Below are 144179 nucleotides of genomic sequence, written 5' to 3'. Positions count from 1 at the left end.
ATAGATGACAAATAATGGATTTCTGTAAGGACTGTGTGAAAATCCTAGGATGGTCTGTACATCGGTATGTTCCTTTTTTTGGCCAACTAAGGAGGTGGGACATGGAAGCTGTCAGAGCACATTTGTTTTCTTTTCATACGAGATCCTGGATCTGAAAATGACAAATCTCCCATCTAGGTTGCAGGCAGCTTCGGCTCCTCCTCGGTGGTTTCACCCTGGGTCTCCTCCTCCTCAAGGCTTCCTCCTCTGAGGCCAATATGGTCGCTTCTCCTCTTGGCAAATTGGGTCTTAAGACCCAATTCCTGATTGGATATATAAATAAGCAAATGTGTATAAAAGAAATTTTGCAAAACACTGTACCAATGGCCAGGTCGCTCCTATGTCTTCCGGACAGGAACAGGTGTGGCAACACTTGTGCAGCGCATCCGCTGTCTCGATCTCTCGACGTGAAGCTTGACACACACCGACTGGCAGTCATCCGGAGGTGTAGCAGCCACTGCTCCAACTCCACCTTCCTGGAGTTGGAGCAGTGGCTGCTACACCTCTCCGGACGACGATCCAGGATCTCGTATGAAAAGAAAACAAATGCGCTCTGACAGCTTCTATGTCCCACCTCCTTAGTTGGCCAAAAAAAGGAACATACCGATGTACAGACCATCGTAGGATTTTCCCACAGTCCTTACAGAAATCCATCATTTGTCTTCTATCCAAGCCCGTTTGACCCGATCAAACGTATGCTCTTTTGGATCCAAACGTTCCGGTAAGCCTCTCCAGTCTCGGTGGTGGTGTTCCTTTCATCATAGATGTCACGTGCACATCAAATTACACTTATGAAGTCACATTTGTATTGATGATTGTCACTTATCCATAGGAGTCACATATCCACTGAGGACTTTTTATTTTGTTGGACGAATTATATGTTTTTGCTGACAATCTGTTTTTGAGTTCACTTTGATGATGTAATGGTCTTCTCAGACTATTTTTATCCATTCTGATATTAGCGCTACACCTATTTTGTTTTTTGATTTATGCACATATCATACTGGCTGTGTTAGCTGCTTAGTGTCTAGGGCAGCGCAGAATTATTTGTTTTATTTTACCTTTGTGGAAGACCTCCTGTGATCCCTGTTCCCCGGAGCTCAGCTATCCACTTATTTCACTGTGGAGAGAGCGCACAGAGTCCCGCCGCAGCGGGGACCGGCTGGTTCCCCACCCCGCACACTGATCCTGCGCCTGTTAAACTTCTGGGACAGAGATGAACTCTGCACGAGTGCTGAAGGAAATCTCCTACCAAAATAACAGGCTGCTTTTGTTTCCGGATTACACTGTTCAAACCCAGAAGCAACGCAGATCCTTCCATGCGGTCAAGGCTGCCATGAGGGAGAAGGGGATTAAATACAGCATCCTTTTCCCAGCGAAGCTGAGAGTGGTAGATGGCGAGACAGTATGTTTTTTCACCAATCCCAGGGAAGCTACCTCGTGGTTGGAGTCGCTACCTTCCCTGAAATGAGTGGATCCTCACCTTAAAGTGCCTGAATTTTGGCGGCACCTTCACACTTAGTATGTTTTGATCTGGGGAGCGGACTTTATGCAGTTTTGTTTATACGGGTTTTGTATTCCTAGTTGCTCCCCTGGTCTTAGGTGCCGCCTCCACGATGTGTGAAAGAGTCCCGGGATGCAGGTCCACACAAATCTGCCTGCTGTGGGGTCCTTGGATTCATTGCAGTGATCGGTGACTGTCTCCATGTTGGTTTTGAAGCCATGACTGCATATGACTGACATCCTGACCAACTCCAGGTCACCATGTACCTAACCCTTTGAAGTTTTGTGCCCCTGGTTAGTCCAGGTGAACTATCTATACTCATATATGTTTGGTTACCTATGGTTCTCTAGCATCTCCCGTAGGCAAGTTCTGTGCCCCCTGTTGGCTTAGATTGTGGTCTCCACTCTGTGTATTTGAGGTAGAGGGGTGGCTGACTCTCTATTGTTGACTAAGGCACGCCTCTCTGAGTGAGCTACCCTGAAAGAATTGGGTTTGGGGAATTATGCACGATCCCAGTTTACGGGGTCTGCGGGGTGGGGAGAGGGGCGGGCAGCCGTTGCTGACCCTTGTTGGTTTAGTTTTTTTGTTTTTCACGGTATATTTTTCTAAAAAATTTTTCTGTGACAATATTCCTTATCTTTAGGTATGGTAAAAAAATCTGTGTCATGATGGACTCGTGGCTCTTGTGGCTGTGGGCACTGGTGTCTGGTCTTCCGCCTGGGTGGTCAATCCTGCCCCCGGGGATGGAGCACGGTGGTAGTTACTACCGGACCACTGTTTTTGCTTATAATCACTATGGCTAGTTTTTCAGTACTCTCCTGGAATGTCCGGGGACTCTGAATTTGGCTGTTAAACGTTCTCTGTTTTTTAATTATCTAAAATAGTATGCCCCTCACATCTGTATATTACAGGAGACCCACCTTGTGGGTTCACGTGTCCTTGGCCTCAGAAGGGCCTGGGTGGGCTCACACTACCATGCCACATATTCTAGTTATTCCCGGGGAGTGAGCATTTTAGTTCACCGATCTCTCCCCTTTCAGCTGCAGGATGTCAAGACTGACCCAGGCGGAAGATATGTCATTATGCATGTGATAATCACTAACACGGCATACGTGATTGTGGGACTTTATCTCCCGCCTCCTGCAGATATGTCTCTTTTGTATGATAATATGCGTATGTTATACAGTATGGTACTCCACATGTCATGTTGCTGGGGGATTATAATTTGGATCCGTGTCTGGATGTAGACAGGCTCCATCAGTCGACTCGCAGGACTCCTGACGTTATGCAGTGGGCTGATACCTTTGAGCTTATTGACGCTTGGCGGCATTATAATCCTTCTGAGAAGATGTATACATGTCATTTGTCTACTTTTCGGACCCTCTCCCGCATTGACCTGGGGTTTGTTACGCGGGCGGTGCTGCAGAGGGTTTCGAAGGTACAATCCTCCCTAGAGGAATCTCCGATCATGCCCCTCTTATGATGATGGTGCGGTCGGGGCCCACTGCTGGGCGGAAACTGCGGAGACTGTCGGGGCACTGGATAGCAAACCCTAAGGTTCAGGAGGATATGTCAGAGGCCTTGTGTCATTATTGGCTTGAAAATGCTGACTCAACAGGGACATTGGTGGTTTGGGACGCATTTAAGGGATGGCTGAGGGGAGAATATACTTCCCGCATTGCTCATAGCCAAAAGCAGTCTGTGCGGTCGCTGGAGGAACTGGAGAGTGAGCTTAAGGACAAAGAGGCAGGATATGTCGCCGCTCCTACCCCTCTTAACTATGTGGCCTGGCAGTGTGCGCTCCGGGTGGTTGAAATTCTTAGGATAGATATGACAAAGAAGTCAATGCTTAGTACGGCTCAACGGGTTTTCGAGTATGGAGATAAAAACGGCAAACTGCTGTCGTGGCTGTCCCGAGGCCAGAATGCTAGTACTCATGTTGGGTGCATCCGGGATGAGGGAGGAGTTCCCCTCACGAGCCCTGATGAAATCCTTGCTAGATTTATGCGTTATTATAGTTCCCTTTACTCTACTAGAGTGGACTATGAGTTATCAGATCTCAGGGCCTACTTGGATGGGGTGGACTTTCCCACTCTGTCCCGGGAAACCAGTGAGAATCTGGAACGGGATATTACCCTGGAAGAGGTCCAGATCGCTATGACCCAAATGCAACCTGGGAAAACCCCCGTTGCAGATGGCATCCCGATCGAGTTTTATCCCACTTATCAAGAATTTCTTGCTCCCAGACTCACCAGGTTGTTCGCCCAGTTTGCTGAGCTGGGGTCTTTGCCGGAGTCTATGTCCGAAGCTGTGATTGTGTTGGTGCCCAAGCCGGGTAAGGACCCCGAAGACTGTGCATCATATCGACCGATTTCCTTAATCAATGTCGACGCAAAGCTTCTGGCAAAGATATTGGCCAACCGCCTGGCGCAGGTCCTGGATGAGCTCATCCATGTGGATCAGACGGGGTTCATGCCCGGCAAGGGTACCGATATCAATTTGAGACGACTTCACCTCAATTTGACCATCCCCCATGATAATGCTGGAACAAGAGTCATTGCCTCACTCGACACCGAGAAGGCATTTGATTCGGTTGAGTGGGGCTACCTTTGGGAGGTTCTGGGTAGGTATGGTTTTGGCCCTCATTTTTTGTGCTGGCTGCAGTTGCTCTATGACAAACCCACTGCATGTATAAGGACTAATGGTGGGATTTCCGAAAGGTTTCTACTACAACGTGGCACGCGTCAGGGTTGCCCTCTTTCGCCTTCCCTGTTCGCCCTGGCGCTGGAACCCCTGACTATCCTGCTCAGGGCATCCCGGGAGGTGGAGGGGTTGCGGATCGGCCCCTTGGAGGAGAAGGTGTCATTATACGCCGATGACGCCCTGTTATACTTACATGACGCGGACTCCTCCCTGCGGGTTGCTCTGGAGCTCTTCGACCGGTTTGGCCGTTTCTCGGGGGTCCGAATAAATTGGACAAAGTCTGTATTTTTCCCTCTTGACCCCATGTCACGGGCCACTGCGGCCACCACCCAATTGCAGTGGGTTTCTAGTTTTAAATATCTTGGTATTCAAGTGAGTCGAGACCCCTCTGAATTTTACGAGCTAAATCTGCGCCCAGTGCTATTACAACTTAGAGCTAGATGTGCCTCCTGGGGAACTCTCCCGCTTAATCTGTTGGGACGCATTAACTTGATAAAGATGGTTTTTCTCCCTAAGTTTAAGTATTTATTTAGAAACTCCCCAATGTGGATCCCGAACATATTCTTTAGAGAACTAGACAGCTGTATTGGGACCTTCATTTGGGCAGGGTCTACCCCTCGGCTGGCACGATTCACCCTGTGTCTTCCTGTGCGGTGCGGAGGATTGGCGTTGCCTAATTTTCGGGTATACTACTGGGTGCCATTTTGGTGTCGGTCCGTTGGTGGTTTGTCCGCTCTAGAGCTAATGCTGCAGTGTGCCTGGAGGCGGCTCTTCTGGGCTCCCTCGGAGATCTTGGGAACCTAGTATATAGGGGATCTGGGGCTTACGCTGATCTTCCACTTCCAACTAGGACGACGCTTAGAGTGTGGGTGGTAGCTAGGAAGAGGTTTCACAAGCCGAACCAGTGGTCACCTTTTCAACCTTTGTGGGGAAATTCTAGTTTCCCGCACTTTCGTACAATTCCGGACCCGCAAATATGGGCAAAGTATGGGGTGAAGACTCTTCGAGATATCATGCCAGCAGGGAAATTATTGACCTACAAAGACCTCTCCACCAAGTTTAAGTTGCCCAGGTGGATGTATTTCCGATATCAGCAGATGCGCCATGCAACACGAGCACAGTTCCCGGGACCCATTTTCCTTTCCATGGATCCCATAGAGCAGTGGTTCTCAACCCTTCTAGTGCCTTGACCCCTTGATAACATTTCCAAAATTGTGGAGACCCCTAACAGTAAAATTATTTTCGTAGCGTGGGTTGTCAGCACCCAAGGCAAGACAAGTAATTTGCGCCCCTAACCCACAGACATTTAGCGCTCCCTGAGTCCATTCCACTCGTACAGTATAAAAACCCCTTATGGTACATTTTGGGATGTACCACTCTATCTTTGTTCTTCTTTCTTTCCCTTTTATCTCTCTATATCGTAGATTCTTTTTTTTTTTTTCCCCATCCCTCTCTCTAGCCGTCTTTCTTGTTCTTTCTATTATTCTTTCTCTCCCTTTTTCTTTGTTCCTCCCCCTCTTTTCCTCTCCCTTCCACATATTCTCTATTTTTATTCCTTCTTTTACTCCTTGGTGGGGGGGATGGGATGAGTGGCAGTGCTGGTGGGGGAGTTCTGATCAGCCAACTTAGGTGCTCTTGATCAAGGTCTTCTGCTGATCTGAGAACTGTAGTGGGGACTTTTAATGGCAACTCTAATCACAGGTAGAGTTACTCACTGTGACTATGGGTTCACTGTGTCTCCAGCTCTGTGGTGTCTCGCAGCAGTGACACCTACGCTGAAATCAGGAGATAGGGTCTCCTCCAGCCCCTCCCACTTCACATTCCACACCAGTCAGCTGACCTCTAGTCTCTGCCCCCACGCATGCCGTAAACTGAATGGGCAGCTGCGAAGAGGCTGAGTGGGCGGCCGTTGGCTCCAGGAACAGCCCAGCTGGGCAGCCACAGGCTCCAGGGACAGCCCTGCTGGGCGGCCGCAAAAAAGGCTGGGAGAGCGGTGCAGGGTTCAGGAACAGCCCAGGATTCGGTGACCCCTGTCAAATCACCATTCGACCCCCGAGGGGGTCCCGACACCCAGGTTGAGAACCACAGCCATAGAGGAACTCTTGGCTCAGGAGTCGCTTTCCAAGCCTCTCTCTTCCCTCTATTTGTCACTACTCAGCTTGGACTCTCCCAGGTTGGAGAGATTGTGGGAGATGTGGAGGGCTGACATTCCCACACTGGAGAGAGAGGAGTGGAACGATTGTTTTGAAGAAGATTTTGGGTTGGTTATCTCTTCTAGGGATAAAGTAATACAGGCTAAGTTTATTCATAGGGTGTACTACACCCCGCAGCGACTGCACAGATTGTACCCCTTGAGAGACCCCCTATGTGGTAGGTGCAAACGGGAGGTAGGGACATATTTCCATATGTTCTGGACTTGTCCTAAAGTGGTTAAATTCTGGGCTGCGGTGTTTGAGGCCATTAATGAGCGCCTTGGGTTATCATTGGTCCAGTCGCCGGAGTTAGCACTGCTCAGTATACAGGAAGATGATCAAAGGCCACGTTATACTAAACTCCTGATTGCCTTCTTACTTTATTATGCCAAAAAAACAATTCTTCTTAAATGGACCTCCGCATCCCCCCCACCATGACGCTTTGGGAAGAAACTATTAACAAAGCTCTCCCACTGTATAAAATGACTTATTTGAATAGAAAGAGCCCCAAGAAGTTTGAGGGTATTTGGTCACCTTGGACGGCTTAAGTTTTATTTAAGAGACATATTTGAACAGCATGATGGAACCTTTGTACACTTTTTGTCCGAGAGGCTTTGGCACCTCCCCCCCCCTTTCTCTCCCCCCCCCCCTATTCATACTCCTCCTTGTATCTTATGGACTTTTGCTGGAGTTCCATTCTGATTCATTTAAATTATAGGCTATCGATGGTCAATTCTGGGTTGATAACACAATTTTAAATATGACTGTGACTAACAACTGGATACTTGTAGTTCTACCCTCCATTATATGACCTGTAATGTATACCATTTATATTTCTGTCTTGTACCATGCTTTTTCTTAATCAATAAAATGAGATCTTTGACCGTGAAAAAACACAGCCACTGTGCCCATCAATAGCAGCTACTGTGCCCATCAAACGCAGCCATTGTGGCATCAAATGCCGCCACTGTGCCCATCAATTGCAGCCACAGGGCCCATCAAATGCTGCCACTGTGCCCATCAAATGCTGCCAGTGTGCCCATCAAATGCCACCACTGTGCTCATCAAAAGTTGCCACTGTGAACCCCCCGCCTGCTCGCCATCTGCCCAGCACTTACCCTATCTCGGTCAGACGGTGGGTGACAATGGCGGGTGACAGTGGCTGGTGACAGCGGCGGGCTCTGGGACCTTGCAGCCGGTCACACAGCGGCGAGCTGTGTCCTCCATGCGTCTCCTCCTGATAGGCCTCCAATCAAAGCGCCTGTCCTTTCAGCCAATCAAGTGACGGGTAACAGACCCGCGCTTCCTGACTGGCAGAGAGGCAGTTCAGAGTTAGAAATTTCTCCTCCTGCACATCACTTCCACTTATTTGTGTATCACTCCATACTCCTCCTGCATATCGCTTCCTCTCTTTTCCTCTCCAGACCAACTAGCACTGATTTGGTAGGCCTGACACTGGCTCAGCCAGGCCTAAAGCAAATGACCTTTACAGGCAGGGACCGCGGGCCCCTATGGTGTAGCAAATAGAAAAGTCCTAGTGCTAGCTGTCCCTGTGGCTACTGCTCCCAGCACCACCTCTTCAGGCACTGCCAGCCCTCCTGGCTGCAGCTGCCCCTTTCCGCTGCAATGCCACCACAATTCTCCTGACTGGCTCAATTCCCATCCCAGACTGTTCCATCCCAGTCCACTCAAGCATGCCTCCTAGTTGTCACAATTATGTGATCACTCACCAGTAGGGATGAGCCGAACACCCACCGGTTCGGTTCGCACCAGAACCTGCAAACAGGCCGAAAATTCGCACGAACGTTAGAACCCCATTAACGTCTATGGGACTCGAACGTTTGAAATCAAAAGTGCTCATTTTAAAGGCTAATTTGCATGGTATTGTCCTAAAAAGGGTTTGGGGACACGGGTCCTGCCCCAGGGGACATGTATCAATGCAAAAAAAACTTTTAAAAACTGCAGTTTTTTCAGGAGCAGTGATTTTAATGATGCTTAAAGTAAAAAAAAAAAAAATTTAAATATTCCTTTAAATATCGTACCTGGAGGGTGTCTATAGTATGCCTGTAAAGCGGCACGTGTTTCCCGTGCTTAGAACAGTCCCTGCACAAAATGTCATTTTTAAAGGAAAAAAAGTCATTTAAAACTGCTTGCGGCTTTAATGTAATGTCGGGTCCTGGCAATATGGATGAAAATCAGTGAGACAAACGGCATGGGTACCCCCCAGTCCATTACCAGGCCCTTTGGGTCTTGTATGGATATTAAGGGGAACCCTGCATCCAAATTAAAAAAGGAAACAGCAGTATACAGGCTCTGTACTCTGAACAGCAGTATACAGGCGGTGCAAACAAGACAGGGACTGTAGGTTTGTTAAGTAGAATCTGTTTGTAATTTTGAACTGGTACATTTTTAACGTGTTTAGCTCCAGCCAAAAAATCTATTTTAAGCTTTTTGGAAAACATAGGGAAGGGTTATCACCCCTGTGACATTTGTTTTGCTGTCTGTGCTCCTCTTCAGAAGATTTCACCTCACTTTTTGTCCCAATGACAAATTTTTTTTGAAAATTTGTTTTTTTTTGTGAAACAAGGATTGGTGATAAAGCATCAATGGAAAGGAGAAATGTTTTTCCCATATTAACTCTTACAGGAGAGAATTTCCCTTCCTAGGGGTAGATTTCATCTCACTTCCTGTTGTCTCCTTCCGTTTTCAAGTAAGAGTCGTTTGTAAGTTGGATGTTTGAAAGTAGTGGCCTGCCCTATATACTCAGCAGAAATTTGGGCCTTAGGTGTTGTTGTGGCCACAACACTGTAAGCCCTCACAGGGCCCTGCTGTGAAATATTAGATCAAGAATTGTAATTACATGCCCCTGTTAAACAGGGGCTGAAAAATTGGGCCTTAGGCACTGGTGCTGGTGCCACAACACTGCAACCCCTCACAGATACTCTAGTTGGAACACAGAAACGAGCCCTGCTGCAAAGTATTGCATCAAAAATTGTAATTACACGCCCCTGTTAAACAGGAGCTGAAAAATTAGGCCTTAGGCACTAGTGCTGGTGCCACAACACTGCAACCCCTCACAGATACTCTAGCTGGAATGCAGGAACGAGCCCTGCTGCAAAGTATTGCATCAAAAATTGTAATTGCACGCCCCTGTTAAACAGGGGCTGAAAAATTGGGCCTTAGGCACTGGTGCTGGTGCCACAATTCTGCAATCCCTCACAGATACTCTAGTTGGAACGCAGGAACGAGCCCTGCTGCAAAGTATTGCATCAAAAATTGTAATTACACGCTCCTGTTAAACAGGGGCTGAAAAATTGGGCCTTAGGCACTGGTGCTGGTGCCACAATTCTGCAACCCCTCACAGATACTCTAGTTGGAACGCAGGAACGAGCCCTGCTGCAAAGTATTGCATCAAAAATTGTAATTACACGCCCCTGTTAAACAGGGGCTGAAAAATTGGGCCTTAGACACTGTTGGCGGCGCCCAGATCCAAAAATGTTCTTACAAGCTATCAGCGTGATCATTGAGGAGGAAGAGGATAATTACTCAGGATAGTCACTCAGCATCAGCATAGGCAATCTTTGAAGGGATCTGAGATTTCAAAAAAAATTATTCGGTTACATCAGCATCAGGTGCTTGGTAGCTGGTGGTGATCCAAGACTGATTCATTTTTATGAAGTTCAGTCGATCGACCGAGTCGGTGGAAGGCCCCCCCCTTTGATCGGTTACAAAGCCTCCAGCAGCACTGAATGTGCGTTCCGAAAGCATGCTGGATGCAGGACAGGCCAGTAGCTCAATTGCCTACTGTGCAAGCTCTGGCCAGTGATCCATCCTCAAGACCCAGTAACCCAGAGGATTTTCGGTGGGAAAGGTGTCCAAGTCAGATCTTGCCCCTAGGTATTCCTGCACCATGTAAAACAGACGCTGGCGATGGTTGCTGGAATGGATCATACCTTGGGGCTGCGGACTAAAAAATTGTCTGAACGCATCGGTTAGACGGCCACCTTCTCCACCGCTTCTTCTTTGACTGACCAAAGCCTCAGCAACACATTGTCCAGAAACAGGAGTTTGTAACCTCCCAGTCTCTGGGAACGCGTTGTACAGACCTTTCTGCAAGGCCTCCCGAAGATGTTTCATCCTCTGCTCCCTCTGCGACGGCAAGATAAGGTCCGCAACCTTACCCTTGTAACGTGGATCAAGGAGGGTTGCCAGCCAGTATTGGTCCTTCTCCTTGATACCACGAATATGAGGATCCTTACGCAGGCTTTGCAGGATCAGGGAGGCCATGCAGCGTAGGTTTGCTGAGGCATTCGGTCCGGAGTCCTCTGGGTCACTAAGGACGACATGGTCCGCAGCCACCTCCTCCCAGCCACGTACAAGTCCATGTGTTTCTTGGGACTGATCCCTTAAAGACTGCTGCTGATGCTGAGTGCCAGGCTCTACCTCCATACTGACACAATCCTCCTACTCCTCCTCCTCCTCCTCCTCCTCCACCTCGTCCTCTTCCTGTGGGATCGGCAGGCACGCAGGAACACTGTCTGGATAAAGGGGGCCTTGAGAGCTAAGAAAGTCCTCCTCTTCCTGCCTCTGTTCTGCCTCAAGTGCCCTGTCCATTATTCCACGCAGCGTGTGCTCCAACAGGTGGACAAGGGGGACAGTGTCACTGATGCATGCACTGTCACTGCTCACCATCCTCGTGGCCTCCTCAAATGGTGACAGGACAGTGCATGCATCCCTGATCATGGCCCACTGGCGTGGGGAAAAAAAAAACAAGCTCCCTTGACCCTGTCCTGGTGCCATAGTCGCACAGGTACTCATTGATGGCCCTCTGCTGCGTGTGCAGCCGCTGCAGCATGGCCAACGTTGAGTTCCACCTGGTGGGCATGTCACAGATTAGGCGGTTCTTGGGCAGGTTAAACTCCTTTTGGAGGTCCGTCAGCCGAGCACTGGCATTATATGACCGGCGGAAATGCACACAGACTTTCCTGGCCTGCCTCAGGACATCCTGTAAGCCCGGGTACCTGCCCAAGAACCGCTGCACCACCAAGTTAAGGACGTGAGCCAAACAGGGCACATGGGTCATTTGTCCCTGTCGGAGGGCAGAGAGGAGGTTGGTGCCATTGTCGCAAACCACCATTCCTGCCTTAAGTTGGCGTGGCGTCAACCACCTCTGAACCTGCCCCTGCAGAGCTGACAGAACCTCTGCCCCAGTGTGGCTCCTGTCCCCCAAGCACACCAGCTCAAGCACCGCATGGCATCTTTTGGCCTGCGTACTTGCGTAGCCCCTTGAACGACTACGGAGCACCGCTGGTTCCGAGGAAGAGGCCATGGAGGAAGAAGAAGAGGAGGGGGTGGAGGAGAGAGGTGTGTCACAATCATTAGTAGTGGCATTTTGGGAGGTGGTGGCAGAACAACCTCCAACACTACTGCACCTTGTCCTGCATCCTTCCCAGCTGCCAGCAGAGTCACCAATGCGTGATGAAACTTAGGTAACGTCCCTGTCCATGCCTGCTGGACCATGAGTCAGCGGTAATATGCACCTTACCGCTGACCGCCCTGTCCAGCGAGGCATGGACATTGCCTTCCACATGCCGGTAGAGAGCCGGAATCGGCTTCCGTGAGAAAAAGTGGCACTTGGGTACCTGCCACTGAGGAACCGCACATTCCACAAACTCACGGAAGGGGGCAGAGTCTACCAACTGAAAAGGCAGCAGTTGAAGTGCTAGCAATTTTGCCAAGCTAGCATTCAACCGCTGGGCATGTGGATGGCTGGGAGCGAACTTCTTTCGGCGGTGCAGCACCTTGGGCAGGGAAATTTGCCTGGTACAATCTGACGTCGGTGTACCGAAAGCAGATTGCCCACAAGTACTTGGCTGTGGCACACCTAATTCTACACCTTCATTCCTCTCAGTGCAGGTCTCAGAGAGGACTGAAGGTATAGTGAGGTTGGAGATCTCAGTTGATGAGGAGCAAGGAGAGGTCCTCTTTGTTCTTTGGTGTGGGTCTTTTAGATACGCTTGCCAATGAACTGCATGGCAGGTCTGGTCAAGCATGTGGTGCCCAAGCGGGAGATGTTTTGGCCACGCGAGATACGCTTGAGACATATGTTGCAAATAGCAGCGTTGCAATCTGATGCACTCGTCTCAAAAAAGGCCCACACCAAAGAACTTTTGGAATAACATACAGAGACAGCAGCGCCCTGCACATGCGGAGCTTTGGGGTGTGATGCAGTCAGTGTGCTGCCCTTAGGCTGGCCCCTGGAGGGCATCCTGCCTTGTTGGTGATGTGCCTCCTCCTCCTCCTCTCTCCTATCAGGCACCCACGTTGAGTCAGTGACCTCATCATCCCCTCCCTCCTCATCACTGGAGAAAACCTAGCAGTATGCTGCAACAGGGGGAACATGACTGCCAGATTGCTGTCCTTCTTGGGCACCCCCCCGTCCGTGCTCACGTTACTGCCTTCATCTAGCTCAGTATCATCATCAGAGCCTTCTAAACGCTGGGCATCCTCCTGGAGCATGTACCCAACACTGTGGTCAAACAGTTCGAGGGACTCCTCAGGAGGACATGGTGGGGCTAGGGAAGGAGTCACTGATGCCATTGAGCCTAGGGTAGAGGCCGCGTTGGCAGCTGCTTTGCCAGACAAAGTACCCTGAGCATGGGTGAGAGAGGATGAGGAGGATGAGGATGGCTTGGTCATCCACTCGACCAAGTCTTCCGCATGTTGCGGCTTAACACGGCCAGCTGCCGAAAAAAAAGGCCAAGTGTGTCCCACGGCCACGCGCTGATGAGGATGCACCGTCTCCATGACCAGCACTGTTGCCTATAGAAACAGAGCCTGCTTGCCCTCTTTTATTGGCTTGTGACTGTCTGCCTCTCCTTGTTGGCCTTCCAGACATACTAATGGCCTGTAGCTGCATTAAGCTGGGATATATATATATATATATATATATATATATATATATATATATATATATATATATATTCTGATACTGCAGCTAGCAAAAACTGCCTGCCTGTAGTATGAGAACACCACCAACCTTCTACAGGTAGCTTTAGCTGAACACTGTGCAGAGCTCGCAAAAAACTAACCTGTAGTTTTAGCTGAACACTGTGAGGAGGACGCACTACACTAACTTGTAGCTTTAGCTGAACACTGTGAGGAGGACGCACTACACTAACTTGTAGCTTTAGCTGAACACTGTGCAGAGGTCGCACTACACTAACTTGTAGTTTTAGCTGAACACTGTTCAGAGGACGCACTACACTAACTTGTAGCTTTAGCTGAACACTGTGCAGAGGTCGCACTACACTAACTTGTAGTTTTAGCTGAACACTGTGAGGAGGACGCACTACACTAACTTGTAGCTTTAGCTGAACACTGTGAGGAGGACGCACTACCCTAACTTGTAGCTTTAGCTGAACACTGTGCAGAGGTCACACTAAACTAACTAGTAGCTTTGGCTGAACACTGTGAGGAGGACGCACAACCCTAACTTGTAGCTTTAGCTGAACACTGTGCAGAGGTTACACTAAACTAACTTGTAGCTTTAGCTGAACACTGTGAGGAGGACGCACTACACTAAATTGTAGTTTTAGCTGAACACTGTGCAGAGGTCACACTAAACTAACTTGTAGCTTTAACTGAACACTGTGAGGAGGACGCACTACACTAACTGTAAATAGTCTAGCTGCCTGATTGTGGTACTAATAGGATCAAAAGAACACCAGCAATTTTCTTCAGGTAGCTGTAAATACTGTAACAAGACAAGCCTGCCTGTCAGTAGGAAGATAACAGGAACGGATCTAGCTAAACTGAATAGAGTGTATGTATATATATATATATATATATATATATATATATATATATATACACACAACACCTGGGATATATATATATATACACAATACACTGTAAGTGCAGCTAACTCACTGACTGTCCTGCCTAATCTAGCTAACTCAAATGAAATGACACTGTCTCTCTCTCTCTCTAAGCACGCCAGAACACACTACACAGGGCCGCCGTGCAGGTGGCCTTATATAGTGTGGGGCGTGTTTTAAACCCCCTGAGCCACCCTGGCTTTGGCCAATTACAGCTCTCTCTACTGACGGCGCTGTGATTGGCCAAGCATGCGGGTCATAGTGCATGCTTGGCCAATCATCAGCCAGCAATGCACTGCGATGCCGCAGTGAATTATGGGCCGTGACGCACCAAACGAATTTGGCGCGAACGGCCCATATCGTTCGCAATTCGGCGAACGGACGATGTTCGAGTCGAACATGGGTTCGACTCGAACACGAAGCTCATCCCTACTCACCAGCCTTCTTAGCTGTAGCTCTGTGGAACTCCTGGTGACTTGCCCGGCAGTGTTCTCCCACTGTCCTCTCTTGGTCCTCCTGTGCCTCCTGTTCAGGACACCTCCATGCTTTCTTGGAGGGCCCCGTCTGCACCCGAGGCCCAGGCCCAAGGTCACTAACCCCAGACTGGGGAGCTCCCTCAAAACCCCCGACAGCCTAAAACTCCATCTTCACTCTTACACTCAATCAAGTCCTCCCCAACTGGGCTGACCCTGGGTATTTAAGGAGGCCTGCCCCCTGCCAATCTAAGTTGGGGATTGGTCAGGGGTCCTTAGAACACCCCAGATGGCTCCACCTCCTCTCCAGCCTCTCTTTCTAGAAAACACTGGAACATTCTAGAAAGAAGTAGGAGGTCCTAGTGATGCCACCTTTGAGTCACCCCAGAAATACTCTGAGCCACTCCCAGCCCAGATCAAACACACCCTGGCTACAGCCAAGCCTGGAAATTTAGCTGTACTAAGAAAAAACCTTCAATGGGGCTAGATGGAAGTTCTGTATGTGAAGAAAACAATGACAATATAGCACCCAACATCTCCATGTACCCTTTTATGTTGAAAGATACTGTATACCCTACTTCTCAGTGTTGAAAGACCTAATTTACAGATGGGAATGACATATAGTCTGCCTTTTGCTCCCAAGGCAGACCCTCAATTTGTACCTGCATGAGAGTCTTGGGCTTGATAGTAGCATCCTTCGAGGCAGAGTCACATGCACAGTTTCACTCCAGACCGTTGCAACTGAACATTCTGGTAGTGTGGGACAATCAGATTTGGTCTTTGGATCACACATGTGTCTGACCTGCAAGACCAGACTCTCTTTGGCATTATGGATTTCCATCCCAGTGCTGAAGTCAGGGAAACCCATTCTCCCAAACATGTGGAAGAATCTCAAGACAGATGCCAACCTGTCAGGCTGGTGAGAGCCCTAAATGCCCTCTTAGAGCAGGGGACTTGGTTTTGTAAGAAGCCCAACATCCTGGAGTTCTGGGCAATTCCATTGTCCCTTCATCGCTAGACCTCTAAATTTCAAGGCCAGCCGATAAAAGTCAAGTCAGATAATACCATGGCTGTGGCCTACATCAACCATCAGGGAGGCAGGAGACCAGAAGTCACACCACTTAAAGGAAAGCGGACTTGGTCATTTTTGGGCTGAACTTCTTGTTCCATCCTTGTCCACTGCTAACATCCCCAAATGTGACTGGCTCTGGGGTAATAGGTTCTCCTTCCAGAGGTGTGTCAAGCACTTTGCAGCTGGTGGGGGACACTGGTCAAGAATCTTCTAGCGTCCAGAGTCTTCAACAAACTGGACAGGTTTGTTGGTAAGTCCCACGACTCTGGTGTCTTACTGTAGTATTTACACATTCTCAGACTACTGGCAGGCACTCCAGGTGCCCTTCTGGATCATTCAGACATTCTGTCCAAAGGACCAATCCACCAACCTGCTTCTCAGTTGCTGACTTTAGTGGCTTAGCTGTTGAAGCCCTGGTTCTGTGGGACATCCATACCCTCTTGAAGGCTAGGAAGTGTCACATACCTCATAGTAGAGCCTGACATGTTGAAGGAGACCTCTCGTACAGCTCTGGCTCAGGGGCGACTGGTGTTGGGACAGTGGCCGCGAGACAGCAGTGAGGTAGGAGTGCCTGTGAGATCTGCTGTAGTTGGCATGGATGAGTAGATGATGGATCACTAGAACGGACCGGACCGTGAATGGCAGCTGGCGGCAGCAGATGCGAGTCAGCGACCCCGGGCACTAGATGATGCAGGATCAGCAGCAGGCTGGAGCAGGGTGAGACAAGCCAGGTCAAACACAGGTAATCAGATATAGCAAGGTGGCAGGCAGAGAATGGTCAGTAGACAGGCAGAAGTCGACAGCAGGGTATTAGGCAAATAGGGGTTTAGCAGAGTCAAGGCAAGCCAAGGTCAGGATTGGAGATAGCAGGCGTAGTCAGCAGAGCCGGGTCAATACAGGTATCAAGACACGTACAGATTCAGAACTCGGGTATAGCTGCAGATCAGACAGCACTGCACATGTCAGAAATCAGTAGCTAAGGAGACCAGACACAAGGGAACTGATATATCTTTAAGGTGATATTTATTTACAGTGAACACACAGCAAACCATGAACACAGGAAACAACAAACATGAACAAGCCCAAAGACAAACAAGAACCAACCCCACTGACAAAATCACTAACCAACAAAACTAAAGACTAAGTACAGCTATATACAAGGTACAGATAGGGGTACAGGGAATGCAGGAATACAAGGTAGGGGGGAACAGGACTGGGTACTGAGCAGAGGAAGGCAGGAGCAAGCCGGGGGGGTGCAGATTGGATCAGGCTAAGCAGGAATAACAAGCAGCAAGAAAGGGACCAGAATTGTGATGCGCCGGGGGAAGGGAGGAGCAGCCTTAAGTAGCCCCCCGGCACCTGAACACTAACGTGCCTGATTACCACTGCCTGCTGGCTCCTGGGAGACACCTGCTGGTGGACACTGGAGCTTCAGCAAACAGCCCAGAGCAGGTGAACTCAACCCTAACAGCACAAGTGCAGCTGTTGTTCTTTTAAAAGCTTATTGGTTCCAAGCAAAGGCTAGCATGCGTTTTCCCGCACAAACACACGCACACACTGCTGCCCAGCTCGGCTGGCCCCCATAGGAATCCATGCGCGCATGCGTGCATGCACGCACCTCTGCCCTGCAGCAGTGCGTTCCTGACAGGAAGTCAACTTCTCGGAAAGTCTACCATTGCACCTGGAAAGCCTATCTTGTGTTGTGCAAGGCTAGACTGTTCTATGCTGGAAGGTTCTCCATGGGACAAATTCTGTCCTTTCTAAAGTCTGGTCTAGATCAGCATCTGGCCTTGAGTACTGTCAAGGGACAAATCTCAGCCTTGACCATTGTATTTCAGAGACCATTGGCCTTTCATTCTTTAGCTGGAGCTTTTGTGCAGGGTGTCACACATATTTCTGCTTCTGTACATTTTCCTGTTACTCTGAGGGAAATTAATTGGTTCTTTTGGCCCTTCAGAGGCTGCCCTTTGAACCTATTAGGGATTTTGCCTTGTCTGACTTTGCTCACAAGGTGGCATCCCTCGTTGCTATCAGCTCAGCGCAGAGGGTCTCTGAGTGAACAGCCTTATTCTGTAAAGTGCTTTTCCCGGTGTTACACAAAGACAAAGTAGTCCTGAGTCCTAAAGCCTATTTTCTCTTTAATGTGTTTTCCTCCTTCCAGCTTAATCAAAACATTGTCCTTCCCTTCTAATGTCCTGCTCCAAAATCTCCCAAGGAAAATATTCAACATTTGGTATGCTCTATTAGACTCTACTTTGAGCCTTTAAGCCTTTCCCAACCTGTTTGTTTCACTGGCCTGTTGGCATTCATTTGCAGTGTTACCCATCGCTCAGTTGGACTGCTTTTGTATGTCCCATGACCCTATGTCTTCTACTGTACAACTAAGCGGCTTGCTATGTTGGCAGATACTGAAGAGGTGGAGCCGAGACCACCAGAAGGAACCCCAGAGGAGGAGTGTCTGGGCCTGGACTTGAACCTCGGACCTCTGCTGTGTCTGGAAATGATTCTTCTTGCTGAGCTACCTGAGATGCGGGACAGCACCCGTCTGATCCATTGGACAACCCTACCTTGTGCCTTGACTTCTGCTGAACCTTGAACTCTTTGCTCCTCCCATGAACTTCCCGATTTAAGCCATGTCTCTGCACTTCCTGTTTGCCAGATTATTGTGCTCTCTCCAGCCAATATCTTGCTCTTGTCTTAGCTGCTGCCGTCCATATTTTTGCTACACTCATTACCGACCTTTGGCTTTTTCCTTGACTACACTTCTGCCTTATCCCAACCTGCAACCACTTGTTACTGACCCTTGGCTTGTTTACTGACTATGCTTCTTTCTGATCCTTACCTGCTATATCCACTACTGGACCCCAACCTACTCAGCTCCAATGGGGCAATCCTGAGGACCACAACTTGGTACTAACACACAGCAAAACCCAACCATCAGGTGCTCTGCTGAATGCTGGTTAGTACTTAGACTCTGCTCCTCAGGTGAGCCCGTGCCATCCACCAGAGTGACCTGCTTGTATACCTATTCTGTTGGTCGGTGGGAGTCCCCCTACTGCTATAGCTACTGGTCTCCGACCCTGACCCCTGATCTTGACAAGGAGATTTAGGGCTGCTCTGTGCAATACCATTGCACAGAGAAGGTAAGTATGTATAAAAAAAACCTAAACAAAGATCAAACAAACCCACTTGCATAGGTGGTCCTTATTTATCTGCCGACCTCTCTTCTCTACAGACGTTCACAGTGTATAATTTATACAACTTGTCTGAGCTTGCAGAAAGCAGGGGGCGGGAGCTAACACTTTCCTATTAAGACACAAGTCCAATCACAGCATATTCACTTCAAGCTTTAACCCTTTGGGGTTTGGAAACTAAAAAGTTTGAAATTTGTCACACATTGTATGGACCTTATCAGTTTTGTGACAAGGATTTTATTTTTGCAGTTTTAATTTTTTTTATTTTTGTTTGGTTATCACTGAATTGTTGTTATAATTAATTTAGATACACTTTATTGTGTACACAACTAATGGTATTGTAGAGCAGTATTGATTTTGATGTAAAATTTCGATTTAGTTTTAGTCATAGTCTTTTGACTAAAATGCCATTTGAGTTTTAGTCGTATTTTAGTCTTTTGACTACAATGCCATTTTAGTTGTATTCTTTTTTTAGTCATTTGAATTGCTTTAGTTTTTTAGTTGACTAAAATCTCCAGTACATTTTAGTCGACTAGAATCTAATGGGTTTAGTTAAATTTGAATGCATTATTAAAGCATTTCTTTTGTATTGCCAAACTCATTATAGAGTTATGGAGTAAAAATCGAATAACATGTTATTATTTATGGTATTAAGGTTTCAACATGCATTACAGACACAAATTTAGCTGTTGCGATATATAATGTCTTTATAAATAAAACCAAGTTTCATAAACAAACAAAAATATTGCTTTTTGACAAACAAAAGTACAACTTGGAAAAAAAAAAAAAATGTAAACTCTATTGACTGTAATGCCATTGCACATACTGAATATATCACCAAAATTAAATATCAAGAAAAAAAATAAGAAAAGCCTTTTTCTTATTTTTTCTTTTTCTTTTAGCAGCTTAGTAGATACCCCCTACGTATTCTTATGTGGTAGTGAAGTATTCATTTTGACGTCAAATTTCAATTTAGTTTTAGTCATAGTCTTTTGACTAAAATGCCATTTTAATTTTAGACCTATTTTAGTCATCTCAGTTGTTTTAGTATTGGTCGTATTTTAGTCGACTAAAATAGTATTAATTTAGTCGACGAAAATATTTTAGTCGACAAAATTAACACTGTTCTAGAGGAGCACCCCAATCTTTTTTCTTTTTCTATTAAGCCTGTGTTCCGACTTATTGGGTTGCAGCCTTCTTTATTCTCTTATTCATTACTTTCTGAATCACTTAATAATAATTTTTTGCATTGATCACTTTTTGTAAGGTGGTGCGATAAGCGTAGGGTTCTCTACTATATAATACAGTGCCTTGAAAAAGTATTCATACACCTTGAACTTTTCCAAATTTTGTCATGTTACAACCAAAAACGTAAATGTATTTTATTGGGATTTTATGTGATAGATCAACACAAAGTGGCACATAATTGTGAAGTAGAAAGAAAATGGTAAATGGTTTTAAATTTTTTTTTACAAATAAATATCTGAAAACTGTGGTGTGCATTTGTATTCAGCCCTCTTTTTAACAACAAGGTTGGTCTTTATTGAAAAAAAAATCATCATTGTACAGTTAACATTCACAGTCAAGCTCTCGTATATAATACAAAATAAAAGAATCATTTGTGAAGCAACGTAAAATGCTGGGTTAGATATAAGAAGGAAAACAATGCTAATCATTACAGGCATCTCTTATATAGTTATCCACTTGCATATACTCTAGGCCACTGGGTCTAGGATGCTGCCTATCTGGTGGGGGGGGTAGTACGTTCTACCGCGTTAATACCGTAGAGTCTGTCTACATGTCCCACTAACATACCACGGGGCACTAGAACTGTTCAGTCCAGGGCAGCCATATTCGATCAAACTTCTGCGGACAACCTCTATTGGTGTAAGTCATTTTATAAAGAGGCAGCACCGCATTGACAGCGGAGTCCCACGCCTCCACCTTAGGGGGGATGGTGATGCCCATTTCTTAAGAATTTCCTTCTTGGCGTAAAACAACAGTAAGGAGATTAGTATCTTCATATACCTAGGTCTCTGGTCATCATCATGGATGCCCAATAGGGCCAGCTCGGAGGATATCGGCAGCGTCAACTGTAGGCGGATATTTATGCTTTCAAAAACGGCTGCCCAGAACTTCACTATAAGAGGACATGTCCAGAACATATGTAGATATGTGCTGTCTGGGGATTGACATCTATTACAGTTTGGCGATCTATTAGGATAGATCTGGTGCAGTCTCTGTGGGGTGTAATATACCCGGTGTAATAATTTAGTATGTAGTAACCTGTCTCTGGAAGAAATCAGCAATTTGGACCCATCTTCGAAGCATTCTTCCCAAGTCTCCCTATCCAAACTGGGAATGTCAGTCTGCCATTTGGTCCACAGTGAATGCATCTTAGGTGAGTCAGTTTCAATCAAAGCGAGGTATAGAGTGGAAAGGGTCTTTTTAAGGGTTTCATGAGCTAGCATTTCCTCGATAGGGTCTGGTTTGAGATGTATAGGAGTGGGAAATTGAGCTCTAGCTGCATGCCGCAGCTGATAATATCTGAATATCATATTACCAGGGAGCCCAAATTTCTCAGCTAAGTCCTGAAACGAAAGCAATGTCCCTGAGTGAATAATATCCTTGAGGACCTTAATTCCAAATCTGGCCCATAACTGTGGGTCAGGTATGGATCTAAAGTGATGGAGGGATGGGTTCCCCCAAAGTGGTGTAAAGGGGGAGTACTGACATGGGCGCAGAAATCTCCTTCTAGCCACTGCCCATACCTTTAGGGTCATCCTAGTGGGTCCTGGGAGCAGAGAGTAGGCCGAGGGACCCCTATAGGCTAAGTTTCCTAGCTCCTTAAAGGAGCCTACGATAGCCGCCTCTAGGCATGTGGCAGCATTAGATCTGGATTGTTCAAACCACCATCGCATGGTAACTAACACCGCTGCCCAGTAATAAATTAAAAGGTTTGGTAATGCGAGGCCCCCGCAATGGACCGGGAGCTGTAGAGTTGATCTAGCTAATCTGGGGGAAGATCCCTTCCAAAAAAATGACCCAATATATCCATCTAGGTCTTTAAATAGTGAGCTAGGGAGCCACACAGGGCAGTTCCTAAATACATAATTAAATTTGGGTAGGTAAAACATTTTAATTATATTGATACGTCCTAATAAATTGAGTGGTAATTCCCTCCATTTGTTGCAGTGTTCCTTAAGTTTAGTGATAATGGGCTGTACGTTAAGACGACGGAAGGCTTGGAGATCCCTGGACACCACTATCCCCAGGTACTTAAATTCCTCCACCCACACTAATGGAGTCAATGGCATCTCGTTCCGGGCCTTAGGGTCTACAGGGAAAATGACCGATTTGGACCAGTTTATTTTGACTCCGGAGAACCCCCCATATTTATTAAAAATCTCCAGTGCTGCTTGTATGAGGGACCAGCATCGTTGAGGTACAGTAATGCATCGTCTGCATATAAAGAGATTTTCTCCTCCAGAGGGCCAACCCTAAACCCTTTCACAGCCTCTGATTCATGGATCAGGACAGCTAGTGGCTCAAGGGCCAGGGTAAAGAGACCGGGCGATAGCGGGCATCCCTGCCTCGTGCCCCTCTGGAGGAGAAAATAGTCAGACAGGGTGTCGTTAACACGGATCCTGGCCTTGGGCGAGTTATATAATAAGCCAATCCAATTTAAAAATTTTTGGCCAAATCCAAATCTTTTTAATACCTCCCATAGAAAGCCCCATTCAACGGAGTCAAATGCTTCCTCCGCGTCCAGGGAAGCAATGACTCTAGTGCCTACCTTGTCATGTGTTGTATCAAGATTGACAAAAAGCCTACGTATATTGATATCGGTGCCCTTCCCCGGCATGAACCCCGTCTGGTCTTGATGAATTAGGTCTTCAATCACTGTGGCTAATCTAAGAGCCAGAATTTTGGCCAGTAATTTGGCATCTGCATTGATGAGAGATATGGGCCTAAAGGAAGCGCATTCCTCAGGGTCCCTACCGGGTTTGGGCACCAACACCACCACCGCCTCCGACATAGACTCTGGAAGGGAACCAAGATCATAAAACTGTGATAGGAGAGAGGTCGTATTCAGCCCTCTTTACTCTGATACCCCTAATCAAAATGTATGTATGTATGGATTGTATTCAGCCAGTAGAACCACCTTTTGCTGTAATTACAGCTGCAAGTCTTTTTTGGGTATGTCTATACCAGCTTTGCACATTTAGAGAGTGAAATTTCTGCCCATTCTTCTTTGCAAAATAGCTCATGCTCTGTCAAATTGGTTGGAGAGCGTCTGTGAACAGCAATTTTTAAGTCTTGCCACAGATTATCAATTGGATTTAGGTCTGGACTTTGACTGGGCCATTCTAACACATGAATATACTTTGATCTAAACCATTCCATTGTAGCTCTGGCTGTATGTTTAGGGTCATTGTCCATCTGGAAGGTGAACTTCCACTCCAGTCTCAAGTCTTTTGCAGACTTTACCAGGTTTTCGTCTAAGATTGCCCTGTATTTGGCTCCATCCATAGTTACATAGTTACCCCTTAGTTCACGTTATCCCTGACCTGTCTGGTGTGTTCCTTGGCCTTCATGGTGCTGTTTGTTCACTAAGGTTCTCTAACAAACCTCTGAGGGCTTCACAGAACAGCTGTGTTTATACTGAGATTAAATTACACACAGGTGGACTCTATTTACTAATTAGGTGACTTCTGAAGGCAATTGGTTCCACTAAATTTTAGTTAGAGGTATTAGAGTAAAGAGGGCTGAATACAAATGCACGCCACACTTTTCAGATATTTTTTTGTAAAAAAAATTGAAAACCTTTTATCTTTTTTCTTCCACTTCACAATTATGTGCACTTTGTGTTCATCTATCACATACAATCCCAATAAAATACATTTACGTTTTTGGTTGTAACAAGACAGAATTGGGAAAATTTCAAGGGGTATCAATACTTTTTCAAGGCACTGTATATCCATAGCTTCTAATAATGCTATTGCCTGTATAACATGCAGGGCCACTTTGACCATTTGACTACACAAGCCCCACCACTAAATCAATAAAGATATACCTTCACATGTAGATAAAAAAATACACTGATATATAAGACACACTAGTGATAAAACAATAGGGAGAATGAAACATAAAAATTAATATTTTGTATGTGTTTATGTATAGGAAGAGCAGTATAAAAAGCCAAAGAGAGGAAACACCAGAGACTTCTTACATCCTAGAAAAACCTTGCCCTGATTGACATGCACAGCTTTGTTTGTGCAAATCTTGCAGAGTATTTGCAAAGTGCGAAGGGGGGTAATATTTGTATTCAAAGTCTGATGACCCTTTCCGATGTAAGCAAAATTGTTTTTTCTTTCTAATTCATTTGTAATTGCACTACTTCTGATCTCTTCAAGCAATGAAGCTCCTGCCAGTGCTGTTTCTCTGTTTTTATTGTTTTTTAAATGGTGCTGTTGCATTTCCAGATATTGCTGTGGACTGCGATGACTCAAATATTTTCAAGGCAGTGGATGAAGCACTGAGGTCCTACAATAATGCTAAAGAAGATGGGAACCAATTTGTTCTGTTCAGAGTTGAAGATGCCAAAAAAAGGGTATGTATACATCTCAACATCATAGCATTAGCATCATGTGCCTTGCCATTAGGGACTCATTCTATTGTAATTTGCAAAGCTTTATATCTGTTTGAGTAGTTATGTGTCAAAGGCTTAATGCCCCAAAACTGAACTATCAGTATGGCAAAAACAAGTTTAAATTATCCAGAATTTTTTTACATCTCTTAGAAACCCAAATAATAATAATAAATGCCATACATTTTCATGTTTGTCGACCTGTCATGACCATTGCAAGAGAGTCATTCCTATTGAAAAGGTTTGTTTAATTGCATTTATGTAAACTATTGAGAATGCAACAAAAAAGTGAGACTCCTGCTGTAAAGGGAAGTGTAAGAATCCATTGTACTAGAGGGACAAAATAAAGAAACTGGGAAGGCAGATCATAACTTTGACATTACTGTTATAAATTGGTGAATGTATTAATCCTCCACTATCCAGACAAAATGTAAACATATATTTTATATTGACTGATTCTTTAAACTGGACTGAAGAAAAGAGGTGTTATCAAAGTAACTGACTTCACCTTCTATATTTATAGCAGATTATTCAATGCAAAGAGTAATAGAAGCACCTAATCAGTTGTCATGGACAACAAAGTCATTTATTTACTTGAATTTTTTTACACCCTTTTTTTACAGGATTTCTTTTAACTTTGTTTCTTTATTAGATATAGAAATAAGTACTTGAATAACAATCAATTAGTTCAGTAAGGGGTACACAGTACATAGTTTGGTATGTCAAGAGTATCAAGCCATTGGTACAATTGTTAACGTGGGTCTAATGATGGAAAAAGTGGAACCAGCAGAAAAATTTGTACCCCCTTACAGTGTGGTTCGTCAAGATAAGAAAGAAAGGAGTCTTTATTTAGAGAGAAAACACATATTAAAACATAAAGGCTGTATGCAGTAGTAACATCTAATAACAAAGTATGAAAATATGATCCTGAGATTAGGAAATTAGGATATATTGTTCTAAATTAGGGTGGTGCATCTGTTATCAAATAGCCAAGGGCCCCATTGTTGCCAGAAGTTATTAAGTGTAATGCTGGCCGTACATTATGCAATTTTCTTGTTCAATTTCCTTTATATTTACCTTCAACTGTGTAGAGCAAGGGCCTGCCTTATTGCATACAAAAAATAGAAAGTGTTTAGGCTTGATCTCGTATTACATGGTTTTGGTAAATCTAAAGGAAAATTGCACAAGAACATTTTAAAATGTTTTGTATATGATGTGGTCATTAATTATCTGGATGACCACAGAGAGAGAGAGGGTGTTTTTGTATCATTCCATAGTCTCACAACCACAATTCTGGCCTCTATAACAGTATGGGTTACAAAGGTTTAAAATGAATTGGCCAATGCTCAAATCCCACTTCCAATAAGACTATTTTACGATCCGGAACACAGGAAAAGTGGGTTTAACAGGATTTATGTTTGTTTAAAAACACAAGAAACAACTAAACAAAACAGACCTAAGTATATTAGAGATAATGAAATAGCCAAAAGAATCAATAAAGCAATACATAATTAAACAGATTTGTAGCATATTCAAATGTTAACAAATGTAACTGTGAAATTAGCTACTCACTTTCATCAGCGATAGATGACCATCATTTTTATTCATATGTAGCACTACCCCTGGAGGTGCCGCTGGTGATTAGGGTCCTCTGCTTTGGTCCAGCCCTATGTGAAGCCTCACCCTCAATGACACCACCAGAATACCTTTCCGTAAGCCCCCAGCAGGTGCACAAGAATTATACTCACAACCCTTTAAAAGATAAGCAAACTGTTTTGGCAGATTAAAGTAATAAACTATAAAAGAGTATATTGGCACAGGAACGTTAATCAGCATAAACACAATAGTAACTGTATAATTAACCTCACAGGGATGCTTATGAAAGTTCAGATTCCAGCTTATTCTGAGCATAAGCAGCAGCTCTCCATATGAGATGATACACCCTAAGTGACCAAAAAAAAAAGGTAAATAAAATAGGTGGATCTCACATGAGAAAGGGGTTATAGCCTTATAGCCGGCGGCAACACTAATCAGTGTATTCTGATGGCAGGGAAAGCTCCAGCCTACCACAACGAGAGTGATTCTCCCATCCATTTCAAATGGGTGGATGGGGAAATTTAGGCATTTCCAGCAGATTGAACAAAAAAAAAAAAAAATGCATGAACTGCCTTACAGCCTTACAGTAATAAAGATAATAAAAATATTGCATGCATTATGCATTTGAAATGGAACTAATAGTATCTCTCAGACTTTTCTATCTCTAATCTTTATCTGTTTTGATCTAGGACAAGGACAGTGTGGGAGCAGAATAAACATGATTCTTGCTTTTTAAACAATTCCTAGGTCACAGGTTACATTACGTGTGTTTTTTTCACATAAAGTAAACAACATAACGAAATTATGTTTTTGCATTGCCTATGGGTTTAAAGTTCAAACAAATGTATTTCACATGTCCACAGGGAAAAAAACATATTCCTGCTATAGTATACAAAAATGCAATACTTGTGCCTTCATGATCCTCTATTTTCGTTCTCATGTCAGTACAGGTACAAATGTACACACTGGACAACAATAGGAATAAGTAATCATAAGAAAGTATATAACAGCAACAAATCAGTAATCATGAAATCTGTACTATGTAGGCTGCTAGTATTTGAATTTCAGTCCCAGTGGCAAGTGTAACAAGGACACAGAGGATGATGCTCCCTAAAAGGGACACAGACAGCTGTAAAAACTTGACAGAGCGTCTAACTCCACATCACTCTATTTAAAAAAAAAAAAAAAAGAGGCTTTAGATACTTTATCTGGTTGCATGCTGTTTCCTGGTAAATGACCCAGAAAATAATAAAACTAGACCACCAGGCAACTAGCAATTTTTCCAAATTAGGTCAGTAATGACAACCTACATACAGTGTCTTGCAAAAGTATTCACCCCCTTGGCATTTTTCGTGTTTTGTTGCCTCACAACCTGGAATTAACATGGATTGTTTAAGGATTTGTATCATTTAATTTACAGAACATTACCTCAACTTTGAAGATTTTTTTTAATTATTATTGTGAAGCAAACAACAAATAAGGCAAAATAACAGAAAAAGTCAATGTGCATAACTATTCACCCCCCCTAAAGTCAATACTTTGTAGAGCCACCTTTTGTGGCTATCACAGCTCCAAGTCGCTTTGGATAAGTCTCTATGAGCTTACCACATCTTACCACTGGAATTTTTGCCCATTCCTCCTTGCAAAACTGCTCCAGCTCCTTCAAGTTAGATGGTTTGCGCTTGTGAACAGCAATCTTTAAGTCTGACCACAGATTTTCTATTGGACTGAGGTCTGGGCTTTGACTAGGCCATTCCAACACATTTACATGTTTCCCCTTAAACCAAGTGTTGCTTTAGTAGTGTGTTTGGGGTCATTGTCCTGCTGGAAGGTGAACCTCCATCCTAGCCTCAAATCACACACAGAGTGGTTCAGGTTTTGCTCAAGAATATCCCTGTATTTAGCACCATCCATCTTTCCCTCAACTCTGACCAGTTTCCCAGTCCCAAGTGCTGAAAAACATCCCCACAGAATGATGCTGCCACCACCCTGTTTCACTGTGGGGATGGTGATCTTTGGGTGATGTGATGTGTTGGGTTTGCGCCAGACATAGCGTTTTCTTTGATGGCCAAAAAGTTCAATTTTAGTCTCATCAGACCAGAGCACCTTCCTCCATACATTTTGGGAGTCTCCCACATGCCTTTTCCCAAATTCAAAACGTGCCATTTTGTTTGTTGCTGAAAGTAATGGCTTTCTTCTGGCCACTCTGCCATAAAGCCCAACTCTATGGAGCGTATGGCTTATTGTCGTCCAATGTACAGTTACTCCAGTCTCTGCTGTGGAACTCTGCAGCTCCTCCAGGGTTACCTTAGGTCTCTGTGCTGCCTCTCTGATTAATGCCCTCCTTGCCCGGTCTGTGAGTTTTGGTGTGCGGCCGTCTCTTGGCAGGTTTGCTGTTGTGCCATGTTCTTTCCATTTGGTTATGATAGATTTGATGGTGCTCCTAGGGATCATCAAAGATTTTGATTTTTTTTTATAACCTAACCCTGACTTGTACTTCTCAGCAACATTGTCCCTTACTTGTTTGGAGAGTTCCTTGGTCTTCATGGCAGTGTTTGGTTAGTGGTGCCTCTTGATTAGGTGTTGCAGCCTCTGGGGCCTTTCAAAAAGGTGTGTATATGTAATGACAGATCATGTGACACTTAGATTGCACACAGGTGGACATCATTTCACTAATTATGTGGCTTCTGAAGGTAATTGGTTGCACCAGAGCTTTTTATGGGCTTCATAACAAAGGGGGTGAATACATACGCACATGCCAATTATCAGTTTTTTATTTCTGAAAAATAGTTTTATGCATATATTTTTTCTAATTTCACTTCCCCAACTTAGACTATTGTGTTCTGATCCATCACATATAATTCAGATTAAAAAAACATTGAACTAAAAGCTGTAATGTAATAAAATAGGTAAAAAGCCAAGGGGGTAAATACTTTTGCAAGGCACTAAATTTATCTTAGTACATGTTATTTTTGTTCCATTTGAGCAATGTTTTTGTTCATTGTGGTACATTAGGCAGTGTTTTTACCACCCCTCCCTTCCTTAAGCTGCAAAGACAGTAGACGGGGTGTGCACATGTTATGGCCTCCCTGCTTTGGGTTGCTTAAAAAATTATCCCCCATGTCACATTTTGTGGTCAGTAGCACCGCTAAGCGTGAGCCATTCCAGCAAATGGGGCCACACGGCAATTGCGTGCAATGTACGCCATTGTGGCGTGGTGGGGCAGCATTTATGGGGCTAAAACGGGAGGTAAGGAGGCAATGTCAAACGCCTCTGATAAGTGATCTGAATGTGACTTTACAGAGGAGTGACAATCTTGCCATGCTTCTAAACTCAGCCTTAATCCTATGCATGTGTTAAATGCACCGCGTAGGAGCGCCTCTTTGTGGATGGACCCTTAATTTGAAATACCGATATAGTATATTTACATGAATTACAGTATCTCACAAAAGTGAGTACACCCCTCACATTTTTGTAAATATTTTATTATATCTTTTCATGTGACAACACTGAAGAAATGACACTTTGCTACAATGTAAAGTTGTGTGTGTACAGCTTGTATAACAGTGTAAATTTGCTGTCCCCTCAAAATAACTCAACACACATCCAATAACTAGTTGCCGACCAGCCGCCTTTATACGGCGACAGGTGCGCAAATTACTGTAGCTGTATGGCAGCCCATGCAGGCACAGTGGCGGGCAGGCGCACACCCGCTGCACGCTGCTGGAGCGTGCCTGCGGGTTGGGCGGACTCGATGTCTGCCAGTGACCCGCGATTGCCTAGTACAGAGGCAGAATGGGGATCTGCCTTTGTAAACATGGCGGATCACCATTCTGACAGGGGACATGTCAGAGATCTACTGTTCCCATTGATTGGGAACAGTGATCCAGGGCCGATCCCAGACGGGTGCACGGGGTGCAGTGCACCTCAGCGCCAGAGTGCTCCCTTCCCTCCTCCTCTTGTTTGTGTCCCGTGGCGCCTCTCTGCTGGTGTTCTAAGAAGAAAGGCGCCGCTGTATTCACTGCTCAAGCCCCTCCCTGCTTCTGTCAGAGAAGGAGAACAGCCAGGCCAGCCGAAGATGAGAATGGAGGCAGAGCGGCTGGTCTCTGTGTGGAGAGAGACCAGCCGTGCAGTGAGTGATGTCTCGCGCGCGCGCGGGGGGGGGGGAGCGGTCCGTGCTGACACATTCTCCTCCTCTCTGTGTCTCTCATGCCTGCTGTGTACTCTTCTGTACTCCACCCAGGCGGCGCGGCTGCACACTCTCCTCTCCAGCTGCCGCCCGGGTGTTTTTATCATATGTACTGTACCCTAATGGAGGGGGGGGGGTCTGTACTAATGGAGAAGGGGGGTCTGCCCTGGGGGGTCATTACTAATAGAGGGGGGCTCTGTCCTGGGGGTCTGTAGTAATGGAGGGGGGGCTCTGTCCTGGGGGGGTCTGTACTAATGGAGGGGGGTCTGTCCTGGGGGGTCTGTAGTAATGGAGGGGGGCTCTGTCCTGGGGGTCTGTAGTAATGGAGGGGGGCTCTGTCCCGGGGGGTCTGTAGTAATGGAGGGGGGGTCTGTCCTGGGGGGTCTGTACTAATGGAGGGGGCTCTGTCCTGGGGGGTCTGTAGTGATGGAGGGGTGGCTCTGTCCTGGGGGGGTCTGTACTATTGGAGGGGGGTCTGTCCTGGGGGGTCTGTAGTAATGGAGGGGGGGCTCTGTCCTGGGGGTCTGTATTATTGGAGGGGGGTCTGTCCTGGGGGTCTGTAGTAATGGAGGGGGGCTCTGTCCTGGGGGTCTGTAGTAATGGAGGGGGGGGCTCTGTCCTGGGGGGTCTGTACTAATGGAGGGGCTCTGTCCTGGGGGGTCTGTAGTAATGGAGGGGGGTCTGTCCTGGGGGGTCTGTACTAATGGAGGGGGCTCTGTCCTGGGTGGTCTGTAGTAATGGAGGGGTGGCTCTGTCCTGGGGGGGTCTGTACTATTGGAGGGGGGTCTGTCCTGGGGGGTCTGTAGTAATGGAGGGGGGCTCTGTCCTGGGAGTCTGTAGTAATGGAGGGGGGGGCTCTGTCCTGGGGGGTCTGTACTAATGGAGGGGGGTCTGTCCTGGGGGGTCTGTACTAATGGAGGGGGCTCTGTCCTGGGGGGTCTGTAGTAATGGAGGGGGGCTCTGTCCTGGGGTCTGTAGTAATGGAGGGGGGGGCTCTGTCCTGGGGGTCTGTACTAATGGAGGGGGGTCTGTCCTGGGGGGTCTGTACTAATGGAGGGGGCTCTGTCCTGGGGGGTCTGTACTAATGGAGGGGGGTCTGTCCTGGGGGGTCTGTACTAATGGAGGGGGGTCTGTCCTGGGGGTCTGTAGTAATGGAGGGGGGCTCTGTCCTGGGGGGTCTGTAGTAATGGAGGGGGGGTCTGTCCTGGGGGGTCTGTACTAATGGACGGGGCTCTGTCCTGGGGGGTCTGTAGTAATGGAGGGGTGGCTCTGTCCTGGGGGTCTGTACTATTGGAGGGGGGTCTGTCCTGGGGGGTCTGTAGTAATGGAGGGGGGCTCTGTCCTGGGGGGTCTGCACTAATGGAGGGGGGTCTGTCCTGGGGGGTCTGTACTAATGGAGGGGGCTCTGTCCTGGGGGGGTCTGTAGTAATGGAGGGGGGGTCTGTCCTGGGGGGTCTGTACTAATGGAGGGGGCTCTGTCCTGGGGGGTCTGTAGTAATGGAGGGATGGCTCTGTCCTGGGGGGGTCTGTACTATTGGAGGGGGGTCTGTCCTTGGGGGTCTGTAGTAATGGAGGGGGGCCCTGTCCTGGGGGGTCTGTACTAATGGAGGGGGGTCTGTCCTGGGGGGTCTGTACTAATGGAGGGGGCTCTGTCCTGGGGGGTCTATAGTAATGGAGGGGGGTCTGTACTAATGGAGGGGGCTCTGTCGTCGGGGGTCTGTAGTAATGGAGGGGTGGCTCTGTCCTGGGGGGTCTGTACTAATGGAGGGCGGTCTGTCCTGGGGGGTCTGTACTAATGGAGGGGGGTCTGTCCTGGGGGATCTGTACTAATTGAGGGGGTCTGTCCTGGGGGTCTGTACTAACAGAGGGGGGTCTTTCCTGGGGGGGTCTGTACTAATGAAGGAGGGGTCTGTCCTGGGGGTCTGTACTAATGGAGGGGGGTCTGTCCTGGGGGACGTTACTAATGGAGGGGGGTCTGTCCTGGGGGGGTCTGTACTAATGGAGGGGGGGTTTTCCTGGGGGGGTCTGTACTGAGTAAGGTCTGTACTGAGGGAGGGGTTTATACTTAGTGCGGGTTCTGCACTGATGGAGGGGGTCTATACTTAGTGGAGGGGGGTCTGTACTGAGGGGTGACTATAGTGGAAGGGGGGGGTGACCCCAACCCTAGTGATGCCAATGCAGCTGCAGGCTCTTCTTTCCCCCCTCCCTCTCCCTCTTGCGCACACTGCTGTACTAGTGAGCAGCGCTTGCCAGCACAGCTGCCCACTATGTATCTTCCCCTGCCTTCATATACCAAGGGAAGAAACAGAATAGAAAAAGGAGCAGAGAAGAGGATTGTGGGACATGTAGTCCCGAGGACTGGCAGCCCCACTGTAACACGGAAACTGCAGCTCACACAGCATGCTCAGCTGAATGGGAGAGAGAGAGCCAGGAGCCCGGGAAAGCTTTCAGGGAAGTACACCCAGGACTCCAGAGGGAGAGGACAGTGCTGAGGGAACACCATCAGAGAGAGAACCCTGCTGACCTGCGCCACATGAGGGAAAGCCACTCAGCCTAGCGCAATCCCTGGCAGAGAAAGGAATGGAGTCATTGCCAGAATACAGATCTGGGCTCTACCCAGCGGAGTCACCACGGGCAATTCAGAGTGAGCTGACTCCTGATCAGAGGAACCGTTGCTGTATCGCTGGGTCAGGTGAGAGGGCCGATCGGCCATTATCTACTAACGTTCATAGGAAATGCAGTCTCTGATCATCTCCTGTATTATGTCTGCAGTCTCTGACCATCTCCTGTATTATGTCTGCAGTCTCTGATCATCTCCTGTACTATGTCTGCAGTCTCTGACCATCTCCTATACTATGTCTGCAGTCTCTGATCATCTCTTATATCCTGTCTGCAGTCTCTGATCATCTCCTGTACTATGTCTGCAGTCTCTGATCATCTCCTGTACCATGTCTGCAGTCTCTGATCATCTCCTGTACTATGTCTGCAGTCTCTGACCATCTCCTGTACTATGTCTGCAGTCTCTGATCATCTCCTGTACCATGTCTGCAGTCTCTGATCATCTCTTGTATTGTGTCTGCAGTCTCTGATCATCTCCTGTACTATGTCTGCAGTCTCTGACCATCTCCTGTACTATGTCTGCAGTCTCTGATCATCTCTTGTATTATGTCTGCAGTCTCTGATCATCTCCTGTACTCTGTCTGCAGTCTCTGATCATCTCCTGTACTATGTCTGCAGTCTCTGATCATCTCCTGTACTATGTCTGCAGTCTCTGATCATCTCTTAAATCCTGTCTGCAGTCTCTGATCATCTCCTGTACTATGTCTGCAGTCTCTGACCATCTCCTGTAGTATGTCTGCAGTCTTTGATCATCTCCTGTACTATGTCTGCAGTCTCTGATCATCTCCTGTACTATGTCTGCAGTCTCTGATCATCTCCTGTACTATGTCTGCAGTCTCTGATCATCTCCTGTAGTATGTCTGCAGTCTCTGATCATCTTCTGTACTATGTCTGCAGTCTCTGATCATCTCCTGTACTGTGTCTGCAGTCTCTGATCATCTCCTGTATTATGTCTGCAGTCTCTGATCATCTCCTGTATTATGTCTGCAGTCTCTGATCATCTCCTGTATTATGTCTGCATTCTCTGATCATCTCCTGTACTATGTCTGCAGTCTTTGATCATCTCCTGTACTATGTCTGCAGTCTCTGATCATCTCCTGTATTATGTCTGCAGTCTCTGATCATCTCCTGTATTATGTCTGCATTCTCTGATCATCTCCTGTATTATGTCTGCATTCTCTGATCATCTCCTGTACTATGTCTGCAGTCTCTGATCATCTCCTGTAGTATGTCTGCAGTCTCTGATCATCTCCTGTAGTATGTCTGCAGTCTCTGATCATCTCTTGTACTATGTCTGCAGTCTCTGATCATCTCCTGTAGTATGTCTGCAGTCTTTGATCATCTCCTGTACTATGTCTGCAGTCTCTGACCATCTTCTGTAATATGTCTGGGGGCTCTTTCTAACAGACTCTCTAACAGAAGCCATCTCTGTGTGCATCAGAGAGACTCCCCTCCAGGTCTCATTAGTGTACTCTCTTCCTGTATTTTCTTTATTAAAAGATCACAGGAGGATCCCAGGGTAACAAAGACTTCTTAGGGGAGCATGTCTGTGTTTGAGTCGTTGCCATAGAAACATTTGTAAAGGGGAGGAGTTGGTAAGATGACCACGCCCATGTGGGGGCGCCAGAAATATTTCTGCACCCAGGCGCCGGTGACCCTAGGATCGGCCCTGCAGTGATCTCTGTCATGTCCCTGGCAGCTCAACCCCCTACAGTTAGAACACGCTGAGGGAACACAGTTAACCCCTTGATCGCCCCCTAGTGTTAACACCTTCTCTGCCAGTGTCATTTTTACATTGATCAGTGCATTTTTATAGCATTGATCAATGTAATAATGTCACTGGTCCCCAAAAAGTGTAACTTGGGGTCAGATTTGTCCGCCGCAATGTAGCAGATCTGCTAAAAATCTCAGATTGCCACCATTACCAGTAAAAAAATAAAAAATAAGAGTCCCATAGATTGTAGACGCGATAACTTTTGCGCAAACAAACCAATGTACGCCTATTGCGATTTTTTAAAACAAAAATATGTAGAATATATATCGCCTAAACTGATGAATAAATTAGTTTTGTTATATATTTTTTTTGAAAATGTATTATAGCAAAAAATTTTTAAAAAGTTTTTTTTTAAAAAAATGGCAGTCTTTGTGTGTTTATAGCGCAAAAAATAAAAACCGCAGAGATGATCAAATATGACCAAAAGAAAGCTCTATTTGTGGGGAAAAAAAGGACAACGTCGCACGACCGCGCAATTGTCAGTTAAAGTGACGCAGTGCTGTTTCGAAAAAATGTCCTGGTCATTAAAGGGGCAAATTTTTCCGGTCCCTAAGTGGTTAATGTCTAAACCGCCGGCAACAAAAGTGAGTACACCCCTAAGTGAAAATGTCCAAATTGGGCCCAATTAGCCAGTGTCATGTGACTCGTTAGTGTTACAAGGTCTCAGGTGTGAATGGGGAGCTGGTGTGTTAAATTTGATGTTATCACTCTTAATCTCTCATACTGGTCACTGGAAGTTCAACATGGCACCTCATGGCAAAGAACTTTATGAGGATCTGAAAAAAAAAATGTTGCTACATAAAGATGGCCTAGGCTATAAGAAGATTGCCAAGACCCTGAAACTGAGCTGCAGCACAGTGGCCAAGACCATACAGCGATTAACCAGGACAAGTTCCACTCAGAGCAGGACTTGCCATGGTCGACAAAGAAGTTGAGTGCACATGCTCAGCGTCATATCCAGAGATTGCCTTTGGGAAATAGGTGTATGAGTGCTGCCAGCATTGCTGCAGAGGTTGAAGGGGTGGGGAGTCAGCCTGCTATTGCTCAGACCATATGCCGCACACTGCATCAAATTGGTCTGCATGGCTGCCATCCCAGAAGGAAGCCTCTTCTAAAGATGATGCACAAGAAAGCCCGCAAACAGTTTGCCGAAGACAAGCAGACTAAGGACATGGATTACTGGAACCATGTCCTGTGGTCTGATGAGACAAAGATAAACTTCTTTGGTTTAGATGGTGTAAATCGTGTGTGGCAGCAACCAGGTTAGGAGTACAAAGACAAGTGTGTCTTGCCAACAGTCAAGTACGGTGGTGGGAGTGTCATGATCTGGGGCTGCATGAGTGCTGCCGGCACTGGGGAGCTAAAGTTTATTGAGGAAACCATGAATGCCAACATGCACTGTGATTAATTTAAGCAGAGCATGATCCCCTCCCTTTGAAGACTGGGCCGCAGGGCAGTATTGCAACATTATAACGACCCCAAACACACCTCCAAGACGACCACTGTCTTGCTTAATAAGCTGAGGGTAAGAGTGATTGACTGGCCAAGCATGTCTCCAGACCTAAACCCTATTGAGCATCTGTGGGGCATCCTCAAACAGAAGGTGGAGGAGAGCAAGGTCTCTAACATCCACCAGCTTCGCAATGTCGTCATGGAGGAGTGGAAGAGGACTCCAGTGGCAACCTATGAAGCTCTGGAGACCTCCATGCCCAAGGGGGTTAAGGCAGTGCTGGAAAACAATGGTGGCCACACAAAATATTGACACTTTGGGCCCAATTTGGACATTTTCACTTAGGGGTGTACTCACTTTTGTTGTCAGCGGTTTAGACATTAATGGCTGTGTGTTGAAGTATTTTGAGGGGACAGCAAATTTACACTGTTATATAAGCTGTACACTCACTACTTTACATTGTAGCAAAGTGTAATTCCTTCAGTGTTGTCACATGAAAAGATATAATACAATATTTACAAAAATGTGAGGGGTGTACTCACTTCTGTGAGATACTGTATATATTACATGGTCATAATCTTCCTCACACCATAAATCAAGTTACATGTGTGTTTTTATATCTCTATATATACAGTTGTGCTCAAAAGTTTGCATACCCTGGCAGAAATTGTGACATTTTGGCATTTATATTGAAAATATGACTAATCATGCCAAAAAACTGTCTTTTATTCAAGGATAGTGATCACATGAAGCCATTTATTATCACATAGTTTTTTGGATCCTTTTTAAATCATAATAATAACAGAAATCACCCAAATGGCCCTGATGAAAAGTTTACATACCCTGGAATGTTTGGCCTTGGTACAGACACAGAAGGTGGCACACACAGGTTAAAATGGCAATTAAAGGTTCATTTCTTACATTTGTGGCTTTTTAAATCACAATTAGTGTCTGTGTATAAATAGTCAATGAGTTTGTTAGCTCTCACTTGGATGCACTAAGCAGGCTAGACACTGAGCCATGAGGAGGTAGAAAAGAACAGTCAAAAAGACCTGCGTAACAAAGTAATGGAACTTTATTAAGATCGAAAAGGGTATGAAAAAAAACCCACAGCCCTGAATATGCCAGTCAGTACTGTTCAATCATTTAATAAGAAGTGGAAAATTTGGAGATTTTAGAGATCTGGAGGAGCAAGTTGCAACACTGGGCAGAAAGGACAACCTTGAAAGGGGTCCTCTGCTCGCTGAGCAGGTGGTCAGTAGGGTTGATGTGGAGGGTGGAGGGGCAAGTCAGGATTATCAGATAGGAAGATGGGTTAATGTAGTTAGAGGGAGTGGAAGGGGCTCGCAGAAAAGGAAGGCCAGTCCTGTATTTGTGCATCAAAACAAATTTGCCGAGTTGGGTGAAGATGTGGAGGTGGAAAACACAGAGGTGGCGGCCCTAGATGTCACTGCTACCCCTAACATCCGGGAGAGCAGCCCATCTAGTAGAGGTGGTGAGGGGAATGCAGGTAGGCCTAGACAGTTGATGGTTATAGGGGATTCTATAATCAGAAGGACTGATAGAATAATTTGTCGCCAGGATCGCCTCAACCGAATGGTTTGCTGTCTCCCTGGTGCTAGGGTTCGGCATGTGGTGGACCGGGTGGATAAATTACTGGGAGGGGCTGGGCATGACCCAGCTGTCTTGGTCCACGTTGGAACCAATGACAGTATACATGGAAGCTGGAGGCTCCTTAAGAATCAATTTAAAGAACTAGGCTGCAAGTTGAAGGGAAGGACCTCCAAGGTGATATTCTCTGAAATATTACCTGTGCCATGCGCAACACAGGAAAGGCAGGGGGTGATTAGAGAGCTGAATGCATGGCTAAAGACCTGGTGCAGGGAGGAGGGATTTGGGTTTCTAGAGCACTGGGCTGACTTTTCATTGGGGTGCAACCTATATGCTAAAGACGGTTTGCACTTGAATGGAAGGGGGTCTGCTGTGCTGGGGGAGAGGTTTAGGGGAAGGCTGGAGGAGTATTTAAACTAGGATTGAGAGGGGAGGGTGAACTAGATTTACATCGGGCAGAAAGGTCAGTTAGGGGTCAGACATTATGGAGAGTGGAATGGGGATAGATAGGGGGAGGGTTATAGCAGGTGACAAGAAATTTCCCATGTTGCAAACAGCCATTGCAAACTATAGTGCCATTTGTACTACTAAAAATGATATGAAAAACACCAGAGCAAAATGTAATAATGCATTAAAGTGTTTGTACACCAATGCCAGAAGTCTGCCAAGCAAAATAGGCGAGTTGGAAGCTCTGGTGCATGAGGAGAGCTATGATGTAATCGGTATTGCTGAAACTTGGCTTCAATCCTCACATGACTGGGCTATTAATATTCCTGGCTATGCACTCTTTCGGAGAGACAGGGTAAAAAGGAAAGGTGGCGGGGTATGTCTCTATGTGAGAAGTGATCTCAAAGCAAGTGTGAAAGAGGACCTGGTTGAAAGAGAGTGTGATGAGTCTGAAGCATTATGGGTGGAACTGCATATAGATGTGCGTAGTTCAAAGTTAATCATTGGAGTTTGTTATAGACCACCCAAGGTTAACGAGGAGGTGGAGACTCAGCTCCTTGCACAGATAGAAAGGGCTGCAAGGGCTGGGACAGTGATAATAATGGGGGATTTTAACTACCCAGAAATTGACAGGAGTAATGGCAATACTGGGACAGTTAAAGGGCAAAAATTTATAAACCTATTACAGGACAATTTTATGGTCCAGTTTATTGAGGCCCCAACTAGGAATGAAGCTCTGTTGGACCTGGTAATCTCAAACCATGCAGAGCTTATTACTAATGTCCAGATTAGGGAACACCTGGGTAGCAGTGATCATAACATGATTTCATTTGATGTTAGCTGTAAACAAGAAATACATACGGGAAAGATAAAAACACTTAACGTCAAGAGAGCAAATTTTCCAAGGATGAGGGCTGCTCTCCAGGATTTAGACTGAAGGTGGATAAAGCACCTGGACCTGATGGCATCCACCCACGGATCCTAAAAGAATTGAGCTCTGTAGTTTCAAAGCCATTGTATCTAATTTTTAGGGACTCATTAATGACGGTAACAGTGCCACTGGATTGGCGCAGGGCGAACGTGGTGCCTATATTTAAAAAGGGGTCAAAGTCATTACTAAGTAACTATAGACCTGTTAGTTTAGCTTCTATAGTCGGGAGGATACTGGAGCGTTTAATAAAAGACCACATAGACGAGTTCTTACTGGAAAAAAACATTTTAAGCAACAGACAGCATGGATTCATGAAAGACAGAAGTTGTCAGACAAACCTGATTTCTTTTTATGAAGAAGAAAGTAAAACCTTGGACAGAGGGGTGGCTGTGGATGTGGTATACTTGGATTTTGCAAAAGCGTTCAACACAGTTCCCCACACACGGCTCATGTGTAAGGTAAAGTCTACAGGCTTGGAAATATCAGTTTGTAAATGGATAGAAAACTGGCTAAAAGACAGAATTCAGAGAGTAGTGGTTAATGATTCTTACTCTGAATGGTCTAAGGTTATCAGTGGTGTACCCCAAGGTTCAGTGCTGGGACCCTTACTTTTTAATATCTTTATAAATGATATAGGGACTGGGATCAAAAGTAACATTTCTGTCTTTGCAGATGACACCAAGCTATGCAGTGGAATAACGTCCTTACAGGATGTCTCCAATTTACAAGCCGACCTCAATGCACTGTCTGATTGGACGACTATGTGGCAGATGAGGTTTAATGTTGATAAATGTAAAGTTATGCACTTGGGGGCTAAGAATATGCATGCATCATACATGCTATGGGGAGTACAACTGGGAGAATCCGTGGTGGAGAAGGATCTGGGGGTTTTGGTAGATCATAAGCTCAATAATAGCATGCAATGCCAAGCTGTGGTTTCCAAAGCGAGCAAAGTCCTTTCTTGTATTAAGAGAGGTATGGACTCTAGAGAGAGAGAGATATAATGTTGCCCCTCTACAAATCATTAGTAAGACCTCATCTGGAATGCAGTTCAGTTTTGGGCACCAGTTCTCAAAAAGGATATCGGGGAACTGGAGAAAGTGCAGAGAAGGGCAACCAAACTGATAAGAGGCATGGAGGAGCTCAGCTATGAGGAAAGATTAGAGGAACTGAATTTATTCACTCTTGAGAAGAGGAGAATAAGGGGGGATATGATCAACATGTTCAAATATATAAGGGGTCCATATAGTGATCTTGGTGTTGAGTTATTCTCCTTACGGTCAACCCAGAGGACACGGGGGCACTCTTCACGTCTAGAGGAAAAGAGATTTCATCTCCAAATACGCAAAGGTTTCTTCACAGTAAGAACTGTGAAAATGTGGAATAGACTCTCGACAGAGGTGGTTCTGGCCAGCTCAGTAGATTGCTTTAAGAAAGGCCTGGATACTTTCCTAAATGTACATAATATAACTGGGTACTGACACTTATAGGTAAAGTTGATCCAGGTAAAATCCGATTGCCTCTCGGGGGATCAGAAAGGAATTTTTTCTCCTGCTGTAGCAAATTGGAGCATGCTCTGCTGGGGTTTTTTGCCTCCCTCTGGATCAACTGAGGGTATACAATTGGGTATATTGGATTGTACGATATTTTTTTATTTTATTTATTGTTTTTAAGGTTGAACTGGATGGACTTGTGTCTTTTTTCAACCTGACTAATTATGTAACTATGTGATCACTATCCTTGAAAAAAAAAATTTTTCTTGCATGATTAGTCATATTTTCAATATAAATGCCAAAATTTCACAATTTCTGCCAGGGTATGCAAACCTTTGAGCATAACTGTATGTTCTCTACTGTATTTAACTGTAAAGCTGCAAATTTGGTGTGTTTCTCTCCTTTTTAACAGCATAACGCAAATGGTCAAATACATTATTATATTGAGTATGAAATACGTGAAAGCTCCTGCACAGTGAAGAATGAGCACAGTTGGCAAGATTGCCAGTTCCAGGCAAACAAACCAGTAAGAGTATTTATGCACTTTCTCTTTGATATGTGTACTTTCCGTCTTACTAACAAATCAGTATTATTATTTGATTTGGTTATTCTTGTTTGGATGTTTCTTATGTCAAAAACTTGGGTCGCGCCAATGGGCTGATTTTTTACTAATTTGCCAGAGAAGAGTTTTACATACTAACTTGTCCTGCTCTGGGGATGCCAGAGCAGGACAAGTTGGTATGTAAAACCAACTTGTCCTGCTCTGGGGATGCCATTTTCTGCTGCATTTTCTGTTAACTAAATGGAAAATTTAGTCCCATGAGGGAGAATTCCATTTAAAAGACATTGGAGGTTGGTAAAACATGAAAAAACAAGTACATACAGTATAAGAGGTCAACATGTGATGTGTAAAGCCTGTATACGCTGTAAATTAAAATATCAATGCTCCATCCATTAACTAATTGCTCTTTCGATACCCAAATAAATACTATAAATTTGTTTTACTCTATACTAGCGTTGATCCGATACCAGTATCGGTGCTGATACTAAGCATTTGCACGAGTACTTGTACTTATACAAATGCTCCGATACTAAAACTGATACCTTTATGCCGCGTACATACAGTCGGACTTTTCGACCGGACTTGTCTGACGGATGACGACGGACCAAATCCGGTGGACAATCCGATCGTGTGTGGGCTTCACCGGACCTTCAGCGGACTTTTCCAGTTGCAAATCTGATGGACTTTAGATTTGGAACATGCTTCAAATCTTTACGTCGTAACTCCGCCGGACCCAGAAATCCGCTCGTCTGTATGCTAGTCCGACGGACAAAAACTGACGCTAGGGCAGCGATTGGCTACTGGCTATCAACTTCCTTATTTTAGTCCAGTATACGTCATCATGTACGAATCTGTCGGACTTTGGTGTGATCGTGTGTAGGCAAGTCCGGTCATTAGAAAGTCAGTTGAAAGTCCACCAAAAGTCAGTCGAAAGTCTGTCGAAAGTCTGTTGGATGGGCTGTTGGACTTTTGTAGCTAAAAAGTCCTACCGTGTGTACGCGGCATTAGACTCAGGTTCACATATACAGTCAGGTCCATAAATATTGGGACATCGACACAATTCTAATCTTTTTGGCGCTATACACCACAATGGATTTGAAATGAAACAAACAAGATGTGCTTTAACTGCAGACTTTCAGCTTTAATTTGAGGGTATTTACATCCAAAATCAGGTGAACGGTGTAGGAATTACAACAGTTTGTATATGTGCCTCCCACTTTTTAAGGGACCAAAAGTAATGGGATTGATTAACAATCATCCATTAAATTTTCACTTTTTAATACTTGGTTGCAAATCCTTTGCAGTCAATTACAGCCTGAAGTCTGGAACGCATAGACATCACCAGATGCTGGGTTTCATCCCTGGTGATGCTCTGCCAGGCCTCTACTGCAACTGTCTTCAGTTCCTGCTTGTTCTTGGGGCATTTTCCCTTCAATTTTGTCTTCAGCAAGTGAAATGCATGCTCAATCGGATTCAGGTCAGGTGATTGACTTGGCCATTGCATAACATTCCACTTCTTTCCCTTAAACTCTTTGGTTGCTTTCACAGTATGCTTCGGGTCATTGTCCATCTGCACTGTGAAGCGCCGTCCAATGAGTTCTGAAGCATCTTCCTGAATATGAGCAGATAATATTGCCAGAAACACTTCAGAATTCATCCTGCTGCTTTTGTCAGCAGTCACATCATCAATAAATACAAGAGAACCAGTTCCATTGGCAGCCATACATGCCCACGCCATGACACTACCACCACCATGCTTCACTGTGATGAGGTGGTATGCTTTGGATCATGAGCATTTCCTTTCCTTCTCCATACTCTTCTCTTCCCATCACTCTGGTACAAGTTGATCTTGGTCTCATCTGTCCATAGAATGTTGTTCCAGAACTGTGAAGGCTTTTTTAGATGTTGTTTGGCAAACTCTAATCTGGCCTTCCTGTTTTTGAGGCTCACCAATGGTTTACATCTTGTGGTGAACCCTCTGTATTCACTCTGGTGAAGTCTTCTCTTGATTGGTGACTTTCACACACATACACCTACCTCCTGGACAGTGTTCTTGATCTGGCCAACTGTTGTGAAGGGTGTTTTCTTCACCAGGGAAAGAAAACTTCGGTCATCCACCACAGTTTTTTTCCGTGGTCTTCCGGGTCTTTTGGTGTTGCTGGTGTTAGTGCATTCTTTCTTTTTACGGATGTTCCAAACCATTGATTTGGCCACATCTAATGTTTTTGCTATCTCTCTGATGGGTTTGTTTTTTCAGCCTAATGATGGCTTGCTTCACTGATAGTGACAGCTCTTTGGATCTCATATTGAGAGTTGACAGCAACAGATTCCAAATGCAAATAGCACACTTGAAATGAACTCTGGACCTTTTATCTGCTCCTTGTAAATGGGATAATGAGGGAATAACACACACCTGGCCATGGAACAGCTGAGCAGCCAATTGTCCCATTACTTTTGGTCCTTTAAAAATTGGGAGGCACATATACAAACTGTTGTAATTCCTACACCATTCACCTGATTTGGATGTAAATACCCTCAAATTAAAGCTGAAAGTCTGCAGTTAAAGCACATCTTGTTTGTTTCATTTCAAATCCATTGTGGTGGTGTATAGAGCCAAAAAGATTAGAATTGTGTCAATGTCCCAATATTTATAGACCTGACTGTATATGGGCTGGTTTGCAGTGCGATTTCAAAGTCAGGTCCGGTTCGATTTCGTTCAGTGGTTCAAGTGCGATTCCAATGCAAATTGTAGTGTATAAGATTACAAATCGCATCTAAACCAGACTGAAATTGCAAAGGATTATTTTTCAAATAACACTGTGGTTGGCCCACACATATGTGAACAGGCTGTAAAAAGTCACTGCAACACAGAAGAAAACTGGCGTGAAGCTGATGTCTCTGCAAGTGAAATCTGTGCGGTTTTCCCATCAGTTTTCATTTCATCAGTTTTTTTTTTAAATAACAAACATGTTATACTTACCTCCACTGTGCAGCTCGTTTTGCACAGAGTGGCCCTGAACCTGGTCTTCTGGGGTCCCTCGGCGGCTGTCTCGGCTCCCCCCCGCAAGGACTCAACACTTTCATGCGAGCTCTCTCGCATGGTGTTGAGTGCTTGCGGGCGCGCTCCCTTGATACAGCCGCTCACAGTATCACTCGGCACTGCCCCCCGGCGCGCCGCGTCATTGGATGTGATTGACAGAAGCATGAGCCAATTCCTGAGCTGCTTTCAATCCATCCACTGTAACCAATCAACGGCTAGGCTGAGCGGCGAAGAGGATGTCGGGGGCGAGCGCGGGACTTTCGAGGGGTCAGGTAAGTAAAACGGGGGGGCTAGGGGGACCGGTATTGTCAGATGTTTTTTCACCTTAATGCATAGAATGCATTAAGGTGAAAAAACTTTTACCTTTTCAACCCCTTTAAAAAACTGGTATCCATGCATCCCTACTGTACCAAGGTCAACATTAGGGTAAGTGTGTTTGGGGGTAAAGGAGAGGTTTCCTGCTGGAAACTGAAGTTGGAGGGTTAAGGGGGTGAAAATACATTTTAAAGAAATGTCTTGGAATTTCTCATTTTGGCTCTAAACAATGCGCTATTATTATGTCATTTATCAAGAAAGTTTTCTTACTAGTCAGTCAATCGATAACTATCTGTGCAGGAATGGGGAAAATGTTCAGCACATCTCCTCGTCAACAATGAAAAGACGATTCAGACTGTTGTGTCCCAGAATTGCAGTATCAGTAAAGGTATGATCATTAAAACTGGTGAATCCCACATTCACCATACTCCATATTTGTTTTCTGGCAGCAATCCCTCTATTGTCCACATTTTGGTAGCTCTCCCTTGTACATACTATGTTCTCAGCTTTTCCACCATTGTCCATATTCTGGTACATCTGCCTTGTACATACTATGTTCTCTGTCAGCTCTCCCTCCATTGTCCACATTCTGGTAGCTCTCCTCTTGTCCATACTATGTTCTCTGTGTCAGCTCTCCCCCTATTGTCCACATTTTGGTAGCTCTCCCTTGTCCATAATATGTTCTCTATCTGCTTCTCTCTACTGACCACATTCTGGTAGCTCTCCCTTGTCCATACTATGTTCTCTGTCAGCTTCCCCTCCATTGTCTACAGTCTTGTAGTTCTCCCTTGTCCATACTATGTTCTCTGTCAGCTTTGCCTCCATTGTCTACATTCTTGTAGCTCTCCCTTGTCCATACTATGTTCTCTGTCAGCTCTCTCTTTGTTCACATTCTTGTAGCTCTTTCTTGTCCATACTATGTTCTGTCAGCTTTCCTTCCATTGTCTACATTCTTGTAGCTCTCTCTTGTACATACTATGTTCTCTGCAGCTTTCCCTCCATTGTCCACATTCTGGTAGCTCTCCCTTGTCCATAGTATATTCTCTGTCAGCTTTCCCTTCATTTTCCACATTCTGGTGGCTCTCCCTGGTCCATACTATGTTCTCTGTCAGCTTTCCCTCTATAGTCCACATCCTGGTAGCTCTCTCTTGTCCATATTATGTTCTCTGTCATCTCTTCCTCCATTGTCCACACTATCAAGACGTTTTTCAAAAAGTAAATGGACTTTTCAGGTGCAAATATGCAAATATTTAAATAAAAAAAAGTGTACATCTTTATTAGAATATATATATATATATATATATATATACATACATATATATATATATATATATATATATATATATATATATATATATATATATATATATATATATATATATATATATATATCTCACAAAAGTGAGTGCACCCCTCACAATTTTGTAAATATTTTATTATATCTTTTCATTTGACAACACTGAAGAAATTACACTTTGCTACAATGTAAAGTAGTGAGTATACAGATTGTATAACAGTGTAAATTTGCTGTCCCCTCAAAATAACTCAACACACAGCCATTAATGTCTAAACCGCTGGCAACAACAGTGAGTACACTCCTAAGTGAAAATGTCCCAATTGGGCCCAAAGTGTCAATATTTTGTGTTGCCGCCATTATTTTTCAGCACTGCCTTAATCCTCTTGGAAATGGAGTTCACCAGAGCTTCACAGGTTGCCACTGGAGTCCTCTTCCACTTCTCCATGGTGACATCATGGAGCTGGTGGATGTTAGAGATCTTGTGCTCCTCCACTTTCCATTTGAGGAGGCCCCACAGATGCTCAATAGGGTGTAGGTCTGGAGGCATGCTTGGCCAGTCCATCACCTTTACCCTCAGCTTCTTTAGCAAGGCAGTGGTTGTCTTGGAGGTATGTTTGGGGTTGCCATTATGTTGGAATACTGTCCTGCGGCCCAGTCTCTGAAGGGAGGGGATCAGTATGTCACAGTACATGTTGGCATTCATAGTCCCTCAATGAACTGTAGCTCCCCAGTGTCGGCAGCACGCATGCAGCCCCAGACCATGACACTCCCACCACCATGCTTGACTGTGGGCAAGGCACACTTGTCTTTGTACGCCTCACCTGGTTGCCGCCACACGCTTGACACCATCTGAACCAAATAAGTTTATCTTGGTCTCATCAGACAACAGGACATGGTACCAGTAATCCATGTCCTTGATCTGCTTGTCTTCAGCAAACTGTTTGCGGTCTTTCTTGTGCATCATCGTTAGAAGAGGCTTTCTTCTGGGATGACAGCCATGCAGACCAATTTGATGCAGTGTGCGGCATATGGTCTGAGCACTGACAGGATGACCCCCCCACCCCCACCCCTTTTAACCTCTGCAGCAATGCTGGCAGCACTCAGACGTCTATTTTCCAAAGACAACCTATGTATATGACGCTGAGCACGTGCATTCAACTTCTTTGGTCGACCATGGCGAGGCCTGTTCTGAGTGGAACCTGTCCTGTTAAACCGCTGTATGGTCTTGGCCACCATGCTGCAGCTCAGTTTCTGGGTCTTGACAATCTTCTTATAGCTTAGGCCATCTTTATGTAGATCAACAATTCTTTTTTTCAGCTCCTCAGAGTTCTTTGCCATGAGGAGCCATGTTGAACTTCCAGTGACCAGTATGAGAGAGTGAGAGTAATAACACCAAATTAAACACACCTGCTCTCCATTCACACCTGAGACCTTTTAACACTAACGAGTCACATGACACCGGGGAGGGAAAATGGGCCCACCTTGGACATTTTCACTTAGGGGTGTACTCACTTTTGTGGCCAGTGGTTTAGACATTAATGGCTGTGTGTTGAGTTATTTTGGGGGGACAGCAAATTTACACTGTTATACAAGCTGTATACTCACTACTTTACATTGTAGCAAAGTATCATTTCTTCAGTGTTGTCACATGAAAAGATATAATAAAATATTTACAAAAATGTGAGGGGTGTACTCACTTTTGTGAGGTACTGTATATACTGTATAACAAAAAATACATTTAAAACCAGAATCAAAATATGTATCCATATATTCTTTTACAAAGATATACCAATTGCACCTATAGGATTTGCTAGGTTCCCGGACACAGAATATGATTATGTATGACACCAGTAGAAATTCTGTATGGTGAGGAATTACTGCCAACTAGTTTCACACTAAAACACACTTCCTTGGGCACTTGACCGTATGATGCAAAGAGAAAACTGACTTTTTAGGCACAATTATTTAGATTAAAAAAATGTGTACATCTTTATTAGTTTTATCTTTGCAAAACTTCTTCCCAGAATTAGTAAGATGTGACATAGTGTATCTTATGTGGTGACACAGTTTTTCTTTAAATATTTTTGTCCATGCTATGTTTCCTGTTAGCTCCTCTCCATTGTTCACATTCTAGTAGCTCTCCCTTGTCCATACTATGTTCTCTGTCAGCTCTCCCTCCATTGTCCACATTCTGGTAGTTCTCCCTTGTCCATACTATGTTCTTTGTCAGCTCTCCCTCCATTGTCCACATTCTGGTAGTTCTCCCTTGTCCATACTATGTTTCCTGTTAGCTCCTCTCCATTGTTCACATTCTAGTAGCTCTCCCTTGTCCATACTATGTTCTCTGTCAGCTCTCCCTCCATTGTCCACATTCTGGTAGTTCTCCCTTGTCCATACTATGTTCTTTGTCAGCTCTCCCTCCATTGTCCACATTCTGGTAGTTCTCCCTTGTCCATACTATGTTCTCTGTCAGCTCTCCCTCCATTGTCCACATTCTGGTAGTTCTCCCTTGTCCATACTATGTTCTCTGTCAGCTCTCCCTCCATTGTCCACATTCTGGTTGTTCTCCCTTGTCCATACTATGTGCTCTGTCAGCTCCTCTCCATTGTCCATATTCTGGTAGCCAGAGCCGAGCCGCCCTATACGCTCACTACGCAAGCTGCGTAGAGCCCCGCAAATTACTCAAGGCCCTGCCTCCCCCTCGTGTCATAGCACGTCAATTATTGTTTACAACATCCAGTGGTGGAACTTTAGGGGTAACTGCAGTCGCATTTGCGACTGGGCCCTTCCGTTATACCGCTGTGGGGGGCCTTGAAGACCCAGCATCCCCCCCAGCACCTCTGGCTGGCTGTTTAGAGTGCAGTGGGGAGAGGTGGGAGGAGGTGGAAGGCAGCGATCGGCAGCTCTATGGTGCCTGTGTGGGCGGCGGGATCTCCCTGGGGCTTGTAGTACTCTCTCGAGTGTCCGTGTATACAGTGGAGAGGAGAAGGGAGGGGCCTCTGACCCGGGCAGGTATCAGTTTCACTTTCACTCTGCTTGAACACTGTTGCTGATGCCCGGGTCAGAGGCCCATCCCCTCTCTGCTGTATACATTCAGAGATAGAACTACTAGCCCCAAGGAGATCCCCCTGCCTGTGGACACCATACAGCTGCCGATCGCTGCCTTCCACTTCCACCAGCCAGGTAAAGGGGAACTTCTGCAAGGGGGGGAGTCAGCTGTTTGGGGACCCTTATGTAAAAGGGGGGCTTTCTGGGGACACTAATGTAAGGAAGAGGCCCTCTGGGGACACTGATGTATGAGGGGGGCATCTGGGGACACTAATGTAAGGACGGGGCCCTCTGGGGACACTGATGTAAGAGGGGGGCCTCTGGGGACACTAATGTAAGAGGGGGGCTCTCTGGGGGCACTAATGTAAGGACGGGGCCCTCTGGAGACACTGATGTAAGAGGGGGGCCTCTGGGGACACTAATGTCAGAGGGGGCTCTCTGGGGACACTAATGTAAGGACGGGGCCCTCTGGGGACACTAATGTAAGAGGGGGGGCTCTCTGGGGACCCTGTGTAAGGAGGGGCTCTCGGGGACCCTGTGTAAGGAGGGGCTCTCTGGGGACACTAATGTAAGGGGAGGCTCTCTTGGGACCTTGGTGTAAGGGGGGCTTTCTGGGGACCCTGGTATAAGGGGGGCTCTCTGGGGACCCTGGTGTGAGGGGGGCTCTCTTGGGACCCTGGTGTAAGGGGGGGGCTCTCTGAGGACCCTGAAGGAGGGAGGATTGCATTGGGAGCACTGAAGTGTCAGGTGTGACTGTGTGGCAATGGCAAATGGTTTACAGAGCTCACGGCATCACGGGTCAGGTAGAGGGCCCCTTAGCAGAATTTTGCTTAGGGCCCCAGGGAGGTCAGGACCGGAACTGCTGGTAGCTCTCCCTTGTCCATACTCTGTTCTTTGGCAGTTCACCCTCCAATGACTAAGCCAAATTTTCTGACAGTTCTCCCCCTACTGTTCAAACTTTGTATTCCAGCAGCTTCATTCACCATCTACACAATTCTATATTGTGCCATGTGCTGTGGCAATACTTCCTCCACTGCATGCAATAGTCTCTCTTGCAGGCATCCCCCCAAAGATCATCTGTGCACCTGTTTATATTGCTTTATACCCTGATTTCTATCTGCTGCTCTGAGCCTTCTAACATCTTACTTGTCTGAACTTTTGTGTTTTCTAGTATCTCTGCAGTTCTGTGCTCCCCATTCTTTTATAATGTTATCCATTCTGTGGTATGCTGTCATTTTACATTGCACTGTCCCCTGCTTGCCATAGCGGACATGAAGTTCAGAGCTAAATATCTCCTAACATTTCATATGCAGTTCTCTATGTGCTAAGATCTGCCCCAAAATAGTAAGTCCCACCACTTGGCTAAGTTATACCCAGGGCTTTTTTTCTCAGAGTATAGGTGCAGCTACTCCCTATTCTGAGTCACCCCTTGTCTCCACTCCCTACCCACCTCAGAGCACCTTCCCTTGGTCCCACCCCCTACCCACCTACCAGTATCGCCCTTTTTATAGAATACAGAACCAAGTGTAATTTTGTGGTACTAAGTAGTTTGTATGGAAGGTGTTAATTAAAACCGTAAAATAAATCGCCTGCAGCCAGCAACAATAGACGCCTCTAGCAACAATAGACCCTCCACCAGCAACAATTGATCTCTCCGCAGCCAGCATCAGGAGACCTCTCCGTCAACAGTAGATCCTTCCCAGCAACAATAGATCCCCCCAGCAACAATAGACCCCCCCAGCAACATTAGGTCCCCCCCGCAACAATAGTTCCTCCCAGCAACAATAGACCTGCCACAAAAATAGATCCCCCAGCAACAATAGACCTGCCGCAACAGATCCTCCTAGTTACAATAGATCCCTTAGCAGCCAGCATCAATAGACCCTCTAGCACACCCCATTATCTGTTGCCGTTACATGCATTCATTGCTGGGGGTGCCAGGACTGTGTTCCCCATGTTCCTGCTGAAAAAAAGCCCTGGTCATACCACTTGTTGAAGGTGTGTCATGACTAGAGCAAACAGCTGCACCATGATTTCACCCATCAGGAGAAAAGATATAAACTCAGGAGGGGGAAATGATGGCTCATACATGACGCCCTCCACCCACTCCACTATCAGTTATCTTTCTGTCACCTGTATTTTCATGCTTTAGTCCATGACAACTTTTTTTCTCTGCATCCTGTCCCAGTGAAACATAATTAATTGCTGCTGCTGCTGCAATCTTTTCTTTACCTTTCAGCAACAATCAGTTATCATAGACCTGCCAACATTCTCCTTACTGTCCTCCTGCCATGCTTAGCCCCACCCTACTTATTTTCTCCAGGGTTCGTGATCAGATCAAGCTTAAAGTGATTGTAAAGTCTCTTTTTTTTGTTTTTTTTTACATAACAAACATGTTATACTTACCTCCTCTGTGCAGTGGATTTGCACAGAGCAGCCTGGATCTTGCTTTTCTCCGGTCCCTCTTTGCTGCTCCTGGCCCCTCCCTCCTATCAAGTGCCCCCATAGCTAGCAGCTTCCTATGGGGGCACCCGGGCCGATTTACAGCTCCATGTGCCCATTCAGACACGAAGCCCTGACCCGGCCCCACCCCATTTCTCCCCTGATTGGCTAACTGATTTTGACAGCCGCGGAAGCCAGTGTCGCTGCTGCTGTGTCACAGCCAATCAGGAGGAGAGTAACGGATGGCTAAGACACTCATGGACATCGCTGAAGAGAGATGGGGCTCAGGTGTGTATTAGGGGCTGCTGAGAGGGGCTGCTACACACAGAAGGTTTTTGATCTTAATGCATAGAATGCATTAACATAAAAAAATACTTCTGCCTTTACAACCCTTTTGAGTCTTCTTGATTTCTTTGTCCTCAATCAGCTACACTCTGTGACTAAGTAATACTTGTCCAACTAAAATATTGTTTGATTGGGCAGTAATGAATACTGAAGTGTTATATGTGTCACTTAGAGGCCAAAATGATTCAGTCTACTCTATAATAACTCACTCATGAATGGCCACACATTTGCTAGTGGGTAAAAATAAATATGTTTCCCAGCCTAGTTTGCCTAAATAATATAGCTTATGGCTACCAATCATTACTGTAAAGAATCTTTTCAATCAGCAGGTAGGGGGATCAAAAAGTCCCAAACATATACAACTACAGACTAAACAGGATGTTATTTTTTGAACTAGATAGACTTGTGTCTTTTTTAAACCAGACTATGTAACATTTGAACAGACTAATAAGCTTTTTCAGAACCAGTTGATTGCTTTCAGCTATATTTTAAATAATAGTTTTCCAGTAATAAAATTCTGGGAAGGATGGCAGGGGATAAAGACCATGATATACTGTATAATAATAATTTGACTTTTTTATACAGCAGGCAGAACACTGTGCTACTTTTCATTTGATTTTGTGTAATTTCAAGTGAGCCCATACACACCAGGATGGTCAGAGGCATATACAGTGCAATGTTGTGAATGGGCCCTAAAATGTTAACAGGACTCATTGCAATTAAAATAATATGTCATTTCTTTTCTTCAGTGCCACTGGAAGCCCATGTGACTGCAGTTCATCACCAATGCCTTGGTTGTCCTCATCTAATAGACACAAACAATAAAGAAATACTGAACTTTGTGCACTTTGCTATTGAAAAAATGAACAGGCAGGGGAGTCATCTATACTACTTTGATTTGGACCGAATAGTGAATGCCACTGGCCAGGTCTGTACAATACAAAATTATTTATTTTAAAGGGAAAAGTAATGTTACTCATTAGGTTCACAGAGCAAAAAAGTTCCCTTAAAGGTCAAAGATATTTAAGGTAGTATTATTATACTGCATATTGACGTACGATTTAGATTTCCAGTAATACAAGCACGAATTGAGGAACGTTTTCTTCCTGCTAGTCTTACCAATATTGGTAATATGTCCGGATGCCTGTGGGTACCGTTAGATGCCTAAAGAAAACCTGACTAGCATGTCTCATTGTCTCAGGAAAAAGTAAATTGCTTGAGTTAGGCTGGATTTCATGGAAAACAGCTCTTGTTCTCAATAGACAAAGCTGGAGCAATAGTGTCTTCTGAGTACATAGACATAAGCATATGTTGGGCTGTGGTTTAAAAACAGACCTGAAGGAGGAGTTGTGTCATTTCTTCAAGTTAGCAGGAGACCATTGGGAACTAACTTGGCACCTATCATGGGCTCCAAGGCAGACATCCTGGGGAAGCTGGCATCTCAGGATGGATGCCAAAAATCCTGTGAGATTTGGGCAGCAGGTTAGGAATACAGGCTGGCTGTATAAGGAGAAAGAAGGAGCAATGTTAGGGAAAGATATCTGATGAGGAGAGAGAGTAATTTTTACTTTACAGGGTGTCTCTTCTGCCTGCTTCTTTGAGTGGTCTTCTGATGGCAGCCAGTTAACTTCAAGGATTTTGGGGATTGCAGAATGACTGTAACATGTTAACTCCTGTTAACCCTGCTGAGGAGCAGGGAAGTGCTCTTCAGGCATTCTGTGGACTGTAAGCTCATGTTATATATGTATATATGTTATATATGTTATGTATGCAGCAGCTCCTGTTAGCCTTACTAGTTAGTGCGGTGTTTTACATCCATTTTTGACATGTTATATCACTACTGAAATAGTGCCTTGTTAACTAACATTACCTTTTCTGCCTCAAAAAGTGTATACAGACAAAAGAGATCCACTGTGCTCAAGCCAGTCTCCAATGCAGGTAAACAAGATACACTAGTGCTCAGACAACCTCCGCTGTAGGCAAGGCTCAAGCAAAGAAAGTCCAGCAAAAGTTGGCCCATGGCAGGATTCAATAAAACATTTGAAGGCTTTATTGGAACATAGGGTTAAAATACAAAGAATGAGACCAGCTTACGTATCTAAGCCTAGCAGCCTTAGTCATAGCTGTGACTAATGCTGGCCATACATGTATCAAAATTCGGCTAATTCAGCAGGGACCAGATTAATTTTTGATCCATGTATAGGTAGGCTGGTTTTACAGAAGTCGATCTACCAATCGACTTCGGTACAACCACCCTGTTGGATTTTCCCTATCGCTCAGTGCCAGATATAGCTAGTAGCACTGGTCAGTGTATTCTGATGACAGTGAAGTTTCCCCAGTGTCAGAATACAATAACTCAATGGGAAGGAATCCTCTCTTTACATTGAGTGTGTTGATGGGAAAATTGTGTTATTTTTTTTCATTACACTCAATGGTTGAACAAAAAAAATTAAGCATGTATAGATGCCCAAGCTCTCTTGGCTGAAACACATAAGCAGGTCTGATTTTACAGATTTTAACCCTATTTTCCCATAAAGCCTTTATACTTTTATTAGATCCTGCCATGTGTCGACTTTTGCTGGACTTTCAGGAAGTGTAAAACCTGCAACCTGCTCACATTTTTGTAAATATTTTATTATATCTTTTCATGTGACAACACTAAAGAAATGACACTTGAGTGTACAGCTTGTATAACAGTGTAAATTTGCTGTCCCCTCAAAATAACTCAACACACAGCCATTAATGTCTAAACCGCTGGCAACAAAAGTGAGTGCACCCGTAAATGAAAATCCAAATTTGGCCCAATTAGCCATTTTCCCTCCCCGGTGTCTTGTGACTCGTTAATGTTACAAGGTCTCAGGTGTGAAAGGGGAGCAGGTGTGCTAAGTTCGGTGTTATCGCTCTCACTCTCTCATACTGGTCACTGGAAGTTCAACATGGCACCTCATGGCAAAGAATTCTCTGAGGATCTGAAAAAAAAGAATTGTTGCTCTACATAAAGATGGCCTAGGCTATAAGAAGATTGTCAAGACCCTGAAACTGATCTGCAGCATGATGGCCAAGACCATACAGCGGTTTAACAGGACAGGTTCCACTCAGAACAGGCCTCGCCATGGTCGACCAAAGAAGTTGATTGCATGTGCTCAGCTTCATATCCAGAGGTTGTCTTTAGAAAATAGACATATGAGTGCTGCCTGCATTGCTAGAATAAACAGAAAACTGCCTGGATCAACCTAGACTAATTAAATTTAGAAAAAGTATAGCGGGTTTGTATGTAACATTCACCCATATGATAACCTCATAGGATGCAGTTCTGATAGCCCTAAAGGCATACAAGAAAAAGAAAGAGAATAAAGTTCTCCTAAAAGGGCAAAAAACAGAACACTTGAGTTACTTCAAAACTAGCTTTATTTATACAAAAAATACCACTACAAATAATTAAACAAAAAAAAAACATAGAATCACGGGTAAATGGCTGACAAAGACTATTAAAAAATTGGACAACGTTGTCAAATTGTTAAAAACATAGGAAGCCGCGGCTGCATATCCCACACATACACATCAGACATCACCATAACCACTTGCATACACTATTTATTTATTTATTTCAGGTACTTATAGAGCGCCGTCAATTTACGCAGCGCTTTACATATATATTGTACATTCACATCAGTCCCTACCCTCAAGGAGCTTACACTCTATGGTCCCTTAACTTATATTTATACATACTAGGGACAATTTAGACAGAATCCATTAACCTACCAGCATGTCTTTGGACACTAGTACGAAAGTAGGACTAATTAGGATATAGGAATAATGATGAAGATTCCTTATAAAGGCTGAAGTGTGTTGAAGGCCATTATATAGGCCACATAGGTTAGGTTCTGATAAGTAGGTGGGCGACTTGAGTGTGTTAGTCCTGTTTACATGAAAATAGCCATATAGTGGGGTCTATTAGGGATCAGAACACAGACCATCAGTATAGATATGTAATCAGGCAGTGTAGCAGGTGTAACAGGCAGCTTGACTATGGATATTCATAAGCAGCGGAGGAAAGAAGCAGAGGCAAGCATAGCAATGAATCATTTGAGGTAGATGTCATTAGGGGGAGTGCTATAGAGAGTAAAGCAGGCATCCAAATTGTAACTTCAAATTGAAATGTGTATACTCTCACCAACTGTGTGGGATCCAACATCCTCATGCAGCATGACTCTACCCCTAGATGCGTGGATGGATAATGGCTACAAGCTCTGTTCTGTGTTGGTAAACAGAGGTGTACGACCAGGATATTCGATCGGGATATTCAGACAGGATATTCGACCAGAAAGGGAATCGCCTCATAGAGTGTTCATTGCCTCCGTATGTTTCGACGTAGATCCGGAAGCAAGAAAACAAGCCATCAGCTGTTAGTTCCGTGCTATCACTCAAGTCAAGGAGCACGCAGCTTCCAGCGATGTGCTGACGTCACACTGCTGACCCGTTTCACCAGCCAATAGACGCTAGTTTCTTCAGAGCAAGGAGGAGCAGGGAAAGTAAGCTTAAATAGGCAATTGCAAATGTAATACCTAACAAGTATCACTAGATGTCACCCAGAGCACTTCTCACTTCTAACATTCAGCAAGGGTACTTAGAAAATGCACTGGGGCAACTGACAAGGTTTAAGTAAAAAATAAAATAAATGGAGGGGAGGGGAAAAAACAGAAATTAGGGCGGGAGCAATTAACCCATTGAAAAAATGGGAAAGGTTATACCTCCGATATTAACCCATTGTTGCTCGGAGGATTCACAATAAAAAACGTTACCATGTCAAAAGTCTTTCTAAAAGTAACATGAACGGAAAAAATAAATAAAATAAAATAAAATAAAAACAGTTTTTTTAAAAAAACAACTCTACACAAAACTGCACATCTCTAGTTCCTCATTTAACCCCTTGGGAGCAAGTGAGTCAAACATATATATCCAGAAGACTTCCCGTTTACACAACAGGGAAAATCTCTCATTACTAGTTAATGTTCCTTTGGGGATGGTTTCTATTACAAAAACTTCTAGATGTTTAATATCCTTATTGTGGAAACGAAGAACTTCCAAGGGCTGTAAACAGAAGTCAATATATTTAGAGAGACCATTACTAAAACTATTAGTGCTGGCCACAATTGGTCTACCCGGAGTGTCGACCAAAGATTTGTGGATCTTCGGGAGGTGATAGAAATACGGGGTGCTACACTCGGGTTGCAATAAAAATCGGAATCGGTGAGCCAGAGGGAAATCATACCCACTACCACCATCCTTGACCTTATCCCTTCCCCACTTGGGTCCTCCCCTTCTCTGATGGCACCACTCATTCCATCTATAGTAAGGTATGAGGTTGCTGCGGTGTCACCACCCACCACCCAACCTCCACTGGCTTACAACATACCTATCCATAATAGCTATAGTCTTCTGTCCCGTGATTTGGAGGACTATATTCTATTGGGAGCCCGGCCAAAATTTCAGGACAATGTTGGCGATCATGACCTACAGGATACCTATTGCCAAACATTGTCCACTAATAGCCAAAATTTTCAGACATTCTCTCCAAAGGGAGCCAAGAAAGAAAAAAGAAAACTAGAAGAAGGCGAAGAGAAGGAACCACTGGGAAGAGTAAACAAGAAAGAGAGGTCAGAGACAACACAGGGGCCAGTACAATAAAAATATATAATCTGTAATCCCACACCCTTACTCCCTCCGAAGAGCTTTTGCTCCAGAAAGGTTTAGGCTTTTCCCCTTCTATAGGCCCAAATAAATTTGGTTTATTTAAAGATTTACACCGCTTTATACGCTCCTTAACGCTAAAACGCCATTATGCTCCTAACCCATTGGCCATTCATAAAAAAAGTAGGAACGAGAACAACCCTACAATGGCCCCCATACCCGAGATCACACCTCCCATGGAGCTCGACGAAGAGGCACTACAGGCCCTTGAGGACCTATGGGCCGAGGGTCATATAGAGGGCTATGTTCCTACTGCTGGATTAGAACCACCGGTGATGCATACCCCCTTCAGACCCAAATCAACCTTTTTTCCAACCAATTCGAAAGGCCCCTATATAGAAACTTATTATCAAGCCGTATATAAAGATCTTCTGTCACTTTGTGATAGACCTAAGACTCAGAAACATCAGAACTTAAATAAAGTGGAGAGTCTGGCTCTAAAAAATTTAATGGCTAATGCTAAGATCACTATTAGGCAGGCGGATAAGGGGGGTAGCCTGGTGGTACAAAATCGAGCGGATTATATTAAAGAGGCAAGTCGGCTGTTAGCTGATACAAATACATATTTGAAATTACAGTCTGATCTTTTACCAGATTTTCAATTGGAACTCAAGTTGCTGGTACAGGAGGCATGGTGAAACGGAGTGCTCACTAACAAGGAAAAACAATTTTTATTGCCACCCGAGTGTAGCACCTCGTATTTCTACCACCTCCCGAAGATCCACAAATCATTGGTCGACCCTCTGGGTAGACCAATTGTGGCCAGCACTAATAGTTTTAGTAATGGTCTCTCTAAATATATTGACTTCTGTTTACAGCCCTTGGTGTGTCAATTACCTTTGTATATCAAGGACTCTAATGAAGTGATTAAAGCCCTTCAACACTATACATGGGAGGAGGGTTATTGGTGGGCATCTCTTGATGTCTCTTCCCTCTATACTTCTATACACCACGAAGTAGGCTTGAGCGCCGTACAACACTTTTTGACCAAAAGTGGAGATTTCAACTCCTTGCAGTCACAATTTTTGGTTCAATCTACAGATTTTTGTCTTAAACATAATTACTTTACTTTCTGTGATCAATTTTACTTACAACGCACTACAAACTTTACCCCGGTCTACGCCAACCTCACGATGGGCCTTTGGGAGGAGAACAGTATCTGGGCCAACAATCCATTTGCTGAGCACATTGTTTATTTTGGCCGGTACATCGATGACATCGTGCTCATATGGAGTGGAGGTCCAGAGCTGTTTTCCTCCTTCTTGGCCCATTGCAACTCTAACTCTCACAGTTTGTCCTTTACGCACGTATTGGACCCCCATGAACTTGTATTCCTAGATCTAGTACTGGCTCATGATCAAAACACGATCATTACAAAAAATCATGTTAAGTCAACCAGTGGCAATTCTTATCTTCACTTTAGAAGTTGCCATCATCCTTCATGGAAAAGCAACATCCCTAGTGGCCAATTTAATAGACTGAGACGGAACTGTTCAAGAGTGGAGGATTATGTTGAACAAGGGGCTACGATGATAAAAAAAGTTTGAAGAGAAGGGATATCCATGTGAACTCATCAGTGATGCCTTTTTGTCCAATATGAATCCTCCCTCGAAGGAAAAGGCCCCGAGAGAGGAATCTGCAAATAATCATACTGTCAGATTTGTTTCTAGTTTCAATGATAGTTTTAAATATATATCTAAAATTATAAAAAAAACATTACTAGATCAACGTTTAGCCCCGGTACTGCCAGAGGTTGCACAGGTTACTTTTCGTAAAGCTCGTACTGTAAAAAATCTATTGGCACCTAGTAAAATATTAAATAAATCAACTAAATCCCCTCTTGATATTAGGTCATATTTTGATGACAGGAAAGGCATTTTTCGGTGCAAGAAAAGAGGATGTCTTACATGTCAATTTATTGCCCATGGAACCAAGATAATTACAACCAGCCTAGGTAAAAATTATGAAATCAGGCAATTTATTACTTTCTCTACAGACTTCATAATTTACGTTTTACAGTGTCCCTGTGGCCTCCTCTACGTAGGTCGGACCATTCGTGCATTACGCGCCAGAGTGGGCGACCACCATAGACACATTACTAAGGGGAGCGATGAACACAGTGTTCCCCGGCATTTTCTTCATTTCCACAATAAGGATATTAAACATCTAGAAGTTTTTGTGATAGAAACCATCCCCAAAGGAACATTAACTAGTAATGAGAGATTACTAGTTATCCAGTCTTCTGGATATATATGTTTGACTCACTTGCACCCAAGGGGTTAAATGAGGAACTAGAGATCTGCAGTTTTGTGTAGAGTTGTTTTTTAAAGAAAACTGTTTTTATTTTATTTTATTTATTTTTTCCGTTCATGTTACTTTTAGAAAGACTTTTGACATGGTAACGGTTTTTCTTGTGAATCCTCCGAGCAACAAGAGGTTAATATCGGAGGTATAACCTTTCCCATTTTTTCAATGGGTTAATTGCTCCCGCCCTAATTTTTGTTTTTTCCCCTCCCCTCCCCTCCATTTATTTTATTTTTTACTTAAACCTTGTCAGTTGCCCCTATCCTTGACTGTGACAAAGCGCTGAAGCGCGAAACGTGTCATCAAGGCAACTCCCTTTAGTGGTCTGACTGAGCTATATGTCCCGGCGACCATCCATCCATCTTTGAGACCCTCACATTGCCTTACATTGGCAGCATCTACCATGCCTTTTGGCTTGCTGGCTTTATCTCCCTATTTTATGCTACATGCTGCACAGCTGCATCCCCTGAGTGACACCATTCGGGATACAGACGTTTCATCTCTGAGGGGACACAGATCTGTATGTGAACGGCACGGCGTCTTACCAGCTGACACCACAGCGGCTCTCTTCTGCGATGCCGAGCTCTTCCCTCCTTGGAACGGCCTCCCAGCTGGGCTTATGTCACCGCCCCCTGTCAGACAGAGCCTTGGTTCTCCCTCCCCGTGGCTAAGCAGCTGTGTCTTTCGCCGCTGTACATGTGGAGCTGCATTCTGGAGGCGGTGAGTCATCCCGTCAACGCTCGCATCCCACGTTCTGCGGGGATCCAGCGGATCTTCAGAGTGTCTCCCACCCCCGGGTTTCTCCACCCCTCTATCCTGTTACAGTTTGGGAGTATGCAGTGGGGTGAGACTCCCTTTTAAACTCTTGTTGCTCGATGGACAGCTTGTCATTATACCACATGTTTTTCAATGATCTTTTTTAAGCATTGTGTATCCACAGGACTGGTTATATGGATTGCCTATTGCCTTTAATAAATTATTCAGTTTTATACTTCTGGCTGGTGCAGTCTGATTCCCTGACATCCAGAGGGCTGGACTTTTTCTGTTTTTGCTTTCTATCTGTTTCTATCAGTTATGGTTGTTCAAGCTGCACTGGCTTCACATTCCCCCTCCTAGCCTATTACATGTGTCAGTTTAGCTCCCCAGGTTTCCATATACTAGTGCTGGGGTATTATTGTTGTTTTTTTCTGCATAGAAACCAAGAAGCTTCAAACCTCGGCTTGTTCAAATAAGCTTTGGTAATAAAACCTGGAAGCTCATTGGTTTCTATGCAGAAGTGAGCCTGATTTTGCACTTTCCAGCTTTTGTAAATAAACCCCATTGTGTACTTAAAAGTGGGGTATGCCTGTAATACTCTTGACTTGGCTGAGAATTATCTATAACAAAAAAGAAAAATGGTTTGGAATATAACCAGGACTAATATTAGTGTTGAGCCTCCTCCTAGAGGTCTCGCCAGGCTATAAATGGTAAGCAGACTTTTGGCACCCTCTGCTGGTCAATTATGTTATCGGTCTAGACCTTAAAGTGTATCTAATAGCAAAACCTTTTTTTTGTTTTGGATAAAGTAGTGAAGAGTTAGACCTGCCATCATTTCTTTGTGCTCTCTGTTCCCCGTTAGGTTGTTTGGCCTAGTGACCATTATCATCAAGACAGAAAATTAGGGGAAATACAAAAATTAGAGTTGTCACCAGAGCAAAAAAATGAGAATACATCATTCATTAGGGCAGATGTTCAGATGACAACTCAGTAAGATGGAGGAGTGGAAGAGAACTCCAGTGGCAACTTGTGAAGCTCTAGTGAACTCCATGCCCAAGAGGGTTAAGGCAGTGCTGGAAAATAATGGTGGCCACACAAACTATTGACACTTTGGGCCCAATTTGGACATTTTCACTTAGGGGGTGTACTCACTTTTGTTGCCAATGGCTGTGTGTTGAGTTATTTTGAGGGGACAGCAAATTTACACTGTTATACAAGCTGTACACTCACTACTTTACATTATAGCAAAGTGTCATTTCTTCAGTGTTGTCACATGAAAAGATATAATAAAATATTTACAAAAATGTGAGGGGTGTACTTACTTTTGTGAGATACTGTAGGGAACAGCAGGACCAACCAGGGTTTTTACAAAATACAGGAAACAAATCCAATAGTGTGTATAAACAACATGTAATACAGCATTTATTAATAGTTTTTTATGATGTGGGTTTAGTGGCACTTTAACTTAAGATGAGTTTTAGCCCTTCAATGATCTGGCCAAAACTAAAAAAACTAAAGTTTTGGCTTTTAATAGATTTTAAATTACTTTAGAATTATTTGTTGAAAGGAATGCTACTAAAATGCGATTTATACTTTTATCTAAAACCATCAATTGGCAATAAAAAGCAAACAAACGTAGTCACAATGCAGTCTCCCTCAGACTTATCTGCAAGGCCGGATCTAGACTGTCTAATCTGGGGGTGCAGTAAAAAAGTAATTGGGACCTATGATCAACACACTTTAGAGTTCCCCCTTCACCTCAGAGTTTCACATCACAACAGAACCATCTGTCCCCACTTCACAAATAGTCCTACCTTCAAATCTTCAACATGAATGCTTAAACATTTCTCATAGGTTCATAGGTGAGAATGAGATAGTGAGATACAAAGTAACATTGCTACCTTTTTATCCACTCTGTTTCATTCATCTTCAGATCAAAGCAATGAGCTTCTCTCTCCCAATACACATGGGAGTCCCCCTTCACATTAGAATTCCCCCTACACATTCGAGTCCCCCCTTTACAACAGAGTCCTACCTTGGGGCAGGGCACTGTTCAACCATGCATTACCGAGACTGAGCAGTGCCCCCCGGCTCCTCATCAATGTCACTGGTCCTGGGGGAGCATGAATGAAATCTGGGGGGGGGGGCTCAGACCACCTCAACACCCCCTAGATCTGGCACTGCTTATCTGTCTACCAATGGCTCAAATAACATGCTTACATGGCTAAGCTAGGTGTGAATGTTTATTCCATAAAAAGGGAATGGGATAGCTGATGTTAGATGTCCAGGTACAATCAACAGACAGAAGACTTGTCTATATTAGTTTGAATTTGATCAATGGGCATCACCACACCGTGCTCTCCCATTCCTGTAAACTAGCCTGCCATCTCCCCATTTAAACTTCAAAGTCTGGAAGTTAGACCGTGTAATGAGAGAGGCCAATAATGTCGGTCTTCAGTTCTTCACAGGATTTCAGAAAGACAACATACAGGTGATAGGAAATGAGTAAACAAACTGTAGAACTCAAATTGAGCCAGTTTAAATTGTGTAGTATATAAATGTTAGAAAAAAATGGCTGCAAGTTCATGAGTAAAAATAAATTCATAACAATCTCTTAATTATGTAAAGAATGTCCATAACCACCAATCCAAAGGGTGGTGGTAAACTGGAATAGATTTCTGCGGAGAGGGGAGCTGTACATCAGCTGCAGCATCAACATCTTGGGACAAGATTCAGTTTAAGCACCCGTTTACACCAGACCATGATGGAGGAAACCCACATTCCTTGTTCACACCAGCAGCTAGTGTGCGGTGCAATCCAGCTGAGATCAACACAGTGATCATGTGCTGAGCCTGCTGGATCACACCGTTTCCTTTTATTTTAACAAACTTTATTGAGATGTCACACAGACATAAAGTTCAATTGTCGGCTGGGCGGTGCGACTGCTTGTGCCGATTGGCGGTGGATTGCCTCACACTTGCTGCACTGATATAAAGTATTGCATGCAGTCCTTTTTTTTCAGGTCAATGTGCCCACACACTATCACAATGCAGTGGTGTGAATCGGGCATACCGGAGACCAGACATTTTGCTTTGTCATGTGCTGGGACGATACTGGAATAGCCGCCAAACGCAGGCCCACCGCATCTGGTGTGAATATACCCTTTAAAGTGAAACACAGCAGAGAGAGAGAGCGCAGAAAGATGTCAGCAGCATAAAACATTTTATTGTTATTATAGAAAGTATCCACTTGCACTTTAATAAAGAAAGTAATAAATAATAAAGAAAGTAATGGAACTGAGTACAATGTTACAATAAGCAACATCAGAGAGAAAAGTATTAAATACTTAAAAGAAAATTCTCTCCGATGTTGCTTTTTGTAACATTGTACCAATTCGGTGATATACTATATTACCAAAAGTATTGTGACACCTGCCATTACACGCACATGAACTTTAATGGCATCCCAGTCTTCAATTTTGAGTTGGCCCACCCTTTGCAGCTATGGGAGTGTGTCTATGGGAATGTTTGATCATTCTTCCAGAAGCACATTTGTGAAGTCAGGCACTGATGTTGGATGAGAAGGCCTGGCTGACAGTCTCCGCTCCAATTCATCCCAAAGGAGTATCGGGTTGAGGTCAGGACTCTGTGCAGGCCAGTCAAGTCATGTTGGAACAGGGAGGAGCCAAACTGTTCCCACAAAGTTAAGAGCATGAAATTGTCCAAAATGTCTTGGTAGGCTGACGCCTCAACCACTTGGCAACCACCACACGCCGATATACGTCAGCAGAATGGCATGGGTGGGCAAATGGGCGTACCTGTGCGTCCCTCCCCGTGGGCAAGGGGCGCCATCGCCCCCCCCCCCCCCGTGCCTGCAGCGGTCGGATTCGTTAGAGGACCGATCAGTCCTCAGGGCCAGGCCAATGATTTATGGTCTGGACCTGCTGATCGGTGTTAACGAATGAAACCCTTCCCCTGTCTGTGAAAGTGTAAACACAGACAGGAGAAAGTGATCTCATCTCTCCTTGTGAAGCCTTTTCGATTCCAGTGAGAGGACAGAAGACGTCTTACCGTGAGTTGCACAACACTACATTAACACCAGTACACACAGGTACACTTGCCATCCCCCGATCACCCCCCGATCGCCCCCCCCCCAGTTAACCCCTTCACTCCCTGTCACTGTGTCACCAATTGCAGTTTTCAGATTTTTCACTGATCACACCACATTGGTGTCATTTGTGACTGTAATAAGTGTTAGGTACCCCCTAAACCCCCCTAATAAAGGTTTAACCCCTTGATCGCCCCCTAGTTAACCCTTTCACCCCCTGTTGCCAGTGTCACTAATAGATCTTTTTTCTGATCACTGTATTTGTGTCACGGGTGACGCTAGTCAGCCAGTTAGTTGGTTCATTTCACCGTCAGGTTTTTATAGCGTCAGGTACCCCCATATATTACCTAATAAGGGTTTTAACCCCCTGATTGTCCCCTAGTTAACCCTTTCACCCCCTGTCACCAGTGATCACCGTATTAGTGTTACTGGTGGTGCTGGTTCATTTGTTTTTTATACTGTCATGGCACCCGTCGTTCATTACCCAATAAAGGTTTAACCCCCTGATCGCCCGGCGGGTGATATCAGTTAGCTTTTACCGTCAGTCAGGGTCTGCGTCGCCCCAGGCAGTGCCAGATTAGTGCCAGTAGCACTAACACCCACGCACGCACCATAATACACCTCCCTTAGTAGTATAGTCTCTAAACGGATCGATATCTTTTTTTTTTTTTAATCAAAACAAGCTTTATTTGGATTTCCACACAGCCATATACAAGTTATACAAAGTATTGATATAACAGTGAGAACAGCATACATCATATGAATTCTCTCAAAGCCATCAAAGGGTAACGTTATCTGAATATCACCTCACATATAGCGTGGCAGTGTGGAACAAAACGAAAAACAAATAAAAGGAGTAAACATCAATGCGTCTAGAACATAATGCATGATGTACAACATAACATAAAATCTATTTCCTATACCCTGGGAACATTACTCATTTGGTTAGATTGCCCAACCCATCAATGCCAGCAATCTTTCTGCACTTGTTATATAGCTATCAATTAGTTTGAGTTTATACACTTCATTTTGGCGGTTATCCTTGTAACAATCTATATTTAACCAGTTGATGGGGTGCTAAACCCAGGACATCCAGCCAATTTTGCCACAACATGTAAAATTTACGAGGTACATTTCTGTGTTGGTACGTCAACTTTTCTCGTATTAACATTTTATTTACATGGTCAATCCATTGTTGCCTGGTGGGGACCCTGGAAGTGATCCAGAGTCGAGCTATCAATTTTCGCGCTACATAAAGCAGCTGAATGATCGCTGTATGGGCAGAGGGAGTCAATGACTCCTCATCCAGGGCACCCAACAGGCACACTGTAGGAGTTTTTGGAATTGTAAAGGTAAACACTTGTGAAATCATCTCTAAAATTTCAGACCAATACCGAAAAAGTTTTGGGCATTTCCACAACATGTGCATGAAGTCTCCATGGTCCCTCGTGCACTTAGAGCAGAGAGGTGTATCACGAATCCCCCATTTATGTAGTTTGACAGGCGTTCTGTAGGCTCTATGCAACAGATAAAGGTGAGAGAGTTTCTGTGAGGCTGATACTGACACCGCCGGAGTGGAGGCGAGACAAAGGGTCCATGTCTCCTCGTCCAGCGGACCCACATCTTCCTCCCATTTACTTTTGTATGGTAAACCAGTGGGGTCCTGAAGTGCAGCAAGGATAATGCTGTATTCTCTAGAAATCATACCTTTCATTTCTTTTTCCATTAGGATCCCCTGCAAAATGGCATGATCAGTCAGCTGGAGCAGAGTATATCTAGATTGCAGCCGTAGAGCATGCCTTAATTGCAGGTATCTAAAAAAATGTGTGCGTGGGATACCAAACTCTGTCTGGATCTCCATAAAGGACTTGAGAATCTGACCTCTGTACAGTTGTGATAGGAATTGAATACCCGCTGCCTCCCACATCCCAAATCCCTTCAGCTTAAGTATTTTTCTGTAATTGGTGTTTCTCCAAATTGGGGTACTTGCAAGGAAGCCTCTAATACCCAGTAACCATTTAAGACATGTCCACAACCTTTTTAACAAGATTATGGACGGGAGTCTTCTGTCTAAGTGTGTGTATCCTGTCTCCAAATTGGTCCGTGCAGTGACATCACTTGATGAGGTGCAAAGAAGCCTACGTATGGGGTCCAGGTTATCTACCAGTCCCCAGCCTCCCAATTGCTGCAGTTGTGAGGCAAGGAAATAGGCCCTAGCATGCGGGACCGCCAGCCCGCCTTCCTCCTTATTGTATTGCAGGGTGGACAGGCTGATTCTAGCTGTTTTTTTACACCAAATTAATTCTCTGAACTGGGAATCTACCTTATTGAACCAATGCCGGGGTATCCACACCAGTGAATTATGGCATATATACAATAGTTGTGGAGACCACACCATTTTTATGAGGTTTACTCTCCCAACTACCGATAATGGTAATTTGCACCAGGCATTACATTTTTCTCTACATTTAGTGAGTAGGGGGACAAGATTAAGTGTGATATATTGAGTGACATCCGGGGATACCTGCACACCCAAATAGCGAAAAGAGGACACTTACTGTACCATTGAGGCACCATCGGGCAATGGGGTGGTCAGTGGGTCTAGGGGCATTAGTACTGATTTATTCCAATTAATAGAAAAGCCGGATAATGTACCGAAGACTTTAATAAGACTCATAGCTGCCACCAGGGAATCTTGAGTATCACCTAGATACAACAGGGTATCGTCGGCATATAGCGATACAACGTCCGTCCCCATATCGCGTCGGAATCCTACAATCCTGCTATCACCTCTCAGTCTAGCGGCTAGTGGTTCCAAAGCCAGGGCAAATAGCAGGGGTGACAACAGACACCCCTGCCTAGTGCCTCTGAACTGTGGGAACGGTTCTGAGAGTTCCCCATTGACCCTGATTCTAGCTGAAGGCTGTGCATATAGCAATTTGACCCACCTAATGAATGTACAACCTAAGCCCATGTGTTCCAATACTTTCCACAGGTAAGGCCACTCGACACTGTCAAAGGCCTTAGCTGTGTCCAGTGAAAAAATGGCCTGATTACCGGGGTTTTCAACTGGGATTTGAATGTTTAAGAAGAGGCGTCTAATATTTTGGGCTGTGGATCTGGTGGGTATGAATCCAGATTGATCTCTGTGGACTAACTTTTGGATTACTAGGGATAGTCTCGTCGCTAACACTCTAGCTAGTAATTTAACATTGGTTGTAAGTAAGGAGATAAGCCTATAAGAGTCAGGGGATGTGGCTTCTTTACTGGGTTTCAGTAATACTATTATAATTGCCTCGTTCATGGAAACAGGCAGTGTGCCCCTCTCTAATGCATCGTTATAGACTTTTAATAGTGTAGGTAGTAATGTGTCAGCATATCTTTTGTACACCTCGGACGGAAGTCCATCAGCTCCTGGAGCCTTATTATTATGTGTTTGTGCTAGAGCTAATGCCAATTCCTCCGCTGATATTGGAGCATCTAAGAGAGCCACGTCCGAGGCGGACAATTGAGGCAGCTCGCACTCGTTGAGGAAATCCACTATGTCCCCTTCCCCGGGATGCACCTTGGATGTATACAAGTCAGCATAAAATGACCGGAAGATTTGTAGTATTGCTGAATTACTCGTGTGTACAATTCCCTGTGCATCACACAAGGAGGAGACTATAGAGGGGGAACCCTGTGCCCGCGCCAGTAAAGCCAGCATGTGCCCAGTAGTTCCCCCTCTTCAAAATGGGTTTGTTGTAAGAAAAATCTCTTATTTTCAGCCAGTTGAAGTGCCAGCTGGCTGGACATAGATTGTGCTCCCAGACACGCTTTTTTTGTATCCTCAGTAGGATTAGAAATATATGCATCCTCTGATTCCCCAAGTACCTTACATACTTCTATTTCCCAGGCCTTTGTATTTGACTTTATGCTATTAATTGTGGTTATAAATTGACCATGTAAGAATGCTTTTGCAGCTTCTCAGACCATACTTAATTGAGTTGAGTTTAGATTATCCTGCAGAAAGAATTCGAGGCGTTCCCTAATTGGATCAGGAGTAGGGAATAAAGCTAGCCAAAAGGGGTTGAGTTTCCAACTTCTGGGTTTAGCATCAACCGGTAACGCAATTCTCACCCAGAAGGAGGAATGGTCTGATATGTGTCTGTCTCCGTACCCAGAGTCATAGGCGTGCGCAAGGGCACACCCTAATCCTGGTGTTGGCAACCCATCAATTGTGGGCAGGTGACAGGTAAGCTGCGATCCTTACTTGCCGACCCCCAGAACCTGGACCGATCTGTATTTTCTTCTGCAGCAGCTGAAAGTAGGCTTCTTCTCCTCTTCCTCTCACCGATATTCAGCTGCCACGGGAGGAAAATTCAGAGGATTGGTACCAATGTATGCCACCCCTCGTCCCAGTTCCTTTCCTTTCTGCTGCCCAGGTCCCCCTGTGTGCTCACCTGCTCCCCCCCATTGTTTTAGGATGATGAGTGGGGAACAGGCCAGTTAATATGTCACAAAGGCATATGTGTTGGAGCTTTGAGGTGCACACCCTAATACAATAGGCTGCGCACACCTATGCCCGGAGTCATCAACTAATGGGAGCAGAGCAGCATTACCCAGTCCTAGATCTGTTCTAGACAGGCTCCCGTAGGCTGTGGAGCAGCAAGAGTACTGTCTAGTTTGGGCATGACTCCTGCGCCACACATCAGTCAAGCCCAACTCTGATAATAAACCAGCAAAGGGTGTTAATCCTTTGTTACAGACATTTACAGTGGTAGGTACAGCCAGCTTATCCCATTTATGGTTCAGATAATTATTGAAGTCGCCCACTGCCACCAGAGGTATATTTGGATATTGCGCCATGAACTTAGCCAAGTGTCTAAGGTCTCTGTTGAGTAGGGGGTGGTATATATATATATATTGGCTATGATGCATACCAAATTAGATATTGTACAGAGCAAAAAAATAAATTTCCCTCCTGGGTCTATAACTCTCTGAGAGCAATGGAACTGAGTGTCCCAATGAATCAGGACACTCACACCTCTTGCATAGGCCGAGTATGTAGAATGAATTTGGGTACTATAACTAGGGATAGCCTCAGGGGGAAAAGTCTCCTGTAGACATACAATATCCGCCCCTGTGGATTTAAAGTGTCTAAGTGCCGCCAATCTTTTCACAGGATTACCAAGACCCCTAATATTCCATGACAAGATCTTAATGCTCACCGTCATATGTATATGTCGATGGTAGGTGCGCCACCACACTGGGTTCCATTGTGGGACTGTATTGCATGTGGATGACTTTTAGACAATAGAGCGTTACATAAAGTAGATCTAGTGTCGGTAGTACCTGAGTTCACTTTAACACAAGACTGTGGTTGCAAAACTGAAGGGTTGGATAAACACAGAGTCCCAGAGTATCCTAAAGAGAAAAAAAATGGAAGAAAAAATGGGGGGGGGGGATGGGGAAAAAAAAAACACTCAGAAAAACGTAGATCATCAATGTCAACAATCGTGGAGCCAACCAGGCTCTCAGCCACTTGGGCTAACATAGAAACAGTTCCCGGATAAGTTAACTTTGCTCGTTCAACAGCAAAGAGTGGAGAAAAGGAGTCCCTGCCGAACGTGGAGATAAGCCATTGCTCTATAAAATCCACTGGGTTTTTACCCTCGGTTCGCTCCAGGATGCCCAGGGCACGAACATTATTTTGTCTCATGCGATTTTCCATTTCGTCAAGTCGCATTGCATGCGGTTCAGTAAGGTGGCAGTTGTATTTCAGATCCCTCTGCATAGGTGCCATGTCATCCTCTACTGTGCTCAGCCTACCCTCTAAGGCAGAAGTTCTCTCTCTAAGTTTCTGCATGTCATGGTGTACATATGAAATTTCAGCCTTCACTTCCTTAATCTCATCTGAGAGGGCAGTTATGGACTGATTACAGGATGTCACAGCTGTAAATATATCTCTGAGCGTGGGTTCTGCAGCAGCCGACCCAGAAGGGCTGATCTGAGGCCTAGCAACATAATTCTTAGGTGTACTCACTGCTCTCCACTCTGGGGATAATCCGTCTGCATCCTCTAAGGCAGTGGTTCTCAACTCCGGTCCTCAGGACCCACTAACAGGCCAGGTTTGCAAGATAACTAAAATACATCACAGGTGATTTCATTTATCAGTGATTGCAGTATTCTTGTCTGCATCTCCCCAAGGTAATACTTAAAATCTGGCCTGTTGGTGGGTCCTGAGGACTGGAGTTGAGAACCACTGCTCTAAGGGAACAGTGTCATCTGCCTCCAGGGAGTTTTTAGGTGTGTGTCCCTGCGTAGGCATCCCGGCTAGGGCATCTTTATATGACCTGCCGTCATATAGTAGCTTTTGTGCGGCCTCCTTGTACTGTTCTTTGGCCGCTCGGCGTGCTGGTCAATCCATCTTGGTCATGGGGATCTGCCTGTCCCTTGCTGCTGCCATTCTTTTTAAGCACCATTGCGGCCGTTAATGCGGGCAGAGCGGAGAACAGGGCAACAGGGGAGCAGTGTGGTTCCGTTCAGCTGTCCCGGGACGGTAGGAGAAAGGTTAATGCACGGATGGCCGGCGGAGCTGGAGACACACACGTCCTTCTACATTAGCCGCTAAGCCATGCCCCCACGGATTGATATCTTTGATCTGATCAGAACTATATTAGCATCCCCAATAGTTTAGGGTTCCCAAAAACGCAGCGTTAGCAGAATCAGCCCAGATACCTGCTAGCACCTGCATTTAGCCCCTCTGCCCAGCCCAGCCCACCTAAGTGCAGTATCAATCGATCACTGTCACTTACAAAAACAGAACACACATAACTGCAGCATTCGCTAACAGTTTTCTTGGTAGCGTTTGAATCAGTCACCGACAGTCAGGAGCTCTTTTTCCTCTGAGTCTCACTAGTGTACCAGTAAATTTAGAGATCAAAATGTCAAATCGAAGGTACACTAGTGAAGAGGCCTACATGTTTCTGAGCATGACAGATAGTGAGGAGGAAGTCACCCATCTGTCAGATTCAGGCTCAGAATACAAACCAGTAGACAGCAGCGGCACCCTGACAGATAGCTCTGATGATGGAGTTGTGGTCCCTGCCAGAGTCAGGCGTACCCATCCCCGTTCTTCTGCTGTCATTGAGGTGTAAGAACCGCAGGGTTCTCCTATGGAGCAGAGAGCCAGTACTAGTGCCGCTCATCCTTCTGGTAAACTGGCAAGCACCAGCGGTCTAGTACATCCTGTTCGTAGTCAAACCAGAACTGCACTATCACGTTGTGTCATGGCAAGTCCCATAAGTGCAGTTCAAGCTGGTAAGGTGGCTAGCACAACTAGCGTCCCGTAGCCACCAAGAAGAAGACAAAGACAGGCTTGTCGCGCCCATAGTGCCCTTCCTGCTGCATTTGCCAATCCTAATTGGGAGCCCACCACTTCTGCAGCACCCGTACTTCCCCCATTCACTGGCCAACCCGGAATTCAGGTGGAAACAGTTGATTTTACGTCACTTCATCTCTATAAATCTCTATAGATCTATTGTGGACCAAAGCAATTTGCATGCTGGTCAATTCATTGCTGCTAATCCCCATTTGACCCTTGCCAGAGAATGGAAACCTATTACGGTTTTTGAATTTAAGACCTTTCTGGACCTATCCCTCCTCATGGGCATAAGTAAAAAGGTTGAGTTGCGGTCATATTGGTCAAGTGACCCAATACACCATATGCCCGTGTTCTCTGCCTCCATGGCCAGGGCACGATACGAGCAGATCTTGCAGTTCATGCACTTCAATGATAATTAACTCTGTCGTCCTCGGGTTGACCCTGGATATGATCACCTCTACGAAATTCGGCCCCTCGTAAAGTACTTCAACCAACAGTTTGCAGCCTTGTTTACTCCTGATCAAGTTGTCTGCATTGATGAGTCCCTGATTACGTTTTCTGGCCGCTTGTCTTTCAAACAGTATTTTCCCAGCAAGCATGCCAGATATGGGGTCAAGATGTATAAGCTCTGTGACAGGGCGATAGGCTATACATATAGTTTTATGGTTTACGAGGGAAGAAATAGTCACGTAGAGCCGGAGAACTGCCCAGAATACATAGGGAGCGCTGGTAAGATTGTGTGGGACCTGGTGTCACCCTTATTCGGAAAGGGGTACCACTTGTATGTGGACAATTACTACACGAGCGTGCCACTTTTTAGTCAATTGTTTGATCATGGAATTGGTGCATGTGGCACTGTGCGATTTAATCGCTGGGGCTTACACCAGCGGCTTGTAGATTCCCGTCTTATGCCTCATACACACGATCGGACATTCCGACAACAAAATCCATGGATTTTTTCTGACGGATGTTGGCTCAAACTTGTCTTGCATACACACGGTCACACAAATCTGGTCGGAAATTCCGAACGTCAAGAACGCGGTGACGTGCAACACGTACGACGAGCCGAGAAAAATGAAGTTCAATAGCCAGTGCTGCTCTTCTGCTTGGTTCCGAGCATGCGTGGCACTTTGTGTGTCGGAATTGTGTACACACGATTGGAATTTATGCAAACGAATTTTGTTGTTGGAAAATTTAAGAACCAGATCTCAAATTTTGTGCGACGGAAATTCCGATGGAAACTGTCCGATGGAGCCTACACACGGTTGGAATTTCTGACAAAAGGCTCCCATCGAACATTTTTCGTTGGAAAATCTGACCGTGTGTACGAGGCATTAGGCTGGGGGAGAGAGCCTGCTTGGAGTGTAATAATTTGCTCGCTGTGAAGTGGAGGGATAAATCGGAATGTTTTCGTTCTGTCTTCCCTTCACGCAGACATGACGGTCCAAATTCCTACGGCGACTGGTGTTATGGAGAAACCCCTCTGTGTCCACGAATATAACCTTAATATGGGAGGGGTGGACCTCAACGACCAGTTGTTAGCGCCGTACCTAGTTGCCCGTAAGGCCAGGAGCTGGTACAAAAAAGTGTCTGTATGCTTATTTCAATTGGCTCTGCTGAATGCTTATGCTCTATACAAAGCTTCAGGACGAACTGGATCCTTCCTTAAATTCCAGGAAAAGATCATCACAGCCCTTCTGTTTCCAGATGGTGCTGTGGCCCAACTTCCCAATCCAAATGCAGTAAGCCGGCTGCATGGGAGGCATTTTCCGTATGCCCTCCCTGGTCCCCCTACCCAACGAGCCCCCCAAAGAAAATGTTGTGTCTGTAGAAAGCGCGGATATAGGTGTGATACCCGCTATTATTGTCCCTCCTGTCCTGACCATCCTGGTCTTTGCATTGGTGAATGTTTTGAACGTTACCACACACTAGTGGAGTATTAGCGTAGGGTACAGCATTGCACAGACTAGGATACACTTTCACAGGGTCTCTAAAGATGCCATCGCATTTTGAGAAACCCGAACCTGGAACCAAACTGTTACAACCACTACAACCGTTACAGTTACAAATAAAAGTGAAAAAAAAGAGTAAAATTATATATATATATATATATATATATATATATATTGTAATAGTCCCTGTCACTGGGAAAAGGGATGGGATCTCTAACCCTGTGTCCATGTCTTATGGAGAGCCAGCAGGTTGTGTGCCCAGGTGCACACAGCCCATATAACGAGGGGCTAGTGAGAGCAGAGGGTGGAGGAAGGTGGAGTGTGTGTAGCTTGTTGCTACTGCTGTGTGAAGACAGACCTGTGTCTGGAGAGTGGTCTGCCCTGTGGGAGTCTGCAGCCTATGTAAAGGGGATTCTTTGCCCAGGGACTGGGAAAGGCTGGCCAGCCTTGAGAGTCGGGGAGACTGAGGAAGCCAGTGAGTCCGGGCTGTAAAGAATTGGCAAATCTGTTGAGAGCAAGCAGAGGAACTGCTGACAAGAGAGCCAGGTGGCTTGGTATGTTTTCCTTATTTTTGGAGTGCTTAATGAAGTTAAACCCCTGCGTGGGAATCCTGAATGGACCTTGTTGCTTTTGTTTTTCGGTTTAATAAACGTGGGCTACCAGGCCCTTAACTATAATGCCTGTCTGAGGTGGACTCACTGCACTAAAAACGCATTTATCGCTTGAGCTAAATACCCCAAACATTACAAGTGGTGGAGAATGCGGGCAGACAGACGGTGAAGTCCGGGTCTCTGCGCCAGTAGTGAGTCATTTCAGGAATTGCTGCTAGCGGTGTGTGGCAGCCAGGCAAACTGCATTGCGCAGAAGTTAAATTGATGAACTGTGTTTGTGTGCATGAGACAGCACAATCTGTGTGTGCACTGTGCAGGTGAGGAAAGCTTGCATGAAGTGAAAAGCAACTTGCTTTAAAGTAACAGTGCTTCATTTTTTGCTGGAAAGCGCAAAAGTGTGGTGGAGTGACTGCAGAGATGAAGCAAGAGTTTGAGCCTGCCGGAGAATATTGCAGACTGTTTTTTGCTACACTTAAAGGGGAAGTGCATGCTGTTGCCCCTGGCAACGCTGGTGCAAGCAGGCCAGCTATTAAGGTGCAAAGTCCCAAGCTTACAAGAGGATGCAATTTGGGAAGCCCTGTCAAGGCTCTGAAGCAAGAGCGCTGTTTTCGGTGCAGAGAGTGGGGGCATGTTATCTCCAAGTGCCCTTTGTCTCAGTCTCCAATACAAGGCGACACGGCCAGACAGAGGTCTGCAACAATGTTTAGAAAGCCTGATTTAAGTCCCAGGAGTGTCCAAAAGGCTTATCAGAAGTTTGACAAGTATGTGGTTGCCCGTAGCAACGGCAGTGATGTCAAGTCTGTGGACTACGCGAGAAACGTATTGCCGACAGAGGATCGTGGCATGTTTAAAGCAACAATGCTTCAAGGAGCGCAAAGTCGCTGCTTTTGGGAGAGTCAGCAAAGTACAGCTGGAAGAGTGCCATCTCCCTTAGCAACAAGGGATCGGGTGTTAACCGGAAGGAGGAGATACAGTGGAGATGTGGAGCGGCATCCCATTAAAGATATGTGTAAAAATGTACCATGCCTGGAATGTGGTCAACTGGGGCATGAAATTTTTTCTTGTCCCAGGTTATGGAACATGCCTGGAGATGTGGTTACTGGGCAGAAGTCTTTGTCTGCAAGCCCAGATTTTTGTGCAAACCTATTTTCAGTCACCTCTGGCAACAGTGAGGAAGTACCTGTTGTGCCTGCAGGGGGTGCTAAGGAGTCAGAAGTGGCTGCTGCAGTTTCATCCCATGGCCACCAGGGAGAGTTAGTCAGTAAAAGTGCGATAAAGGATAGACAACGTACTCAAATGAAGCCAGAGTTACCTGCTACAGATTATGGTAAGACTGTTGCAGTTTGCGGGACTGATCCCAGTGAAGTGGGAGTATATCCGGCCGGGAGATCAGCAGAAGTGGTAAAAATGGACTTGCTGCAGTTTGCTACCCCGAGTAGTGGGGAGACACAGGTTGAAGCTCAACCTGCAGCAAGGTTAAGAACTCAAAAAGACTGGACTCTGTATGTACCTGGTGTAATCCACCAGAGTGCTGGAAGTGGTAACCTAGGGGTGACCAATACAGTTTGTGTGCCAGGTTCCCTAGTGACAGGTGCTACAGAGATGCCCAGGGAAACCTCCCAGGAGCCCGCAGTGGTGAGGCACATGGTTTCCCAGGACAACTGTGGAGCCGCCCTAGTGGGCAAAAGAATGCCTTTGGAGAGGAAGGGTGGTGTGCTGAGCGTTACACGGGGTGCTGTGTGTTCTGACCAAAAACAGCCTGTTAAAGCTTATAACACTGCTATGTCTATGGCTGATGATACATGTACTTATTGTGATGTATTCAAAAGTAATGATGATGTTGAAAAGTGTATTACTGACAATGTTGATGGTTTGGTGTCTCCCATGGTAACCACAGGTAGTGCAGCAGAGTTGTCCCAGGAAATCTCAGGAGGACTCCCAGTGTTGGAGCCGGCGGGGCTCCAGGACAGCTCTGATACTGCTCAGGTGGAAAACAATGGGAAAATAGCTCAAATGAGGGAGTATGTATTATCACAATCTGATGTGGTTGACAGTGGCTGGTGCAGATTGTCTGCTGCTAAACCACTCTGTCCACCTGTGTCTCCATGGGCAGAGGGAGCAGTGCTACAGAGTGCTGATGACTGGAGCACAGACAGGATAGACTGGGATAGTCTCGCCATTAAGGTGATAGCGTGGTGGAAAGAAATTTCTGAAAGTAATAGTAAGCTGGACACTATTGCTGCTGTGACAAATGGAGAGGCTGCAAAGCCAGTAGACACAGGTGCGTTGGCTGTTGCAGAACTTAACCCCCTCCAGGCGGAAGGATCGGAAAAGGGCGCATATATAGCAGAAGTTTTGTCCACAGCAAAAGAGATGAGTCATGTTGAGTGCCAGGATGATGGGATAATGGATAGGGACTTGGAAGGGCTCAGTGTTGCTGAAAATGAGACAATGTGTGACACATGCATTTAGCGGTGCTCATTGGGAGCCGCAAGTTTTGTCAGTGGCCTCTGAGGTGGAGGTCTCTTTGAGTGTCTCAGCCTCTCAAGCCTTAGCAAATGAGCCCCTCCACGTCGTTAGTAAGGGAAAAGTCCCTAGAGTTCTGTGTTTAGATGTGGCATGTCTAGAAATAACTGAGATGTTGTTGGAATTGGTGAAAATCTTTCCGCTGTATACCTGCATGTATCCACCGCAGATGGGCGACCTGGTACTGCGTAGTACCAATCAGTGGAGACACGTGGTACAGGCGATGTTAAGCAAGGTTGATAAAAATTGGTTACTGCAATGTTGGTTACTTTTGCAGAAAGTGGTCTCGCAGTTCTCTGCGAGAATGCTTCCAGCGACAGTTATGTGCGGAAGGCGTTCAGGGGAACTGCTAAAGGAATCAGAAATGATAGACATAGTAGAAGTCTCTCCGTATGCTGGTGTGATGAGGTGCATTCCTGCTGGTGCGATCCGAGGTGCAGCTGAGCAGTGGTTGGTACATGGCGCGTGTGCTGTCTCACCCGCTAGACCTCGTGAAAGGGAAGGGCCCGGAAAAGACGCAGCAGTAGTGGGAATTCAATCCATCACTCGCAGGGAGGTGCAGTTTGAGGTACCCGGAGACACTTTGACAGGAAATGGCAGTGTTGGTAACTGTAATGAAAAAGTGTATGAGAAGCACTGTAGAGCACTGTCGGACAACTCAGAGGTATTGGTTGAGGTACCAATGGACACAGAAATGGTTAAAGAGATTGGTGTGGAAAAATGTGGCGCAAAATGTGTGTTGGTAGGACAGTCGCTATTGGAGTGTTGGACAACCGGGAGCGATGTGAAACTGCGGGAATGTCCCATAGGGAGTAACTGCTTGCCTGTAGATGGTCCCTCCCTAGACCCTGTCCTAGCAAACCAGGTGACAAGAGGTCTTGATGATGATGATAATATAATGAATTAAATAACCCCTTGTGGAACATTGCTATCGAGGTTAAACAGAAGTATGTGGTGTTGATCTCAGATGATTTGGTTGCCAAGGGTAACCACACAGGGGTTAGTGAACCTGATAAACAGATGTTGTTGGTTAGTGTTGCGTCAGGTAGTGAGAGGGGTCAGTCCCTGACAGATTTCATGGAAATGGGTCCCCAACAGTCCCAGGAGAGTAGGTCTGTGGGAGGGAAAAGGAGGATCCCGTGGCCAGAAGGTGGAAGGGATAGAGAGATTAGTGGGAGCCCATGGTTCAAGGTGAAGTGCTGGTGGAAACATACCCGGAAAAAGAAATGGGCCTACGCAGCGAATGGCTGGCACAGAGGTGTCCCATTCTTAGTGACTGGTTTATGTGTTCCTCCCTCCGGTGCGAAACAAGGGGGGAGTATAGGGAAATGTAGGACCTGACCCTGTTAAGATCCAGGGTGGGACGTACCTGGAAGCGCACCCGAAAAAAAGGTTGGGCCTACGTGGCTGACAGCCAGCACAGAGGTGTCCCAACCATGACGGGTGCTGGTGTTCCTCCCTCCGGATCGAAACAAAGGGGGGGATATGTAATAGTCCCTGTCACTGGGAAAAGGGATGGGATCTCTAACCCTGTGTCCATGTCTTATGGAGAGCCAGCAGGTTGTGTGCCCAGGTGCACACAGCCCATATAACGAGGGGCTAGTGAGAGCAGAGGGTGGAGGAAGGTGGAGTGTGTGTAGCTTGTTGCTACTGCTGTGTGAAGACAGACCTGTGTCTGGAGAGTGGTCTGCCCTGTGGGAGTCTGCAGCCTATGTAAAGGGGATTCTTTGCCCAGGGACTGGGAAAGGCTGGCCAGCCTTGAGAGTCGGGGAGACTGAGGAAGCCAGTGAGTCCAGGGGGCTGTAAAGAATTGGCAAATCTGTTGAGAGCAAGCAGAGGAACTGCTGACAAGAGAGCCAGGTGGCTTGGTATGTTTTCCTTATTTTTGGAGTGCTTAATGAAGTTAAACCCCTGCGTGGGAATCCTGAATGGACCTTGTTGCTTTTGTTTTTCGGTTTAATAAACGTGGGCTACCAGGCCCTTAACTATAATGCCTGTCTGAGGTGGACTCACTGCACTAAAAACGCATTTATCGCTTGAGCTAAATACCCCAAACATTACTATATATATATATATATATATATATATATATATATATATATATATATATATATATATATATATACACACAGTGGGGACGGAAAGTATTCAGACCCCCTTAAATTTTTCACTCTTTGTTTATATTGCAGCCATTTGCTAAAATCATTTAAGTTAATTTTTTCCTCATTAATGTACACGCAGCACCCCATATTGGCAGAAAAACACAGAATTGTTCACATTTTTGCAGATTTATTAAAAAAGAAAAACTGAAATATTACATGGTCCTACGTATTCAGACCCTTTGCTCAGTATTTAGTAGAAGCACCCTTTTGATCTAATACAGCCATGAGTCTTTTTGGGAAAGATGCAACAAATTTTTCACTTCTGGATTTGGGGATCCTCTACCATTCCTCCTTGCAAATTCTCTCCAGTTCTGTCAGGTTGGATGGTAAACATTGGTGGACAGCCATTTTTAGGTCTCTCCAGAGATGTTCAATTGGGTTTAAGTCAGGGCTCTGGCTGGGCCATTCAAGAACAGTCACGGAGTTGTTGTGAAGCCACTCCTTCGTTTTTTTAGCTGTGTACTTAGGGTCATTGTCTTGTTGGAAGGTAAACCTTCGGCCCAGTCTGAGGTCCTGAGCACTCTGGAGAAGGTTTTCGTCCAGGATATCCCTTTACTTGGCCGCATTCATCTTTCCCTCGATTGCAACCAGTCGTCCTGTCCCTGCAGCTGAAAAACACCCCCACAGCATGATGCTGCCACCACCATGCTTCACTGTTGTGACTGTATTGGATAGGTGATGAGCAGTGCCTGGTTTTCTCCACACATACCGCTCAGAATTAAGGCCAACAAGTTCTATCTTGGTCTCATCAGACCAGAGAATCTTATTTCTTACCATCTTGGAGTCCTTCAGGTGTTTTTTAGCAAACTACATGCGGACTTTCATGTGTCTTGCACTGAGGAGAGGCTTCCGTCGGGCCACTCTGCCATAAAGCCCCGACTGGTGGAGGGCTGCAGTGATCTTTGGGTTCTTCTTTACCTCTCTCACCAAGGCTCTTCTCCCCCGATAGCTCAGTTTGCCGGACAGCCAGCTCTAGGAAGGGTTCTGGTCATCCCAAACGTCTTCCATTTAAGGATTATGGAGGCCACTGTGCTCTTAGGAACCTTAAGTGCAATCGAAATTTTTTTGTAACCTTGGCCAGATCTGTGCCTTGCCACAATTCTGTCTCTGAGCTCTTCAGGCAGTTCCTTTGACCTCATGATTCTCATTTGCTCTGACATGCACTGTGAGCTGTAAGGTCTTATCTATATATACAGGTGTGTGGCTTTCCTAATCAAGTCCAATCAGTATAATCAAAAACAGCTGGACTCAAATGAAGGTGTAGAACCATCTCAAGGATGGTCAGAAGAAATGGATGGCACCCGAGTAAAATATATGAGTGGCACAGCAAAGGGTCTGAATACTTAGGACCATGTGATATTTCAGTTTTTCTTTTTTAATAAATCTTCAAAAATGTCAACAATTCTGTGTTTTTCTGTCAATATGGGGTGCTGTGTGTGCATTAATGAGAAAAAAAAATGAACTTAAATGATTTTAGCAAATGGCTGCAATATAACAAAGAGTGAAAAATTTAAGGAGGTCTGAATACTTTCCGCCCCCACTGTATATATATAAAAAAATAAAAAACAAAAATAGTTGTCATTTTATTGTTCTCTCTCTCTATTCTCTCTCTCTATTCGCTGCTCTTTTTTTTTTACTGTATTCTACAATGCAATGTTTTATTGTTACTATGCTTTATCATGTTTGCTTTTCAGGTATGTAATTCTTTCATACTTTACTGTTCATTGTGTTTTACTGTGTTTTATTGTTAACAATTTTTTTGTTTTCAGGTACGCTGCAGCACTGATTTATTTATCTTGACAGCAACAGCGTTTGCTCCCATGATACGTAAATCAGCGACTCCATTGCTGTAGAAGGTGATTTCACCATCACAGTTAAAAAAAAAAATAAGAGCATATATGCCCAAGCATGGGGGCAGGGGTGGAGGGGCGATTTGCCCCTAACATTAGTAACGGATTGCCCCCATGCTTCGGCATATATTTTTTAGGCACAGATTGCGTTAAAAAATGTTTTATTTTTACTATGTATTATTGTATTTGCTTTGCAGGTATGGTATGTCTTACTGTTATAGTGTAATGTTACATTGTTTTATTGTTAACCATCATTTGCTTAGCAGGTACGCCATTCAGCTGCAGCACTGATTTATTTATCTTGACAGCAACAGCGTTTGCTCCCATGATACATAAAGCTGTGACTCCAGTGCTGTAGGAGGTGATTTCACCACCACAGTTAAAAACAAAATGGTGCATGTATGCCCATCATTAAAAGTGGGTGGGATGAAGGGCGGTATTCTAATGGTGGGCATACCCACCAATCAATCTCTTTTTTTTGTTCAGCCCACAGGCTGCATGAAAAAAAGAACATTAAAATGTATGCCCAACAAGGACCTGCAACGTACTGTTATGTTGCTGGACTTTTAGTGGTTACACCAGAATGATGCCTACAGGTTTAGGTATCATCTTGGTATCATTCTTTTCGGCCAGCGGTCGGCTTTCCTATAAAAGAAACCCTAGTGGCTAATTAGCCTCTAGACTGCTTTTACAAGCAGTGGGACCCCCCTCCCACCATCTTCCATGGTTTTCTCGGGCTCTCCTGTCCCAACAGGGAACCCGAGAATGCAGCCGGTGGGTCCGCCAGCTGACAATAGAGCTGATCAGAGACCAGAATGGCTCCAATCACCTCTATGGCCTAAGAAACTGGAAGCTATGAGCATTTCATGACTTAGGTTTTGCCGGATAGAAACAGCGTCATTGGGAAATTGGTAAAGCATTTTATCACACCAATCTTGATGTGGTCAGATGCTTTGAGGGCAGAGGAGAGATCTAGGTTCTAATAGACCCCAATTTTTTTCAAAAAAGAGTACCTGTCACTACCTATTGCTATCATAGATATTTACATTCCCTGTTATAACAATAAAAATGATAAAAAAAAATGAAAGGAACAGTTTAAAAATAAAATAAAAAAGCAAAATAAATAATTAAAAAAAAAAAAAAAAAAGCACCCCTGTCCCACTGTGCTCATGCGCAAAGACGAACGCAAGCATCGGTCTGGTGTCATATGTAACCAGCAATTGCACCATGCATGGGAGGTATCACCGTGAAGATCAAATCGAGGGCAGTAATTTTAGCAGTAGACCTCCTCTGTAAATCTAAAATTGGAACCTGTAAAGGCTTTTAAAAATGTATGTAGTTTGTTGCCGCTGCACGCTTGCGCGCAATTTTAAAGCATGACGCGTTTGGTATCCATGTACTCGGCATAAGATTATCTTTTTTATTCCATCAAACATTTGGGCAATATAGTGTGTTTTAGTGCATTAAAATGTAAAAAAGTGTGTTTTTTCCAAAAAAAATGCGTTTGAAAAATTGCTGCGCAAATAGTGTGTGAAAAAAAATGCATCACCCACCATTTTAATCTGTAGGGCCTTTGCTTTAAAAAATATATAATATTTGGGGGTTCAAAGTAATTTTCTTGCAAAAAAATAATATTTTTCCATGTAAACAAAGTGTCAGAAAGGGCTTTGTCTTCAAGTGGTTAGAAGAGTGGGTGATGTGTGACATAAGCTTCTAAATGTTGTGCATTAAATGCCAGGACAGTTCAAACCCCCTCCCCCCAATGACCCCATTTTGGAAAATAGACACCCCAAGCTATTTGCTGATAGGCATGTTGAGTCCATGGAATATTTTATATTTTGCCACAAGTTTTGGGAAAATTACACTTTTTTTTGCACAAAGTTGTCACTAAATGATATGTTGTTCAAACATGGCATGGTTATATGTGAAATTACACTCAAAAATACATTCTGCTGCTTCTTCTGAGTACGGGGATACCTCATGTGTGAGACCTTTTGGGAGCCTAGCCACGTACAGGACCCTGAAAACCAAGCACCGCCTTCAGGATTTCTAAGGGTGTAAATTTTTTATTTCACTCCTCACTACTTATCACAGTTTCGAAGGCCATAAAATGCCAAGATAGCACAAAACCCCCCTAAATGACCCCATTTTGGAAAGTAGACACGCCAAGCTATTTGATGAGAGGCATGTTGAGTTCATGGAATATTTAAAATTTTGCCACAAGTTGCGGAAAAATTACATTTTTTTTTTTCACAAAGTTGTCACTAAATGATATATTGCTCAAACATGCCATGGAAATATGTGAAATTACAGCCCAAAATACATTCTGCTGCTTCTCCTGAGTACAGGGATACCACATGTGTGAGACTTTTTAGGAGCCTAGCCGTGTACAGGACCCCAAAAACCAATCACTGCCTTCAGGCTTTCTAAAACCCCTTTCACACTGAGGCGCTTCTTTCCAGCAGCTTCTTTGGAGCGCATTAGGAGCGGTGAACTCACCGCTCCTAAAGCGCCCCTGCTCATTGAAAACAATGGGCCAGCGCTGCTATACTGCAGCTGCATTTTGCAGGCGGATTTAACCCCTTTTCAGCCTCTAGCGGGGGTTAAAACTGCCCCACTAGCAGCTGAATAGCGCCGCTAAAACTACGGTAAAGCAGTGCTAAAAATAGCACTGCTTTACTGCTGACGCCCGGGGAGGCTCAGTGTGAAAGGGGTCTTAGGGCGTAAAATGGTGATTTCACTTCCTCACTACCTATCACAGTTTTGGAGGCCCTGAAATGTCAAGATAGCATAAAACCCCCACAAATGACCTCATTTTGGAAAGAAGATACTTCAAGCTTTTTTCTGAGAGGCATGTTGTGTCCATGGAATATTTGATATTTTGCCACAAGTTTTGAGAAAATTACAATTTTTTATTTATTTAATTTTTTTTTACACAAAGTTGTCACTAAATTATATATTGTTCAAACATGGCATGGTTTAATGTGAAATTACACCCCAAAATACATTCTGCTGCTTCTCCTGAGTATGGGGATACCACATGTGTGGGACTTTTTGGGAGCCTAGCCGCGTACGGGGCCCCGAATACCAATCACCGCCTTCAGGATTTCTAAAGGTGTAAAATTGTTATTTTACTCCTCACTGCCTATCACAGTTACGGAGGCCCTGAAATGTCCAGATAGCACAACCCCTCCCCCAAATGACCCCATTTTGGAAAGTAGACACCAAGGTATTTGCTAAGAGGCATGATGAGTATTTTGCAGATCTCATTTATTTTTGAAAATTTTTTTTTTCAATTTTCAAAACTTTGGGACAAAAAGCGAGATCTGCAAAATACTCAACATGCCTCTCAGCAAATAGTGTGAGGTGTCTAATTTCCAAAATGGGGTAATTGGGGGGGGGGGGGTTGTGCTATCAGGGAATTTCATGGCCTTCGAAACTGTGATAGGCAGTGAGGAGTGAAATCAAAAATGTACGCGCTTAGAAAGCCTGAAGGCGATTGGTTTTCGGAGTCCTGTGCACAGTTAGACTGCCAAAAATTCCCACACATGTGGTATCTCCATACTCAGGAGAAGCAGCAAAATGTATTTTGGGGTGTAATTCCACATATAACCATGCCACGGTTGAACAATATATCATTTAGTGACAACTTTGTGTAAAAAAAAAAAAAAAAAAAAAAAATTGTAATTTTCCCGAAACTTGTGGCAAAATATTAAAATATTCCATGGACTCAACATGCCTCTCAGCAAATAGGTGTCCAAAATGTGGTCATTTTGGGGGGTTTTGTGCTATCTTGTCATTTCATGGCCTCCGAAACTGTGATAGGTAGTGAGGAAGGGAAATCACCATTTTATGCCCTTAGAAACCCTGAAGGCGGTGATTGGTTTTCGGGCCCCGTACGCAGCTAGGCTCCAAAAAAGTCTCACACATGTGGTATCCCCGTACTCAGGAGAAGCAGCAGAATGTATTTTGGGGTGTAATTTCACATATGCCCATGGCATGTTTGAGCAATAGATCATTTAGTGACAACTTTGTGCAAAAAAAAAATAAAAAAATTGTAATTTTCCCACAACTTGTGGCAAAATATAAAATATTCCATGGACTCAACATGCCTCTCATAAAATAGCTTGGGGTATCTACTTTCCAAAATGGGGTCATTTGGGGGGATTTTGTGCTATCTTGGCATTTTTTGGCCTTCGAAACAGTGATAGGTAGTGAGGAGTGAAATCAAAATTTTATACCCTACGCCGCTGTTTCAGGGTGTTTTGCAGGTGCTATTTTTAACGCTATAGTGCCTGCAAAGCGCCTCAGTGTGAAAGGGGTTTTAGAAAGCCTGAAGGCAGTGATTGGTTTTTGGGGTCCTGTACACGGCTAGGCTCCTAAAAAGTCTCACACATGTTGTATCCCTGTACTCAGGAGAAGCAGCAAAATGTATTTTGGGGTGTAATTTCACATATTCCCATGGCATGTTTGAGCAATATATCATTTAGTGACAACTTTTGTTGTCATTGTTCAATCACTTGTGACAAAGAAATAAAATATTCAATGGGCTCAACATGCCTCTCAGCAATTTCCTTGGGGTGTCTACTTTCCAAAATGGGGTCATTTTGGGGCGGTTTGTACTGCCCTGCCATTTTATCACCTCAAGAAATGAGATAGGCAGTCATAAACTAAAAGCTGCGTAAATTCCAGAAAATGTACCCTAGTTTGTAGACGCTATAACTTTTACGCAAACCAATAAATATACGCTTATTGACATTTTTTTTACCAAAGACATGTGAATACATTTTGAGCTAAATGTATGTTTAAAATTGAGTTTTTAATTTTTTTTTTTTATAACAAAGAGTAGAAAATATAATTTTTTTCAAAATTTTTGGTCTTTTTACGTTTATATCGCAAAAAATAAAAAATCGCAGAGGCAATCAAATGCCATCAAAAGAAAGCTCTATTTGTGGGGAAAAAAAGGACACAAATTTTGTTTGGGTACAGCATTGCATGACTGCGCAATTACCAGTTAAAGCAGTGCAGTGCCAAATTGTAAAAAGTGCTTTGGTCATTGAGCAGCCAAATCCTATGGGACTTAAGTGGTTAAAGTGATTGTAAAGGTTTGTTTTTTTTTTTTAAATAACAAACATGTTATACTTACCTGCTCTGTGCAGGGGTTTTGCACAGAGCGACCCCAATTCTCCTTTTCTGGGTCCCGTGATGGTGCTCCTGGCCTCTCCGCTTCATTGAGTGCCCCCACGGAGAGCCGCTTTCCATGGAGGCACTCGTGCGGGCACGCTCCCGAGTCCTGCTGCTGCTACACAGACAGCAGGATTCAGCCCCTCCCCCAGCTCCTGTGCCTAACTTCACAAATGTACTTCTAGAATAATGGTCAAACATTCCCATAGACACACTCCTAAACCTTGCGGACAGCTTTCCCAGAAGAGTTGAAGCTGTTATAGCCGCAAAGGGTGGGCCAACTCAATAGTGAACCCTACGGACTAAAACTGGGATGCCGATAAAGTTCATGTGCATGTAAAGGCAGGTGTCCCAATACTTTTGGTAATATAGTGTATTACTTTCCAGTCTTTTTACCCCCTCTGCTGTTTACTATAGAAAGCAAAAGTGTCTTGAGCTTCATTCCAGAAGCACACTACAGGTTGTCCCAAAAGTTTGCATACATAGGAAAAATTAACAAATTATTATATTTTATATTATTTTATATTATAAAATTATTTTTATTTAGAAAAAGGTGGCCAACACATAGAGAATATTTTGTAAAGAATATTTTTAAATAAAGGTACATTTAGCTACAATTTCCAGTTTTCCCTTGGTATGGACCAGGGGTCCTCAAACTTTTTAGACAGGGGGCCAGTTCACGGTCCCTCAGACTGTTGGGGGGCCGCACTATAGTTTAAAAAAAATATGAACTAATTCCTATGCACACATACTTATTTGTAGTGCAAAAAAAAAAAACAGGAAAAAACAGTACAATATTTAAAATAAAGAGCAATTGTAATCAATATGAACTTATCAGTATTTCACAGACTCCCCTCATTACAGAACCACTCCCAATCACAGACCCCCCCTCCCCATCACAGACTCACCCCATAACAAAGCCCCTCCATGATAGATCCCCCATCACAAAGCCCCCCAACACAAACTCCTCTCTATCACAAAGCCCCACATAACAGATTCCCCCCATAACAGACTCCCCCATATCACAGACTTTCCCCATCACAGACTTTCCCCATCACAGACTTTCCCCATAACAGACTCCGCCATCACAGATCCCCCCATATCACAGATCCCCCCCATATCACAGATCCCCCCCCATATCACAGATCCCCCCCCCATATCACAGATTCCCCATCACAGACTCCCCCCATATCACAGACTCCCCCATATCACAGATCCCCCATCACAGATCCCCCCCATATCACAGATCCCCCCCCATATCACAGATCCCCCCCCCCCCCATATCAGACTCCCCCATCACTGATCCCCCATATCAGACTCCCCATCACAGATCCCCATCACAGATCCCCCCATATCACAGATAGCCCCCATCAAAGATCCCCCCCATATCACAGATCCCCCCATATCACAGATCCCCCATCACAGACTCCCCCCATATCACAGACTCCTCCATATCACAGATCCCCCATCACAGATTCCCCCATATCACAGACTCCCCCCATATCACAGACTCCCTCCATATCACAGATTCCCCCATCACAGACTCCCCCCATATCACAGACTCCCCCATATCACAGATCCCCCCATCAAAGATCCCCCCATATCACAGATCCCCCCCATATCAGACTCCCCCATCACAGATCCCCCATCACAGATCCCCCATCACAGATCCCCCCCATATCAGACTCCCCCATCACAGATCCCCATCACAGATCCCCCCATATCATAGATCCCCCCCATCACAGATCCCCCATAACAGATCCCCCCATATCACAGATCCCCCCCATATCACAGATCCCCCCCATATCACAGATCCTTACATATCACAGATCCCCATCACAGATCCCCCATAACAGAGCCCCCATCAAAGATCCCCCCATATCACAGATCCCCCCCATATCACAGATCCCCCATAACAGAGCCCCCCATATCTCAGATCCCCCCCATATCAGACTCTCCCATCACAGATCCCCCCATATCACAGATCCCCCCCCATATCACAGATCCCCCATAACAGAGCCCCCCATATCACAGATCCCCCCCATATCAGACTCCCCCATCACAGATCCCCCCATCACAGATCCCCCCCATATCACAGATCCCCCATAACAGACTCCGCCATCACAGAGCCCCCCATATCACAGTCCCCCCAATATCAGACTGCCTCCTATCACAGTCCCCCCCCATCGATATTACACTGCCGCCCCTTCTATAATATCACAGCACTCCCACTCCCCTCTGTTACCTGTATCACACAAGACATGAAGCATGGTAGGTCTGGACAAAGGGCGGGACTTTGCAAGTGAAAGGCAGGTGATTGATTCCTGGGACTGCCCCGATGCCTAGTAACCAATCACCTGCTTCTTAACACAAAAGGTCCTTTGTCCAGATCTGTCATTTCCTGTCCTGTGTGATAAAAGTAGCAGAGGGCAGGGGGAGTGCTGTGATGTTAAAGGGGCAGTCCACGGGCCGGATAAAAAACGCTGGAGGGCCGGATTCGGCCCGCGGGCCGTAGTTTGAGGACCCCTGGTATGGACATTTGGGACACCCTGTATTTTGGTTATCAAGATTTTAATAGTATTTTACTTTTTATTTGTCATTATATTTTGCCCATAACATTTTATTCATGATTGTATTCTTTTTTTATTAAAGTTTTTATTTTGTACACGTTCTCTTGTTGTTCCCAATCACCCCACCATTTAGATGTTTAAAGTGATTGTAAACCTAATTTTTTTTTTTTTTTTTTTTTTTTTTTTTTTTTAATAACAAACATGCTATACTTACCTGCTCTGTGCAATATAATTGCACAGAGCAGCCCCAATCCTCCCCCTTTCAGGTTTCCCCCCAAGCAACATGCTAGGGGGAGAACCTTTTGGAGGAATCCAGGATGGAAAAAGATCTGGGGTTCCTAGTAGATCCCAGGCTCAGCAATAGCATGTAATGCCAAGCTGCCACAAGCAGAATATTATCATGCATTAGAAAATGTATTTACTCCAGAGATAAAACTATAATTCTGCCACTTTTCAAGACTCTGTTCCGGCCACATCTTTAGTATGTCATCCAGTTCTGGTCACCAGCCCTCAGGAAGGATATGCTGGAACTAGAGAGAGCCCAGAGAAGGGTAACAAAACTAATAAGGGGATTGCAGTACCTCAATTACGAGGAATGACTACAACCATTAAACGTATTCACCCTGGAGAAGAGTCGCTTGGATGGAGATATGATAGCAATATACAAATACCCCAGTGGTGATTCTAGCATAGGGAAGAAACTATTCAGTTCAAGGGAGCTTAGAAAGATATGTGACCACTCATTAAAATTGGAGGAGAAGCTGTTTAACCTTAAACTGCTTAGAGGGTTCTCTACTGTCAGAGCAGTAAGGATGTGGAACTCCCTTCCGCAATCAGTGATATCAGCGGGAAGTATAGATAGTTTAAAAAAAACTTTTAGATGGGCATCTTAGCAAAAGCAATATACAGGGATATGGGATTTAAAATTGCCAAAAACACACACAGCCCCCACATAGGTAGAACTGGATGGACAGGTGTCTTTATTCAACATTACCAACTATGTAACCTTTCTAGCAACAAGTCAGGACAGGATGATACCATCTCTGGGAATTTATCAGTCAGGCTTCCAGAAGTATATAACTGGCTTACACCTATAGCAAGAGCATTATTCAGCTTTAGTCAAAGCTATACAGTTTGTTGTTATCTACAGATACAGCTTACCTGCATAGGTAGTTTTTTTGGTAAAGGTAATGCATTCACAGCACTAGGGTAAAAAAAGTCCCAGTACAGTTTACTCCGACCCCTCCCTCCAAACATTTACCTGCTGTCCTTGTCAAATCCCCCAGCTCCAGGATACATCAGTGTCACTCCCCAAACTCCCTGGATAATCAACAGACACCAAAGGCAGCAGAATGATAGGCTCCTGCTGCCATCAGTCAAACTTCTGGGATGAGGGTGCAGGGATGCTTACCAGTGCTGTGTGTGTCTATGGACATACACAGCTCAGCTTAGTGAGGGAAATAAGATTCTCTGGTCTGATGAGACCAAGATAGAACTTTTTGGCCTTAATTCTAATGCCCCATACACACGGTCAGACATTGATCGGACATTCCGACAACAAAATCCTAGGATTTTTTCTGACGGATGTTGGCTCAAACTTGTCTTGCATACACACGGTCACACAAATTTGTCGGAAAATCCGATCATTCTGAACGCGGTGGCGTAAAACACGTACGTGGGGACTATAAACGGGGCAGTAGCCAATAGCTTTCTTCTCTTTATTTATTCCGAGCATGCGTGGCACTTTGTGCGTCGGATTTGTGTATACACAATCGGAAATTCCGATGTCGGAAAATTTTATAGCCTGCTCTCAAACTTTGTGTGTCGGAAAATCCGATGGAAAATGTGTGATGTGTGATGGTGCCTACACACGGTCGGAATTTCCGACAACAAGGTCCTATCACACATTTTCCATCGGAAAATCTGACCGTGCGTACGGGGCATAAGCGGTATGTGTGGAGAAAACCAGGCACTGCTCATCGCCTGTCCAATACAGTCCCAACAGTGAAGCATGGTGGTGGCAGCATCATGCTGTGGGGGTGTTTTTCATCTGCAGGGACAGGATGACTGGTTACAATCGAGGGAAAGATGAATGTGGCCAAGTACAGAGATATCCTGGACGAAAACCTTTTCCAGAGTGCTCAGGACCTCAGACTGGGCCGAAGGTTTACCTTCCAACAAGACAATGACCCTAAGCACACAGCTAAAATAACGAAGGAGTGGCTTCACAACAACTCCGTGACTGTTCTTGAATGGCCCAGCCAGAGCCCTGACTTAAACCCAAATGAACATCTCTGGAGAGACCTAAAAATGGCTGTCCACCAATGTTTACCATCCAACCTGACAGAACTGGAGAGAATTTGCAAGGAGGAATGGTAGAGGATCCCCAAATCCAGAAGTGAAAAATTTGTTGCATCTTTCCCAAAAAGACTCATGGCTGTATTAGATCAAAAGGGTGCTTCTACTAAATACTGAGCAAAGGGTCTGAATACTTAGGACCATGTAATATTTCAGTTTTTCTTTTTTAATAAATCTGCAAAAATGTCAACAATTCTGTGTTTTTCTGCCAATATGGGGTGCTGTGTGTACATTAATGAGGAAAAAATTTACTTAAATGATTTTAGCAAATGGCTGCAATATAACAAAGAGTAAAAAATGTAAGGGGGTCTGAATACTTTCCGTCCCCACTGTACATCATTGGGCATAGTTCTCAAGGTGTATGTTAAGAGGACTGCAAAGGCTTACAGAATGTTCACACTCGAAAGGGGCATACAGGTTCCACAAGGACAATACCAATTTGGCTCAAGCCTATATCTTCAAAAGGGGTTGAGTGAGTCTAAACAGTTTCACTGTCTGGGGCATCCTGCAAAGGCGTTTAGCCAGAAATCATCTGCAGGGAAGCAACTTGGACATCAAAGGCAACCATGCTTGTGGCAGGAAAACTGGAAAATTTGTATACTTTTCTATTGGTAAGGTGCCTGAGTGGGGCTTATGCCGCATACACACGACCGGACTTTCCGTCAGAATAGACTCTGACGGTCTTTCCGACGGAGTTACAACGGAGTTCTGCTGAAACAGACTTGCCTACACACGATTACACCAAAGTCCGTTCGTTTAGAATGCGATGACGTACGACAGGACTAGAAAAAGGAAGTTCAATAGCCAGTAGCCAATAGCTGCCCTTGCATTGTTTTTGGTCCATCAGAATAGCATACAGACGAGCGGTTTTCCCGATAGGAACTGATTCCGTCAGAAAGATTTGATACATGTTCTAATTCTAGGTCCGTCAGAATTTTAGAAAGAAAAAGTCCGATGGAGCCCACACACGATCGGAATGTCTGATGGAATGATTCCGTCTGACCTTTTCTGCCGGAAAGTCCGGTCGTGTGTACACGGCATTACACTTATAGGGTGGTTGGTCCTATTGAGTAAGAGGAGATGGATCTTGGCTAACTAGGGAGCAGGAAGTGAGGAGAAATTGCCTTTAGCAAATCAACCCCAGTAAAACTGCAGCTAAACTACCTGTTTTACTGCCCCCTGGCCACCAGTGAGAAAGAGCCATAAGAGGGGAATCTCATGTAAGGGGGAACTCTGATGTAAGGAGGGACTCTGCAGGGCTTACGTTTTTTGTTATTTCTTTGCTTTGTTTTACTTTAGTTTTTTTTTTCTGTTTATCTTTTTTTGACCTGTGAATATTTGTGGCCCTCTTACTGAAAAGTCTGGATACTCCTGCTCTAAACTAATTCTATTTATGTTTTATAAAGATGTGAACTTGGACATTTGTCTTTTTACAACCTAGTTAACTATGTAATTATATCACGTAATAATCATGTAATTATATCTTCTTATGATTTAGGTGGTGAGTGGATGGGACTACGCTATACACTATTTGGTTAGAAAGACAAACTGCTCAAAACGTGATTTTAAAACCAAAGATTCAAATGAGTGCAAACTTGACAAAGAAGGGGTATGTCTCTTTAAAAATCATGATAAAGAATAAATATACATAAAAAGTAAGTTATGTTCCGTGATTTGACATATAGCCTAAAAATCTCACAGCTCTCTATTTACCCTCTTCTATGTAGAGTCCAAATTATAGCACATAGTGTAAAGGCTAAATTCAATTAGGTACCAGACTCTTCTATAACTAGTTGGAAACATTTTATTTTTTGTCTATGTTGAAGTTTATTATGTGTAAATTACTGTGGATATCACATGGAAATATAACTGCTTACTGATCAACAGGGAATGAGCTTTATAAATACATTTAGGAGCATGGCACCAAACATCCAGCTTAAAGTCCAATGACTCACAAGCAAATAGGCATTATCTGTAAGAGTGTGATAATATGTTTTTAGATCAGATTAGGGGCTAGAACTAATGGGGCGTACACACGGTCGGACTTTTCAGCTACAAAAGTCCGACAGACTTTCGACGGACTTTCGACGGACTTGCGGCGGACTTTCTAATGAACAGACTTGCCTACACACGATCACACAAAAGTCCGTCGAATTCTTACGTGATGACGTACACCGGACTAAAATAAGGAAGTTGATAGCCAGTAGCCAACAGCTGCCCTAGCGTGGGTTTTTGTCCGTCAGACTAGCATACAGACGAGCGGATTTTTCGACCGGACTCGAGTCCGTCGGAAAGATTTGAAGCATGTTTCAAATCTAAAGTCCGTCGGATTTGAGGCTGAAAAAGTCAGTTGAAAGTCCGGAGAAGCCCACACACGATCGGATTACCAGCCAGCTTTAGTCCGTCAGCGTCCGTTGGACTTTTGTAGACGAAAAGTCCGACCGTGTGTACGCGGCATTAGAGTGGTTGAAAACCCTTACATATACCAAATGCTGGCCTCAGGGGATACACAGAGATAAAACAAATCCTCCTATATAAGTTGTATCTGTCGATCTGCAGTCTTCTCTACATCTGTTCAAAGTGCTGAAATATAAAGCTTTTTTGAGATGTCAGAAAAAAGGGGCGGAGAGCTGAAGTTACACTCTGCAGAGCTCAGTAAGGAGAGCTCTGATTTCTAATTGGAGGGAAGAGACACACACCCCTCCACACAGCACACAGGAGCCAAAGCTGAGGCTGTCAATCTGCTTGTCATCCCTCCTCTGTCACTTTTTTCCTCTTGGTGTCAGGAAAACTTGTCAGAAGTGGCTCATGCTGATAGCAGAGGCATGAAGCAGCAGACAGAAATTACACTTACTGCTCTTAAATGAGACAAGTACATACTATAGAAGGATCTGCTTTATTCATATTTCATATCTGAGGTTTACAACCACTTTAAGTTCAACCAATGAAAACTACTGCAGCTTTGACACGAGTATACTGTATTGTTTGCTATTATAGAAAACAAAAAAAAATCTTTATGACTATAACAATGTATCTGGTCACATTAGTACATTTAGATAATATTCCACATGACTGCATATTAATGTGGGTAAAGGACTGCAGAATGAATATACCACAGGTACAACCTATAGGAAGCATGAGTTATGGAAAAAAATGTTGTACATATACCACATTTTCCAAATGTTCCTTAAAAAAAAAAATGTGTATGCAATTATATTAAACACTCTTAGTTGACAGCAAACTTACTGTCCAGTCAGCACTTGTGGTTGGGGGGGCCCCCTTAAGCTGCACAAGCAATGACCGAGGGTGCACACATGCCGCTACAGGAATAATACCCCCCTGTCAATGTTAAACATTGCCTCCTCAGTGTCTGGCAAATGCCTCTGAAAAGAAATCTGAGCATGGATTGCTTTTCAGAGGAGCAGCAGTCCTGGCCACTACTGTAAAAGGGGCATTAAGCTGAAATTCTTTGCAAAATAAAACAATTTTTTGATTGCTAAAAAACACAGTCAGCGCAAAATAAAAAAAAAATACACATTTTTTTTCTTCCAGGAAACAGGTGAATGTGAACTCCACGTATCTATAACACCTGATGGCCTAGTAAATGATATCCTCTTGATGTGCACATCACAAGCTGGTAAGAAACCAAACTACAAAATAATATGCCATTTACCATTTCAGATGTGCAAGAACAGAAAAGTAATGTCTCCTTTTTTTCTTTCCAATGCTGCACTGCAGCTTCTTGCCAGCAGATGGAGGTGTACAGCTATCTCTATGGCCTAATGACAAAGGATCCAAAAAATGTCTTCATTACCAATGTGTTTTGCTGACAATTTGCAGCATATCACCAAATATTTACAGTACACCGGTTTATAAAGTGCTAACGGTGCAAGCTAAAAAAAACAAAAAAACTCTTGCTTAAAAATCCAATATAAAATAACTGCAAATGTAGGGTGTCAGCAGTCTAATCAGTTATTTTCAGAGATTTTAATCAAGTCAGACTATTGACCTTGCCCCTATATTTACTGGGATCAGTGCCACTCAATTACTGTAATTTTTTTCTTTTTTTTATATTAACTACAAAAAAAAGATAGTCCCCCCTCTCAGAGATAGCAGTCCAATGTGCCAGGCACATGAGCTTGGTAAGGGCTCATTAAAGTGGGCACCTACCATGCCCTAATTCCTGGCTGCTTTGAGGGATGGGCAGAAAATGGGGCAGCTATAACAAATCACCAGTCTTTTTCTCACAGTCGCTGAGCTTTTACACACAATTGGTGTCCTACGAGAACTGGTACGTTGTTACTCCTTTCTTTTCCAACTGGTAGAGTTTCTTGAACCCCTTTACCAATTTACTTTGGTGCATTATGTTTAATTGAAAGCAAAACACACTGTTTTTAATAAATAATAGGGACAACTAGTTCCTATTAAAACAATAAAATAAAAAGGATGTATTGCCATGCCATATCTAGTGTTACTATTTTTGAAATTCCCCATCTAAGGTGAATTTTGAGAAGGCAATTGGCCCTTACCACTTTCATCAGGTGCTGAATGAATGTTACCTGAACAGCACCCTAGAAGTACCAGACCGTGAACAGAGACAGACTGTTATTATAGTCCATTCTATATTCCCTGAATAGTTAATTTCTTCGTTTATTAAGCAGGATTTATTGTGGTTGCATAGGTCCTATTGAATGGATGAAGTCATTAACAACGGCAGTTGGGAAGTAGACCATGGAAATCTACCTTGATTCCATTGTCCAGTACTAAAACGGATTTGAATTATTTAGTTGCACTTTAGCAGCTGTTCTGTACATATATTGAAATGTACATGGATTTTTTTTTAAGAATAATATGACCTAGCTTGGCACATCAAAGCAAAAATACCCCCCTCCCCCCTTCAATATTTATTTCACTTTTACATTTATTTCAAAAGTTTAAAAGGAGAGGGGGAGCAATTTAATTTCTAGGAAAATAAACTTTTAGGCCTGATATGCATACGCTGCATCTCAGTATCTTTTAAGAGGGGAGAAACACTTTTTAAAGATGATCTTGTATTGTTATTAACACAGTAAAAGGAACTTTAATTGTGTGGATTTTTTTTTAAAGGGTTGATAAGGGTTGATATTGAAAAAGGGACACCTCAACTTCCCTCATTTTTTAGGTTTTCCTTCAACTTTTTTTTTTTTTTTCAAAGAAGTTTATTAAAGAAAGATAAGAGAACAAAAAGTCAAACCAGTCATAGAATCTGATTTCAGATAATACAATGTTACAGTCATTATAAGCAGCAATCACTTTGCACCATTGTATAACATAAAATATTCTCTATGCACACCCACTACGCAACTCAGCAGGGCCGTCTAAGCTTCACACTAACAGGCAGGGCAGGACTTAGGGTGGTGGGGGCCCCTGAGCTTGAGTCACTTTTGAACCCTACCTTCTATACATTACTTTAAACCATTAGTTTTCTTTTAAGCGTGCCATTCTGATACCGTTTGTCCGCCATTACATCACTGTCTAATGCAGACAGGTTTTCTCAACGGCAGTAAACGAGGCACTACGTAACTGCCAATAACCAATCAGCAAACCTCAAGATAAGAGTTTAAGGAATTTTAAGGAAAAAACTATTTAAGGAAAAAAACTTACATTTAAATGCTCATCAATGCAGCCTTGCACAGCATCCATCTGCATGCATGTCCAGTTTCATTTGCAGTCTTGCCCAGTGACATTGCAGCCTTATCAGTGTCATTTGCAGCCTTGCAGCCTTGTCAGTGTCATTTGCAGCCTTGCAGCCTTGTCAGTGTCATTTGCAGCCTTGCAGCCTTGTCAGTGTCATTTGCAGCCTTGCAGCCTCCATCTGCAGCCTTGTCCAGGCTGCAGTTAAACTGCAGTGACTTGTCAGTGTCACTGCAGTTTAAATATGGCGCCGCCGAGATACACAGTGCCGGTCCTGTGTATCTCGGCTCCTGTCGGCTTTTTTCGGCTCCACTCACAGTCCCGCCCAGTCCCGCCCTATGATGGACATAGCACAGGTCCAATGGCGGGACTGGGCGTGACTGTGATCGGAGCCAAGTGCTGCTGCCGGAGCTAGCTGAGTGTACTCGGCTAGCTCCGATCACAGTCATGCCCAGTCCCTGTGTTATGTCCATCATAGGGCAGGACTAGGCTTGACTGTGAGCGGAACTAGCCGAGTATAGCCGAGTACACTCGGCTGGGGCACGCGGGGCCCCCTATTGGGCGGGGCCCATGGGCTTGAGCCCAGTCAAACCCAGTGGTAAGTCCTGCACTGCTAACAGGTACCACTGAAATCCAAATTTCTATAAGAAAGTTATTAGAGTAATATTCTGTCCAATACCAGATCTACTGGAGAGAGTCCAGGGGTATCTAACCAGGGTGATCACAGGTTAGTACATTTGCCAGGGCGTCCTCTGTGTTGAAAATATATTTCTCCAACCGTAGAGTGTCCCGCAGTTGAGCAATCTATTCTTTCACCATGGGAGGGTCTTCCTTCAACTTTTTTGATTTAAAAACATTTTTTAGAGAGTTCCCTTAAATGTTTATGTAATTAAAAATTATATCATTACATTACATTACATTACATTACATTACATAAACTGCATCATGTTTATATTGATTTTCTGGTAGCTATGCTGATTTGCGAGGAAGCTTCTGTGGACAGCATCACAGAATACATGCATTTAATACTCAGGGCTCATGTACACAAGTTTTTTTTTTTTTTTTTGCATCTTGCCTTACTTCCCAATTAATAGGAATGTAAAGCAACTCGAAGCAGCTTCAAATTGCAGAAAATAACTCAGAAAAAGCTGGACAAAACTATTTACACAAATCAAAGCACATCTGAAGGAAATCAAAGCGACTCAGAAGTACTTGAAAGCTTGACTTGAGTCTGATGCTTGTGTATGTGAACCTTTATGCTGCCTAATGATTTGACATCCTTCTAATCCAAGTATCCTGCTGGCAAAGCACCTTTTAGTCATGTTTAAGAGGATAAGGGCCTCTTCCCTACAACCCTGGATCTGTGGTTGTGGGAGTCTGCAGGTGGGGGGGGGCTTATCGGAATATGGAAGCAGCCCTTAACAATAAGGGGTCCCCAAATACTGCCCCCCCCGGTGAATGAATAAGAGGTACATGGTAAATCATTCACACGAAAAAAGGAAAAAGTCCTACAATGTAAATCCATTGTCATCCAGTGATGCAAATTCATGTCAATGATAATAGACAACGCCCAATGATTGCCAAAATGTGACTATTGTCACATTAACCCCTCGCTTTTGTTTGCATGGCTCATGGTTTCCCAGCCAGTAAGTGAATGGGGACGATTGAGGTCACCAGTTATTAAGCACACGGTAATCATTGATGGCAAGGAAGCTGGGCTGTAAATGTGTTGTATGTTTCTCACATCACAATAAGCATATTCTGAAGAGAGCTACAGTATATGTGTGACTTGCACATCTACTGTTGTGGTTGCTTTGGTGCATGATTTCCCTTTAGGGCCTTTGTTTATGGCATTTTGGGCTTTTGACAATGAGCAAATTTGGCTGGCTTTTCAGATGAGTTTGAGACTCTTCTGAGATCATTCAGAAATTAATGACAAGTGCAACTGACCTGCAGTTACCGTCCTTCTGATCTGCAGTTGACTTCCTTTTAACCTACATCCTGGATGTTTAGCACACTTGTTGCAATACAGAGATAGAACAATGTTCAAGTTGATTCCCATGCAGAAAAGCCCGGAGCTGAATGAATAAAATGAAGTAAGCAAAGGGCTGGCATGACAGTAGTTAACAGGAGGTAGTGGATAGTATGGGCTCTAGGATTGGCTAGCGCGGAGTGGGGAGGGGGGCAGAGTTAATATAGGAAGCCGGCCCCTCCTCCCTGGCACCAGAGCGTGAGTAGCACAGGATGGCAGCATCTGGACAGCGGCATCAGTCTTGTTGTTTTCCATATTTAAAATGTAATAAAAACAATGTTCTGCCATTCAAAGTAAGGCCGCATTCACATCTGAGCATTCTGGGAACGTGGGGAGAAATGTGAGTTTCTGCCTACGTTTTTGGAAACATGTGCATAATATGCATTGTGCTTGTGGTGCCATTCTTTTTTAATGCAACCCCAAACGTGGGTTGCGGTCCTGCATTTTGTCACAAAAAAAGCGCAAAATCGCGATAAGCAAAAGCATTTGGCTTAGTCCCGAAAAAAAAAAAAAAGGTACAAGAGTTATTTTGGGGCACTTGTTGCACTTAGGGAAACCCATTCAAGTGCATAGTCTGCCCTGTGCTCTTGTGCAACAAACGTGCCAAAAAAAAGCGAAGCATAGCATCGTTTAGGTGTGATTACAGCCTAAAAGTAACATTTGCTCTTATTTAGATTTAATTTGTTATCACGCAAGATTTTAGATAGGCGCTTAATGTACTGACCCTTTCATGACTACTTTTTATGTAAACTACTATGTTCCCAGGAGTTTGCCTTAGCTGTCCTTTAAAGGTGGACCCTGATGATCCTGAACTCCTGACTTTATTAAGACAAGTTATAGATGAGTACAATTCCAACATTAATGTTACAAAGCTGCACAAGCTATTCAGAGTGACGACGGCAACAAAATACGTAAGTTCATATATGCATTGATGATAATATTTTAAAAGTATGCATTTATAAAATGATCTCTAAATATAAAATGATTGTCATCTACAAACACGTGCTTATGAGTGTGCCTGAGGAGAATTCATTTATTAAGCCCTGGTTCACATTGGAGTGATTTGGTATGCGATTTGACATGTCAAATCGCATGCCAAATCGGCGGCAATTCACAGCAATGGTACCGTCCAAATCAGTGTGTCGCCGCATTTGCAGCACCGCACGGATTCCCAAAAGTAGTTTCTGTACTACTTTTGGCGACTTTGGGGTGCGATTTCCATTGACATCAGTGCAGCAACCCGCACAGATGTCTCTGACATCGCCCCCGAATTCGGGACTGACATGCGGGAATGAAATCATGTGAGTTCAGCTAAATTCACATAATTTCATTCCTGCTGTTAGTGTGAACCTACACTAAAGAGAACAATTGGAAGTGAGGCACATTCACTCTAATTGGGGCCACAGTGGAATATCTGGTGCAGCTCTGCATAGAAACCAATCAGCTTCCAAGTTTTAGGCCCCATTCACACCTATGCGAATTAGATGCGCCTTACGCCGCATCCAATTCACAGGACATTTTAAAATACATTCATTTGAATGCATCTGGTTCACATATGCGCGTTGCATTCGCACTGCGCATTGCCCAAAAAACGTCTGCGTTTTCTGGGCATTGCAGTTCGAATTACAAGCACATTATCTTCTATGGTAACACATCTGATTCGCAGATGCATTCCGTTCTGAACACAAATTCTCTCCTTCTCCTCACTACTCCTCCCCCCTCTCCCCCCTCTACCTGCTCACTGATCCACAGCTACAACGGAGAGGAACCGCTGAACAGCTGTTTTTTCTCTTCGCAGAGGAAACGGAGCTGGAATTCACACCGCACATGTGTGAACCCAGCCTTAGGCCTTATGCACACTGCTGTTTTTGGCTTCAGACGTTTTTTTCTGTAGTCAATAAACTCCCCAGCATGTTATCCTGTGTGTTCATACACACATAGGCTGTTATCAGCAGTTTTTGACAGGAGCGTTTTCTGGCTGGAAAAAAAACCCAGAACTAGTGGGTTTTGAGAGGAGTTTTTCAGCTGTAAAAACGCTCTAACTCTGAAAAAAGCTGAATACAGCTTAAAAACGCCAAAAAAAACAATGAAAAATGCCGCTGTTCGCCACTTATCAGCGTTTTTGAGCCATAAGATTTTATGGCAGTATAGTTTTGCTAAAAAAAAACGCTACAGCTAAAAAATGCCAAAAAATGCTGAAAGACACTACTACAAAAATGCTGAAAAACTCACTCTACAGCTACAGCTTTCTATAACTAACGTTACTGGCTTTTTTATAATGTCCAGTGTGCATGAGGCCTTATTGTCAAAGCAATTAAACAAGCTGAAGTTAAAAGCTGAATGGCTACCCTGCACAGCTGCACCAGATTCTGAGTGCTCCAGTTTTAGTAAATCTCACCTAGAGTGCATGATCCGGCAAAGACTCTCCACAATGATTGTCCAGTTTTCAATAATAGTGCAGAAAAGAGGAAAGCATTGCTTGGCATTGCTACTGTGGAAAGGAGCAGAGGTACTTAAAGTGCTGACACTAAGACCTCTTTCAAACCGAGGCGTTTTCAAACGCTTTTGGGCTAAAAATAGCACCTGTAAAGCGCCTGAAAAACACATCCCCTGCAGTCCCAGTTTGAAAGCCAGAGTGCTTTCACACTGGGGTGCTGCGCTGGCAGGACGTTAGAAATTATCCTGTAAGCAGCATCTTTGGGGTGGTGAAGGAACGTTGTATCCACCGCTCCTGCCCATTGAAATGAATGGGCACCGCTGCTGAAGCGCCTGCAAAGCGCTTCAGCAGCTGTGCTACACGGGCGCATTTGACCCTTTATTTGGCCGCTAGCGGGGGTTAAAAGCGCCCCGCTATCGGCCGAATAGCGCCGCCAAAATGACGGTAAAGCGCCTCTAAAACTAGCGGCGTTTTACCGTCAATGCCCAGTGTAAAAGGGGTCTAACAGGTGTTCTTCATTTATGTGTGATTGTTCATTTATTTAGTATTGTGTGTATTTCATCTTTACCTAATTTTCTGCAATTGATATCTCAGTTGTACAATATGCCCGTTCAAAACAGCAAGCACTTACACATGATCATTTTCAACAAAAATCCAAAAAACTAATTTAGTATAGTGGGTGCAGCCATGCAAATATTTCCTTTATGACTTTCTCTACTGTGTTAAAAAGACTAAATTCATCAAAAATCTTCCTATAAGATTAATAATTACATAGTTAGTCAGGTTGAAAAAAAATACACAAGTCCATCTAGTTCAACCAATAAAAAAAAATGTATACATTTACCTGTTTAAGTATATTATTTGTATATTATTTTTTGCATATTATTTGTATATTATTGGTCAGCAAACACCTCCTTGTGCCTATTTTGTGCATCTTGGATGTTAGGTCAGCAGTCCCAGCAGACTCAGGACTGTCACTCGAATATGGCATCCCCCGTTGCTCCTAACCTGGCTGGAGGGGCACAGGATCTGGGATAGCAGAAGCAATTAGACTCTCCCAAAAAGAGAGGGGGCTATAAGCAAGGGGTCTGGGGATCAACTGATCCTGAAGTCAAATTTGCTAGCAAGCTCAGAAACACATTGCAAGTCAATAAAAAAAAGTTTATAGAAAGAAAAAAGTGCTGCAAGCAAGTGTTTCAAATACTTGATTTTTCTGTTCTTTTACCTGTAAGTTTTTAAGTTGGTGACAGGGTCCCTTTAAAAGAATGATAACCCTGTTTGTGTTTTGGTCCACCGCATCTTAATACAAACTTGTACTGAAATAATATGAAGAATGTCAATGCTGAGCTTTCCTTTTGAAAATTATAGTTACCTATTGGCAATTACTTCTTAGCATGCCTCACTTCATCCTAAGTACCCCCTTAACAAATGCATGTTATCCATTTTGCATTTATGACCAGAAAGGATGTTGCCTGAGGTCACCATTTATGTAGCCCCTCCCCCTTTCCATGGTTGGTTATTTTGATGCTGGTAACCCTCTATTGCCCTAGCAACCAATGTGCTGTGCACCATTAGTCCCACACAGTGCCATGTGGTTGATTTACTAAAACTGGAGACTACAAAATCTGAAGCAGCTCAGCACAGAAACCAATCAGCTTCCAGTTTTTTTGTCAAAGTTTAATTGAACAAGCTGAAGTTAAAAGCTGATTGGCTATCATGCACAGCTGCACCAGATTTTGCAATCTCCAGTTTTAGTAAATCAACCCCACTGTGTACCATTGGTACTGCACAGCATCATTGGTTACTAGGAAACTGGCAGGCATCATTCATTGCAAGGATGCAGGCAGCAGCCGTAGGCCATCTGCACCATAACCATCACTGACAGTGTGTGGCTTGGGGGATGAACATACACAGGGCATACCTGGACATAATATGGATGTGCTGCACCCCACTGTGCCTCCATAAATGTGGCCTTAATGGGCAGCACGAAACTGGGTATGAATTATTGTTTGCTAAAACTCTTAAACTATTGTAATGATTTTGGTTGAAAAATACTCTAAAGTAAAAGTAAGTCTGTACAGTATGCGCCATATGGTACATACTCATACCTGAAGAGTTTCTGTAAACCACTTTCATTAGCTGTTGTAGTTCCATGGTTTAGATATACCCCATCCTCTATGGGACAATGCTCAGGACTGGTGATAGCTTTTTTTTTTTTTTTTTTACAAATGTACTATATTGGCTACAAGTACCTCACTGTAATAAATACTTTCTTACACTTGCATCTTTAAATCGCAGGGATTTGATAAACAGATATATGAAGTCTTGTTTATGATGATGCCGACCAATTGCTCCAAACCTGAATACACCATGCTGGGAGATGAATGTAACAATGTAGAAAATGCTGTAAGTTCTTGTACAAATGCTTGGGTATATTAGTATTTAGCAAGAAAAAGAATTCTAATAAGTCTAACAGCACACAGCTGTGCTTTCAGATCCAGGACAGAAAATAGGCATTTCAATACCAATTTGCCTTAGGAAAGATTGCCCTGAGCAAGATAAAAAAAAAAACATCACAAGCGCATTTTTGAGAGGAGCTTTCTGGCAGAAAGAAATGTTTGATGCGCATTTGGCGCTTTCAAGTATAAATTGATTATAGCGAAAAATGAGCAGAGGGGAATGTTTTGGAAAAAAAACACTTGGAAACACAAATGCACATAAACGCGTGTGCAATACAAGTCAATATGAGCATTTTTTATGCTGCTTTTTCTGCCAGAGGTTCTGGCAGTTTTTTTCAGGCGTCTTGTGTGCATGGATCCTAACTGTGTTTAACCACTTCAACCCCGGAAGAATTTGCCCCCTTCCTGCCCAGGCCATTTTTTGCGATACGGCACTGAGTCGCTTTAACTGACAATTGCACAGTTGTGCGACGTTGTACCAAAACAAAAATTATGTTCTTTTTTCCCACAAATAGAGCTTTCTTTTGGTGATATTTGATCACCTCTGCGGTTTTTATTTTTTGAACTATCAACACAAAAAGACCGACAATTTTGAAAAAAAAACACAATATTTTGTACTTTTTGCCAGAATAAATATCCAAAAAAAATGTCTTCAATATTGTAGGCCAATTTGTATTCGTCTACATATTTTTGGTAAATATATATATATATATATATATATATATATATATATATATATATATATATATATATATATATCTATATATATCTATATCGCAATAAACGTATATTGATTGGTTTGCGCAAAAGTTTCTACATAATAAGGGTTATATTTATGGCATTTTTATTATTATTATTTTTTTTTATTAGTAATGGCAGCGATCTGCGATTTTTAGCAGGACTGCAACATTGCAGCGGACAGATCGGACACTTGACACTTTTTTTGGGACCACTGACATTTATACAGCGATCAGAGCTATAAATAGCCACTGATTACTGTATAAATGTCACTGGCAGGGAAGGGGTTAACACTAGGGGGAGATCAAGGGGTTAAATGTGTTCCCTCAGTGTGTGTTATAAATGTGGGGGGATGGGACTGACTGGGGGAGGAGACCGATCGTTGTTCCTACTTACTAGAATCACACGATCTGTCTCTACTCCCCTGACAGAGCCAGGATTTGTGTGCTAACACACACAGATCCCCATTCTGGCTCTGTCAAGAGCGATCGCGGGTGCCCAGCGGACATTGCAGCCGCCGGGCACGCGCATCGGCTCCTAACTGACGCAGTCGGCGCACCCCCTATACCCCTTGAAGTGGCCGCCGTACAGCTACGGAGATTCACGCAGGGGAGCCATACTGCAGCCGTCAGACTGCCGTTGACGGCAGGCGGTCAGCAAGTGGTTAAAGTGTTAACATGGAACTTTTGCAAGAGCAAATACAAATCAAAATAAAAAGGTTGTGTTTACATTGTGTGCGGACACGGCTGGCAGCAGAGGTCCGGTGCGTCCCTTTTCTCCGTTTCTGGGACGAATCAGGCCCGACTTTTGCCTGAATTCAGACCTGAAACGGAGCCAAAGACACACAGGGCCCTTGTGCAATGCGCTCCGTGGCCACTGCGGAGATGTGTGAACTGGCTCCATTGAGAGCCGGTCACATTCTCCTGTCATGCGAAATGGATGCGCAACAGTGTGAACCTAGCCTAAAGGTTGCACATCCTGGATCGATTCCGAACGTTAAGAACGCGGTGGCGTACAACACGTACAACGAGCCGAGAAAAATGAAGTTCAATAGCCAGTGCGGCTCTTCTGCTTGATTCCTAGCGAGCGTGGAACATTGTGCGTCGGAAATCTGTACACACAATCGGAATATACGACAACGGATTTTGTTGTCGGAAAATTTAAGCACCAGCTCTCAAATTTTGTGTGACGGAAATTCTGATGGAAAATGTCCGATGAAGCCTACACATGGTCGGAATTTGCAACAACAAGCTCCCATAGAACATTTTCCGTCTGAAAATCCTATCGCGTGTACGGGGCATAAGGCCTCATGCACATTGGACATTATAAAAATACCAGTAGCATTGCTTCATTAACCACTTCAGCCCCGGAAGGATTTACCCCCTTCCTGACCAGAGCACTTTTTACAATTTGGCACTGCGTCGCTTTAACTGCTAATTGCGCGTTCATGCAATGCTGTACCCAAACGAAATTTGCGTCCTTTTCTTCCCACAAATACAGCTTTCTTTTGATGGTATTTGAGCACCTCTGCCGTTTTTATTTTTTGCGCTATAAACGGAAAAAGATGGAATATTTTGAAAAAAAATGATATTTTCTAATTTTTGCTATTAAAAAAATCCAATAAACTCAATTTTAGTCATACATTTAGGCCAAAATGTATTCGGCCACATGTCTTTGGTAAAAAAAATGTCAATAAGCGTATATTTATTGGTTTGCGCAAAAGTTATAGCGTCTACAAGCCAGGGTACATTTTCTGGAATTTACACAGCTTTTAGTTTATGACTGCCTATGTCATTTCTTGAGGTGCTAAAATGGCAAGGCATTACAAACCCCCCCCCCCCCCAAATGACCCCATTTTGGAAAGTAGACACCCCAAGGAAATTGATGAGAGGCATGTTGAGCCCATTGAATATTATTTTTTTTTTGTCCCAAGTGATTAAATAATGACAAAAAAAAAAAATTACAAAAAGTTGTCACTAAATGATATATTGCTCACACAGGCCATGGGCATATGTGGAATTGCACCCCAAAATACATTCAGCTGCTTCTTCTGAGTACGGGGATACCACATGTGTGGGACTTTTTGGAAGCCTAGCCACGTACGGGGCCCCGAAAACCAAGCACCGCCTTCAGGATTTCTAAGGGCGTAAATTTTTGATTTCACTCCTCACTACCTATCACAGTTTTGAAGGCCATATAATGCCCAGATGGCACAAACCCCCCCAAATGACCCCATTTTGGAAAGTAGACACCCCAAGCTATTTGCTGAGAGGCATGTTGAGTCCATGGAATATTTTATATTTTGACACAAGTTGCGGGAAAGTGACAAATTTTTTTTTTTTTTTTGCACAAAGTTGTCACTAAATGATATATTGCTCACACAGGCCATGGGCATATGTGGAATTGCACCCCAAAATACATTTAGCTGCTTCTCCTGAGTATGGGCATACCACATGTGTGGGACTTTTTGGGAGCCTAGCCGCGTACGGGGCCCCGAAAACCAATTATCGCCTTCAGGATTTCTAAGGGTGTAAATTTTTGATTTCACTCTTCACTGCCTATCACAGTTTCGGAGGCCATGGAATGCCCAGGTGGCATAACCCCCCCCAAATGACCCAATTTTGGAAAGTAGACACCCCAAGCTATTTGCTGAGAGGCATGGTGAATATTTTGCAGCTCTCATTTGTTTTTGAAAATGAAGAAAGACAAGAAAAAACATTTTTTTTTTTCTTTTTTCAATTTTCAAAACTTTGTGACAAAAAGTGAGTTCTGCAAAATACTCACTATACCTCTCAGCAAATAGCTTGGGGTGTCTACTTTCCAAAATAGGGTAATTTAGGGGGGTTTTGTGCCACCTGGGCATTCCATGGTCTCCGAAACTGTGATAGGCAGTGAAGAGTGAAATCAAAAATTTACACCCTTAGAAAGCCTGAAGGCGGTGCTTGGTTTTCGCGGTCCTGTACGCGCCTAGGCTCCCAAAAAGTCTCACACATGTGGTATCCCCATACTCAGGAGAAGCAACAGAATGTATTTTGGGGTGTAATTTCACATATTCCCATGGCATGTTTGAGCAATATGTCATTTAGTGACAACTTTGTGCAAAAAAAAAAAAAGTGTCTCTTTCCCGCAACTTATGTCACAATATAAAATATTCCATGGACTCGACATGCCTCTCAGCAAATAGCTTGGGGTGTCTACTTTCCAAAATGGGGTCATTTGGGGGGGGGGGGTTTGAACTGTCACACATCACCCACTCTTCTAACCACCACAAAGCCCTTTCTGACACTTTTTGTTTACATGAAAGTACTTTTTTTTTAAAGAAAATTACTTTGAACCCCCAAACATTATATATTTTTTTAAAGCAAATGCCCTACAGATTAAAATGGTGGGTGTTTCATTTTTTTTTTCACACAGTATTTGCGCAGCGATTTTTCAAACACATTTTTTGGGGAAAAAACACACTTTTTTAAATTTTAATGCACTAAAACACACTATATTGCCCAAATGTTTGATGAAATAAAAAAGATGATCTTAGGCCGAGTACATGAATACCAAACATGACATGCCTTAAAATTGCGCACAAACGTGCAGTGGCAACAAAATAAATACATTTTTAAAAGCCTTTAAAAGCCTTTACAGGTTACCACTTTAGATTTAGAGAGGAGGTCTACTGCTAAAATTACTGCCCTCGATCTGACCTTCGCGGTGATACCTCACATGCATGGTGCAATTGCTGTTTACATTTGACGCCAGACCGACGCTTGCGTTCGCCTTAGCGAGACAGCAGGGGGGGACAGGGGTGCTTTTTTTTTCTTTTTTTTTTTTCTTTATTATTTTTTTTGCTTTTTTATCTTATTTTTAAACTGTTCCTTTCATTTTTTTTTTTTAATCATTTTTATTGTTTTCTCAGGGAATGTACATATCCCCTATGATAGCAATAGGTAGTGACAGGTACCCTTTTTTGAAAAAATTGGGGTTTATTAGACCCTAGATCTCTCCTCTGCCCTCAAAGCATCTGACCACACCAAGATTGGTGTGATAAAATGCTTTCCCAATTTCCCAATGGCGCTGTTTACATCCGGCGAAATCTAAGTCACGAAATGCTCGTAGCTTCCGGTTTCTTAGGCCATAGAGATGTTTGGAGCCATTCTGGTCTCTGATCAGCTATATGGTCAGCTGGCTGAATCACCAGCTGCATTTTTGTTGGGACAGGAGAGCCAGAGAAAAACATGGAAGACGGTGGGGGGGGCATTCCCTCCCACTGCTTGTAAAAGCAGTCTAGAGGCTAATTAGCCACTAGGATTGCTTTTACATGAAAGCCGACCGCTGGCTGAAAAGAATGATACCAAGATGATACCTAAACCTGCAGGCATCATTCTTGTATAGCCACTCAAAGTCGTGAATGGCGTACCTGAAGACAAAAAAATGCTTAGCAATAAAACACAGTAAACGGTAAAGTATAAAAAATTGCATACCTGAAAAGCAAACATGATAAAACATAATAACAATAAAACATTGCAGAATAGAATACAGTAAAAAAGAGCAGAACAATAGAGCGAGAATAGAGAGAGAGAGAACAATAAAACGACAACAATTTTTTTTTATTTTATATATATATTTTTTTTTTTACACTTTTTTTTGTAACTAACTTTTATAACTGTAACCGGTTCCAGGTTCGGGTCTCTCAAAATGCAATGGCATCTTGGGAGACCCTGTGAAAGTGTGCCTGGTCTGTGCAATGCTGTACCCTACCCTAATACTCAACTAGTGTATGGTAGCGTTCAAAACATTCACCAATGCAAAGACCAGGATTGTCAGGACAGGAGGGACAATAATAGCGGGTGTCACGCCTATATCCGCGCTTGCTGCAGACACAACATCTTTTTTTGGGGGGGTTCATTGGGTAGGGGTACTCGGGAGGACATAAAGAAAATGCCTCTCATGCAGCCGACTGCATTTGGTTGGGGATGTGAATAGGGGAAGTACAGGCGCTGCAGAAGTGGTGGGTTCCCAATTAGGATTGGCGAATGCAGCAAGAAGGGCATTATGGGCACGACGGGCCTGTGTTTGTCTTCTTCTTGGTGGCAGCGGGACACTACTTGTGCTTGCCACCTCACCAGCTTGAACTGCACTTATGGGACTCGCCATGTCACCAAGTGTTACTGCAGTGCTGGTTTGACTACGACCGGGGTGTACTAGGCCGCTGGTGCTTGGCAGTTCACCAAAACGCTACCAAAAAACTGTTAGCGATCGCAGGGATCGGGCCTGACTCTGCGAACGCTGCAGTTATGTGTTTAGTGTTTTGTAGGTGACAGTGATCGATCAGTACTGCACTTGGGTGGGCTGGGCTGGGCCGGGCGGAGGGGCAAAACGCAGGTGCTAGCAGGTATCTGGGCTGATCCCGCTAACACTGCGTTTTGGGGAACCCTAAACTGCTGGGGACGCTAGTATAGATCTGATCGGATCAGATATTGATCCGTTCAGATACTATACCACTAAGGGAGGTGTACGGTGTGTGCGTGGGTGTTAGCGCTACTGGCGCTAACCTGACGCTGCCATGGGCTGGTGCTTGCCAGTTCACCAAAATGCTACCAAAAAAACTGTTAGCGATCGCAGGGATCAGGCCTGACTCTGCGAACGCTGCAGTTATACGTTTAGTGTTTTGTAAGTGACAGTGATCGATCGATTGATACTGCACTTGGGTGAGCTGGGCTGGGCCGGGCGGAGGGGCAAAACGCAGGTGCTAGCAGGTATCTGGGCTGATCCCGCTAACACTGCGTTTTTGGGAACCCTAAACTGCTGGGGACGCTAGTATAGATCTGATCGGATCAGATATTGATCCGTTCAGATACTATACCACTAAGGGAGGCGTATGCTGCGTGCGTGGGTGTTAGTGGTACTGGCGCTAATCTGACGCTGTCTGGGGCGACCCATATCACCGCCGGGCGATCAGGGGGCTAAACCTTTTTCAGTAATAAACGGCGGGTGCCCTGACACTATAAAAAATAAACGAACTAACCAGCGTCACCCGTAACGGTTATATGGTGATCAGTGGTGAAAGGGTTAACTAGGGGGCAATCAAGGGGTTAAAACCTTTATTAGGTAGTATATGGGGGTCCCTGATGCTATAAAACGCTGACGGCGAACCTAAATATTTACCTCCTTAACTAGCGTCACCAGCGACACTAATACAGCGATCAGAAAAATGATCGCTTAGCGACACTGGCGACGGGGGGTGATCAAGGGGTTAAAACTTTATTAGTGGGGTTAGGGGGGTACCCTAGACCTAAAGGGGGCTAATACTAACTTCCCTAACACACTAACTGTCACAAACTGACACCAATGCAGTAATCAGAAAAAAAAAAAAAAACTGCTTGGTGTCAGTGTGACGGGGGGGGGGGATTGGGGGGTAAAGGGGGGTGTATTGTGTGCCTGGCATGTTCTACTGTATGTGTAGTGTTGTGCACCCACATTGCAGTCTTCTCTCCTCGGCGCCGGAACGGAAAATACTGAGCCGAGGAGAGATGACATAATTTCCTCTGCCTCTGTGTACTATACAGAGGCAGGGAAATTATCTGATTGGCTGGGAGCGATCACGAGGGGGGGCCACGAATGGATGGCCTCCCCCTCACCTCCGATCACCGGGGAACAAATGCCAACCGCCTCGGGCACCGGGGGGGGTCCGATCGGACCCCCCGCCCGCAGGAGGCAGATCAAAGTACAGGTACGTGATTCTGCCTGCCCGTGCCATTCTGCCGACGTACATCGTCGTGAGGCGGTCGGCAAGTGGTTAAAAACGTAAGTTTTTCCAGTTTTTTTGCCATGTTTTTCAGCGTTTTTTAATGTTTTTAGCAAGAAAACACAAGCTATGGGATCAAAAACGCCAAAAAATATAGTTTAGCTGCATCTTACCTCGTTTTACCGCGTTTACTGGTGTTAGAGCTTTTCTACAGCTCCAAAGCTCCTCTCAAACCCCACTTGTTTTGGCTTTCCAGCCAGAAAACGCCCCTGCCAAAAAAAAGAAAATTATTTCATACTTACCGTAATTTTCTTTTCCTGGTGCCGTCCATGGCAGCATACCTGTGACAAGCTCCGCCTTGGCTGCTCCCTCAGGACCAGTGAATGTTATAAAAGAAAAGGATTAGTGAATTTCCAGCATTCTACGTTATATAGCATACCAAGGGTGGGATTGTATGCTGCTATGGATAGGCACCAGGAAAACGGAAAATTTATATCAAATACTTACCGTAATTTTCCTTTCCTGATAGGCTCCATGGCAGCATACGTGTGGGTAGGCTCCGCCTCCATAACTACCCAATAGGACCCCCTCTCCCATAAATCTTTGCTCTAGGCTGCTATCCATGTTCCGTAACTAGCCTACTCCAGACATTTTGGGAGGGACTCCTGCTGCCATGGAGCCTATCAGGAAAGGAAAATTATGGTAAGTATTTGATATAAATTTTCCGTTTTCCTGACAGGCTCCATGGCAGCATACGTGTGGAAAATAACTCGCCCAAAAATACACACGGGCGGGCAAAAATGTTTGAGCAAAGAAACCAAATTTATTTTACATTGTCAACCGACAATACTTGTAAACCAAAATTAATAGATGACAGAGCCGCAGGCTCAACACAATAATGAGAAACAAATGTGTTAATAGAAGACCAGGAAGCCGCTCTACAAATGATTTCCGGCGCGACATGCCGGGAAGCTGCCCACGAGGTCGAGATACTCCTGGTCGAATGAGCTGTCACTGCCTCTGGAGGAGCCAAGCCCTTTGCCTTGTTTGCCCTCTGAATGGTCTGCACAATCCAAGAAGAAATTGATCTGACCGAAGCTCGCATTCCTTTGTTTTTACCATGGAGAAGAACGAAAAGGAATTCCGTTTGTCTGAATGGAGCCGTGACCTCCAGATATTGCTTTAGAGTGTGGCCTACATCAAGTGGATGAACATCCTGATCGTCCGTTGTTCTGAAAGTAGGAAGTACAATCTCTTGATTTTCATGAAAGACTGAGGTCACTTTAGGGTTTGACCCAAGCATGGGAATCAACACTACCCTATCTGGAAAGAAGGTTAGGAAAGGCTCTTCTGAACCTAAATTTCTCTCATGGAAAGAGGTTTGTCAGGATCTGATCCGAGATTGGAGAGAAAATCCAAGACAATAGGAAGGTCCCATTTGGGGAACCTGGGTCTTCTTTGAGGTTTAAGCCTGGTAGCTCCTTTAAAGAATTGACGGACTAATGTGTGATTAGCCCAAGATACTCCTGTGAAGGCCGAGATGGCTGAAACTTGCACTCTTAGTGAGCTGACTGCTAAAGATAGGTCCAGCCCTGATTGGAGAAAACTTAGAATGTCCTGTACTGCTGGAGAACTACATGGATTTGACCGGGAAGACATATGGTCAGAGAATTTAGACCATATCCGTTCGTATACTCTGTTCGTACTTCCCCTCCGGGCACTAAGAAGAGTTGGAATAGCTTCTTCCGGACAGCCTAGAGATTCAAGCCTTTCCCTCTCAAGAACCACACCCTGAGGTGTAGGCAAGATGGGCATGGGTGTAACGTCGAGCCTTGCAACAGTAGATCCGGCCTGAGAGGAAGGGGAACTGGGTCTTGATAACTCAGGAGCGATAACAGAGGAAACCACGGCCTGTTGGGCCAGAAAGGAATCACTGCAATGATCTCCACCTTCTCTGTTCTGAGCCTCCGGAGGAATTGCAGAATCACTGGTACCGGAGGGAAGGCATAAGCCTTCTGAAACTTCCAATGATCTGAGAGAGCATCTATCCCGTAAGCCTGAGGGTCTCTGAACCTCGAATAATATCTGGGCATTTTGTGATTGCATGGAGAAGCAAATAGATCGACCTCTGGAAGTACTCCCAGGGTCAGAAGCCACTCGAACACCTCTCTGTGGAGAGACCACTCGTTGTTGTCCATTTGCATTCTCGAGAGGAAGTCCGCCTGTACATTCTGGATCCCTGAAATGTAAACTCCCGAGATGTTGGACAAATACTTCTGAGCCCAGCTCATTATTGGCTCCACTTCCTGTAGCAGAGACCAGCTGCGAGTTCCACCTTGCTTCTTTATGTAAGCCACCGCGGTTGTATTGTCCGACCTTAGCATCACAGATGAACCTTCTATTAGATGGCGAAATGACAGGAGTGCCTGAAAGGCGGCCCTCAGCTCCAGAATGTTGGAGACAATCCCTCGAGCAGGGAAACCCCATTGGCCTTGCGCCACTTCTGAAAGGCAGTGAGCACCCCAACCTCGATTGCTGGCATCCGAAGTTAACGTGACCCATGAGATGGGCATGATTGAATGGTGATTGCGCAGATTCTTCCCTTGAAGCCACCAAAGGAGAGACGTCCTCATGGATGACGTAAGGTGTATGCGCTGGACTTGGCTGGAAGAATCCCATTGTTGAAGGAACCCTTTTTGGAAGGGTCGTGTATGCCATTGGGCCCACTTCACCATAGGAATGGTAGCTGTCATCGTGCCAATTACTTTCAGGTATTGGAGAGCTGAGAGGTGAGACGACTCAAGGGCTGCGTGTATTCTGTCTCGAATCACTCCAATCTTCTCCTCTGGAAGGGAGATGGTGCCTTCCAATGTGTTGAAGTGAGCCCCTAGAAACACCAGAGATTGTGTTGGCTCTAAATGGCTCTTCTCTAGATTCAGAAGCCACCCGAATTCCTGCAGGGTGGAGATGACTATGCTCCTGTGCTCTAACAGTTGATCTTCGTTCTGAGCTAGGAGAAGTAGGTCGTCTAAATAGTGGTGGAGACGAACCCCCTTGATACGAAGTAGAGCCACAACCGACAACAAGACCTTTGAGAAGACCCGAGGTGACGTTGTTAGGCCAAAGGGTAGACATGTGAACTGCAGATGCTGATTGCCTACCGCAAAACGGAGGAATTGTTGGAACTCTGTTGCCACTGGCACGTGAAAGTATGCATCTTTCAGATCGATTGAAATCATCCAATCTCCCAGAAGTATTGATTGTTGGATCGTAATTAAAGACTCCATTTTGAACTTTTCTTTTCGGATAAAGGAATTGAGATGTGTTAAATCTATTACCGGCCTCCATGTACCGTTTTTCTTCTGTATCATGAACAGAGGAGAATACATGCCTGCGCCTTGATCCAATAAACAGTTCACGTAGGTTAATAGGACCTGCTTTTTCTCTTCTGAACCTGGAAGAGATGTGGGAACAAATCTGAGTCTTGGGGTATTGTTGAAGACCCACTTGTGACCGGAGGAGACCGTCTTGATGGTCCAGTAATCTCGGATTGAGGCCGCCCAGATATGCCCGAAGTGGCGAAGACGAGCCCCCACCTGGCATGCCTGAGCGGGCCCAATCTCAAAAGGACTTTGTGGCGTCCTGGTTGCCAGAGGAACCCCCTTTTGCGGGTTTCTTGAAAGAAGACTGCCTGGATTTCCAGGATCTTGAGAACTCCCGACCAGGTCTGTAGCTGCGCGCATCCCTAGCGCGATCAGAGTTTTGTCTTCTAGGAAAACTGCGTTTCTGATTTTGTAGGCGTCTGTCTTGAGGGAGGAAACCAGACTTTCCACCTGTGGCCCGGGTTATGGCACTATCGAGCTTATTGCCGAACAATGAAGAACCTTCAAACGGAATTCGGCACCAAGCTTGCTTGGAAGCTGGATCCGCCAACCATGGACGGAGCCATAGGGCACGACGAGCTGAGACAGCTGCCAACATAACCCGGGACATCAGGCGGATGACATCAATAGATGCCTCCCCAAGAAAGGCTGATGCCAGCCTGATCTCTCGGATAGGAGAATCCTTAGCTGTTTCAGTAGAGATACCTCTTAAGAACTCATCCACATTATCAGACCAAGATTCCAACGCTTTGGAGACTGCAGCTATCACAAGTACTGGCTTACATGCCATTCCTGATGTCAGGTAGATCCTCTTTAACTCCGAATCAATTCCCCTTTCCAAAGGATCTTTAAAAGATACAGTGTCCTCCAAGGGAAGCGTTACATATCTTGCTAGTCTCATTAAAGCTGCATCCACTAATGGGGCTGATTCAAGGTGCTTTACTTCCTCTTCCTTAAAAGGATATAGTTTCAAGACCTTTGACTGCATGGAACTTTTCTTGTCCATTTTGCTCCACTCCTCAGAAATGACCTCACCCAGCTCAGAGAGAAAAGGAAAATACTGTCGCTCCTTATTGAGCTGCTTGAAAAACTTCCTCTGTTTTGGGGGGGAAGTAACTGGATCTTCCCACTTCAGGGCCTCTTTAACTGCCTTCACCAAAGAAGGAACTAAAGCGTACTCAAACCCCACGCCAGGATCTTCCGGATCCGATTCGCTGTCTGAAACAGGAGCAGAAGGGTGACTTAGCTGGGAAGATTCCCATGTCTCATGCACAGAACCTTCGCCCACTGGAGGGCATAATGGGTCTGGTGGGGAATCACGGGGCTGCTGGGCCTCTCTTTCCTGTAGAGATTCTTTCACAACCCGCCTCACCATAGATTCCAAACGCTGGTCTACAGATTCACAGGATCAGCTGACTGACAACAGACCTCCACCCCCAGACAATAGAGATTGTCTTACCTTGAACCGCCAAGATAGTAGCCCCGGGAAGTCGCCGTATCCCCCACGATCATTCCCAGGGCTCTGAAAGCGTTCCACAGCTTTAAAAAGTGGCGCCCGTGACGTCATCGCCGACGTCAGACGCGAGACGCTCGCGCGCATGCGCGAACCAAGCCTGCATGCGCAGAACGTACGCCGGTACCCGGAAGTCACAGAGAGAGCGGCTGCTGGAACGCAGAGAGCGTCAGAGCCAATCTAGGACACCAGGAAGCAGGAAAAAAACACATAGAGGTATGATACACATAAACACTGCTGCCATATGTGAATGAAATGTAAAAACTTACCCCTCCACCTACGATCACCTGGGCCGAGGAACGCCATCCATACACACACACACCGGACTTGACAGCAGATAATGGTCGCCTGAAACATTAGGCAAACAGACCGTGCGCACATAGATGAACCGATCCAATCTTCAGCGCTACTCTGCTATACACTCCATACCCTGCTTAACAGTCATGGCGTATCGGAGGAATCTTTGGCACTCGGCATCATCGATCGTAGGGAGGTTTATCTTCAGGTAGGAGAACCAACACCTGGTCCTACGGAGGAGGACAAAAAAGGAACATGGATAGCAGCCTAGAGCAAAGATTTATGGGAGAGGGGGTCCTATTGGGTAGTTATGGAGGCGGAGCCTACCCACACGTATGCTGCCATGGAGCCTGTCAGGAAAAGAAAATTACGGTAAGTATGAAAACATTTTCTGTTTTCCTGGTGCCTCCATGGCAGCATACCTGTGACAAATAACTAGCTGAAATGGGTGGGATGATGCATAGTAAAAGATTTATTTGAAAAATAATTTAAAATAGGCAAATGCCGGCCTGATAGCCTGTCTGCCAGTTTCTACAGATGAGAAAGCTGCCGGGTCTACTCTGTAATGTCTTGAAAACGCATGTTGGGATGACCATGATGCTACCCTTTAGATCGTTTTGATGGATATGTCTGCTCTGGCCGTCCAAGAAGCAGAAAACAACTGGGTGGCATACAGTCCAATTGAAGAGGGGATTCCAGTTCCCTATCCCTGTACACCTTCTTAACCAACTTGATTATCCATGAAACTATTGTACTAGAGCAGGGATCTGCAAACTATGGCTCCCCAGCTGCCGCAGAACCACATGTCCCATGAGGTATTGTAAATCTCTGATATTCACAGACATGACTAGGCATGATGGATACTGCTGTTCCGGAATGGCCGGGGGGCCCCAGATGATGCTTCTTTGCCCTTGTCTTGTTTTTTTTTTTTGGAGTATTACAAATAGGTTAGATGAAAGTCTGAAGGGAGTTGTAGCTTGAAGATAGTGTCTTAGTACGGAAGTAATGTCATCTTCTTTTGAAGGTAAAAATTGGATCTGAAAAGATTGGCAGGGCCCAAGGCTCAGAGATAGTAGAGGAAGAACTTAGGGATGAATTAATGTACCGTTCTAAGTTCCACTCTAGCCGAGTACAAAAAATAATACTATTGTCTTCTGATCCCAGAGCCTGAAGTTCTGAGCCCGATGCCATCGCCACAAAGAAAAATAGATTCCAAGTGAGATTCCACAAGGATGCTGAATCAGATGGGGCAAAAGGCTGTTTGGATAAGGGCTCCAGAGTGATAGAGAGATCCTAAGTGGGAAAGATTTGTTTTAATGGGTGGGCTTATCTTCTTGACTGTCTTGAAGAATTTGATTATTAGGCCCCTTTCACACTGGGGCGGTGGGGGCGTCGGCGGTAAAACAGCGCTATTTTTAGCGCTGTTTTACCGTCGTTTTTGCGGCTGTATTCGGCCAATAGCGGTGCAGTTTTAACCCCCGCTGGCAGCCGAAAAAGGGTTAAAACCGCTCGTACAGCGTGGCTATAGTCGCAGTATTGCCGCGGTTTTGCCGCGCTGTCCCATTGATTTCAATGGGCAGGAGCGGTTTAGGAGCAGTGAACACACCGCTCCTTCACCGCTCCAAAGATGCGGCTCGCAGGACTTTTTTTACCGTCCTGCCAGCGCACCGCTTCAGTGTGAAAGCCCTCGGGCTTTCACACTGAACAAACAGCGGAGGCTGTTTAGGGGCGGTTTGCAGGTGGTATTTTTAGCGCAATAACGCCTGCAAACCGCCCCAGTGTGAAAGGGGCCTAAAAGGATCTTCGGTCCATCTCTTGTTGTCACAGCAGAGATTGCCACCAGCTGTACCTTTAAATTGCTTAATCCTAATCTTAAATCAAGGTCTGCTTGCAGGAAGTCAAGGAGTTGGGAGGAAGAGGGTACATCAGGAATAAAGTTTTGCTGTTTGCGAAAGATCTAAACTTATTCCAAACCTTGTCACATGTATTGTTTATTGAAGGCTCCTGTGCTTTGAGCAGAGCTGAAACAACTCTGGATGAATATCCTAATGATTACGGCTCGGTTTCCACTAGTATGAGTTTTCATGCGACTTGGGACTGCCAAGTCGCATGACAAGTCTTACCCCATGATTTCCAATGAGTACCGTTCATATCTGTGCGACTTCAAAGTAGTTACTGCACTACTTTGGTCCCACTTTGATGCGACTTGAGGTCCATAAACCTCAAGAATACACAGGCATTGCTTTAAGTTGTGGCAAAAAAATTGCAGTAAAATCGCCGCAAAATCGCGCAACTTTGGGGTTGCAATAGTGGAAACCGAGCCTTAAGCCTCTGTTTTAACATCCTAATGTGAGAAGGTTCAATCAGTGAGGATTCTGATGGGTGTGATGCCTCGAGACAGAAAGGTATCAGAGGAATATTTACTGGAGGCTGCACACTAAAAAATATTGCCCTAGGGAATCATGGGTCTCCCTGCAAATATGGCAGGACTGTTATCACCATTTATTGTTGATATTGCAAGTCTCGAGAGAATTTTCAAGGTAGGAGGCCGGAGGAGGCCTCAATTAGATTGCATGCCCAAGGACTTGATAGGACATCTATTGCTTTTGCCCAAGGGTGGGGTGGATGTGAAATAAACCTCCGCAGCTTTATATTGCTTGCTGTAGCAAAAGGATGCAGTTCAGGAAAGGTCCACTGGCCCACAATCCAACTGGATAACTTCGGTTGTAGGGACCATTTGTTGGGATCCAGGAATCCTTGGGATAGGTGATCGGCGTTTGTGTTTAAGTGGGCTGGAAGATAAACTACTCTTAGGTCCTTCAGATTCCCCTCTGCCCAAATGAAGATGGGTTCCACTTCCCTTCCCAACTGTTGTTGGTTCCGCCTTGGTGCTGTACATATGATATTGCAGCTCTATTGTTTATCCAAATCAGAACTGATGTGTCCTTGATCTGAGAGAGCAAATGCTGTTGATGCGAGATAAGCCAGGATATTTGCGATGATGTTTGCCGCATTGAACACCCATCTCTCTTGAACCAACATTGGTTGCAATGTGCCTCCTAGCCTATTGCATTGGCGTCTGTGGTAACTGTGGTCCAGAAGACATGCCTTAACCACTTCAGCCATGGAATATTTTACCCCCTTCCTGACCAGAGCAATTTTTGCGATTCGGCACTGCGTCGCTTTAACTGACAATTGCGCAGTCGTGCAATGTTGCACCCAAACAAAATTGAGGTCCTTTTTTCCCACAAATAGAGCTTTCTTTTGGTGGTATTTGATCACCTCTGCAGTTTTTATTTTTTGCACTATAAACAAAAAAAGAGCGACAATTTTGAAAAAAAAACGCAATATTTTTTACTTTTTGCTATAATAAACATCCCCCAAAAATATCTAAAAAAACATTTTTTTCCCCAGTTTAGGCTGATATGTATTCTTCTACATATTTTTGGTAAAAAAAAAAAAACGCAATAAGCGTATATTGATTGGTTTGCGCAAAAGTTATAACGTCTACGAAATAGGGGATAGTTTTATGGCTTTTTTATTATTATTTTTTTTTTTTACTAGTAATAGCGGCGATCTGCGATTTTTTTTATCAGACTGTGACATTATGGCGGGCACGTCGGACAATTTTGACACATTTTTGGGACCATTGGCATTTTTACAGCGATCAATGCTATAAAATTGCATTGATTACTGTAAAAATGTCACTGGCAATGAAAGGGTTAACCACTAGGGGGCAGTGAAGGGGTTAAGTGTGTCCTAGTGTGTGTTCTAACTGAAGGGGGGATGGGACTGTGCATGGGGAGATGACAGATTGCTGTTCATACTCTGTATGAACAGACGATCTGTCTGTTCTCCCCTCAGAGAACCGGAAACTGTGTGTTCTCGGTGTGCCCCGAGCAATCGCGGGAGCCCGGCAGTGATCGTGACTGCCAGGCACTCGCATTGGCTCTGTGGGCAAGCAGGGGGCACGCATCTATGATACTGACGTAACATGACGGTGATTTGCGCAGCCGAGCCATGTTGCTGCAGTACAACTGTGGTGGCTGGTCGGCATGCGGTTAATGGACGTGGCTTTACAAGCATCTCCCTCTTTGTCCACTAGTGCAGAGCCCTGTGCATCAAACTTGTTTGATAGATGGACTGGGATAGACGGTTTGCTCCATTGCTTCAGGAATTCTAGCTAAAAGGTGCTTTGGATTTATGTGTCCATTATTAAGTTGAGTTAGCTTGAGGCTGTTATGTAGGACCATGTCCTCACTCTCCTTACTTGAATGGTCGCCCGAAGTTTCTGAGATGGCGGGGACCCTGTCCCTTTTGCGGTGTTGAATAAGGCGCCTAAACTGGAAAAAAGATGACTCGTTTGATGATTTACTATCCAACCGTATCTTGATAGTGTAGGCCACAGCATTCACCTGTGTTCCACTAGCTGGGCTAGATCTTTTGATAAGAGGAGGATATTGTCTGGTTAGTGATAAGAACTGAGACCCAGTTCTCATAAAGAAGCTTGGATAGTGATCCAAGCCCCCCAGAGGGCTCTAAGGGAAGTGCAGGGTCCGAAGGGGAGACTCTGGAATTGTAGATGGGCCTAATTGACCGAAAATCTCAGATGCTTCTAACACTTGTAGTATGGGTGGATGCAAGTAAGCATCCCTGAATCCCTGGGCACATCTAATTCTGCAGTTATGGGGAATCAAGTCCGACTTTCCTCCTGTGACGCGGGAAATGGCTTTCTGGAACCTTTCTGCAAAGGGTGATTTACCATCAAAAAAAGGGTATTTATACTAATTTTGTTTTGACACAGTGTCAGCTTTCCATAGTTCTGACCACAATACCCATATGGCTATCACAAGTAGTGACGTTGATCTTGCAAAGTAACAAATTGTATCCATCGCTGTCTCACCGGTGAAGTCTGCTGAGAGACATAATTCGTCCAAAGCCTTGACTATATTTTCCCTAGGAAAATTTTGATGAATCACTGTTTCCATGGTTTTGGTCCATGCCCACAGGGCTTTGGATACAGATAAGGCAATTGCTGACTCCCAGGCATTTATCCGCCATTTGGTAAGCTCCTTTAAGTTGGGGTCTATTCATTTGTCTAAAGGATTCTCAATTGAGTCTAAATTATCGATTGGTGAGATGAAATTCTTTGTTATACAAACCACAGCAACATCTACCTCCGACAGACCGTCTGGCTTTGCAGAATCTTGTTCCGACCGTGGATAAAGTTTTCCTAGGCAGTTAAGAGGAAAAAACATTTTTTAAATGTTTTTCTTTCCTTTTCAACAATGTCTCTGATATCATCCATCAGAGTAATCCTATGTTTCCACTATTGCGACCTGAAAGTCGCGCGATTTTGATGCGACTTGAAAAAATGCCTGTGTATTCTTGAGGCCTATGGACCTCAAGTCGCATCAAAGTGGGACCAAAGTAGTGCAGGCACTACTTTGAAGTCGCTGCGACTTGAAATCGCACAGATATAAATGGTACTCATTGGAAATCATGGGGTACAACTTGTCATGCGACTTTGCAGTCCCAAGTTGCATGACAAGTCGCACTAGTGGAAACCAATCCGAAAGAAGGAAACCTGTTTCTTTAGAAATGGGAAGTACATCTTTTGACTACTCAGATGTAATGTCGGCTTTCTTCCAGCCAATAGCTGGCTTTACAGCCTGGACATAGGGCTGAACTAGGAAAAAGTTGAAGTCCGAGGGCCGAGTTTTTGTGAGGTATCCTCAGATGGCCCACCATCATCCAGATGTCTAAGTGGGATACTTGCTGCGTGGTGAAAGGAGTCTCTCGAGGAAGGTCCAGGAAGAATTAACTTCTCTGGAGGAGATTGAGCTAATTGCTGCAATGGAACTGCTTTTGCTCTTTCCGCTATGTATCCCATGCCCATCTTTTGAGTAGGACAGCTTACCTGTTAACCCTCTGACTCCCTGTCTGCTGCATAGACTCTAAAACAGCTTTTGCTGACCAATTGGCTGGTAATGGATGACCCCACATGCTCAGCATTTAGGCATTTGAGAGCTGGTGACTGTGAAGAACTATGTCTATTCACGGATTCCCTCTCCGCTCGCATAGTATCCTGATCTGGTTGGGGCCTTCATAGGTTTGTTTATGTCTCCTTGATGTCAGCTTGGACTTCTGGCGTACAAGGCTGAAATACATAAACGTACCAGCATAAGTGCTCTCTTTTTCTTTTTTTTTTTAACTCACCTGGATGACGGTCCCTATGTTAAATGTTGGAGAGGGTCTTGTTTGGTTGGCGTACTGCTTATTTTAGGCAACAGACAGAAATAGCAGCTAGAGAAAGATAAAGGAGTTAGCGACTGGTATTTCAGCTGGAGCAAGGAAACTATTCCTGAGTAAAGAAAAAGAAAGAAATTACATTTACCGTTGGCAAAAAACAGGGTCCCCTCCAGGAGCTCCCCGCATAGGTAACAGGCTGCCATGCTGAAAGCCCCCAGTAATAAACAATGGAGAGGGGAGGGACATCTGTGGAAGAAACAAGACTCTAAAAAATTATTTTGACAAACAAGGGCAAAAAATTTAAAATGTGCCCCTATTCCAGATGGCCACCACAACCTCAGGCCAGACAGCGCATGCGTGGCCGGCGGCACTAGGACCTATGCGGCCCGCCCAACTCAGCCTGGCCCACCGAGCTGGCGCCTGACGTCCGCGCATGCGCAAAACAGGTAGGAAGACGCTGAGGGGCTCAGAAAATCCACTGCGAGGTGCGCGCCACCCACTATAGTAACCAGGTATGAAGGTACAATATCACAAGGAGGGGAAGGTGGTGGGGGAGGAAGAAAGCGAAAAAGAGAGAGAGGAACTCAAGGAAAGGAAAGCGAGAAAGAATGGTTGACAGGAGGGAGAAATGGAAGGATAAGGCTAAGTGAAAAATAGATATAGCTGCTTTCTCTGCTGCAGGCTTGAGCAAATGCCAGTATATAAATGCAGATGGGAGCTCTTAGTTAAAAGACAACTTCTGTCCCAAAAGACCCATAGAAGGGACTCCCTATCTTATCAACGCATTTAGCTGCCCAAGAATAGGGACTGCACCTGGGAGAGGCTTGAACCCAGCTGGAAGCTGCTGACTGCGGAGGTAAGGGACGTTCGACCACCATTCACTGACCATGAGGAAAAAAAAGGAGAATGGTGGCAGTGCATTAATCCTTTTCTTTTATAATATTCACTGGTCCTGTGGGAGGAGACAAGGCGGAGCTTGTCACAGGTATGCTGCCATGGAGGCACCAGGAAAACACTGATAACTGTCTATGTGTGCATGGACACATAAGATAACATGCTGGGGAGTTTACTGGCTGTAGAAAAAAATGCCTGAAGCCAAAAACAGCAGCTGTAAAAATGAGGCCTACATATACTGCCAGATTTTCGACCACAGGTCCATAGGAATGCATGGACCTTCCGATCGGGCCCGCCTGCAAAACTGGCAAAAGTGTCAAAGGGCCCTTAAAAGGAAAACTATAATGGATTTGGATCAGTATTATAAGTATTATTACTGTCTTTTTAACCGTTATACCATACACATACAGTATATACATACATACAAACACACACAATGTTTGACAAATAAACATTGTAATATATGACAAACGATACCCAGAGAAGATGTTGAAACCTTCGACAGAGCTGTAAGGCGTGAGCGGTGGGATAAGTCATTGCTGTTTAGTCAGGTAATAGTTCATGCTGACCTGACTTAAGACAAAAAAGAAAAATACATTTTACATTTTTATTTTTTAAGCCCTGAGATAAGAAAATGTATACAAAACCATTCATTTTAACACAACACAAGTCAACATGCAATAACATACTTTTAAGTTGGAACAACCAAATAACATGTAGTAATCTACCACCCATTTTGACACAAAAAGAGTTATTTACTAAAGGCAACTCCACTTTACACTACAAGTGCAAACTACAAGTGCAAAGTGCACTTGAAATTGCACTGAAAGTGCACTTGGAAGTGCAGTCGCTGTAGATCCGAGGGGGACATGCAAGGAAAATAAAAAACAGCATTTTAGCTTGCACATGATTGGGTGATAAAATCAGCAGAGCTTCCCCTCATTTCAGATCTACCCCTCAGATTTATAGCGGCTGCACTTCCAAGTGCACTTTCAATGCAATTTCAAGTGTACTTTGCACTTGTAGTTTGCACTTGTAGTGCAAAGTGGATTTGCCTTTCGTAAATAACCCCCATAGGACTTATAAAACAGGGAAGGTTGAAGGTTTTTCCCACAATAAGTTAGAGTTAGAACATACATACGGTACAAAGTTTTGCTGGAACAAATATGGAAAGGATTTTTTTTTGTGGAATGTCATTAACAAATATGTATATGTTAATAAATAAAGACATTGGGTTTTATTTACTAAAACCGGAGTGCACAATCTGGTGTAGCTCTGCATAGAAACCAATCGGCTTCTAGGTTTTATTGTCAAAGCTTAATTGAACAAGCTGAAGTTAGAAGCTGATTGGCTGCCATGCACAGCTGCAACCAGGTTCTGAGTGCTCCAGTTTTAGTAAATCTCCCCCATATCCCTACAGAGCTAATATTTTGGTTTGGCGTGGTTGCTGGCAAGTGTAACCAAACCTGGCTTCCTACATTTCATGGGGCTTCACTTCAATTTCCAATTTTCCAAACTGGCGTATGGAAGTAAATAAAGTAGAATAAATAACTGGTGACTCTTTTGCTAAAGCCTTTCCGCCTTGGGGTTAGGAAATATTACAAATAGGATTGGGAGGAGTTGGCCTTTAAAGATATTTAAAAAAAAAAAAAAAAACCTTCTTCCCATTTCCTTGTTCCTTTTAGTATCCACTATCATGTGATGCCACAATTCATGTTACAGACAAGAGGATTAATGTTCATTCAGCTCCTGAATGTATAGAACAAGAACAGGTAAGTGGTTTTCCTTTAGAGTGGAAAAATGGTAATTTGTAAAATAAAAAGCAAATGTAAATAGAAATATTGCACCTCTTATTTTGTTTTTACTTTAAAATAGGGAAACTCTAACTGAGTAACATTTGCTAAAGCACAGGGTATCATAAAATATACACCTTTTAATAAGATGCAGTTTTCATCTTTTTTTTTTTACTTTTTTTTTGCATCTCAGTGTTACTAATCTCCTCTGGCCTGTTTAGCCACTTCCTATATACAGGCTGCAGATCACTGCTCTGGAGTGGATTTTAATGAATATGATGGTGAACCATACATGCACAATGTGGGATGGTTGAGCTGCTGTGTTGTAGTCTCAACCATGGGTGCATGTGACAGGGTGACAATGAGGAATTGCAATTGGGAGGCACTAGGTAGCAGGCCCGGACTGGCCATAGGGCAGACCGAGCATTTGCCCGGTGGGCCGGGGCCGCCCATTCCATGGCCTGTTGATGATCAATGTTTTTGTGATCTTCTATTGTCCAATTTTGGTGAGCCTTTGTGAATTGTAGCCTCAGTTTTTTGTTTTCTGTTTTTAGCTGACAGCAGTGGCACCCAGTGTGGTCTTCTGCTGCTGTAGCCCATCTGCTTCAAGGTTCAATGTGTTTTGAGTTCAGAGATGGTATTCTGCATACCTTGTAACGAGTGGTTATTTGAGTTACTGTTGCCTTTCTATCATCTCGAACCTGTCTGCTCATTCTCCTCTGACCTCCGACATCAACAAGGCATTTTAGTCCACGCAACTGCCGTTCACTGGAGATTTTTTCGGACCATTCTCTGTAAACCCTAGAGATGGTTGTGAGTGAAAATCCCAGTAGATCAGCAATTTTTGAAATACTCAGACCAGTCTGTCTGGTACCAACAACCATGCCACGTTCAAAGTCACTTAAATCCCCTTTCTTCCCCATTCTGATGCTCGGTTTGAACCTCAGAAAGTCGTCTTCACCACGTCTAGATGAATAAATGCATTGAGTTGCTGCCATGTGATTGGCTGATTAGCAATTTGTGTTACCAAGCAATTGAACAGGTGTACTTAATAAAGTGGTGTATATAATAGAGTGTATATATAATAATGTATAAATGATTGAAAACCACTTATGAAATTGCATTAACATGATAGAGCATATGTGAGATTGATTTGATGAATGAAGGAAACTTGACATGAGAGAAGCAATTGAGTCCTACTTCTGCGTAGGTTGGTTGGCTGTCCTGCTCACCCTTTTGCTTTATAGGTATACTAAAAGCAAAACTTTTTTTTAGTTTTAGATGGAGTGGAGAGGGATTAGAACACCTGTCAGTTTTTATTGCTGTTGTTTGGGTTGTCCCCAAAAAAGTAATAGAGGGGAAATCTTCCAATGGGGACACTAGTTATGGTGGCCTGGGGTTCCCCAAGGAATTCCCTTAATTTGCAGGGATTTCCTCTAACTTTCTGTTTGGCTATGGGACAGGAAGTGAAGGAAAATCTCCGCAATGGGACACAGATGGCAAAAAAAAATTGGCAGGGGTTATAACCCTGCCTTGCTCTATCCCAAATGAAGAAAAAAAAAGTTTTGCCTATAGTTCTATTTTAAATCACTGACCTGGAACAAATAAAAACATAAGGACTTCTGACATTTTTCCTAGACTCCTGATCTTATTAACTTAGTAAGTAATGAAGCCAATCAGAGGCGTAACTAGAACCTTCAGGGCCTCGATGCAAGAAACCATGATGGGCCCCCCTACCCCCCTTCCATCCGAGCCCCAGGCTTCAATTTTGGGGGGGGTGTCCATGGACATCCTCCCAAAACCGTGCTTCCCGCATGACTCCTGGGACGTGCATCCAGCACAATCACAGAGGCCTTTTACCATGTGATCAGCTGATCACATGTAAACAGACTTGACAGTTATCCGCAGTCCTTTCCTCCCACGCTGTGTCTGTGTTAGGAAAGGACAGCCGTTAACTGTCAAGAATGTCAGTAAATTGTTTACACTGATAATCGGTGCCTCAATCATCAGTGCCATCTATCAGTGCCCATCAATGCTGCCTGTCAGTGCTCATCAATGCCGCCTAACAGCGTCCATCAGTGCCACCTATCAGTACTCTTCAATTCTGCCCATCAAAGCCCATCAATACTGCCTGAGTTCTGCCTATCAGTGTTCCTCAGTGCCCATCAGTACCCCCTATCAGTGCCCATCAATGCCAGATATCAGTGCCTCCTATCAGTGCCCATAAATGCCTCCTATCAGTGCCCATTAGTGCCTCCTGTCAGTGCCCATCAGTGCCTTCTATCAGTGTCCATCAGTGCCTTCTATCAGTGTCCATCAGTACCTTCTATCATTGACCATTAGTGCCTCCTATCAGTGCCTTCTATCAGTGCCCATTAGTGCCTCCTGTCAGTGCCCATCAGTGCCTTCTATCAGTGTCCATCAGTGCCTTCTATCAGTGTCCATCAGTACCTTCTATCATTGACCATTAGTGCCTCCTATCAGTGCCTTCTATCAGTGCCCATCAGTGCCTTTTATCAGTGCCTCCTATCAGTGCCCATTAGTGCCTCCTATCAGTGCCCATAAATGCCTCCTATCAGTGCCCATCAGTGCCTCCTATCAGTGCCCATCAGTGCCTCCTATCAGTGCCCATCAGTGCCTCCTATCAGTGCTCATCAGTGCCTTTTATCAGTGCCCATCAGTGCCTTCTATCAGTGCTCTTCAGTGAATGCTATTAATTTCCATCAGTGCCGTCTGCCTTCTCAGGACAGCACGGCTCTGAGCGGAGATCGGTGTCTCTCATGGAACAGTAGGACAGAGACACCGGCATTAACGTTCTATTTGCCCTTCTGTCCTCTCTGGCAGGGCCGTCTTTAATATTGATTGGACCCTGGGCAAACATTTTCTTGGGCCCTCCATCCTGAGGCATACAAAAAAAATAGCAGGTAGACTCAAAATCAGTTTACTGCAGCAGATCACCCAGTGATTGCAATTGGTTGCCAGAGGTCACAGCCTATCATTACCGCTCACTGACTGGTTGCTAGAGGTTACAACACATAATTTCTGCTTGTTGATTGGTTGAAAGAAGGTCACAGCACATCATTACTGCTAACTGGTTGCTAGAGATTACAGCAGATCACTATTGTTCACTGATTGGTTGCTAGTGGTTACAGAACATCATTACCACTCACTGATTGGTTGTTAGCGATTACAGCAGATCACTATTGTTTACTGATTGGTTGCTACAGGTTATTGCACATCATTACCACTCACTGAGCAATCCCAAAAAATTGAGCAAGAAAAGCAGCACATTAATACACATACTGCAGACAGTCAGAGACTGCAGACATACTACAGGAGACGTCAGAGACTGCAGACATACTACAGGAGATGGTCAGAGACTGCAGACATACTACAGGAGACGGTCAGAGACTGCAGACATACTACAGGAGACGGTCAGAGACTGCAGACATACTACAGGAGACGGTCAGACTGCAGACATACTACAGGAGACGGTCAGACTGCAGACATACTACAGGAGACGGTCAGACTGCAGACATACTACAGGAGACTGCGGACATACTACAGGAGACGGCGGACTTACTACAGGAGACGGCAGACTTACTACAGGAGACTGCAGACATACTACAGGAGACGGTCAGACTGCAGACATACTACAGGAGACGGCGGACTTACTACAGGAGACGGCGGACTTACTACAGGAGACGGCGGACTTACTACAGGAGACGGCGGACTTACTACAGGAGACGGCGGACTTACTACAGGAGACGGTGGACATACTACAGGAGATGGTGGACATACTAAAGGAAACGGCGGACATACTACAGGAGACTACAGACATAATACAGGAGACTGTGGAAATACTACAGGAGATGGTCAGAGACGGCGGACATACTACAGGAGATGGCGGACATACTACAGGAGACAGCGGACTTACTACTGGAGACAGCGGACATACTACAGGAGACCGTCAAAGAACTTTCAGAAATGCACAGCTTTGCAGTTGTACAACAGCTCAGGGTTTAGGATAGCATTCAGGCAGTCTATGGGGGAAGGACATACCTGGCCAGCTGGGCTCTTCATACACTTTTAGGTGTCTGGGGCGGGACTCCCACTCAAATCTCCTTCTCTCCTTTTACAGCCGCTCCTTCCTGAGTACACAGACTGCATGGGGCGGGGTCAGAGCTTCAGTGGAGCTCCTGGTCCCGCCCCTCTCTGCTGGCTGGGGAATACAGGGGGGTGGGGCTCTCAGATCCTACTACGGCCGCTCCCTCCCGAGTACACAGGCTGCATAGGGTGCATCAGCGTGTCAGTGGAGCTCCTGGTCCCGCCCCTCTCTGCTGGCTGGGGAATACAGGGGGGTGGGGCTCTCAGCTCCTACTACGGCCGCTCCCTCCCGAGTACACAGGCTGCATATGGCGCATCAGCGTGTCAGTGGAGCTCCTGGTCCCACCCCTCTCTGCTGGCTGGGGAATACAGGGGGGTGGGGCTCTCAGCTCCTACTACGGCCGCTCCCTCCCGAGTACACAGGCTGCATAGGGCGCATCAGCATGTCAGTGGAGCTCCTGGCCCCACCCCCTCTCTGCTGGCTAATACAGCTCTGCTTCCCATGTCCCTGGTGCACTCTGCGGTACCATCATCGGGGCCCCAATTTGCGGACAGTTCGGGGCAAACAGGGCAGCAAAGACAAGGCCCGGGGCAGATGCCCTGTTTGCCCCGCATTAAAGATGGCCCTGCTCTCTGGCACGGGATGAGAGAGGATACACAGCTGATCTCACGGCTCCCCCTTCTCCCCCCTCCCCTCTCCTGTGTGCTCCGCGGGAAATGTGAGCTCTTTAGCTTCACACTTGACTGCCCGCGGAGCACACAGGAGAGGAGGGGGGAGAAGGGGGAGCCGTGAGATCAGCTGTGTGTCCTCTCTCATCCCGTGCCAGAGAGGACAGGTGGGCAAATAGAACGTTAATGCCGGTGCTTCTATCAGTGCTACTGTTTCATGACAGACACAATCTCCGCTCAGAGCCGTGAATAGCAACCCCGCTGGGCCCCCCGACAGTGGCGGAATGTGCAAGTGTGACTGTTGCGACCCTGGTAATTCCGCCACTGAAGCCAATGGATCAGCGTAATATGTGGGCTACTAAAAATCTGTGTAATGGAGGATAGCAATTGGAGCTCATATGTTTCTACAGTGGGGCTGGGAGGTTTACTTCAGTGTGTATGTAAGCCCTAGCATTGAACTTTGCTTCTTTCCTCTCTTTTGGTCTGTTAAATATAACATTGAAAGTATTTTGTTATATCTTTTTGATATAAAAAAATTAACTTGCCTGAGCTGCACTGAAATCCCAAGCAGTGTTATCAGCCTTGCCCAGTTCACTTTTTTTAACTACAGAACACTTTCTTTTTATGATATGGGGATGAGTTTTAGACAAATACTCCTGCCTGCAAATTAAATAAAAAAAGTTTATTTCTTAACTGGTAAAGTGCAAAATTACTATTGTGGTATCTGTATATATTATATGAAATGTATTAACAAAAGTGGACTTAAGCTATAATTATTAAAAAGTAAATGCATTTGACAAAAAAGATATGAAAATTGAAAGAATCTATTTGTGTAGAAAAGTTTAAAGAATGAATATAAAAAGTTGAAAAAAAAACTCTATAGTTTAGCTGTATGGTGCCAATGGCACTGCAGGGAACTCACATACTGAAAATGAGTGAAGAATATAATAAAGGTTTCATTTCACATTTAGCAGTTACCTATGTACAGCAGACCCCAAGATCAGCCAACTTGCAGAGTCTGGTACTGTCTGAACCCTCCCATAGACATTTTAATAGTCAGCTAATTTATAGTGGGTGCCCATAATCTCCGGTCTATGGGTAACCCCGCGTGTAAACACCATATGTTCCATACACTGCCTTGATTGATAAGTCACTTCATGTTTGTGTAGTAATATAGTATTTTGCTATGCACTTACAAATCAATCAAATATGCTATTAGGTTAAACAAGAATGAAAAACATTTAAACAAATATGCAATATGTGACTGTAATGTGTAAATTTCAAGGGACTAACTTTGCAAGCATTAAACCCATTTATGTTCTATTCAACTGAGATTTAAAGCACTTTTGGTAAAGTTTACATGGGCCACAAAGGTGTATTGGTGGAAAAACATGTGGGATTATTAATGTTATATAAATATGATATAATTATGTTGCAAAGTTTACATGGGCCACAAAGGTGTATTGGTGGAAAAACATGTGGGATTATTAATGTTTTATAAATAGGATATAATTGTGTTGCAGATACTGGTGCGCATATCTGGTCTATCTCCTCTACGCAAGAGCTATACACCTGGTAAAAGAGATGAAAACCTGAACTTCTTAAATTCTAAGATAATAAATCAGAAATCCGAAGGTAAGAAAAATAACCACCAGAAAGAACACAAACAAGAAAAGAAGGGAAAACGGGACAAAAAATCCCCTGCACGACAGCACAAACATGATCATAAAGATAAGTCTTCTTCAGAGGAGGTGGTTAAAATTGGAAATAAAGCCAATGTAAATGAAGCCACTGCAGATTCACACCAGGTTCCAGATTTGTCAAGTGCTCAACCTAATATGCCAGGTAAACAGGAAGTTGGAGAAACATTAATGTTAGAGCTTCCTGCTGTGCCAAAATGTCCTGGCAAGATATGGCAACCATTAAGTTTGACTACAACAGCCAAAGGTTTAACCGATGATGATCTTGCATTTGCTATTTCTGATTTCAAACCTCTGCCAGAAAAAGAAGATGAACAGAGCAAACCTTACACAATCCCAAAACAAATTTCAGTCATGAAAGATGAAGACCTGTTGATATGATTCATAACAAAAGCAAATACATTCAGAGATGATGTTGTTCAATTGAAACATCTAAAATCATGTTAACCAATATTTGTTGATGTAATGTATTGTAAAGAAGGTTGTCTTATACATCACAATAAAAACTTGGAATATGCTTTGAGAATACAGTAATTTCAAATCTTTGTTTGCTGTTGAAAACAAAGATAATGTAAAGTCTAAGTGCAATGGTAAGATTGGTAAATCTATAAATCTGAAATAAATTCTACTTTTGTCTCTTCCTGAATTAAGCTAATCTACTACAACTCTGATAAAAATAACAGTGATAGGTAATAGTAGTAGTCATAGGTGTCTGCAGCCTATTACATTAGGGTGTGCACCCCAAAGCTCAAACACGCATGCACGCGCATTTTAGGCAGGTGTGAAGAAATGCTGTGCAGTAAGAATGCTTTCAAAACTTTTATTATTGTTGTTTATTTGTATTATTTAAAAAAAAGGAATGTGAGCGAACAGAAGAAAAATCGAAATCTAATCAATATTTGGTGTGGCTATCCTTTCGCTTCAAACCATCAATTCTTACTAGAGATGGGCTAAACACTCCCCCCAGTTTGTTTGCACCAGAACTCTCGAACATCGCAAAAGCCCATTGTGGAGGCTTATATAGTCAGGTCCATAAATATTGGGGCATCGACACAATTCTAATCTTTTTGGCTCTATACACCACCACAATAAATTTGAAATGAAATGAACAAGATGTGCTTTAACTGCAGACTTTCAGCTTTAATTTGAGGGTATTTACATCCAAATCAGGTGAACGGCGTAGGAATTACAACAGTTTGTATATGTGCCTCCCACTTTTTAAGGGTCCAAAAGTCATGGGACAATTGGCTGCTCAGCTGTTCCATGGCCAGGTGTGTGTTATTCCCTCATTATCCCATTTACAAGGAGCAGATAAAAGGTCCAGAGTTCATTTCAAGTGTGCTATTTGCATTTGGAATCTGTTGCTGTCAACTCTCAATATGAGATCCAACGAGCTGTCACTATCAGTGAAGCAAGCCATCATTAGGCTGAAAAAACAAAACAAACCCATCAGAGAGATAGCAAAAACATTAGGTGTGGCCAAATCAATGGTTTGGAACATCCTTAAAAAGAAAGAACGCACCAGTGAGCTCAGCAACACCAAAAGACCCGGAAGACCACGGAAAACAACTGTGGTGGATGACCAAATAATTCTTTCCCTGATGAGGAAAACACTCTTCACAACAGTTGGCCAGATCAAGAACACTCTCCAGGAGGTAGGTGTATGTGTGTCAAAGTCAACAATCAAGAGAAGACTTCACCAGAGTGAATACAGAGGGTTCACCACAAGATGTAAACCATTGGTGAGCCTCAAAAACAGGAAGGCCAGATTATAGTTTGCCAAACAACATCTAAAATAGCCTTCACAGTTCTGGAACAACATCCTATGGACAGATGAGACCAAGATCAACTTGTACCAGAGTGATGGGAAGAGAAGAGTATGGAGAAGGAAAGGAACTGCTCATGATCCAAAGCATACCACCTCATCAGTGAAGCATGGTGGTGGTAGTTTCATGGCGTGGGCACGTATGGCTGCCAATGGAACTGGTTCTCTTGTATTTATTGATAGTGTGACTGCTGACAAAAGCAGCAGGATGAATTCTGAAGTGTTTCGGGCAATATTATCTGCTCATAATCAGCAAAATGCTTCAGAACTCATTGGACGGTGCTTCACAGTGCAGATGGACAATCACCCGAAGCATACTGCGAAAGCAACCAAAGAGTTTTTTAAGGGAAAGAAGTGGAATGTTATGCAATGGCCAAGTCAATCACCTGACCTTGAATCCGATTGAGCATGCATTTCACTTGCTGAAGACAAAACTGAAGGGAAAATGCCCCAAGAACGAGCAGAAACTGAAGACAGTTGCAGTAGAGGCCTGGCAGAGGATCACCAGGGATGAAACCCAGCATCTGGTGATGTCTATGCGTTCCAGACTTCAGGCTGTAATTGACTGCAAAGGATTTGCAACCAAGTATTAAAAAGTGAAAGTTTGATGGATGATTGTTAATCTGTCCCATTACCTTTGGTCCCTTAAAAAGTGGCAGGCACATATACAAACTGTTGTAATTCCTACACCGTTCACCTGATTTGGATGTAAATACCCTCAAATTAAAGCTGAAAGTCTGCAGTTAAAGCACATCTTGTTCATTTCATTTAAAATCCATTGTGGTGGTGTATAGAGCCAACTAGATTAGAATTGTACCGATGACCCAATATCTATGGACCTGACTGTATACAAGTTATTGGCCATAAACAGGGTATGGGGGCTAGGCTACTGCCCTGGGGGACATGTACCAATGCAAAAAAAAAGTTTTACAAAGATTAGCAGTGCTTTTAATGATGCTTAAAGTGAAACAATAAAAATGAAACATTCCTTTAAATATAGTGCCTGAGGGGTCCCCTTAGTCTGTAAAGTGGCACATCTGTACCATGTATAGAATCTACTGCAGCAAAACTGACATATATAAAGAAAAAAATTATGTTTAAATTGATTTTTTCTGTAAGCTTTCTTTATTTAGTAAACAACGGTTTGGGAAACCAGTCTGTATGATAAGGCCACAATTTAGTGCACTCAGAACAAGATCAGAGATTTTTTGGATAAATTCTGGTGTCTCTTTGGCAGGCTTTGAATGGAAATAACACATTTTTGCACCACAGTGAGCAAGCCTTATGTGAAGAAGCCAAATTTTGTTTTTAGATAAAGTCTGCTGTCTCTTTCGCAGACTTTGGATAGAAGTAACAGGTGTGGAAAAATTGGGCTTTGGGTGTTGGTGGTGCCTTCACACCGTAACCCTATAGAGGTACTCTTGAAAAAAAATCTGTTTGTTTTGCATGTTTTGTTAAGAAAAATAATGTCCAACAGCAACCTCAAAAGAGAAGTTTCAAAAAAAAATTTCAAAACTAATTTGGAAATGGCTTTATTCTCTCATCTCGCCATCTTTTTCCTCCTCCTCTACTTCCCGTATATACAGTACAGTGCATTATTACACCTTATTAGAACTTCTCCAAGATGTCCAGACAATGCCTCATCAATATACTCTTCTGTATTGGCAAGCTGCATGTTCATGTAGCCACCCAAAAAGACAAGGTATCCCTTCTATTTCATACCCCACATCAGTTTCACCATTACTGGCTTACCAGTAAGGTCATTAAGGAATAGTTTTGGGTTTAGTGACAAACTCATTCTGCTGCCGAAGCTGTCAATGATCTACAGACCAGTGTGTCAGGTACTCACCAAGGCCGAGTTGCTGAGAGAGGTTCCCCTTGCAGCTGGGCGCACGATACCCTCTGGAAGTGGCACAGTGGGTATTGGGCACGAAGAAGCACGGTCACCAGCAGGTAGCAGAGCAGCTGGAAGGTACTTCAAGTAGAGAAGTGATCCATGCAGGGTGGCTGACACCTCGCTGGAACTGGCGTGGCAGGAACTTGAGCAGAGTTTCACACAAAGGTAAGTCCGGGAACAGGCCGGGGGTCAAACACAGGTGGTCAAGCAGGCTGAAGAACAAGCACTGGGATAAGGCAGAGGCAAAGTCCAGGAAGCAGGCCGAGGGTCAAACACAGGTAGTCAAGCAGGCTGAAGATCAAAGCACTGGGATAAGGCAGAGGCAAAGTCCAGGAAGCAGGCCGAGGGTCAAACACAGGTAGTCAAGCAGGCTGAAGATCAAAGCACTGGGATAAGGCAGAGGCAAAGTCCAGGGAGCAGGCCGAGGGTCAAACACTGGAGAGGTTCAAGGCAAGGTCAGGGTCGATCCGGGTCACAACAGGCAGGCACAGGTACACAGGTTCAGGAACAAGAAACAGGAGCTGAGAAGACAAACCAGCAATGATACCATACACAAGGCTGACTTTTATAGGCCTGCCCAAAGGACTTCCTCCGTGCACATGGCGGCGTGCACGTACCCATGCGCTATGATGCATCGCGCACCCGCATGTGCCGACCCGCAGAGCTGAGTGTTTGGAAGCGCGAACCCGCCGGATCGCGCACCCGCGCGTGCCGTAGCGCAACCCTTCTGCACAGGCGCACAGGAAGGCACCGATGCTGGCAGGTCAAGCTTCTGCTAGTCCTCTGACATTGCCCCCCCTCCAAGGGGCAGCCTCCGGATACCCAACTGTGCTCGCATTTCTGGGTGTCTTCTGTGGAAGTCTTGCACTAAGCGAGGGGCATGAATGTTTTTAGAAGGTTTCCAGGAATTGTCTTCTGGGGGATACCCCTTCCATTTAACTAGGTTTTGGGTCTGTCCCCCCCTCTTTCTGCAGTTTACTATGGTTTCTACCTCAAATTCCTCTTCCCCTTCAATCTCAATTGGAGGAAGAGGTAGTTCTTCTCTTCCAGGGGTTACTGGTTTTAGTAAAGAGGCGTGGAACACTGGGTGTATCCTATAAGAATTCGGTAGAACTAGGTCGAAAGCCACAGGGTTTACTGCTCTCCTAATCTCAAAAGGACCAATGAATTTTGGGCTTAGTTTACGTGAAGGATAGGGAAGCTTAAGATTAACAGCGGATAACCACACTTTATCTCCGGCCTTGAAATTTGGGTTACTCCTTCTCCCTCTGTTGTAGTATTTCTCATAGTTATCTTGAGACCTTTTCATGGCTTCCTGAATCTGTAAAAAATTTGTTTGAATAGCGTTTATCTGATCCTGTACTGCAGGGGTTGATACTTCAGGGATGGCATCTGGTAGGAAAGAAGGATGGAATCCATAATTTGCCCAGAACGGTGTTTGGTTGATGGCAGAGTGTATGGAATTGTTATAGCAAATTCTGCATAGGGCAGAAGGGTAGACCAGTCATCATGGGAATAGGACCAAAAACATCGAAGATATTGCTCTAAAGATTGGTTGGTCCTCTTCGTCTGACCATTACTCTCTGGATGGTACGCACACGAGAAGGAGATCTTGATTTCCAAGGACTTGCACAGATCCTTCCAGAATTTGGATGTAAACTGGACTCCCCTATCAGAAACTATGTTAAAAGGAACACCATGAAGCCTTACGATTTCTTTTAGGAAGATATCTGCAGTAGTTGAAGCCGAGTGGGTGCCCATCATGGGCAAGAAGTGAGCCATCTTTGAGAGACGGTCAACCACTACTAGAATGGTGGTAAATTTCTCAGAGGGGGGTAGGTCCACGATGAAGTCCATGGAGACTTCTTTCCAGGGGCGTTCAGGGACAGATAAGGATCTAAGAAGTCCCCAGGCTTTGGTGTTTGATCATTTATTGCGCTGACAAGTGATACATGATTGTACATAACTCTTGCAGTCTTGCTTCCAATTCGGCCACCAGAAGGAACGATTAACGAGTTCAGAGGTCTTTTGTATTCCAAAGTGCCCTGCTAGTTTGTGATCGTGAAAAGTCTGCAGTCTCACTGAGGGAGGAACGAATACCTTGTCCTGGGCCCATAACAATCCATCCCTCCTTTCTAAAGAGGATATTTCAGATCCGGTGCATTGACTGGTAGCCTCTCTGATGGTTGACTTGAGATTGGGTTGAATGAGGCAGAGGAAGTTGTGTGGGGACAGGATGGTCCCAGGTTCTGTTGGTTCACATGCTTCAGGGAACATATGGGAGAGTGCATCCGCCTTCCTGTTCTTGGTGCCTGGTCGATAAGAGATGTGGAAGTTAAATCTTGAGAAAAATAAGGCCCAACGGGCTTGTCGAGGTCTAAGACGCTTGGCAGTGCAGAGGTACTCCAAATTACGATGATCCGTGAAAATCATAATGGGTTGGCCCCTTCCAGCAGGTATCTCCATTCTTCTAAGGCAAATTTTATAGCAAGTAGCTCTCGGTCCCCAACGTCATAATTCTTCTCCGGGGGGCTGAGCTTCCACGAGGAAAAGGCCACTGGATGAAGCAGTGCTTTTTGGCCACTTCTTTGGGAGAGGATAGCTCCTAATGCAGATTCTGAGGCATCCACTTCCAATACATAGGGCAATACTGGATTGGGATGTTGAAGGACAGGAGCTGATATAAAAAGTCTCTTTAATTCATCAAAAGCTTTCTGGGCTTCCGGTGACCATTAGAATTTAACTTGCTGGCGGGTAAGCTGCGTGATTGGAGAGATGATAAAAGAGAAGCTTTTAATGAACCTGCGATAAAAGTTGGCAAAGCCAACGAATCGCTGAACCCCCTTTTTGTCAGAAGGCGCTGGCCACTCCTGGATGGCTTTAACTTTTTGTGGGTCCATTGCGACCCCTCCTGTGGAAATGATGAACCCAAGGAACTGGATAGTGTCCTTCTCAAATTCGCATTTTTCTCATTTTAGGTAGAGGCCATGTTTTCTGAGAATCGACAGCACCTTCTTCACATGAGTTTCGTGGAGCTCTGCTGTAGTGGAAAAAATCAAGATGTCATCAAGATACACGATCACAAAATTATCTAGATACTCACGAAAAATATCATTGACCAGATGTTGAAAGGTGGCAGGGGCATTGCACAGCCCGAACGGCATCACTAAATACTCGAAATGCCCGAATCTGGACCTGAAAGCTGTCTTCCACTCATCACCGTCACGTATCCGAACCAGATTGTATGCTCCCCGAAGATCTAGCTTGGTGAATATTTGAGCGGTTCGGAGGCGCTGAAAAAGTTCAGGGAAGAGAGGGAGTGGATATCTATTTTTAATAGTGATTCTATTAAGTTCTCTATAGTCCACACAGGGTCTTAGGGATCCGTCCTTTTTTTCCACGAAAAAGATTCCTGCCCCGGCTGGGCATGAGGAGGGACGGATGAATCCCTTTTCAAGGTTCTCGTCGATATAGGAACGAAGAGCTTCTAGTTTAGTTTCAGACAGAGGAAAAATACGGCCGAAAGGAATTTCAGAGCCAGGGAGGAGATCGATAGGACAATCATAAGTTCGATGGGGTGGCAAACTGTCAGCCTTTTTCTTGTCGAAGATGTCCAGGAATTCATGGTATGCAGGAGGGACATGCTGGAGAACTTCTGGCTTGAGCTGTATGGTTGAACAGGTGGCCATTCTGTCGTAGCTTGGCAAAAGACAATGCTGAGAACAATACTGGGAAGAGAAGAGAATTTCTTTTTTGTTCCATTTGATCTGAGGGTCATGGGCCTGCAACCAGGGGAATCCTAAGATAATTGGGAACATAGGGGAGCTAATAATGTCAAAGCAAAGAAATTCTCTGTGGTCGGAGTCAGTGGAGATGAGGATGGGCTTGGTTTCTTGGGTGACCGGCCCTGAGCAGGGTAGAGACCCATCTGCCAGATGTATTTACAGGTGTTGTTTTTTGATTTGGAGAGGAATATCCAAACTTTGAGCGAGGGATGCATCTAGGAAGCAACTGCAGGCTCCTGAATCAACAATGGCTAGCAACTGAACTTCCTCTTCCGCCACCTGAAAAGAGACCGGGAGGAGAAGATGAGACTGACTAGCACCAACAACCTGAAAGTTCATGGAAAACTGTGAGCGGGACTTATTGGGTCTTACAGGGCAGTTGCGTAAGAAGTGGCCCGCTTCTCCGCAATACAGGCAAAGGTTGGCTTGGCGTCGGCGGAGTCTTTCATCGGGAGTGAGTGGAGATCGAAGAAGACCTAGTTGCATAGGTTCACTGTCAGAAGAAGCAGAGGGGACCGTGGAAGGAGCAGGAACAGCAGGAACCCAAGGTAACATCCAGACTGGTTTGGACGATTGAAAACGCTCAGAGCGTCTTTCCCGGAAACGTTTGTCAAGTTTGGTGGCAAGTTGGATTAGATCTTCCAGGAAGGCAGGGGTATCCACCCGAGCTAACTCATCTTTTAAAATTTCCAAAAGACCCTGGCAATACTGGTATTTGAGAGCGGCCTCATTCCAGTTGGTGTCTCCTGCCCATTTTCGGAATTCCACTGTATAGTCTTCCACGGGTCTCTTCCCCTGGGTCAGGGAGTGCAAAAAAGACTCAGCAGTGGCAGTGCATTGCAGATCATCATATAACTGTCCCATTGCGTCAAAAAAAATGTCTACTGAGTTGAGAAGGGGACTCTTCTGCTCAAGGAGATTATGGGCCCAAGATTGTGGCTCGTCAGATAACAGGGAGATGATGAATCCCACCTTTATGCATTCGGCGTGAAAAGTCTTGGGTTGGAGGGCGAGATATAACTGACAGGCATTTTTAAATGCCCCGAACTTCTTCCGGTTTCCGGAGAATCATTCCGGAGTTGGGACCCTGAGTTCAGGAAGTGTCATTCCTACTGCGGGAGCAATGTTAGGTTGACCTTGCTGAGGAGAGGTTCCACTGGCAAATGCTGACGTGGTATCCTAGAGACCAGGGGTAGTGGTCAGATGCTGAAGGCGTCCCTCAATCTGGAAGTAGCCATCTTGAAGCCTCTGGACAGCCTGGGTAAGGGCTGAAACTTGCTCACAAAGCGCCTCAAGGGGAGAACCAGCTCTGTCGGCCTCGCTCATGTGCTGGTTTGTACTGTCAGGTACTCACCAAGGCCGAGTTGCTGAAAGAGGCTCCCCTTGCAGCTGGGCGCAAGATACCCTCTGGAAGTGGCACAGTGGGTATTGGGCACGAAGAAGCACGGGTCACCAGCAGGTAGCAGAGCAGCTGGAAGGTACTTCAAGTAGATAAGTGATCCGTGCAGGGTGGCTGACACCTTGCTGGAACTGGCATGGCAGGAACTTGAGCAGAGTTTCACACAAAGGTAAGTCCGGGAACAGGCCGGGGGTCAAACACAGGTGGTCAAGCAGGCTGAAGAACAAGCACTGGGATAAGGCAGAGGCAAAGTCCAGGAAGCAGGCCGAGGATCAAACACAGGTAGTCAAGCAGGCTGAAGATCAAAGCACTAGGATAAGGCAGAGGCAAAGTCCAGGGAGCAGGCCGAGGGTCAAACACTGGAGAGGTTCAAGGCAAGGTCAGGGTCGATCCGGGTCACAACAGGCAGGCTCAGGTACACAGGTTCAGGAACAAGAAACAGGAGCTGAGAAGACAAACCAGCAATGATACCATACACAAGGCTAACTTTTATAGGCCTGCCCAAAGGACTTCCTCCGTGCGCATGGCGGCGTGCACGTACCCGTGCGCTATGATACATCGCGCACCCACATGTGCCGACCCGCAGAGCTGAGTGTTTGGAAGGGTGAACCCGCCGGATCACTCAGCCGAGTGTGCCATAGTGCAACCCTTCTGCGCAGGCGCACAGGAAGGCGCCGATGCTGGCAGGTCAAGCTTCTGCTAGTCCTCTGACACAGTGAAAGGAAGAAAAAAATTCCCTGTGGAATGCTCCGAGAACACATTGCCAGAGAGAGCAGGAAATGACTAGAGGTACTCTTGATGAAAGCAATTGGCCTTTCTTTAAAAAATTATATATTTATATATGGACCTGTCAAACCAGTGTGCAAAAAATTGGGCTTTGGGTGTTGGTGGTGCCTTCACACCATAATCCTATAGAGGAACATTTGATGAAAGCAAGAGTTGGCCTTTTTGTAAAAAACAGAAGTTATATGCACCTGTTAACCACTTCAATACCGGGCCAATTCTGACACTTTGCTCCTACATGTAAAAATCATCATTTTTTTGCTAGAAAATTACATAGAACCCCCAAACGTTATATATGTTTTTTTAGCAAAGACCCTAGAGAATACAATAGCGGTTGTTGCAACTTTTTATCTCACACAGTATTTGCGCAGGAATTTTTCGAACTCGTTCGACGCTTGAAATTTTTTTACTGGTTACATGTTTTGAGTTACAGAGGAGGTCTAGGGCCAAAATTATTGCTCTCGCTCCAACGTTCACGGCGATACCTCACATGTATGGTTTGAACACCGTTTTCATATGTGGGCGGGACTTACGTATGCGTTCGCTTCTTTATTGTTAATTATATTTTATTTTTTTTATTTTGACACTTTTTTGAAAAAAAAAAAAATTGATCACTTTTATTCCTATTACAAGGAATGTAAACATCCCTTGTAATAGCAATATGACATGTCAGGTGCTCTTAATAGTGAGATATGGGGTCAATAAGACTAGGCTGGGAAGCCTGAAAAAAAAAAAAATAAAACGATCGCCGCTTCCCAGCCGAAGCGGCGCCGTTTTTTTGAATGGAGAGGCCGGGCATGACTTCATAACATCGTGCCCGGCCTCCGACGATCATAGAGACTCCGGGGACCATCTGGTCCGCCGGAAATCTCTATGATCTACATCCGGCGCCGGCGGATCCACTCTCCGCCTCACCGATCGTAACGGTGAGTCGGAGCAAGCACCGGAGGGGATGGGACGTCCCCTCTCGCCTCCCATAGGAACGATCAAGCGGCCGCTATGATCGTTCCTATGGTGTAGAGATTCGCCGGCTGAAACCGGCAATATCTGAATGACGTCTGTAACTACAGGCATCATTCAGATATACCCGCCCAAAGCCCAAAGCCCAGGACGTCATATGACGTCCGTGGGCTGGAAGTGGTTTAAACAGGTGCAGAAGAATTGGGCTTTGGGTGTTGGTGGTACCTTCACACCATAACCCTATAGAGCAGGGGTATGCAACCTTGGCACTCCAGCTGGGGTGAACCTACAAATCCCATCATGCTTCTGCCTCTAGGAGTCATGCCTGTGATTGTCAGGGTCTTGCAGTGTCTCATTGTAATTTCAAAACAGCTGGAGGGCTGAGGTTGCCTACCACTGCTATAGAGGTACTCTTGATGAAAGCAAGAATTGGCCTTGCTGTAAAAATTTTTAATTATATGCACCTGTCAAACAGGTGCGGAAAAATTGGTCCTTGGGCGTTAATTGTGCCCATAAAACCTATACCAAAAAATTACTTCAAGATAAAATCAACACCCTCAAAGTTAGGCAGCCTAGACAGTCTTGTAGAAATTCCAGATCCCGAAAGTATTTAATTAGCGACATCGGCATCAGGAGTTTGATAGCTGCTGATAATCCAGGACTGATTCATTTTGACAAATGTCAGCCGGTCTTTGGACAGACAATCTGTTTTATCTGTCACAAAACTTCCGTCAGCACGGAATGCCTGTTTGGAAAGCAGGCTGGATGCAGGGCAGCCCAGCAGCTTAATTGCATACTGGACAAGTTTGACATATGTCTTCCTCTGCTTCAATGCCTTCAAAACTGCCAGAATCCTCCTCCCTCTCCTCTTGTGTGTTCTGTGGCATCGCAAGAATGGTGTCTGCATAAAGCAGGCCTTAAGAGGAAATGAAGTCCTCCTCTTCCTCCCACTGCTCTGCCTCGAGTGTCCTGTCCATAATGCCACACAGTGTATGGCTCAACAGGAACACATGACGGAGCCTGAGCCTGTCCTTGTGCTATACTCACACAGGTACTCATTGATGGCCCTCTGCTGCATGTGCAGCCACTGCATTGCCAAAATTGAGTTCCACTTGGTGGGCATGTCACAAATCAAGCTGTATACGGGCAGGTGGAATTCCCGCTGAATTTCAGCCACCAAGCACTGGCTGTGTATGACTGCCTGAAATGGCTACAGACTCTTCTGGTCTGCCTTAGAAGACCTTTCAAACCTGGGTACCTGTTCAAGAAATGCCGCACCACCAAATTGAGGACATGTGCCAGGCATGGCACATGTGTCAACTTTCCCTGTCGAAGGGCAGATGGAAGGTTAGTGCCATTATTGCACACCACCATTCCTGGCTCAAGCTTCAGTGGCGTGAACTACATCTAGGCCTGCCCCTGCAGAGCTGAAAGAATCTCTGCTCCGGTGTGGCTCCTGTCCCCTAGACAGACCAGCTGAA

At 44.6% G+C, this 144179-nt stretch overlaps 1 protein-coding gene across 1 annotated transcript; it reads left to right on the top strand.

Annotated features, from left to right (window-relative positions):
• Window positions 1–24424: 24424 nt before the first annotated feature.
• Window positions 24425–132567, top strand: KNG1 (kininogen 1). Its single transcript, XM_073626310.1, has 10 exons — window positions 24425–24671; window positions 41230–41343; window positions 45035–45122; window positions 52616–52794; window positions 92862–92972; window positions 94916–95000; window positions 99834–99979; window positions 103804–103911; window positions 125466–125552; window positions 131873–132567. Exons 1-10 carry the CDS (start codon window positions 24477–24479, stop codon window positions 132428–132430), a joined length of 1671 nt encoding a protein of 556 aa, XP_073482411.1. The 5' UTR covers window positions 24425–24476; the 3' UTR covers window positions 132431–132567.
• The last annotated feature ends 11612 nt before the right edge of the window (window positions 132568–144179 follow it).

This window comes from Aquarana catesbeiana, linkage group LG04 (genome assembly GCF_042186555.1).
Source record: "Aquarana catesbeiana isolate 2022-GZ linkage group LG04, ASM4218655v1, whole genome shotgun sequence".
In the NCBI taxonomy this organism is placed as follows: Eukaryota; Metazoa; Chordata; class Amphibia; order Anura; family Ranidae; genus Aquarana; species Aquarana catesbeiana.
The sequence above is the reverse complement of the archived record's forward strand: the minus strand, read 5'-3'. Positions and strand labels throughout refer to the sequence as shown.

Coding starts and splice junctions, on each gene's coding strand:
- KNG1 (XM_073626310.1), top strand. CDS start 24,477: ATGAAGCTCCTGCCAGTGCTGTTTCTCTGTTTTTATTGTTTTTTAAAT. Junction 103,912..125,465: donor GTAACAATGTAGAAAATGCT/GTAAGTTCTTGT, acceptor TGTTCCTTTTAG/TATCCACTATCATGTGATGC. Junction 125,553..131,872: donor AATGTATAGAACAAGAACAG/GTAAGTGGTTTT, acceptor ATTGTGTTGCAG/ATACTGGTGCGCATATCTGG.